The sequence below is a fragment of the Seriola lalandi genome, unplaced genomic scaffold (genome assembly GCF_002814215.2).
Source record: "Seriola lalandi dorsalis isolate HSWRI2012SDOR001 ecotype SW California unplaced genomic scaffold, Sedor1 jcf7180002054664, whole genome shotgun sequence".
In the NCBI taxonomy this organism is placed as follows: Eukaryota; Metazoa; Chordata; class Actinopteri; order Carangiformes; family Carangidae; genus Seriola; species Seriola lalandi.
This window is the reverse complement of record NW_019525217.1, coordinates 1-135773: the sequence shown is the minus strand read 5'-3', so window position 1 is coordinate 135773 and position 135773 is coordinate 1. Positions and strand designations below refer to the sequence as shown.

Sequence of the window (135773 nt, the reverse complement as noted above, 5' to 3'; positions counted from 1 at the left end):
ACCCTCCACCCCCCTCCTTCTTTTGTGACTCATGTTTACTCACACTTGACTGAGGAGCAACAAGCGCTCTCCTCTGTACCTCCTTTCTTCACAATATGTTTCCTTTAAAACAGAGAAGAGGAACAAATCTGATACCCACATCTTTCTGTAGTCTAGAAGTATAAAAGGGAAATACAAGTTTAGACACTTTTTCGTGCACCAGGCCTCCCTTCTGCCCCCCCCCCCTTAAAGTCCTAAGTCACTTTATCCTCCTACAGCTGCTGCTTTTCTCTGTTAGGGAAGAGATGCTGCCAGTATGTTGCAGAAACTTTTTGCTTGTGCATGCTGCCTTTCATCACACCAGGGTTGTGCGGATTGTGTTGTCTGATGGAGTTATCAGCGTCTCATGTTTGGCATAAAGATAATCTGCTTCCTGTTTAGTCCCAGTGGGAAGAAATAGATGAATAATGATAAGTGGATTGGTTATACGGCTATGTGGATGTAAGTAAGTTGCGGGATTGGGCTTCTGTGATGAACACAGCACAAGCTTGTGGAACCCATTCACTCTCCCCCATCAGACTGTTAAGCACAGGCTGTTACAACTTCCTGTCAACACAACTTCAAGGAACTAGAAATGACCTCCCGTTTCCCATAAGCACCCCACCTTGCCCACCCTTTCCTCCCAAACGGTGTCCCTCACCCCAAAGGTCGATTTTCAGAGGAAAGGCATAGGGATGGAGGAAGGAAGTTGAGCAGAGAGACAGCACCGCTTGGAGAAGGTGACCAGTGCTGATCTTTTTCCTGCGATTGTTGGCTCAGTATTTACAAAGACAAAAGATTTATACCGAAAGACATGTAACATTGAAATGCCTGTATGGATTTTTTTTTCAAGTCGCCCCACTGTACACAGTTGCCAATGTTTTCAGCTTTTGTGTGTGTGTGTGTGTGTGTGTGTGTGTGTGTGTGTGTGAGGTTGCAGGAAATAAATGGTCAGTGTTCTCACTATTCACAGCTTGATCACTGATCATTTTTATATTATATTATATTATATTATGTTATATATTGCATGACCAGAATCTGATTGGTCTTATGATTATTATAATTGTGGTCTCTGGTCTTTGCTTTTCCCCACACACAGCTTCTCATGGTATCACTGCTTACATGTGTATTAAACATGTATTTATATTCTACTTCCTGCAGATCGAAGACCACTTGAGTTGAAGACATGATCCGACTACTTGGGCTATTAAGTCTCCTTTCTGCTCTCTGCTGCAGCCTAGCGGGCAATGTAAGTACTGCACTCCTTGTCAGTGAGAGACCAGATGAGTGGTTTTGCATGCTCCAGCCCAATAACTGCAAATCCTGCACACTTGTCTTGATGCATTTCAATTCTTATGGTTTATAATCCATCTGAGCAAACATTTAGTCTGTTTAATATTGTTGCATTTATGTGTTTGTTGCATTGCAGCTTTGATCATTGACTGGTTTGCCTAAAACTTCAACATCCGAGACTTTAGAGTCAGCTGCTGAACAGCAATATTTTAAATGGAAAAATGTTAACTGTATTTGAACTGATTTTGAAACAATAAACTCATAAACTCACTGCTGTCCTGCAGCCCAGTTTAAAATCTCTGTTATTGGAGCACTACTGTACTGTGTGTGCCAACACGTGATGTTTGAGTCAAACTTAAAGGCAGCTAAATGCTGACTAGGGTGGATTATTTGTGCAGAAAGTTCCAAGCCTGTGCAAGTTTATTTTCACAGTATCCTGAAGAAATGAAATAAAATCACTGGCTACCTCGGCTGGAAACCAGGACCATGCAACCAGTTCCCATCCGCTGCCGCTCTGTGTTTAACTCGTCTTTCCTGTTGCAGGTGGAGCTGCTCCGCACTAAGAGAGGGACTCGTTTTTACAGAGGTGAGCCTGTCAGGCAGCCAGCTAGAGGGACGCTTTTGATTGTTCATGTCCAGAAGTCTTCACCTTCCTTTGACACGTCCTGTGAGCCCCATCACACTTTTTCTTCCCTAATCACACCATCACCATCCTCATCTTCCTCATGTTCTTTTAATTCTCTGTAGTCATTCATGTGTTTGTCATGTGTCCCTCCCCTTTTTGTACCTTCATGCTTGTAACTCCTTTTATATGTGACAGTGATTCAGTTTGCCGTGTGTCTTCCTGTTTGATCGGCTGTATACTTATTGTTTGTGTTTGTGTGTGTGTGTGTGTGTGTGTGTTTTCTCAGCACGTTGTGTGGATAGTGAGCTATCGGCAGTGCGTAGTTATGGGGACACTTGGCTGCGATGGAAGGGACAGCGTGTGGAGTATTGCCGTTGTGCATTCAGAGGACGAGAGCTTTGTCATGTTGTGCCCGTCATCAGTGAGTGTGATATGAATGCACAGACACACAAACACATATGGACTGGCTGATTTTTCTTGTCTTAGTTTCTTGTCAGACTTTTTTTTTTAGAGCAGAATATAATCCTGTTTGTTAATTTGCCTGTCAACCCGCTTGCCTTCCCTCCCTAACCTCTTTCATTATAGCTTCATTTTACCTCTAACTTTCTGTGACAACCTCAGATGATTATTTTCTGTTGGCTCTGCACGTTCATGTGTCCAAATCTCTGTTATTTCAGTGCATCCAAATGAAGAGCTGTTGGCTTTCTGTGTTTTTTGAGTGGGTGTAGTTTAGTCTGAAATACTCTTGCCAGCCCGGCCCTCATGCGCACTTTCACCCTCATTGACGAATTCTGCGAAGCATGATTGCCCCTCCCTCAGACAAATTACAACCACATTTTCAGTCTGCACCGTCTGTGAGCTCACACCACTGACAGCGAGTGGGGTGCTGTTATTCGGAACGCTAGCCTTTAGGAAAAGTTGAAATAACAAATGACAAACAGGACTGGTGATGGCATAAATCCAGCTCTGCTCTGGGAAAAACCCCTTGGCAACGGCATGATATATTTAAAAGTGAAGCAATGACGACGTTTCCTAGTAAGAAGAGAGTCAGGATTCACACAGACCTTACTACGACATACTACTCCATGTTTTTACGTCAAGTGTGACACATGAGGCCAAACCCACAGATTTAATTCTCTGTCTACGCAAGTGGTCATGGCCAATCAATCAGATTCTGATTATTCTAATTGTTTGTGGGCTGAAGAGCTGGATGATGTATGACTGACTAACTCGATCTGTCTGTCCTTTACAGATTGCTACGTGTCTCATTGTTACAACGGTGGAACCTGTAAGGAGGCTGTATACACCTCAGATTACATTTGCCAGTGTCCCGCAGGCTTCACTGGGCCTCGATGTGAGATCAGTAAGTACAAAATTATCTTTTTAATATAGCTCACAATTATTTTTTTATTAATTCACATATTTTTCTCATTTAATTGTTAAATTTTTTTTTCTGCGAAATGTGAGAAAATCGTGATAGTTTCCCAGCATGCAGCGTGACATCTTATTTTGTCCTACACAGTCCAAAACCCAAATATTCACTTTTCCAATTTAGTGTTTTACTTTAAAGCAGCAATAAACGCAGCCATGTCCATAACATGGTGTCCAACATTAATTAAAACGTTCTACAAACTTGTTAGTGAGTCTTGATAAGGTCACAGTCTGACTGTGTGACTCATACAGAGGTGTCATGGGCCTGTGGTTTGGAGAGAAGAAGAAAGGATCATAAACAATGGAAACACATTCTGGGCTATGAATGTTTGCGTTTCTGCGGGTGACTCCTTGAGGCTTTAGGGACGCCCCACCCTCCCAGTGGGATAATTATGTGAACGCCAGTGGTCACAGTGAAGTGATTTCAGCCAAAGAGTAATGAGTTAAGAGTGGCCAGACTCAATAAATCTGATTGCATACTTTCTGTTTGGCCATTGCTTTAAACCACTAATTGGAAAACAATGATATAAATGCCATTAGGACACAAGTTGTGAGTTTAATGTCTTGTATAAGAAATAACAATGTTTTCATAATTTTCCCAAATATTTTCAACGGCTTAAGTCTCTCCAGATCCAATATGTGTTTTATTGTGTCATAATAAATGAACTGTATCAGTTATGTGTGTTTAGAGTGATTCCAGTCTCAGCTATAAATAACTGACACTATATTCAATTTAACTTTGTCCCTTTCTCCAACAGACACCAATGAGAAGTGTGTTGCAGGGCATGGTGTAGGGTACCGTGGGACATGGAGTATCACCTATACAGGAGCAGAGTGCATCAACTGGAACGCAACGTCTCTGAGAGGAAAGAGGTTCACGGCTAGGAAAGTGGACGCCACCAGTCTTGGACTCGGCAATCACAACTTCTGCAGGTATATGACAAGTGTAATGTGTTGAATTGCAAATGTTCATTGGGTCCATTCAACTGAGAAGGGGATCTGATAACCCAAAACATACTGGTCAAGTTTTAGTCGACCCTGCGGGAATGATGCATTAGCCCCTGAATGTGTCTTACTTTGAGAGGCGCAAGCAAAGGATTATAGGGGTTATGGATATGGGATATGGAATAACAGGTGAATTGATGACTTGGCGAGAAAGAAGGCAGGAAAAAAAGTGAAGAACTGGACGATGTGATAATCTGTCTAATTTAGCAAAACCTTGTTAGGATGATGTACTTTAAAACTCTTTTATTTACAATGCAATTGTTCATCATTTATGTGAGCAGTGAAGATATTTACTCACTGTCCTTGCCTTTCTTTGTCCCTATCAGGAACCCTGACAATGACAGCACTACTTGGTGTTACATCTATAAAGGCACTCAGATCGTGTGGGAGTTCTGTTCTCTGCCCAAATGTCCAGAAGGTACAGTTTTACAAGAAGTTAATATTCAGTAAACTGAAATACAAGCAATTACATACTTAATCGCTTAAACACTTGCTTAAATACTTTTTTCTCTGTGTTTTGGAGCAGATAAGAACCAACAATGTGTTCTGGGCTCTGGTCAGTCCTACAGAGGCACAAAATCTGTTACAAAGAGCGGCTCTCGTTGTCTCCCATGGGACTCTCCTGCTCTCAAGCGTAAGCGCAACAATGCTTGGAGATCTGATGCATTGGAGCTAGGGCTTGGCAGCCACAGCTTCTGCAGGTAGATATGCCAACGCACACAATATGATCAAACTAACACACATCAGAGGCTGCATAATATAATGCAGAATAACTCAGGTTTTCATTGCATTTCTTCTTCCTTCATTCAACAGGAATCCAGATGGTGATGCAGGTCCTTGGTGTCACACCTACAAGAACATGCAGCTGACCTGGGAGCTGTGTGACATACCTAAATGCTGTGAGTACCCTTATTTCCATTGTTTCATTTTGCAGCAATGTTGAAGTATAGAAGTAATATTATCACAACTGATCAGCTACCTGGAACTAAAATCTTCAGTGCAGCAGTGTGCTAACAGACTTCCCAAAACTTGTCGCCTCTTTTTCAGTGAGACGTCCCTCTATCATCACCACTCTCGACCCACGTGCCCCCACCTCTAACAACAACAGAGGTTGGACATCCTCACATCCAATGAAAATCACCCAGAGTCCATTTCCTCTGACGTGTTTGGTGTTTATGTTTATTTAACAATCATCCTGCAACCTATCCTTTCTGTAGCAACATGTGGCCAGCGTTCGGACAACTCCCTGAATCGCCCGGAGTACCGCATATTTGGGGGCAGAGAGAGCGACATCACAGACCAGCCGTGGCAGGCGGCCATTAATGTTTACCAGGCCCGTAGTAAACAGCACTTTCACCGATGTGGAGGAGTCCTCATCGACTCCTGTTGGGTCCTGTCCGCTGCACATTGCTTCGAGCTAAGGTAGGAGAAACTCACATCCTTCAATCGTGCACACACACTCACACACACACACACACACACACACACACACACACACACACACACACACACACACAAAATACATGATTTCAAATGTTTGCTATGCAGCATACAAACATATTCCCTTTTTCTTTTTTTCAGAGATAAAGCAGAAAAATTGGAAGTGATTTTGGGAAGAACGTTTCGGAAACAGAATTCCAGCAGTGAGCAGATTTTCAAGGTTGAGAAGTACTGGATCCATGAGAAATTTGACAACGAATCATTTGACAATGACATCGGTGAGTGAACATTAAGCATATAATCTTTGCCATGTTTTCCTTCAGCAGTGATGAACCTTAAGTGGGCAGCATATGCTTGTTAATACTTAAAATCATCCTTCAGTCATCATCCCACAGTCTCCCAGTGCATCACCCTGACTTTCCTGTGGTCACTTTCCACTTGCAGCCATCTTGAAGCTGAAGACGGACGTCGGCATCTGTGCTGTGAACTCTCCAGAGGTTCTTCCGGTGTGTCTGCCTGAATCTGGGCTGGTGCTGCCCAGCTGGACCGAGTGTGAGATCTCAGGCTACGGAAAAGACAAAGAATGTAAGAAAATCTCCCAACTAATTCATGGCATTCTCTCATTTTTCACTGCTACTGTGCAAAATTACACTTAATTGACTGGACCAGCAGAGGGCAGTGTAAGCACGCTTTTCCCCAAACCTTTAATTGATTTATTTTTTGATTGGAGATGCTCAAGTATTCACTGAAACTCTCTCCACAGTTACTGCAGAGTACTCAGAGCGTGTTAAGAGAGGTTATGTTCGCCTGTGGCCCAACGAGCGCTGCATCCCAGATGTGCTGTCTGGACACCTGGTGACCCCCAACATGCTGTGTGCAGGTGACACCCGCGGGCTTGACGACGCCTGCAAGGTGAGAACGCTTATTTTTTTACATTGCGCTTCCTCATTAAATTAAAGCTGTTAACATTACTCAAATCTCATTTTTCCCTTCTCTGAATTTTTTTCTTTTACTTCACCCACAGGGAGACTCTGGCGGCCCACTCGTCTGTCGGAACAATGATAGGATGACTCTGATGGGTGTGATCAGCTGGGGCGACGGCTGTGGGCACAAGGATAAGCCTGGGGTCTATACCCGTGTCACCAATTACATCGACTGGATCAACGACAAAATTAAGGCAAATCCGATCTAAAGTAAGAGAGACTGCAAAGAAGATGTTGTTGGATTGCCTTGCCCATAAGCACAATGGGTATCACGTTTATCATTGAGAAGATAGACAAGGAGGTCCACAGGACTCTCAGGACTCTTGTTTATCTGTTGATCTAAATCCAAACTGATGGAGGTTTTAAACCAGCAGGACCACTCCTACAGAGATGCACGAGAGGGACTTCAAGTCATGAGTTTTCATGCGTGATGTAGCTCCATGTTCTCCAGTTTTCTGTTCCTTACTGTGTCAGATGGGACAGTTTATATGGACAGGACCACAGAACCAACTTCCTTTTCCTCCTTCTGGCCATGTTGATCGCAATAATATTTCTGATCTTTTCATGCGTACAAAGCTTTAATGTGTTTTCTCAGTACTGCCTCCACCAAACTGGAGGACCTGGTTGGCTTCATGCTGGTTCATAGGAAGAAGTCACAGTGGTAGGCTTCATGTCAGAAGCACTTTTAATCCAGAAGAATACTCAGTCAAAACAGTGCAGTTTGCACAGTACAGTAAGTCATAAGTAAGCATTTAAAAAAAAAAAAAAGTTTTGTGCAAAGACTGTGTCACAGACGTGGCTTTTAGATATCAGGTGCTGTTGGCTTAATTACTTTTAATGGGAAACGTTCATGCATTTACTCTCTTTGGGGCTCGAGGGGCTGCAGACCGTCAAACGTATCTGCTGGTTCAGATTCTGCTTATTTTTGCAGTTTTCTCTCCTTTTGCTCCCAGCCGTCTTGTAGATGGCAAATAGATTTGAGAGATTTTAGAGTCATTCTCATTGTTTTTTGTTTTTTTTATTTCCCACTGGATTTGCAGAGCACTTCTCCACCACACACCTGGGTTGAGCCCAGTATGTATATAACATTTATATTGTCTAATTATTGATTGAAAATGACAGGGGGCTGATTTATCTGTTCTACATTAAACTGCTTATCGACTGCAAAGACTCACTTTGTTCTGTGATAGACTCTCAAGGGAAACTGGGTTTAAGATGTTTTGAGCTAAGTTAATATTTATGTGTATTTTATAATGCTTTAATACGTTATTTACTGTAGCTTAATAATTTATTGTGACTGTCATTATAATCACATACTCCTTTGTCAATAAATAATATTTGGAATAAATCTCCTAATGCTTCATGCCTTTTGAACTTGTGGAATTTTATTGTCTTAGGTAAATTGCTGATGAATAAGTTTCACCATGGCAGCTCAAGGATAACTAAGGCTCAGTTTATCAGCCTCTGAATGAAATCCAGTTTCACCAAGCACATTCCTGGCTCATGACTGAAGAGACTGAGCTGGAAATGCTGTCAGCGTGTTGGAAATGTTAACATGGTTGAGTTAATATTTTTTATCACAACATTTTTGTTTCAACATTCCCTCAGATATCAGCTTCCCAAAGTCAGCTGCAGGATCTCATTCTCAGAAAAAGGATATAAATTAAGAAACAGTAAGACGTTTCACTAATTTGAAAGTTCAATGTCAAGATTCAATCTGCTCATCCATTAAAACATGGCAATCACAGTCACAGTCTTCCTAATCAACCATGCTCATTACCAAAACACAGAAAAACATGCAAACAAAGAACATAAAGTTATAAAGTGTTATCAGAATATTCAAACAACAGCATAACTAGGATTCAAATGTAATGTAATTACTGTGCTTTTATAAAGAGAGACTCTTGGACTCCAGTGATCTATTGTTGAACTACAAATGTGATCTACATGTGATCATTTCTAAAAGCAAAAAGACTGACTTTACTTCTACAAGTAATTAACTGTGGGGACATTATCTGGTGATAAATAATAAGTTATCTTGTTGCCAAAAAGGAAACTTATTGAGTTAGTATTAAAACCTACACTCAGTTTCAGTCTAAAACAACAGTCCTGCAATAGATCTTCCCTTCATGAGGGATGAATTTTTGTTGGGATTGATTTAGAGAAGCGTTGATTCAACTGTCTGGTCATTTTGGAGGCTGCACTTTGTGATGTTGTTGAACTGCAGCTAGGTGTACCTAATAAACTGGCAACTGAATAGGCTACCTGTAGCAGATAGTTTCAGTTTGTATGTGCTCTTCACACACTCTGGGATTGTAATCACTTCACTTTTTGTAGTTTTAATAGGTGTAAAATACAATAAGCCCTGTTTGGATTCTTTGACAACTTATTAATAACTCCATTGGTGCCTGGTGTGCGTATCAAGAGTTAATAATTCATTTCCCCTTTTGATGGAGGCTGGAGTACAAAGGAGATGTTATTTTCCAGTTGTATCAAATGATATAAATTCTAATTGGTTACTGGACCATTTGCAGTAGGGAAATTCAGAGCCGTGTTTGAGCTGTGCATTGGCTGCAGCTCTATTAAAGGTAGAGAGCAGCAGGTGAAGCTGTCTGACTGACACAGGTAGGAAATGCAAATGAGATCAGTTAGAGCTGCTCTTCACATTCTCTCTGTATCGCTCGCTTTCAATCTTTAAAACCATTTGCATCCAAGAACCGAAACAAAGACATTTCCTCATGACTTGAGCTGTGAGAATCGACCAAAAATCATGACAATGGTAAAGTACTATTTTATTTTTGTCACACTTTGGTTTATAGTCCGGTAACTGTGAGTGGAATGAGGAGGAAGTGAGTAGGTGTTGTCGATGGTCGAGTTTCTGTGTTGGAGCAACTGAGTGCTCTGTAAACCTTCAGTGTAGTTACTTATTTCAGCAGCTGCACTGTTAAAGTTGTGATTGTGTGGGAATGTGAAGGCAAACAGTAAAAAATGTTAAAGTAAACACACCTACAATCATCGGTAAGTTCTCAGAAAGTGTGTTAATCGTCCCTTTGTGTGTTCTCTCTGTTCAACAGACCTCCATAAAATCAGTTTCTTACCTGATGTTAAAGTTATCAAAGTTTAATCAAACATGTTTAAGTGCATTTAACCAGGATTTTGACTATAAAATTGAAACACAGTTGGTACATACATGATAAATTCACAGGTGTGGTACCGGTGTTATTTTTGTTGTGTGAGTTACATCTTGCACATTAATGAAGTTTTGTGTGAGATTTAGATTAAGCAGTATCTGCTTTTTTGTCACAGATGTTAAAGTTTTAATTCAAATAAATTGGAAATCATACATATGTACACACACATGTTTATTTCAGACCAAATAGCGTCACTTCTACGTTCTTGTATGTGGCATGTCAAGCTTCCCATTTTGTTTGTTGTCAGCTGTTGTTACTTTTCATGCCAGTGGTGTCACTTTTATCATAATACATTTCAGACTCTTTTACAGCAAACATGGCCACGCAGTAGTTTGTGCTGTTGTTCACTCAGAGGTGCTGCTGCTAGGTTTCAGTCTGTGATGTTTCAGGCAGGGAGAAACCAACTTACTGTCAGGCTGCGTGTCTCTCATGTTTGGTGCTGATCTTTCTGTAGTTTTAATTCTGTTGGTGCAAATTTCTCAAAAACTCCTGCGTCTTACAGACAAAATGTTTTAGTTCACAATGAGATCTGAACGTTACCTGCTTCCTCATATAGTTTTCACTCAATACCCTATTTGGCACCATTAAACCTACACCATACAAAGATATTGTGTATAAGTGATATCTAACTACAGATGGGTTTTGGTAACACAAAAATCTTATCTTAGGAAAACAGCTTTAACAGTCTCCTATGACCATTTTTTTTCTGGTCTGATAAGTGTTCAGTTTCCCTTCATCTAGTGTCAGGAGTTCATGCAGATAAATGTTTTGTGGTTGGAGGACTTCCCTGTGTGTTCACATGAAAACATACCAGAATAAACATTACGAAATAGAGGTATAGATCTAGATAGAAGCGATGACCTTAACCGATAACTGAAAAATACTCTATTACATTCAGTGGAGTTTAATAACTGATTTTCAGCACATATATTATCTGATTATCTGTGAAGCATAAAAATGAAATATTATAGTGGTTCATATTTATTCCTATCTAAAATAATTGCTTGTGATAACACAGAAACACTATTTCTATTGTCTATGGCTCAGTGTGTCTTCTCCTCGTTTGCATCAGATTTCACTTCATGGTCACGGCACTTTTTCCTTTTTCCTGCTGTTCGCTCTCTGAGCCACTGACAACACTTTTCACTTTACAGGTGGTGTTTAATAAATTTCCTATCACGGAGATGTTACAGCTCGTAGCAGTTCAACTCTGTGTTTGAGACTAAGCAGAACTTCACTGTCACTGTAACTTGATCCAACCTTAAAATGCAGATATATTTGGAGTGACTGTGTGAGGTAAAGGTCATAAATAGCAGAAATGGCAGCACAGTTCTCTTTTATCTCCTCTAACCTGATCATAATTCATCAACAGAAAAGCAACCGTTTCCTGACATTCGGTGCCCGAGTGTGTGAGAGATGGAAACTCTGCAGGTCCTTCCTCACTCCCTTTCTGTTTGTCTGTAATCATTTACTTTACATCAACACTTCCTCCATGGCTGCCTGGCACTGTGGGAAAAACAGAGCCACTGTCACTCCACTGTCTGATTTCGTTTCAAAGTTTATATTTATCTCACATCACATCCCTGCACATGTACGTTTCTGTGATTTCACTGGTAATGTTCAGGAGTTCAAAACAGCTTTGAGTTTGAATGGACAGCAGCAACAATTAAAAGTCAGAGAGATAAGGACATAATGAGATTAACATTTATTAGAACTATATGTACAAATAATCAGTGGCAGGAAAAGAACTCGGATCTTAAACCCAAGTAAAAGTAGTGACACCTCAGTGTAGAAATACTCTGTTACGAGTAAAAGTCCTGCATTCAAATTGTTACTAAAAAAAGTAGTGCCATCAATATAATCTTAAAGTGTCATTGGTAAAAGTACTATTTTGCAGAATAGTGTAAATGTAGGTAAGTGTAATGTAAATGTTGCAGCAGATAAATGTGTGGCTAATTTTAATATCTTTATATGCTGCTGGAGAGCTTGTGAATTTCCCTCTGGGAGTCAAGTCTCTTATCTTGATTTCACATATAACACATCATGTTGTATTAATCTCAATCTGTAAAGTATTTAGTAACTACAGTAAGGATATCAAATAAATCTAGAACATGTAAAAGGTACAACGTTTCCCTCTCAACTGCAGTGAGTAGAAGTCCTACATAGGGTGTTAAAATAAAGTTTTATTGTTGTTGTGTGACTCTCCCCAAAAAAAGCAGCCACTGACTCAGGCTTGATGATGAAGCTGATAAAAATGAAATGATTTCTAGCCAGGCATGCAGCTAAGAGCATTTTGTCTGTTAATTCTGAGGTCTCTGTGTTTTTCAGAGCTTTTTTGGAAAACTGAAGAACCTGTAAGTATAATCAGTATCAGTAAAACCTTATTGGTTTTGCTGTTGATGTGTTATTCATGAAACAAAATGCCCCTGCACAATCTCACCTCCCCTCTTTCCCTCAGACACAGTGGACCTCCGGCGCCACCTAAAAGAACAGGTGAGATTTAACCTCACGGTAAAATGAAGGGAAAATGTTTTGATTCCTCCTGTTTTTTTCTTTCTTCACTGGATCACTGCATGTATTATCTGTCAGTGTCTCATTTTTAATCTGTTTCAGATAACAATGCAGGGTTTGGGTGGCCACAAGATGAGTTTGTAAGTAGAAAGACCACAAGTTCCTGAATCTGTGCTTCTACAGGTTGCTTTTAAAGGTGCTACATGTGGCATTTTTAAACATCTCTATATGATATTGTTACCACATGTCCCCGTGGATGGATGCATTGCTGAAAGTCAATAAAACCATTACAAAGAGACATAAAACAACCACAAAAAGACACCAAATGAATTCAAAGAAACACAAAGGACTTCAAAGAGACGTAGAACAAGTAGAACCTCTGTTTCAGACTGGATGTGTTCCTCCTCAGGAAGGGTTGGGGACTTTTACATGTCTGTGCCCACCGGCCCATTGTCTCATAATCCATCCATGCATTTCCCATTAGCTCTGCTGCTTCTTTTTTTTTTTGGTGAATACCTTATTGCTGCGTTCACCCTGAAGAGGATTACTTTTTTTTTCATCTAAATTAATCAGAATTTTTTTTTTTCTTTGGCCTTTCACTGACTCCAGCAGATTTCCTGGACAATTTTACACCGCTGTGCACAATATACTGTAAAATGCAGACATAAGGCTTCCAGCAATTTTAGCTATGGTCTCACTCGACTGAAACACCCATACTACTGTCTCAGAATTGATGTAATGAAATTCTTAATATTCAACATGCATGCACCTTTAAAGCAGCTTCGTATTCGTACTCTCTTATGGCAGGATGACGAGGAAGGCGATATGTATGAAGCACCTCCTTGTGAGCGTCCGGCTATGAAAGTCCCACAGAGACAAGTGGAGGAAAATGTTTATCTGGGTAACATCATTGCACTGAGTCACCACGGCTAATAGGGTTAGGGTATAAACAGTTCAAAGAGCTGTTGATACATAAGGCAATATAAAACTGACCTTTTCTTTAAACTTCTGTTAACTGATGCAACTTTGTGCAGAGAGGACGTCCAGCCCTGCTGTTCCACAGAGGCAAGCCGCTCCTCCACCCAGGGCGGGAAAAGCTTTGGTAACTCGTCTGTGTGTCTCTGCCTCTGTCAAGAGATTTCAAGAGTGTTTGAAATGTTACATTTAATGTTTCTAATGAAGTGATCTCACCCCTGTTATTCAGAAACCTCTGCAACGGGCCAATGTTTTCAGCTATGAAGCCAACACCAGGAAACGTGAGTTATTCATCTGCATTCATTTGCAACTACACAAACTACAGTGCATTTACAGTGTGCTACAACTACATCATTCTCCCTCCCAGCACCTGAAATAGACAGAACTGAGAAGCCTGGGAGAAACAAGATGATGCCTCCTCCACCAGTCCGGTCTGTTCCTGCTCCAGTCCCTGTGTCCAACACCGAGGAAGGTGCAGTAATCACTTCCACCAAATTACACAAATAAGCCTTTCATATCCACCAGACTATAAATGGCTATTGACTGAGAGGCAGGTGAATGTCTTTATTTGTTTTATTAGTCATGTTATATTTACAGAATTACAATCATTTGTCAAACTCACGCCATGAAAGAATTTACATTTGCTGTCGCTGCGCACCTGTTGTCTACTAGATCTGTCCCAGGAAAAAAATGTCACGGTGCAACGTCAAGAAAATATTGTGCTCAGTGTTTCCAGCAGTAACAGCAGTTTAATCAGAATAAATAAATGCAACCAGAAATGGGTCATTACCAGTAAGTTAAACAGCAGTAACAAAGAAGAGAGTGCCACCCACTGCGCTGCCATTGAACTGCACCTTGACTGTGTCAGAAATTCAACTTAATCAGCAAACTGATTGCAAAGTGATCTGCAAGAACAACAAAGCAATCGCCACTTTGTGCTTCACGTGTTGCCAAAATAATGAAATCTCAAAGATGAGGAACTTGTCTCTTCACGTTGTCTCAGATGAAGAGATGATTATTTCCACACCCTCTGACTTTGCCCAGTTATCCAGAAACTTTAGGTCAAAGGTCACAGTCTAATTAGCTTAGATGCTCTGCTTGAATATTCCTCTTTGCCCCACTGTTGCAACAACCCTGAATACCTCAAATCTTTCATAATAGTCTAACTAACTTTAGTTAAGAAGACAATGTTGGAAAACTGAAAGTGATGCATAAATGAATGTTATAACTAATGGTGTAAGAAATACTCCGAACTTTTAAACCACAGTGAAGAAACTATAACCCTAATGCTGTTACAAGTAAAGGTTTTTCAAAATGATACTAGTAATAGAAATACAGAATCAGTACTATTAAAATATTTTTAAGTAGCCAACCAAAAGTAAAAGTCTTTGCATTGTTAACTCCTTTTCATATTGTAGTCACTTATATACAATTGTTGAGGCCTTTCCCCACCACTAGAGGCCGCAGCGCTGATCACTGTCAGATTTTCTCTCTTCATTTCAGATGTGTATCTGGATCCAAATGAAGAACAGGTGAGTTTAATTCACTGGCTTTATTCTTCTTTTTTTTCAGGGTCAGGGGACATGATTCATAATGTGGAAAAATCTCTCATACCAGAAGTATGATTAGAAGTTGCTAATTAGTGGCTATTTGCAAAATCAAACCAGACACGGTGGCTGGACAACTGTGCAGGCCGTGGCATTCAGATGAAACTGCTTATTAAGCCAGTTGGGCCAATCAGGCATGGATTAGTGAACAGGTCTACTGGGCACAGGCTCACAGGACTAATGCCTCTGAGCATCTGTGTGAAGTGGCTTTTTTTTCTACTTTTTTGTAGAAAAATCTCAGAGCTCAGGTCAAAGTGCAGATGTCCTGATTGTGTATGTGTTTTTTTTTATTTTTTTAATATTCAGTATCTGCCAACCATGTCCAATCCAGTATTTGTCTTTCTTTTTTTCCCTTCATTACAGCTGCACAGCACACTGAGGCTACAGTAACATTTCATTAAAATACAGTGACATTAGTAAAGCAGTTCAAATAAAAACAGCAGCTTTAAGAAAATGTAATCCTTCAACGTTTCTCTTCTTTGTCTATAATAATTTGTATAGTTTGTTGTAGTATTATTTAGAAATGTGCAGCCTCTCTTCATCTCCGGTGTGAACTAAATGCTGCAGATAACTCCTGTAAAATGTCACTGAATGAGGCGTAAAATAACTACAGACAGCACTTCTTTCAGTCTGAGGGTCTTGGGCCTATGTAGGAGGTGCGAGGGGAACCTATAATGTGTCTGTTCCCAGGGGCCCATTGTTTCGTAATACGCCCATAGAATGTAGATGTAAGGCCTAGTTAAGCAGTCGATTATCTGCACTCTGCTTGGGTGAGGGAAGGATTCAAAGACAATTTGATAGCGCAGCCCGAGACCTATTACAGGGCCTAAAAGACAATATAACATTAGTTCAGTCAGAGATGCTTACACCAAGGAACTGATGGTTTATAGCAAATGGTTAAACAGTTTGCAGAAAAGGCTCTGGTCTAAGAGGGAGCTCTCAAAGAGCTCTTGAAACAGTCTGAGCAGATTTACCCCTTAATAAACATACATGAACATTAAATCTTATATAAATAATGCCAAAAGCTGAATACATAAGGCGACTCATGTCAGCCAGGAATTCTTTCTCAACTTCTGGCACATTTCACCATGTATTTTGTTAGATATGCTCCTGTACATTATCGTGACAGGATAATATTTATCATTTTGTTTTTCAGGAAGATAATGATGACCTATATTTAGAACCAACAGCAGGTAGGTTGAGTCCCACTTCACAAGAACTTGCTCTGTGTGTGCTTGATGAGTGAGTGATAATCCAGCAGCAACAGTTACTTCAAAATATTCAAATGAAAACACAACGAGATTTCATTTCCAGATGATGGAAAGATAAAAATGAAGATTTCCTTTCTCCCTGCTCCTCAGCTTGCGCTCCTCCCCCTCGAGGGCCGATGAGGCCGATGCCTCCATCTCCCAAGACGGCACTTGTACCATCTCCCATACCCATGTACGTGCATCTGTACCAGAGTCAAAGCAGCTTTCATCCTAATACCTAATCAAAACATGGTGATATGCACTAAATATGAAATAACCGTCTGTAAAGCTTCATGATCCAATCAGACAACGATGCTGCTTTGTTTCTGCAGAAAAATGCAAATGTGGTCGATATATAGCGGCATCACACGGTCAATTCATGGTACTAAAGATACAATGAAAATTAACATTCTCCCCTATCTGCAGGATGAAGCCTCCTGTTCCCAGAGCCAAGTCTGTGAGTGTGTCCATCCATCTCACTGCTTAGTCTTATATAAGTGAACGCTGAATTAGAAAGTTTTCAGTCTCACTCTGGATTTCCATTTCCCGCGTAGGAAATGAAGCTCAGCTTGTAACATTTATTTCCTCCCTTTCAGAATTCGTTCTTGCCTTCCTTAAATGAGGTAAAAACAGGTAAACACCACATCTCCTTTACTCAGTAAAACTGATCAAATATCAGTGCACATTATTTTGACCATGGTGATGATGACGTTGAAGAGTACATATCTTTCCTCTATAGCTCCTTCTGTTGAAGCACGACGTGCCACATTTCCTACCAAACTCCCTCCGCCAACCCCCAGTGTTAAGCCCCCTCTTCCAGCAAACCTGAAGGAAGCTAAACCCAGGTAAGAGGTGACTAACACAGAGAGGCTGGAGAGGTTTGTCATACAGATACAAACTGCAGTGATTTCCAGCCTGTTTTGCTGTTGACCCCATTTACAAGTGCATGCATACATCAGAAATAAATTCAGTGAATAACATTAGCCTTGCTGTCTTTATTCTAGCCCTCCAAATCATCCTATGGCAGGCACTAAGCCTGTGGGTAAGCTCACATCTTTTCAAAAAGAGGGTTTTTTAAATCCTGAGGGATGACTGTGATCATTTGGGGTCTGCTCAGATTCTTCACTTCATGTAATCCAAATGTTGCATGGATCAAACTTTACTTTTTTATTTTTATTTTTACCATCTGTCTGTTGCTAAATACAGATTCCAGACACTGCACTTGACAAATAAAAAGTTTTTCTATTGGTTTTCAGCCTCCTTTGGTGGTATGAGGGCAACCAAACAATCTGGGAACGAGGTGTGTGTCTGTCACAGAAAATCTAACATGACTTTAAACAACAGTGGTGGAAGAGATACAACCTTTACGTTTTTTTTAAGTTAAAGTGATAATACAGCAGTGTAAAATGATTTTATTGCAAGTAGCAAGTGTTATCATCAAAGTACAAAAAGTACCTGGCCACTAGTGACGATATATTATCATATATGACATTATTTGAGTGTTGAAATATCTGTTTGATGGAGCTGCAAACTTGTAATGAGGGGCCTCAAGTAAACACGGCTGTAAGGGTTTTTGTGTTGTATTTTACAGCCTTTTCATATGATGCTTAATGTGCAATCGTAATTTGAAAAGTAACTATACCTGTCAGATAAATGTAGCGGAGTAAAAAGTTCAACATGCACCTCTGAAATGTGGTGAAGTAGAAGTATAAAGTAGCGTGAAAATGAAATGCTCAAGTAAAATACAAGCACCTTTAAACTACACTTAAATACAGAATTTGAGTAAATGTACTTGTTACTTTCCACCACTGTTAAACGCAGGATTAAAGCTCTGTTATTGATGTATTTACTATTTGCCATCTCCCAGAGTAAAGAGTGGTTTGCCGGAGACTGCAACAGAAAGACAGCGGAGGACCTCTTACAGAGGGTCAACAAGGTAAAACAGTCTGATGTTTGACTTCACAGTGAATTAACAGCTAATGGTGGGGAGAAGGGGGGGGGGGGGGCGTTTCAACCACAATTACTTTTCATTTCCAAGCAAACACAAGGGCTTAAGGCAAAGGTGCGGCACAGGCAATGAAGAAACTTGAGTGTTTGTGTACATGTTTTCGCTGACACACAAATAAAAGCCAAACTTGCATCAGACAGCTTCAGGGCTTCCAGGACTGATTTGTTTTTCACATTTCCTTCACTTACTCTGGATGATATGTCTCTTTTCTCACTAAACAATTCTTCATTCTCTCATTCTTCCCAAACTTCTTTCTCAATCCTTGGAGTGTTGGTTTTACTCAGATCGTCCTGTTTGTCTTCTCTTTCTCCTCATCGTAGGACGGTGCCTTCCTCATCCGTCACAGCTCGGCTCAGAACTCCCGCCAGCCTTTCACCCTGGCTGTGCTCTACCAGCAGAAGGTGTACAATATTCCCATCCGCTTCCTGGAGGAGACACAAGGCTACGCCCTGGGAAAAGAGGGCAAGAAGAACGAAGAGGTGAGGGCCAATGAGGCAGTTCTAAGAGAGGGGAGTGTCGAAAACAGGACTGTGGAAGAATTACAGCTGAGCACGAGTTTCAGGCTTTTTGTTTGGTCACCACTCTCCCTTTATCTCTCTCTCTCTCTCTCTCTCTCTCTCTCAGATTTTCACCAGTCTCGACGAAATGATTTCTCACCACAGAAATAACCAGCTGCTTCTGATCGACAGCAAGAGCCAGGCCAAGCACACAGCCTATTTAACCAAGCCTGCACGCCCTTAAAAGTACACTACTACAGCCTCTCTTATATTGTGTTCATATGAGTCATATCAGGATAATTGCACTGTTTGAAAGTTTCCAACTTGGAAATAATGCAGGCTTTTTTTTTTGTTGTTGATAAATTGAAATAGAGAATGCAAACTGTCATCACACTGAAATATTGGCAGAGATGATGTAAATAGCACAAACTGTTGCTCCACCACACTCGGCAGCCAGATGACATGACAGCAGCATAAACTCAAAACTTAAAACTCAGAGAGCGTCAAGTTCTGTCGTCTGACGAGGCGATTTTTGTCTGTTTTGCACCATGACTCACCATTTTAGCAATAATTGCACAAGCTTAACAGTTCTCTGGTGAAAAGGGAAAATGTGTCACTGTTTTACTGTAACAATCGTCCTGTCTGTAGGTGGAGAGCTTGCTGTCACATCACTGTATTTCGCTGACTTTTAAATACACAAACAGAACATTTCTGCTGTTATGAGATATCAAACCACATCACAAGAGCTTTCTCAATTTGCAGCTATAATCTTCACCATCTCTTTGAGCCTCATACTCATTTCCATTATTATGATCATGTATGATGAACCGTTGAGATAAATGCCTGTAATTTTATTTTAATCGTGAGTATAGATTTTGTGTGTATCTTTTTTCCCTAGCTTAGTTTTTTGTTTGATGACATTTTGAAGAGACTGTATGTTACAGCTGTCTGTTTGGTGTGATATTGTAATATAGATCATAAAGTAAAGATGGATCTGCTTTACATTGTTTTTATTTTATTTATTCTACCACAGTTTCTCTATATTTACTGATGTTTACCAGTATCCATCTATTAACCTGGACCCTGACCCTAAAAATCAATCTCAACTTATTATGGATCCTCATCAGTCAGAAGGTCAGTGCAGTCAGCTGGGGGTTTGTAGTGAGACACCAGTAGATGTGTGTGAATGTGTATGTGCATATGTGTTCGTGTGTGTGTGTGTGTGTGTGTGTGTGTGTGTGTGTGAGCTGCCTCAGAGTGGCCGCTGACCAGATGCCGGTGGTTATACCTGCTTCCTGTCAGGGCGAGACGACCTCCTCTGTGGCCAAACCATAAATCTTGGGCCTGCCAGAACACTACAAGTCAGAATGATAAGTGTACGCAAAAAACAAATAATCAATGTTATCCATTCACATCACGGTGAAATCAATCATTTACAGATTGTGACTGCTCTCTTCACAGGCTTGTACAGGGACAAAAAACTGGTCAACTTTAAATAATTGCCATTGAAATTTTGTCCACTGAATGGACTGAATCTAAAAATCTCTTTAAAAAAATATATTGTTTTATGTCAAATTGTTGATTAATATAATTGTAATTACATCAGTCACCTAAAAGTCAGGAAATTACATATAGAGAGAGCATCATACAGTTTCAGCTTAGCACATCTGACATTGCCAAGATATTATGTCTTTTACTTTTTTTTTAACATATTCGTTTTTTATACGGTAATAACACAGCTCTAAGTTGTCTGATCATATTATGCAGTAGATTTCAGTGCAGGCTGAAAGTCTAGAGGCTTGTGCGAGCTGCTGTATTTGCATAGTCCAGTGGTGTAAATGAGTGCTAAATGACTTCCTGGAGCCAGTGTAATTTAGCAGGTGGGTGTGGGGCTTCTGTGTGATTACTGCTGGTATGACAAAGTGATATGTTAAACAACCAGCACAGCAGCTCACCCTCCATACCTTGTAGAGTCCCTTTAAAAGTAACAACCACCCAAATTCATTTTATGTTAGAGAATTTATTTTGATTTTTTGTGCTTTTCTACCTTTATATGGCAGTGAGAGTAGAGATGACAGGAAGTGAGGGGAGAGAGAGAATGGGGTGGGGGGGTGACATGCAGAAAAGATCCCTGCCAGGAATTGAACCAGGGACAATTCAATTACACGGTCAGTGTCTTAAACCCCATAGGCAGCAGGATGCCACAGATCACAGATTTTCAATCAAAAATTGAATTAATAAAACATAATGTCATGGAGACTTATTGCCTCTGCTCTGTCACTATTTAAATTACCTGGAACATGTCCTCTGCTTTCTTTCTTCTTTTCTATTGTAAATACAACTGTTTCCATAATAATAAATAAAGAAAAAGAAACTTTATTTGCTGATCACTTTATTAATAAAATTACAAAGTGTTTATGTTGTTATGCATTAATGACCCAGATAGCTAAATAAATCTACTACTACTACTACTTGGGCCACATGCTTGTTTTCTTCTGGCCCAGTATAAGCCCGGTTCCACGGCCTGAATCTGGCCCACACATAGCATGATTGTCAGATGCTACCGCCACATGTGGACCAATTCTGGAACACACACACACACAGCAAATTTTCCAGCCAATAGTGAATGATGACAGCCAGAATCTGCCCAGGTGTGGAAGTACTGTATATGGGCCAGACTTGGGCCGAAAGACCCAGGGATATGTCGGGCCAGAGGTTTTTATTTTGTTAACTGGCAGATATACAAGTTTATTTCTTTCATTTTACTAACTTCCGACAGTTTTTTGTGCAAGCCAAATCCTTTGGAACAATATCTTTTTGATTTGAAATGACGTCTGTGCTTGCCACATCCTGTGAGAAACACTGACTCACATCAGTAGAGCACAGGCCTCTGTTAAAAGAGAAGTATTTTTCAGACCAGCTGCCAACTCACATTTCATAATCATGACAGAAATAATGTTTGTTTTATACTTAACTAACTATTAAGAGTGTATTTTTTCATCTGTGCACAGCCTGCTGCTCACCAGGCATGATGAAAATGATGGTGATGATAATGATGATGAGAGTAGAGGGCCATATGAGATCCTGTACACTTCAAAAAGATGCAGTTTCAGCTCCATAGAAAAAGACTTTGTAAAGTCAGCAGGCCTCTCTGTTACACAGCTATGAGACATCAACGCAACAACACATATTTTTGGAAAAATTGTGTGTCAGTTATTCTGTAGAAATCGTGCAAAGGTGGGGCGCTTGTCACGAGCCCTGATTTCGAAGTTGGTGGAAAGGAAGGGGGAAGGGGCTGCGGCGGAGGGGTACACACTGCACATCCGACCTCTTTGACAGGTCTAAGGGAGAAAAAAAAATCCGAGACACTGAGTGCTTTTGTGAAGTCATCATGTACAATTACTCAGTACGGAATTTTAGGACAACCCCGTATCCGTACAAGGCTCGAGGAAGAACTGGTTATGGCACGGAGCTCAGTAGTAGTTGAAGTGGACTAGTTTTCTTAGCGGAGGTGCGGAGTTTTTGATTCAGGACTGGTGTAGGGGGGCTAGTGAATGGGAGCAGTCACTGGATTCGTGTGATATCAACGCAAGCCGCCCAGACTACATACTACTGCCCATCATATTTGACTTTTGGGAACGTTTAGGGCGCATACAGAACAAGACCACCTCTATTCCTCCTGTTGTCCCCTTCCCCTTTCCTTCCTCACGGATTCTTCAGACAGAGAAATCCTCCAGAAATGGCTCAGATACTGCCGATACGATTTCAGGAACATCTGCAGGTAAGCGGACTCGGAAAAGCCCTAAAATTAATCTCAGCTCATTTGTTTTTGCGCAGCTCCTCGCCCATGTAGGTCCGCAAACACACGGCACATGTCGCATTTAAATGGAATCTGAAATAGGGCTGCAGGGTGGTGCTCAATATAGCCACAGGCCTAGTTTTCTCCTGCCGGGCAGATGATGACTTGTAAAAATTGAGATCGTATACAGCTCCAATGCGGACCGGTGTGTCTATGTGTGTCTATGTGTGTGTGTGTGTGTGTGTGTGTGTGTGTGTGTGGGGATACGCCGCAGTTTTCTCCCTTCAAGTGGAAAAACGCCGCTGTCATTTTCAATCCGCGCCGATGCAAACTGCGGTGTTTTGACACTTTTTGTTGCAGCCAACTGCGCTCAGCTGTTCGTGGATACATTGTAACTGAGACCCGAATGGCACTTGCACTCAAGCTTTGTGGATCCCATGTTGTTGTCATGTCCTGCAGCAACATATTCTTACTCTGTAACCTTCAACATCAACAACAACAACAACACTGGTCAGTCGTGTCTGCAAATGTCCAGTTTCTGCGCTGAGCTGACACCGTGACATATTGATAATGTTTTTAGACTGTAGAGTATGTGTGTGTGAAGAAGCACAAGCATTTATTTTGCACTCACTCAGTTACAACAGTTCAAGTAAGTTCAGAAAACTGCATCACTCAGCTGTGAGACCAGGGAAACACATCATTTGAGCAAAATCCTCATTTGCAATAACCAAAACCGCATATAAGATCTATTTTCATGTTACAGTATCAATATGATATTGATCTAAGAAGTCTCCTAGCTCTGGTTGTTGGTCGTCAACATGAAAAAGTAGCAAAGGCCCTGTAGTCTTTGGCTGGCAGTCTCTTGTGGAAAAAACAACACAAAATACCCTTGTACAATCTGTGACTAAACAGGAAAAGAAGTGGGCAGTTATTTGGTCGTCTGTGGAGGAACTATTTTCTGCATGGCCCCCTTTTCTTCTGTGGTTTGGACTTTGATAATCGTTGTCCCATAGCAGCCCCAGTGCTTGGTGTCTTGCAGCCAAAAGAGAAACTTTGTGACGCACCCCTCCGCCTCCCCTGGTCTGTAGCCTGTTGTTATGGTAACAGCAGGCAGTGAAATGGCCTTTCACTAGAAAAAAAAAAAAAAGCACAGAGCCCCCACCCCCCAGCTCTCTCTGCTCCCTTCCTCTGGCCAGTAGCCCCACTTTCGTCAGCCAAAGATCCTTTATCCACCACAAAAAAAAAACAAAAAACAAAAAACTGTGCTGGCCAAGAGAGCTTGCAGGCCACCAGGCTCCTCTCCTCACTGACAGGACTGGTACACTGTTGCTGGCTGATGGAGGGCAGTGCAGTACCTGGCAATGTCTGGGTTATTACTTTAAATTGCTCTCTCATAGTGCATACCTTTCCCTTATACATCTCCTAAGAAATCTGCCTTCAGACAGTGATAAAGAGCAGACTGCTTTACGTTCCACCTCTACCGTGAAATCCCAGCTCTGCCCCAGTCGTATCCCCCTGTGAATCTAGGTGGCTCTAGCAGGGTAAAAAATGCTTGGAATTTGCAAACCCAGGACTTTGGGCCTCAAGTTGTTTAGCTTTTTTTTTTTTCTTGGCCTGGTATTTACAGCTCAGTGTCTGCAGTCTGGGTCTGGGTTCAGGGGTGTAACATGGACCTAGTTCTACAATGAGGTACCGGCCTTTTGAACTAGCTGTTGCATGAGTTAAAGAGCAAACTAAGTGCTCCAGATATCTAACAAAAGAGTTCTTTAAAGCTGATGTGGTGTTTAATGTGGACGTGGAGGATGAAGCCTGGATCTCAGAGCTATTGTTTAAGCGTGTGATTCAATAGTATTCATTTTCTCACTCCACACCAGTGGCTATGGATTGCCTGCCCACCTTACACTGTCATTAACTGTGTGGTAAAGTCTCCCTCCATCATCACTCTTTGCTTGTTTACTATAGTATGATTTATGATGCTATCATGTCATAGCGTGTCATTCATAGGCCAGTTGGATCAGTGCCCCAGATGGTTGTGTGGAGCCGAGTGTAGGCCACATCGCTTTGGCCTCCAAACTGTGGTTAAGTTCTGTGGATTGTGTTGGTGAGAAGATGAAGGAATAAGAGCACAGGAGAATGGTTTGTTTTAATTATGAGCCAGCTAAAAGTGAGAGTCATTTTCAGCTTATGTGGCTCTGCTGCTGGCTGTCAGTGCAGCGGCCTACGTATTGTACCAGCTTGTGTAAGTGCAAAAATGTCCCGCAGCTCCAAACGCCTGACCATTGTCCTGTCGAGTTGAGTTAGGAGAGTCCAACCTGCTGCTCTGCGGCTGTTTACAGCATCCTGGTGTGCTGCTGTATCTGTACTGATAAAGTGATGCCGCCACGTCAAACCAACGGATGTGATAGACGGATGAGGTAAGCAGGCCCCATTTAAAGCAAGCAAATCACATCAGGATAGGAAGCAGGATGACAGAACAGTCTAACTGGGTCTATTTGAACACATCTGTGACTGCAGCAGTGGCTGGCAGGGACGAGCCTGAGCGTCTGTGTTCAGTCACCAAAACTCAATCGTGAATGCATTGAGAGAGCAGTCATTCACACATACAACACGCACACTGTGTCCTTCTGTAACGTTAAATGAACTGTCAAACCTTCAATAACCGATTTAAGGCAGTAACGCGTTTGGAGATTATTGCTTGTCAATTGTTTTGTCGGAAAAAAAAAAAAAAATGTTGTTTTATCCGTCTGTTTGTCTAAAATCCAAAGATTTTCAGTTTACTGTCATATATGAAAAACAAAACATCAAATTCTTACATCTGATAACTAGAAACCAGTGAACATTTGAAAGTTTTGCTTGAAGAATAACCGAAATGATGACTCAATTTTCAAAAAGAGATGCTGAATAATTTTCGTATTGCTCGATTAATTCATTAATCGACTAATTGTTACAGCTCCAAAATGACCTTTTGGCCACTTGAAAGAATTGGTAACAAGCTGTAAACACAACACTGACACATTACCACCTTTTAAGTATTATGGCAAACGTCTTAGCCAACAGTCAGAAAATAAAGTGTAAAACCAAAACAGTGAGCTGAAAGAAGCTAAAATGCTCTGTAAATGCGGGGAGCGGGAACTGCAGAGTTTGGTAAAAGTTTTCTGCGACATTGTCCTTACGACCACCCATCCCACCTACACATATGTAATTTATCCATCATTAGCTGCTATGATTGTGGCAGCTTTAAGGTTTTCACTATCGCTATCTGTACACCTATACGTACCTTTAGTGCAAGAAAGCGTGCAAAGTACCAACACGTCCACATCTTTCTGCTGCCGTCCTCATTTTTAATTGTGTAATCTCCTTATATACCCCAAAACCTCAGCTGCTGATGCGACGTGTCAGAGCCTCAGCAATGCGTCCACCCAGTCTATGACTCACCAAATACCGTCAACGCTGTATCATCAGTGAAGTTCTGCTGCCTTTGTTATTGCGATATTAATGCAGTTTTAGGGATCACAGCTGTTGAGGGGCAGAGGGCTCAGAGTCTGTGTGTGTGTGTGTGTGTGTGTGTGTGTGTGAATATGTATTACTAGAGGCAGTTTATGGGTCACCGCAGACAGTAGGTTGTAGTTGAAGTGTGATTTTAGCCTGGAATGTTCTACTAAGAAGGAGTGCAGGGGGGGGTTGCCTTCTGGTGAGTCAGTCGCCCCACCCTGAACTGTAAATTGCCAAAGGCCTGTGTTACTGGAACTGCACTGTACAGGCCTCGTTCTCATCCTTCACTCTTCATTTCTCATAAAAGGTGCATTTATCACTCTGGCTCCTCTCCTTCGCACTGGCTCCCTCCTCTCTTCGTTTTTAGCGGGATGCTGGATTTTGTCTTGAGTTCCTCCTTTCGTTCCCATCCTGATCTTCTCCCCCCCACTATCTTTATCGTATTTTCCCTCCCCTGTCCTCCCACAGATAGTTTTGGCAGTCTTGAGGAGATGCAGCATATGGCTCCAGTCTTCCCTCAGGTCTTCTCTGTGGCCTTTTCAAGAGGCCTTTATCTTGTGCGTCCCCATCACTTCACAGAAACCGACTGTACATTGAGTTGTGGCTGCGTGATATGGTTGAAATCATTATCACAATATTGATAAAGATATTTTCTGATTTTCATATGTATCTCTATATGACTAATTTATCCCAAATCACACAAGAGCAAAATGCAACTAACTGTTATTTTAATCTGCCAATTATTTTCAGACTAAATCATATTGGTATATAAGAAGTCAGTAAGAAGTGAAAAAGTTCACTCGCATTTTCCCAGAGCACAAAGTAAAGTCTTCGAATTGTTTATTATGTTTGACCAATGGTGTAAAACATATTTACTTTCAGTTATAGTTAAACTGAGAGAATAGCAGCAGTTCTTGACATACGAGACACTGGAGGCAGAAATTGCTGTTGCAGTATACTTAAGTTTAAAGTTGAGAGATGATAATATTAACGCTGCATTGATTGTCACTGAAAGTAGGTTGAGAGTGGAATTTGAGGGTCATAAAACCAAAACAATGAGCTAGAAGAGGCTAAAAGGTTCTGCAGAGCAGAGGAGCTGCAGAGTTGGTTGATAATCCTCTGTGGGTTTGTCAGTGAAAGTGACTCCTTTCACATATACATGATTGACTTGATCCAAATTTATTGTAAAAACAAAATTGATTAGTAAAGCTTTAAATGATCTTGAATAATTGCTTCAGTAATTTTACAAGCCAAACATTTGACATTTCCATCCTTTCAGATGTGAAAGTTTGATGCTTTTCCTCAACTTATATGACTATCAACTGAATATCTGGGTTTTGGACTGTTGGTCGAGTAGAACAAGCATTGTGAATACATTACCCTGGGCTCTAAGACATGATTGCTGGCATACGATCTGTAGATTAATTGATAGTGAGAATAATCATTAGTTGCATCCCTAATGCTATTTCTTTAAGAGCTTTACTTGCTAGAAAATCATCTTCTCTCACTCTGTCCACCCTCGACTGCTGACTGTTACATCCTTCCTGTTTTGTAGACGACGTGATTTAAACGGCTCAGCGGTCGTGATGTGTTGTCCTGCTCTACCAGCCAACTGCGAGATAGTACGGTCCTTGTGATGAGCGTAAGGATTCCTTTCCGCTTGCCTCAGACTGCATAATGCAGTCAGCTCAGTCATCAGAGGGGAGAGTGCGTGTTTTGGTCTGCCCCTCTCTCAGTTCACAGTTAGTTTGACAATGTGCACAATAATTCCTCTGTTAGGCAGCTGCTAACCTGGGTGGAGCGATGCATGTTTGTTAGTTCTGGTAAGATTTGACACAGCAGAAATTGACATCGGCTCGGTCTTTGCTTTTCGTTGCATCTTGGGACTTATTGTCATTAGAAAAATAAATATACGGAATAATGAATTGGATTTGCTGATGGTACTTTGTTAAAAAAAATTATAATTTATTCTTGGTTTCAGTGGATGTCTATTGGGGATTTTCTTTAGTGTTGCCTCAGACTGATTTAGGCTGAATAATCTAGTCTTAATTAAACTTTTCGTACAGCTGGCTGCTCATATAGATGATTAAATGCAGTGTCAGGGTTTAATCACAGGCTTTGCTGAAACAAAGGAACACTGTACTTTCTTTCTTTTGTAAATTCAATAGATAAAAGCGTGTAAAAAAAAAAAAAAAAAAAAAAAACTCTGTTGTGTTGACATCCTGCTCTGTGTGCCCACGCTTGTTCCCTGGCTCCATGTACCACCAGACCTCCAGTCTGGAAGACAACCTTTAAGAGTATCCCTGGAAAATTGGAGCAGACCTGCTGCTATTTTGATCGAAACACCGTTTTGCTTCGCTACTTGCTGTTTTTTTTCCCCTGCAAGGCAAATGTCAGAAGCTGCCATATATGTTTTCCCACTGCATTTTTTAATGTTGTCGTGATGCAGGCAAGACTCCTTCAAAGGTCTTAAAACATCTGTGAAGTTGGAATATTCCACCTCTAGCTGAGTTTAACTTTTAGTCTAAATGTAGGAAACTGTTGGCACGCAGGAATAGAGAACCCTCTATGTTTTTATTCATTTTACATGTTTGGATTCGACCACCATTACATCTGTGAGTTAAATTCTAGCTCATAGCTCGTCCTTTCCGGTGGTTATCAAACAATACGCTCTTTAGAATTTATAACCAACGAACAATTAGTGTTAAGTGTTTATTAATGGTGTTTGTCAATAACTATGTGAACACTTGTGAAGCACCCACAGCTGACGGATCAACAGATAATGAGTGAATGACTTTATAATGTAACACTGTTGAAATCCTACATATGTCAGAACATTTGTGAATACAATATATGCATTTATCATATGCAGTTGTTATACTGATTAAAGATAAAAAAGTATTTATTAATTTGTAAATACTTTTTCACATGGACAACTGAGCAAACGCCATCTCCTGATGAAGTCCACAAGAGATGGCTAAAAGCTCTGGAAGAAAGATGTTTTTTTTTCTTTTTTGGCAAACTGTTTTTTTCTAAGGTAAAAATTGAAACTCCAAACAGCTTTACACACGACTCTGGATGATAATTACTGATGATGATAAAAGTTTTCTATCACATTGTAAGGTTGTTCATGTGAGTCATTATATATCACTGACGACATTTGAATCCTACAGTCGGCAGCCAGTTAGCTTAGCTTAAAGACTGGAAACAGGGGGAAACAGCTAACCTGGGTAAACATATAACCCCTGTATAACAGCAGATGTTTGTCAGTTCTTGTAATTAAACAAATGAGATATAACATGTTCATTTGTGAACTTTAGAGGTGATGTTAGGTGGATTGTGTTACCTTTTGACTGAGCCAGGTTTCGTCCTGCTTTGAGTTTATTTTAAACTGAGCTAATCTCCTGCATTAGCTTCATGTTTACCATACAGACATGAGAGTGATATCAGTCCTCTCATTTAACTCTGTCAGATACTGTGTATTTCCCAGAACTGTCACACTATGGCTTTGAATATGATTGCAGCTCAGTTACTAAGTTATTGCTGTAATAGTTGCCAAACATCAATAAACTCTCAGAAATGTACATTACAGTCTGTTTATTAACAATTGATTAAGCATTACTTTAAAATGCTAAATAGGGTGAAAGTAAAGTTACCAGATGAGGGGAAAAGATTCTCATCGTTACTGTTGTTTATATTATTAGTTGCAGAACCTGGGCGTGAACCCAGCCAACATCGGGTTCAGCTATCTGACCATGGAGTCGGACAAGTTCATCTGCATCAGGGAGAAGGTGGGCGAGCAGAACCAGGTGGTGATCGTGGACATGACCGACCCCACCAACCCAATCAGGAGACCGATCTCTGCTGACAGTGCCATCATGAACCCCGCCAGCAAGGTCATCGCCCTGAAAGGTAAGGAGAACGTACGGTGAGACGTACAGCAACACATTCAGGCAGCCACACCGCTGGCTATTAGAAGAGAAGAAAACTAAACAGTTTGCTGGTATTATTAGTGGCTTTATGCCAAGCACTGAGGTTATGATTGTTGTTTCAATTCCCAGAATAAAGTCTGCATGGCATTCACACTGTTTATTTGTCTCTAGTTTTAACAGATTTAGCCATATACTAGTCTTGCCGTGGGAATGCCACGGTCATGCAGCGACTAATGCTCTGTCATTGCTGTGAATACGTAGAGTGCACTCAGTTCTATTGCCTGAACGTACTAAATTGGTTGTGCAAATTGATTTTCTGCCACTGAATCTAGCCCTTAGAGCACAAACACAAGCGCTGATCAGGATGATTTGCCTATGATGCTTCTCTCTCTCTCCCCCCTCCCCCACCCTGTGAGGATAATATGCCTCTGTTTGCCCTCTCCCTGTGGTCTATCTTTGTCTCCTCATTCTTACCTGATTGACACTCTGCTTTTTCTCCCTTGCTTTCTGTCATTTCTCAGACGGTGAGTTGCTTTCTGTCTGTCTTGCCGTCTGGCAGTCTGTTGTGATGATACAGTAGCCATGTCTCTCTCATAAAAGCTTCCCACATGCCCCTCTCAAGTACGCAGAGCTATTTTGACCGCTGATCAATCAAAAGCAGAGACAACTGTTTAGAAAATGACTTCTGCTTCCACTAAAATTGCATCAGTATCACACCCCTACTCCAACCTAACCTGCAGGCACATACAGTATCCTACTTTTATGAGAACTATACATGTGTTAGCATGACCTGTTGTATGCTGGTAGAGTTTGTGTGTGTGTGTGTGTGTCGTATGCATCATCAGATATTACTGAAAAGAGTTTGGGCACTGTGTGTGTCTTTGCACGCCTGTGTGAGCGTGTGCCAGCAGCCGCATCAACGTGCAGATTTTTCCTTGCTGCATATAAGAGATGCCATTAGTGATTCATCATAGCTGTGTGTGCTGATGGCGGTTTGTACAAGAGCTGAATCATGCACCTCCTCACCTGTTTTTTTTTTTTCTATGTAACTTAACTGGTAAACGAAGGTTGTTACTGGTCATATGTAACGTACTCTAGAGCACGGAAACATTTTTATGGCACAGCTAAACTCGTAGTATGTTCAAATTAAGTCAGTAAGTCATTATGACCTTCTTAAAGCTGCCATCTGCTTTCTTTGGCCAGAGTTCAGTTGCACCCAGGAAGTGTCAACCAGGTTACTGTGTACTCAGCTTTGCCTATTTTGCCCATTCCCACTGGTTTCCCTTTACTGTGGAGGTTAACTGAATTATTTTGTTTGTGGTCGGTCACAGCATTGAACATCAGCTCTTTAGAGAATTTATGTAAATACTGTAATCTGCAGAACAAGCTGTCAGCAGTTTTCTTCCATAAATTAAACATTTTCAATGCTGTAAACTTCACAAGCACAGTTCATTTCAACTGTATTGTATTGAGGTGTATTCAGGAACAAATAAAAACAAAATGATATATGTTGCTAGATACCACATGTAAGTGAGTGAAGTTTATTCAGGCTGGGTGAACTGATGGGGGCTGGGGGATGAAAATTCAGTCCGAAAAGTCAGTGACAGACTAAAATTTGCTTCAGTGAAATTTAAGGGCGGCTATTGAGAGTGTAGTCTGGGACAATGGGCACTACAAGAACAACCACTCGGAGACATATATATCCTATTTTTAAATTTTGTTTTTTATGAAAACACAAACAACAAACAAAACAAGTCAGTCTCTCATCTCAAAAATCCCCAAATTCATGAACATGTCAGTATTGCTTTTTGTTTGTGTTCCTAGTCATTATTTGTGCCGGACTTGTTTTAAGACATGAGAAAATACTAGAAAAAATGACCCAGTATAAGTAGTTAAGTAGCACGTATAAAAAAACATTACGTAAGAAAGATTTTAGTAGCTGTATTTTTTTATAGCATGTGATAAAGGTATTTTAAAAACCAGCGTTAAATAAGATATCATTGATTTTCTTTTAGTTGAGGTGAGTGTGTGAAATGATTTTGATGTGAGGTTCTGTCACCCAGCTCAGCGCTCTGTATCTGCCTCACCCTCTGGGCTCAGTTATCAGCTTCTTGCTTGCCCGTCTGTCTCATTTCCTCCCTCTGTTTCTTCACCACCACCCGAACCCACCTCACCCTACCACTTCCCCACCCCCCACCCCCCACCCCAGCTGCCAAGACGCTGCAGATCTTCAACATTGAGATGAAGAGTAAGATGAAGGCTCACACCATGACAGAGGAGGTCATGTTCTGGAAGTGGATATCGGTAAACACTGTTGCCTTGGTGACGGATACAGCTGTCTATCACTGGAGCATGGAGGGGGATTCCCAACCAACCAAAGTATTCGATCGGCACGCCAGTCTGGCAGGATGTCAGATCATTAACTACAGAACTGACGAACAACAGAAGTGGCTGCTGCTGATAGGGATCTCTGCACAGGTATGAACACACATACAGTATGGACATGTTTACTCATGCCTTGTACAGTAAAAGTGCAAACAGACAGAAATGGCTTTGAGAGGAATTAGCATGATTTATCACTGTCTGTCTGATCCCTTATCTACCAAACGTCCTCACTTTATCCGAGAGCACATCTTCCTCTCTGCATTTTGCCCTTCTTTTCACACCAGCGTTGCATTTTCACTGCCGAAAATAGAGCTTGAAAAGACACTTGTCGGTGTGGAGACATGCAGAAATGCCAGCCTCGATTTTTTATGTTTATCTTTTTGGAAAGTGATGATTCAAGCCTATTCAGTCAGGGTTGGTTGCTGTGTGGCTTTAGCCAACTTTCTGTCACCTCTGACTTCCTCTGTGTATGTCAGTATAGCCGATGACACTATGCAGGTCTATCTGTTTTAGTTTTATCAGATATATTTTGTGAATATAAAGTGGTGATTTGAGCAACATGCAGGACTTGGCGTTCACCTGGTCAACGAGTAGCAGCCTATACCGAAACAACACAAGGGAAAGAATGGATTTGCAGAGTAACTGGAGTTATATTCACAAACCCACTTGAACCAAGAATCATCTTTTATCTTTAACCATTTGATTCATATGGTGGTGTTACTGACTTAATGGATCAATATTTTCTTTTACTCAATTTGTTTTGTGTCTTTGTCGTGCAGCAAAACCGTGTGGTTGGGGCGATGCAGCTGTATTCTGTCGACAGGAAAGTGTCCCAGCCCATCGAGGGCCACGCTGCTGCATTCGGGGAGTTCAAAGTCGAGGGAAATGCCAAACCCTCCACCCTCTTCTGCTTCGCTGTGCGCTCACAGGCTGGGGGAAAGGTGAGGGCCCCCGGATTGCATACAAGGATTTCACTCATGATGCTATCACAGTGTATTTAGTCTAGTCTCTGAACAAAGACCTCTGAATTGCACAAAAAGACAGTCTTTTAGTTAAGATCATAGGAGAAACAACCTTTATGCTTCATGCTTTTTGGTCACCAAAATAGCTCCGGAATGACGACATCAAGAAAGTCAGCATTTACTAATGTGCTTGCACTACTATTATTTGATTTACTGTGGCTGTTTGCCTACTGTGGTCATTTATTTATGTGGACTTTCTTTCTCCAGTTGCACATCATTGAAGTTGGTCAGCCAGCTGCAGGAAACCAGCCATTTGCTAAGAAAGCAGTGGATGTGTTCTTCCCTCCAGAGGCCCAGACAGACTTTCCTGTAGCTATGCAGGTGAGGAGAGACCCCTGCTACTCGTTAGTATTGGATAAACTGAGGGTGACCTCTGAGCACTTAAGTTCTCTCACTGATCTTTCTCCTCAGATTGGTAGTAAGCATGGTGTTATATACTTGATCACCAAGTATGGTTACATTCACCTGTATGACCTGGAGTCTGGAGTGTGTATCTACATGAACCGAATCAGTGCAGAGACCATCTTTGTAACTGCCCCTCATGAAGCCACCTCGGGAATTATTGGGGTCAACAAGAAGGGACAGGTGAGAAACTAACAGTAAAGGAGCAATACAGAATTATTTTATTACAGGCTCAATAACAGGTCCGCTTTTGATGTTAAAGATGAATATTTAAAGGTCCCATATTGTATAAAGTGAGACTTGCCTGTCTTTCTTGATTATAAAGCAGGTCTATGTTCCACATAAATACTGTGAAACTATCAAAGCGCTCAGTCCACAGAGAAATGCACACAGTCCATGTTCAGAAACTCTGCTTTAAAACGAGCCGCCAGGACTTCCATGCCCCAAGCCCCGTCCAACCGCGCCCACCATCCAGCCTTGCAGGAATTGGTTTCTCTGTGTGTTTACCCGAAATATGCTATATATTTATTCAATCACTCAGTCAGCCAATCAGAAGAGAGTCCCAGAGCCTCTCTTCTCATTGGCTTGTCGACCTGTTGTTGCTAGAGCTCCAGGAAGATGTGTGGTAAGTGTGTGGTGGTAAATCTACATTGAGATGGTTTATATCTTCTTATGGTTATCAAAACCTTACATACAACACTGGAAAAATGTAAAATACGGGACCTTTAAATGTTATTCCGACCTCACAGAACACGTTTTTATGAAAATGGCTATTGAATTGTTTTATTTTGTCCTGCTGTATATGGAGGCTGCCTCAACAGACAGTAATGTCATATTGTTATCCTGCATGTTTCCTTTCATGACTGCATTATATGCACAATATTTATGTTTATCAATTCTTTTCTTTCTAGGTCTTGTCAGTGTGTGTTGAAGAGGAAAACATTGTCAACTACGCCACTAACGTCCTGCAGAACCCTGATCTAGCCTTGAGGATGGCTGTCAGGTCAAATCTTGCTGGTGCTGAGGAGCTTTTTGCCAGGAAGTTCAACACTCTGTTTGCCCAGGGAAGTTATTCAGAGGCTGCAAAGGTTGCTGCATCAGCACCAAAGGTATGCCTGTATCTACTGCTACATTGTAGTATTTGCACATACTAATATGAACCAGGTGCATTGGCGAGAAGTCAAACATAATTCTAGGGAAAGGTACTTGCACACATTTTGACATTTGTACTATACTTGTAATGTCAGTTGTATTTTTTTGCTGATTCAACAACAAATAAAACACAAAAATTCCAAAGGGTGTAATATACATTTTATATAGACATTGCATATTGTCATGTTTGCTGTGATACATATAAAGTTCTTGTTCAGAAGATTTTCTACTCTTGTATGTTTATCCTTTACTCATAATTCCTCCCATCTTCGCCGTCTTCCCTCCCCTCAGGGTATCCTACGGACGGCAGAGACAATCCGTAAGTTTCAGAGTGTCCCTGCCCAGCCGGGCCAGGCCTCTCCACTGTTGCAGTACTTTGGTATTCTGCTGGACCAGGGCCAGCTGAACAAGTTTGAGTCTCTGGAGCTGTGCAGGCCCGTCCTGCAGCAGGGCCGCAAACAACTACTGGAGAAATGGCTGAAGGAGGATAAGGTAGGGCTGGAGGATTAGAACAACAAGGCTGGGCTGATCCACATTTTGAAAATGATGATGATGATAATGATGATGGTGGTGAAACATATATATATATAATGAGCTTATTTACCATGTAGTATCATCTACATAATGATCATTAACTCAGCTGGTAACTGTGATTACATATGTGTTGTAGCTGGAGTGCTCAGAGGAGCTAGGAGACCTGGTGAAGGCGTCTGACCCCACGCTCGCTCTTAGTGTGTATCTCAGAGCGAACGTCCCCAACAAGGTCATCCAGTGCTTCGCAGAGACTGGTCAGTTCCAGAAGATAGTGCTGTACGCTAAAAAGGTAATATGGAAACTCACTTGCCCTTTTCCATTTCCCTTGTTGAATTATGTATGGAAAACGGATACACATTTATTCATTGCATATATAATGACAACCCCACACAATACTGTATGATCAGTGGAAGGATATTGGTAGACTGTTTATTGTAAATTTGTCTTATAATAATACTGTACAAAATAATAATAAGTATAAATAAGTGTCTGTACATTTCTTTGTATGAATCCATTATTACTGAAATGACAATCGCATTTCTTTGTCCAACTGTACTTCTGTAGGTGGGCTACACCCCAGACTGGGTGTTTTTATTGAGAAATGTGATGCGAGTCAATCCAGACCAGGGACTGCAGTTTGCCCAGATGCTGGTCCAGGATGAGGAGCCACTGGCCAACATCAACCAGGTAACGCACACACAGCAGCTGTACCACCTCACACTCACTAGAGACATACAATATTGCTTTTACTCATGCCTGCCGCACGTTTATCCTCACACATGCACGCAAACACACAAAGAGCCCAGTGTGGGAGCCTCCATCTGTGTTATTCCAGATGTGCCAGCAATGCCAGGAATTCATTGAGTCAGTGACCCCCTCCTCCTTGTAAAGCCACATCATCACTCTGCTCAGTCCAAGTCTCAGATCGAGAACTTGACGACTTGATGCTTCTCTAAGTTAAGACCCCTGCCGCTTTTCATTTGTGGCCTCTACAGATGTTGTTAAATATGAAAAGCAGAAACATCTGGCTACTGTGCTTGTGGTGTTTGATAGTGTGTGTCTCTAATCATATGTTGCATGCTAACTGAAGTCACGGCTCACAGATGGTAGGAAATCAAAAATCTAACATATTTCCGAATGTGTTCTTCTTTTTTTTTCTCTCTCTTGCTTGGTAGATTGTAGACGTATTCATGGAGGGCAGCCTGATCCAGCAGTGCACCTCCTTCCTATTGGACGCTTTAAAGAACAACCGCCCAGCCGAAGGACACTTACAGACACGTCTGCTTGAGATGAACCTCATACACGCCCCTCAGGTGAACATTCAGGCTTACTCTCCTGATCACAAAAAGCAGCCTGACCTTTGATAATGCTAAACAAGATTTGTGCGTTCATGTGTGTGTGTGTGTGCACTGTTTCGTAGGTAGCAGATGCGATCCTGGGGAACCAGATGTTCACACACTATGACCGTGCCCATGTTGCTCAGCTGTGCGAGAAGGCAGGTCTGCTGCAGAGAGCGCTCGAACACTACACCGACCTGTATGATATCAAACGAGCCGTGGTGCACACACATCTGCTCAACCCTGAGGTATGCCTGTAGAAGTGCGGTCACGCTTGTGAATACCACTCTCCCCGGAACAGCCACTTTTTACTCCTTTTTTTTTTTGTTTTGTTTTGTTTTTTTGATGATGTGTGAAAATGCCTGAATCCACTTCTTTTTTCCTCCTCCCTGCTCAGCCTGCTGTCTCACTTTCTCCTCGTCTTCTTTTTTTCTTATTCTGACTCTGCTTTTAGTGGCTGGTGAACTTCTTCGGCGCTTTATCGGTAGAGGACTCGTTGGAGTGTTTAAGGGCCATGCTGTCAGCTAACATCAGACAGAACCTGCAGCTGTGCGTCCAGGTCGCATCTAAGTATCACGAGCAGCTGGGAACTCAGGCGTTAGTGGAGCTCTTTGAATCCTTTAAGAGTTATGAGGGTAGGTGTCACACAGGGGCAAGGGGGGGGGGGGGCTGGGTCATATTGGGTTAAAGCGAGACAATGTGTTAAATGCAGGTTTAAAGTGGTAATAATTGGAGCTGACTGTTGCTTTTTCTCCCACTGCCTTCTCTATTCAAGGATTGTTTTACTTCCTTGGGTCGATTGTGAATTTCAGCCAGGAGCCTGATGTCCACTTCAAGTACATCCAGGCTGCCTGCAAGACAGGCCAGATCAAAGAGGTGGAGAGAATCTGTAGAGAGAGCAACTGTTACGACCCAGAGAGGGTTAAAAACTTCCTCAAGGTAAAATGAACAACCTTTGTCTGAGTGTTGATGATTGATTTTATCAGTCCGATATACTGAATTACCCATTTCATACAGTTTAATCACAAATGAACCTCGTGTTTCTTCTCTTTGTAGGAGGCCAAGCTTACAGACCAGCTTCCTCTTATCATTGTGTGCGACCGCTTTGACTTCGTCCATGATCTGGTGCTCTACCTCTACCGCAACAATCTACAAAAATACATTGAAATCTACGTGCAGAAGGTAAGAGCTAAGACTGTTTCTGAGACTTTATACAGAACTGGCCTCTACCTAATCCAAGTCTCTCTTTATTTAAGCTCTATGGTGCCATTTTTATTAGTAATTTGTTGCTCTTGCTCTCAGGTGAACCCCAGTCGTTTACCGGTGGTGATCGGCGGGCTGCTGGATGTAGACTGTGCTGAGGATGTCATCAAGAACCTGATCATGGTGGTCAGAGGGCAGTTTTCTACTGATGAGCTGGTGGAGGAGGTAGAGAAGAGAAACAGGTAAGACTAAAGGATACAAGCTTGTCTGTGTCTTGTCATCTTGCATAATTGCTTCAGTATGTCTCACTGCATGCAATCTGATTAATACTTGTCTGTCACTTCAGACCGCACATCTTTCTGCTAATGACAGAGTGGGCTAACTAAAAGAACGAGTGGTGACCCTCAGAAAATAAATACTGAGTAGAACAATAATCTTCTCTTTCTCATTGATGCTTGAAAAAATCAGGAGAAATAAGGTTAGAAATTTAAATATTTATAATGTCCATACTGTCTATAAATTACAAACAGAAGTGACTCAAATAGCCATATAAATAGATATGAAGGAAAATGCAGGCTTCTGTGTTTGTCTTTTGCTCTGTGTATGATTGGAAGTTTCTGCATTTCAGATGCTTAAGTAAATGTTTTCATTTTAGGATTCAAGGTGCTTCCAATTTTGATTCTTTCTAGGGTTTTCAAAGCACTGTTTCCCTCTTTTTTTCATTGATGCTTCAGTAATGCCAGACAGATTAGCTGTTCCTCATCTAATGAAGCTATTTTTAGTAGAAACAGTCTTTGTTTTCATTCTGTATCAAAAATTGTGAATGTCTGGGCTCAACTTGAATGAATGACACTGCTGAATGCACAACGCTGCCATCTAGTGTTTGGAAACATCCACCTTGATACCAGCAGGTTCATGGCACTATAATGCATGTAAGCTAAAACAAAACACTCTGTCTTCCATTATCTTCTCAGGTTAAAGCTTCTGTTGCCATGGCTGGAGTCCCGTATCCATGAAGGTTGCGAGGAACCGGCCACTCACAACGCCCTCGCTAAGATCTACATCGACAGCAACAACACACCGGAGCGATTCCTGAAGGAGAATCCCTTCTACGACAGCGCTGTGGTCGGAAAATATTGCGAGAAGAGAGACCCCCACCTGGCATGTGTGGCTTACGAGAGAGGACAATGTGACCTGGACCTCATCAAAGTGTGTAGCTCATATTGAAAGCATTCATATAATCATTCTCATATTTCTAATATTGGTAAATGTTTAATCGCTTCACATCTTTTCTTCTCAGGTGTGCAACGAGAACTCATTATTCAAGAGTGAGGCTCGATATCTGGTACGACGGAAAGATCCGGAGCTTTGGGCGAACGTGTTAGAAGAAAACAACCCTTACAGAAGACAACTCATCGACCAGGTCCGGGGTTTTCCTCCAGCTCTCCACCTGAAGTGATGCAGACTGTGAATGAGTATTTTTATCTGTGTTTAATTTTGTTTTCTCCTCATTTCAGGTGGTGCAGACAGCACTGTCAGAGACCCAGGACCCGGAGGAGGTGTCCGTCACAGTCAAGGCCTTCATGACCGCAGACCTGCCCAACGAGCTGATCGAACTGCTGGAGAAGATTGTGCTTGATAACTCTGTCTTCAGTGAACACAGGTACAAGCAGGCTTCCAGCTTGTTAGGCATCATAACAATTTAACCACAGTACTTCTCATCTTTTTAATAATGGCACCGTATTTTCCTAGAAACCTCCAGAACCTGCTGATTTTGACGGCGATCAAGGCGGACCGCACTCGTGTGATGGAGTACATCAACAGGCTAGACAACTATGACGCTCCGGACATTGCTAATATGCCATCAGCAACGAGCTCTTCGAAGAAGCGTTTGCCATTTTTAAGAAGTTTGATGTCAACACCTCAGCCATACAGGTGAAATTAAATGTATTGCAGCTTGAACTGATGCTGTCACTTTAAGAGCAAGCTCCAAGTACTTAGTATTTAATTAGTAATTAGTATTGGCTTGTGTAAGCTGAGTTCTGATCAGAGTACTTCTTTTATTTGACATTAAGTTCACAACATGAATGGAAAAAGTTATGTTAAGTATATTAAAGGTCCCATATTGTATTAAGTGAGATTTACATGTCTTTTTTAATTATAAAGCAGGTCTAGGTGCTATATAAATACTTTGAAAATATCAAAGTGCTCAGTCCACAGAGAAATGCACAATGCCCATATTCAGGAACTGAGCTTTAAAACAAGCCCCAGGACTTCCGTGACTTTGTGATGTCACAGCCAAGCCCCAAGCCCACCCTAACCGCCCGAAACCGACCTTTAATATGTTTATCAGTTATATTTATGTTTTTTCCGGTCTAGTATAAGTTGCATTTCATATTTGTTTCTTCTTTGTTAGCATTTTAAGCAGCATTTATCTTGGTATTTAAAGCTGACAAATTAATTTGATGAGTATTGAAAATCTGTACTTGCAATTGATTCTGCAGGTCAGTGAATTTCGTAATTACTGTTTAATGAAATGATGAAACTCCTTTTATTCACTTTTTTATGACATGGTAAGTACCTACACGTCATATAATGTAGCTCTCTCCTCTCCTCATTTTTCTCAGGTATTGATAGAGCACATAGGGAACTTGGATCGTGCGTATGAGTTTGCTGAGCGCTGCAATGAGCCTGCAGTGTGGAGCCAGTTAGCCAGAGCTCAGCTGCACAGAGACCTGGTCAAGGAGGCCATTGACTCATATATTAAAGCCGTTGACCCGTCGGCGTACATGGAGGTGGTCAATGCAGCAAGCAAGAACAGTAAGTCTTTGCTTTGCTTGCATAACTCTGTACACCCCAGCAGTGATTGACCCCGGGCTGATCTGTAAGGTGTTGTTTGCATTTTGCAGATAACTGGGAAGACTTGGTTAAATTCCTGCAGATGGCTCGAAAGAAAGCGAGAGAGTCGTACGTGGAGACGGAGCTGATTTTTGCTTTAGCTAAGACGAACCGTCTGGCTGAGCTGGAGGAGTTCGTCAGTGGGCCCAACAATGCTCACATACAGCAGGTAAGAACACCGTCACAGCTGTAGTGTTCTTTGCCAGGATGATTAACTGCACATCTGTCTGCTAACTTCTTTCTCTTTTTCTCCAGGTGGGCGATAGATGTTATGAGGAGGCTATGTACGAAGCAGCCAAGCTCCTGTACAACAACGTGTCCAACTTCGCTCGCCTCGCATCCACACTAGTCCACCTTGGAGAGTACCAGGCAGCTGTGGACAGCGCCAGGAAAGCCAACAGCACACGGACATGGAAAGAGGTAACTGGCACACAAAGAACTAGCTTTTACCAGACCAGTGGCTTATTGGGATTCTTTCTAAGATAAATTAGCACCTGATACTGTCTTTGGATAGTTAGATTTGAGCACATCAACATTTTAAAAAGGACAGTTATTTAGTCAGCAATCAACAACAACATACCACTTCTTACCAGTTCTTATTATACGTGTATGTCATGTGTGAGTTCCTGCAATTCAGGTCAACATCCAAGTCCTAATTACAACTGAGAAAAACGCCTGGAAAAGTAAACAAACGTTTCCTTCATGCCAGCTAAAGTCTGTCGTTTAAGCTAATTAAAGTCAGATAAAATGGCTACAGTGTTATGTTTACCATCCATATCTGCAATCATAAAACTGACTTTTCATTTGACGCAAATGCTCTCAAGTTGTAAAGAGGAGAATCTTTTCCATTGCCACCTTTCATCCCACATTATGTGCACAAGCTATTAGCCACAGAAGCACTGTTTGGAGCCGCATGGGAGATTATACCCCCCAGCTTTTCATCTTTGTTGAGATGATGTGTCCAAGATATATTCAGATTTTACTATCGAATTATGAGACTGGAATGGAATACCACAAGAATCTACCGTAAAAGTGTCTTACTCATATTTTTTTGTTATTGGTTACCAGTGCAATACTGGACCTCTTTTATTATACTTTTATATACTTTATACTTTTCCCTCTTTGCCTCCGATCATCAGGTGTGTTTTGCGTGCGTGGATGGCGAGGAGTTTCGGCTGGCACAAATCTGTGGCCTTCACATAGTGATCCACGCCGACGAGCTGGAGGACCTGATCAGCTACTACCAGGACCGCGGGTACTTTGAGGAGCTCATTGCTCTGCTGGAGGCCGCCTTGGGCCTGGAGCGGGCTCACATGGGCATGTTCACCGAGCTCGCCATCCTCTACTCCAAGTTCAAACCTCAGAAGATGAGGGAGCACCTGGAGCTGTTCTGGTCCAGAGTCAACATCCCAAAGGTAGAGTATGTCTGTATGTGAGTGTGTGTGTTTCAGAGAGCGATTCTTTCTGTTGTAATAAATTAAAGAGTTCATGACAAACAAAGAGGCCTTGTTTGTGCCATGAACTTCTTTGATTTATTATTCTGCAAAGATTTCTGCTTCTTCCATCAGCACCCTAGAAGGAAAGTAATACTGTGCACAGAATGTTCTTTGAGTTGTTTTTGTCTTCAGTGGCTGAAATATTACTGTTGTCTTGTGAGAATCACAGCTTCAACTCAGCAGATTTTCATGTTTTCAGTTTGAATAAAGGATAAGACATTCTTCTACCAGGTTAAGCTGTTAGTCTGCTATAGTTTGCTTTCCTGATCTTATAAAAACTATAAATTCATGAGTATCTTGTCATCAAGGTGAAAAAAAAAGGCTGTTGATAAAGTCCTTGAAGGCTTGAAGAGAAGTCTTAGAAAATATTTTTTACCTTACCAAACAAGATGTTTTAAGTCATGGTGAAGAACCCTTAAATTTGAATCCTCAAATTAACACTGAACCTTGAATATTGTTTTGTGTTTTCAGGTCCTTCGTGCGGCGGAGCAGTCTCACTTATGGGCAGAGCTGGTTTTCCTTTACGACAAATATGAAGAGTACGACAACGCTGTCATCACGATGATGTCTCATCCAACAGATGCATGGAAAGAAGGGCTGTTCAAAGACATCATTGCTAAGGTAAATATGAGTACTTGTGCCTGAGCTGTTTATTAGCCTTTTCAAACTTTTAATTATCTTTACATTTGCTCTTTTTTTGTCCTCAGGTTGCTAATGTGGAGCTGTACTATAAATCCCTTTACTTCTACCTGGATTACAAACCCCTCCTACTGAATGACCTGCTGACTATTCTGTCTCCGCGGTTGGACCACAGCCGAGCTGTCACCTATTTCAGCAAGGTAACCCTCAGGTCAACTTTCATGGATTATGCCCTCTATGTTTTTTTTGACATGACGTGACGCGGGTTGTTTTTGCTTGACCAGGTGAACCAGCTGAAGTTGGTGAAGCCTTACCTGAGATCTGTCCAGAATCACAACAACAAGTCCGTCAACGAAGCTCTCAACAACCTGCTGACGGAGGAGGAAGACTACCAGGTCTGTTAACGCTGTTGATAACAGAAAGTAGACGGACTTTGCTAGTAACTTGTTCGTTGGAGCTTGTGATCGCTGTTCCTGATTGATGGTACAATTTATCTGTTTTGCATTAAGCATGTTTTAAAGGTTTTCAGTGGTGTTCTGTAGACATCTGACGCAGGTAGAGAACAGCTGATTTGACCTCCGCAGAACTATGTTAGTTGTTATATTTGTTCTGAAAACTTGGATGACATTGAATCCGATGTGACTCACACTTGTGTGTAGCAGTGAAGCTAAAATCCTTCCTTAACAAGTTGTAACATTATTTTGGCACCTGCATGTGCTAGATGACATTTCTACTACTGAATTAGTGGTAGTAGATATACCCACTCTCTGTGCTCACTAGGTGGCACTGCAGTTACAGCTAACTGGTTCCCTATTTTAGTGTGTGATGTAATATTTTCCACTGTGTGTGTTATCTACAGGGCCTGAGAGCGTCCATCGATGCCTATGACAACTTTGATACAATCGGCCTGGCTCAGAGGTTAGAGAAGCATGAGCTGATTGAGTTCAGACGTATCGCTGCCTACCTGTACAAGGGCAACAACCGCTGGAGACAGAGTGTAGAGCTCTGCAAGAAGGACAAACTCTACAAGGTGGGAAAAAACAATAAGGGGTGTTTAGACATCTGAAATACACGTTCCTAACATTTGCCTCCAAGTACCTCCGTGTCACTATAGGTGGCACTGTTTGTTTACGCTTTAGACACAGTCGCTATATTTAGACATAGATGAATAAACCAACTGACATCAAGTAAAGATCAATCATGTCATGTTGCCCGTTTCCTCACAAAAATGTTGGTTGAGACAATTTAAACTGTTTTGTTTCCTATAATGAGTCAGTTAAATGTTTCTGTTTTTCCCAGGATGCCATGCTGTACGCTGCAGAGTCTAAGGATGCTGAGCTGGCGGAGACTCTGCTCCAGTGGTTCCTGGAGGAGGGCAGGAAGGAGTGCTTCGCCGCCTGCCTGTTCGCCTCCTATGACCTGCTGCACCCCGACGTGGTGCTGGAGCTGGCCTGGAGGCACAACATCATGGACTTTGCCATGCCGTACTTCATCCAGGTCATGAGAGAGTACCTCACAAAGGTTAGTACCTCACTGAAGAGAGCCATACAAAGAGTTATTTTTCATTAATTTTATGTTGTCTGCTTTAAAGTAAAAGTAGGTTTGATTATCGTATACTTAATTGAAGTTCTGCATTTTTACTGTGTACTAAAATTGGTTTATTTTTCTTAGATTGTTTAATTTCCTGTAGAAACCTGTCCTGACAAGTGAGAGGTGGACAATAGTCTGTAGAGGTATTGAAAAACAGGTCATGATGATGAGACGAGAAGGCAAAGAGAAAGGCTTTCTTAAGTAATGGTAGTTTTTGTATATTTACCAGTGAACTCCCTCTGGTCATCATGATTTCCTAAAATGTTGACCTATAGACATGTGAGGTCACGTGAGGTCATCTCTTTGGGTTCTTTTCCAGGTTGATGAGTGTGCAGCGAAGGTGACGGTCTCTGGCCCTCTTTTTATTTCTCTTCTGTGTTCTGTCTGTTTTGTTTTCGTTGTAACTGATCTCTTAGGTTTCTGATGTAGGAACCTAGCATGGACTGTAGACTGAGTTCGGCCTAACTAGCTCTGGTCCTGGAGAGCTGTAGTAGCGTGTGCAGGCTTTCGTTCCGCTTCAACACCAACACAGCACATTTTTTAATACATTCTGAGTTCATCTTCTGGAAGTAGTTTCTAAATTATCCTCCTGGGGAACCTCATTGTCTCGTTGGTATGGGTAATGAATTTCCGTTTTCAGATAAAGGCATTTGGCAGCTGAGCCGAAACAAATTAATGAAAATATGCCAAAAGGAAATGGACGGACAAGCACGGTTGTTTAATGATTTTCAGTGCAAACATAAAAAACAACAGGCTAAATGTGGAAATGGTACATGGCACAATGTGAACTAAGCAGTGTAAATTTGAACTAAAAGATTTGTGTTCTGATCAGGGAGTTCTGTGGGAATTCATGTGCCGCTGTAATAGTGTAAGAGCTATATGAAAGAATATATCTGCTAACAATGGAAATGCAATAAGCTGCTACTTTTGGGTTAATAATGCAACAGGTGAAGAAGGTGTGTGCTGCTGATGAGATTAAAATCATTCAACATTTGCACTAGTCTGGTAGCTCATAATATATTTTTCATAGATCCCTAACTTTCTGGCATTTTATGATCAATGGTTGAACAAATCTTGATCTAGATGTAATATGGTCTAAATGTGGAGAGCCTCTAACTGCAAATGCTGTGTTGGTGGCTGGAGCCAAAGCCTGTGCGCCATCTTGTTCCTCAGGACCAGGATCAGCCTGTCCTGGCCTAACAGATACCTCTCACCTCCTAACTCCTCTGTCTTGGGGCTGCATCTAGTGTTAAGTGGCATTTTTTTTATTTTATTTTGTTTTTAAATCTTGACAATTTCAGTTGTGCTGATGCAAAGTCATGAGATTGATCTTATGGTACAGCATAGTAGAATATAAGAAAAACAGATTATTTTCACCTGGCTAACGCTCTACAAAGGCAGGTGAGCAGAGCAGGCCACTCTAGACTTGTTGGATGCATCCCCATGTTGCTAACTCCAGTTTAACAAGTTTTAGTTTCAGATGTTCAGCTGTTAGATCAGTGCAGAGTCCTCCTTTCTTCAGTCTCTGGGGGATTTTTTTTATTTCGGCTAATCAGACATCTTATATGCTTTGTTCCGTAAATAGCTGGTCAAACTGGTTGCAGCCATTCAGGAAGTGAGATACCAACCCCTTCAGAGTAGTTGAGCACATACCAGGAAACAGCAGTAAGATCATACTGATATGTCTTATTAGACTCATCTGGCATTTTAAATGCATTTCAGAAATAATGTTTCATTCACACTCTATATAATATTTTGGGAGTCAAATGAAAAGTTCTTCACAGATGCTGTTTAACTTTTTCACTCCTTTGCTAAAACCTTTCTTGAAATTATTACTCGACAGAAATTCTACATTAATTGAGCTGAATCATTGTTTTAATTGATCTCCACTTACATCAGAAACCTTCTGCGTTCAGCTGTCTCCACAGTTGAAGCACAATGCTTGATTATTTCTTTGCACTTAGTGACTAGGAAAATTGGCACCACAATCAACTCACTGCGCAAACACTACGTGCCTGGCAGGGATGAGCTTAACATGTGAGCTTCTAAGTTGTAGCTTGATTTTTTTTTTTTTTTTTTGTCTAGCAGAATAAAATACACAAGGAAATCTGCAAGGAGGGCCTGCTTACAGCCAATGAATGGGATGCATGTGGAAGCTGTGATTATCATTTATTGATATTAGACTGTTAACTGTGAATGGCTGGAAATGTAGCATCAGCATATAGGCATGTGTAGCTTTTCCTTTACTTAATACACAATGTAATATTTCTTTAACCTTCAATCCCACTTTAATTCTACTTTTAAAGAGTCAGTTCACACAAATCACAAAAAAAAAAGACAAAAACATTTTCCCACAGTGGTATCTAGCCACGATGTAGTTTTGTTCTTGTTTGTTTTTGAGATGTCTGCCACTGCCCTGTCCCATCAGTGTAAATCAGCTTTTACATCTGGTGCTCAGAACATTCAAAAACAACATTTGAGAAACTCAAGGAAGGTCTTTCCAAATATAATGCCTCTGTTATCTTGTTATTCTTGATTCACCACAAATGTCGTTGTCAGCAGTTTTCACTGGAAACGTTTTTTTCTACTAAATGTAAAAAGTGATGACAACTGTCAACAATGAGATCTGTGGATAATTTGATGATAAGCATGAACATTGTGTTTGGAAAGAGAAATCGCTTTGAGTTTTTTTTTAAACCTCGTTTTTCAGTGCTTTGAGCAGTCTGGAAGACATTTCTTTCCAGTGTATTGAGCTGGGGGGATGGCAGGAGTAGAGGTCTCAGCAGACATTATCTGCATGGTTAGAAACCACCAGGGGTTAAGTGGTTATTTAATCATTTATTTTTGTGATTTGGGTGAACGCACCCTTTAATCGTTGATATAACATTTGTACTGGAAGCTGTTTTAGAAATTCTCACCAAACCTGCATGGCATCTTCTCTTGGGTAACCTTAGCTGCACTGTGGAGTACTGTGTGTAGTTTTGTCTTTAAGGAGTGGGTATGATAAATCAACTGTGTTAAATAGTCATATTTTTAAGAATCTATTTGTTTGAAATTAAATTTAAAAAATGTATAGTTTTACAACTGAGGCATCAGAGTTTATGGTCTGATGTGCATCAAATGAGAAAGTAAATAAAACTGGCAGATCATTACATTGTAGGTGTCTGGAGAAAATCTTAGATTCATAATGTTTTCTTTTTTATTGACAGCTGTCATATAGTTTTACATCCATATTATCAGGACCCATTTGAAAATTTAAAACCCATGCTTAGATTTTTATGTTTAAACAGTCTACAAAGCTGAGTGCACGTAGTTAACAAGGTTTCTGCAGGACACCTATAATGTATGAAATCAGACTCTCAGACTTTGTTTTACTCTCTACAGTGCGAGAGTGATCCACGTCTGATCTGTCCTCTTTCCTTTGTTGCCATCAGGTGGACAAGCTGGAGGAGGCAGAAAGCCAAAGGAAAACTGAGGAGGAGGTGACGGAGCCTCAGCCGATTGTGTTTGGTAGGTTCACAGACAGCAAGTCACCCTGAAGGACAGACAGTTGTGGCTCCTGAATGGGAGGAAATTATCTGTCTGTGGCCATTCTCAGAAACCATTAGTGTGTTAAACCTGGGTGAAAAAAAAAACAGCTGTGGCAGTTGAAATGTTACGAAAACTAATTTTAGTAAAACATCAAGATAAATGTGAATGAATTAACAGAAAGTAGATTGTAGTTTGCATAAGCAATAATAAACACCATCGCTGAACAAATATGTAAGTGCATCAGTACTTGACATTTCCTTTGTTGTTACTCTTTATATTAATTACAGTATAACCGGTTAAAGACTCTGGATTTACGTGCTAGACTTTGCAGTGATTGGTTGGTTTGCAGTCTGGTTAGATGTCATTGATAATTGCAGCCCTTCTCAGTTTAATTATCTTAGATTCAGACTACTGATTTATTAAAAACTGCAATTAAAGTAAATTTAAGATTAACAGTGTCTGCACTTTGATCAATTCTGACACCATGTGGTTTAAAAAAACGTGGTTTGCAAAAAAAAAAAAATAAGTAAACGCAATGAGAGCTTTATTTAAAGCTCATTTTTATGTAGCATGTAACCCTGTGTGTGTGCTTGTGTTTGTTTGTCTGATCAGGCCAGCAGCTGATGTTGACTGCCTCTCCTACTCCAGTGGCTCCCCAGCCAGCGTACTCGGGCTACGGCTACCCTGCCACCGGAGCGGGCTACCCTGCTCAGGCTGCTGCTGCCGCTGCCGCCGCCGCCGGCTACCCTGCTCAGCCCGCTTATGGCTTCAACATGTAGAGGCCTGACCTCGCCTCTTCCACCCCCTCTCCCCTCTCTCCCCTACACACACTCACACACACCGTAGACCTGAACCACGCTGAACCGTGCTGCTCTGGGTCTCAACTGGCCAACTGATGGCGCAGAGGCCCCCACCCCACCCCCACCCCCACCTTACCTGGGCATTCATTTCCCAATGAGACTCCACCTGAGTTCACTGAAACTGCAATAGAAACCCTTCATCTCTACTTCCTCCACACACACTTCAGAAGGACTGCATCAAGGCTGTTGGACCCCCCCCCCTTTCCCCACTAGGACATTATAACTGCATCACTGATCTACACAGCATGAAGTCACCTCTCAGCTCCTAGAGGAATTAACATACCGAAGATAACATTAGTGACACCAAACCACTCTGTCCTGTTGCTGTTCCGTGTAGACTTTACTAACCATAGAGCAGCTTTTCCCCTTTGTTTTATTTTCTTATTTTCCTGTAGATTCAGCACTGATGAGGAAGAGACTTTGTTCATGAGGAGTGGAGGGGCATGTGTGTGTGTGTCTCCCCCTCCCTCCTAAAGCACTGCTACGGCCTTATACACTTTGAGGAGGTGGCAAAAAAAACAAAAAAAAAAACAGGCTCATTTGTTCATGTTTGATTTCACAACTGTCTCATGCTCTGATTAGTCAAGACAGTTACTGTGCAATAGTTTTGTTTGTCCTTTCACAACAGGTACAAAGTGTTTGCTGTATATGGACTAAGAACACTTGTTTATGAGGTTACGGTACTGTCTGTGTGTGCCTGCGTGCATGTGTGTGTGCGTGTGTGCGCGTGTGTGTGTGTGTGTGTGTGTGTGTGTGTGTGTGTGTGTGCGTGTGTCTGTGTGTGTGTGTGTGTGTGTGTGTAGCCTCTTAAGCCTTTGAGGGATACATCACCAAACCAAGAGACACTCAATGAAATTTCCACTCCCTTGCAGCAGTGAACCTTTTGCTGGGGTCGGGGTGGTTGATCTCATCAGTTTGACTTTTTGGACTCTGATACCGGAGCTCTGGAGTTTCAGGATGAATGTGACAAAAAGACAAAATGAAAGAAAGACAGGAAGGAGGTGAATTAATTAAAAAAAACAAAACAAAAAAACTATATGCTGTAGTCTGTGCATGTGCTGCCAAACTATAATGCTGCAACCAGGAGCACAATTGTCATGTTACACTCAAGTATATCAAGTATTACTAATGTTGTTTCAAAACCTACGTGATGTTCGTTGAAACTTTCTCACCCGACTAACAGAAAACGGTGATGAAGCTCCAGCAGACGAAGAAGAAATGAAAACACAGGGGAACATTAGCTCACATCCTGGTGCCAGTTGTTTCAAAAAAAAAAAGAAAAGAATAATCATTATTGTACTGAAAACAGTGTATAATTTAAGATATATTGAAATACCTAACTAATCAAAGAAGTCAAATATTATGGAATACCGTATGTATTGTCTATAGTGTGTTGTTGTAGTCTTAAAAAGCATAATGATTTTTGTAAGAAAAGGACAAAATGCAAAAACAGCAGGTGAATAAATGGCCAAGTCTTGAGGTAAGGCTGCGCAAAGCGGTGACAGTTTGGTTGATTGTGTACTTCCTGTGCTGTCCGACAGGCCCTGTATGATACACTGAGCTCTGTCTCCACCGTGGTGTCATCTCTGGATTTGTCAAAGCGGGAAAGCAAAAAAAAAACAAAAAAGCAACAAAAAAAAACAAAAAAACTGAGCTGCACATGAAGCACTCCCTTTATCTGCACAAGTCATGCATACAGAAAGAGGAAATAAAGTTTACACACAGTGTTGTTTTGTGCATTTTTTCCTCCCGTTCAGGAGAAATAAATGCTCACTGCTGGGTCCAGCCTCTGTTTTCTGTGTATTTTGGGTGGGGGAGTTTTGCAGTTTCTGTTACACCTTTATTTTTTATTTTGGTAACCAAGCTGCCCAGACCTGATTGATGGTTTCTGTCCCTGTGAGTGCTGCAACCTCTTTGTCTGGAGAGGGTGTGGTTTGGAGCTTTTACTGGAGGCTGCTGGGGAAATGGTTCAGGTTCTTGAAATAGAAGATTCCCTAACAATGGAATCCGTTTTTATTCCTCCTCGCTGGGATGCATCTTTATGTTAGAGAGAGAGAGAGAGAGAGAGAGAGAGAGAGAGAGAGAGAGAGAGAGAGAGAGAGAGAGAGAGAGAAGCTGCGCCCCGCCCTTCTTCTGTTGTGGAACAAAAGTGGCCAGCCCCCTATCACACAAGCACCCAGTGTGACACCCACTGACCGCTGCCACACCTCACACTCGGTGGATGTTTTAAGTTAACTGGTTTTACGGAGAAATTGCTACTAAGTTCCACGCGGCAGCAGGATACGGACTGTTTGTCCGCCCCTCCTTGCTTCCGGTTTGCTTTTCTCTTACGCACTACTGTCGTGATACAGTGTTGCCATAGTTACAAATAACAGCTATTGGATTATATAGAAGATTCCAACTTCCTTGACAGTCCCGGTATCCGCCCACTGTCAACAAGAGAGATCCGCCGGAGTCTCACCACAGATCACCTGCATCCAGGAAAGCGCACCAGAGACGGCGGCCGTCCATGTGTTGCGCGCTCCAGTCCACTTGAAAAAAAATCCAACAACAACAAAAAAAAAAACATAAAAAACATTGCAAGCAATCTTCTTGAAGATAAAAACTCATTAGACCGGAAGCTTCTTGCAGGTTGTACAGTGTTTTTTCTGGTAGTTATGCAGCATAAAGGCACATTTATCAGCCCTTTTCCGAGACCGCGGTGTCTGGCGGCAGCGGCGCCAGCGGGGAAAGCGAAATTAACTCACCCGGGGAAGGCGATCCTGGCAGGTAAGTTCATCACGAAGTGTCAGCGTTGGACAAAATGTCACTACTTGTGCGAGTTACAGTGAAGCCAAAGTTGAATAGAATTGTGTTATTGTTTACAGATACTTAGTGTAAGGCTGTGCATCGGAGTGAAGTGGGAGGTGTGTTCTACAGTGTCACAGTTTAAATAACCTGCTGGAGAAATAGGTGGAAAGACCAAACAGCAAACCACCGATTCAGCGTGGAGTGAAGGAGAAGTTGTAGTATTCGTTCACTTAGCCTACATACAGTACGCATAGAAAGATCATGTGGATGTAACTGATGTTTTCTGCAGTGAAAATAGTTGAAAGTCAAAAAATAAGGTCGCTGTACCGCTGTATTAGTTTCTTTCTTTTTTTTTGCATTTTGTTTAGTGTCGTTTTGTGTTGTTGCTAGGATCACGACAAAGACGTTTTTAATCTTAAATGACAAGTTTCACTTTAAGTTTTGGGAGCTGAAATGTTATGAGCTGGTGGAACGAGGTATTTACAACAGTGTCACTACCCTATTTTCTTCACCAACTCCTGCAGTTTTCCCTCAAACCAACTTGACCTTTGACCCCTTGAAGATACTGTAAAAGAGAAATAGTCTGGAGCGCTCTGTGCCAAATGATAAGACAACAGTTTTCTTCCTGTGTCCTGTCATGGTCAGATCTTTCCCACTGCACTGATCTGGTTTTATCTCCCTAATCTAAAGATCACCCCTAGTGCACTTTACATAATGTTATTAGAGCAGAGTGATGCATCCAACCATGTAGGGGACACTGAGACAGAATCTGGAGCCATTCCCGCCGGGGCCCGGGTAGGTGTGTGCTGGTGAGAAAATGCAACTGAAAAGCTCCTGAACAGCTACGAAATAAACCTTGTGGTGGGTTTGTTTTCTCCATTTTTACTGTTTCTCTGTCAGATTGTGACCACTCTATCTGTGGTTCTGCTTTCTGACGCTGCGATACTGTGACCAGCAAATAGTCTGAATGTATGCTGTCATCTCAGCGCTTCATTCTAGGGCTGTAACTGATAATCATTTTAACTGCTGATCAAATCTATTAATTAGGATTGGAGTAATGGGTTAACCATGTATTCAAATATAATGTCAAAAATGTTGATGAACACCCCTTGTAAATAAACAGAGCCAAAAGATTTGCTTTGTTTAAACAGCAGCCAAAAATTATTATTATATATTTTTGTGATTATTATGACGCTGTAAACAGCAAGGGTTTGGTATTTTCAACTGACAAATTATCAGTTGATTGAGTGATTGGTTCAACGCGTCTTCAGCCACGTTTGTTTGAGTCGTTTCTGCGGTTCATCGCTTTATCCCGGCCGAGGTTCAGAACCCCCGTCCATCTTTTCTTGCTGCTGTGCCCCCCTCCCTCAAACCCTTCGACCCCCTCGTGTGATGATGTTCAGGAGGCAGCGGCTCCAGTTGATGAAGACGCTCTCTGAGGTTCTCCTGTATTAAGGCTACACGCTGGTTTTTGGCAGCACACTGTTGATTTCAGCCGTGTGCTCTGGCAACAGTTACATGCTGAATAATTTATCCTTCTGAATGAATTCCTTTTGATGGAAGTTTACAAACAAACTGCTTTGGAGATGCAGCGAATCATTATTTTAGTTATTCTACCTTTTATTCTCTTGATTAATTAATTGATGGATCATTTTGGCATCAAATGTCCGAGAATAATGAAAATGCCCAAAAGCCCCAAAGCTATAAGTTCCCAAAGCCCAAGGTAACATCTTCAAATTGCTTGTCAATAATATTTAGATTACTACCAGTTCTATTACCAGTTATTTGTTTCAGCTCAAGAATAAAAGGTAAACAGGGAGAAAATATTCTTCATGAATGCCCCAAATTTACATATGACTTGTCTGTAATAATAAAATGAATTTTTCCTCTAGATGTCACAAAAGGTGTGTATTTAATTTACTATATTATTATAGAAACAACTGTAGAGTTAATGAACTTGTGGTGTGAGTGGAACTGGAAAAGGAGAAAAAAAAAAAAACTCTCCTGACTCTTGTCACCCTGTCAGCTGCCAAGACGTGGAAATGTGGCTGTGGTGACACTGCCCCCCCACCCACCCACCCACCCCTTCAGTCCCATGCAGCCTGATTGACTGGATGTGGCCTAGTATTATGTCCTATTCCCCTCACTGTGACGTTCAGCTCATCTCAAGCCTGTCTGTCCGGTTTTGCAACAGCAGCACGATTCCAATCTCTCTGTCTCAACTGTGTGCACCCTCTGACTCCTCCTGGCCTCGCTGTCAAGAAACCATTGATTTATCCCTTTGTCTTTCAGAGGTTTGGAAATGAGAGTGTGTCAGAGCATCACTGGGATGACTCAGCGGCAGATAAACTGCCTCTTTGAATCTGACCCGAGATATTGTCCATTAAAAACCACAGCTGATGGTTTACACCGTCTGGATACAAATTCTTCTCACTTAGCTATGGCATAAATAAACACGGTTGACACCTCTTCTGGTGTTCTGACGTGCTAATGCTACTTAAGAGTTATCTGTTATGGTTAATAGTATGTGAACGCGGAGAGAGCGAGGCACTTGTACAAGCCTGAAGGCTGTAAGTAGACAAAGCAAGAAGTAGAAGGTCATAGCTTAATGGATTAAAGACCCCACATAGACAGTGGTTGGGGAGGAGGGGTGTACATTGCACATTTCCAAAGCTTTTAGAGGCCTGTGCTCTTTCTGCTGCCATTGGTTAGTTCAAGTCTTCTCTCAGCAGCCACTGGTAATGACTGAGGGAAGGAAGGAAGTGTTTTATCTCTGTGAGGCCTGAGGGTGAGACAGCGGTCTAAATGGGTCTCTGGTCCTGATTTTCTGGCTGTTGTGCATTCATACACTGCTGTGGCTTTCATTTGTAAGCCTTCTGCTCAGGAGAGAGTCGAGTCAGAGCAGCAGAGGAGTGGACAGAGATAAAGTTCCTTTTTTTTTTTTTTTTTAAATCTCAATTTCATGATAGAGTGGGTTTTCCACGGAGACAGCCTTGTTTTTTGCCACTTTTCTTGCTCTCTTTTCATTTTTCTCCCTCTCTTTCCAGCCTGGGGGCGGCCAGTTAGGTTTCGTGAGTGGCTGTCTCCTCTAAGGCTCAGAGGGCTCGTCAAACTATGGCTTACCCCCCCGTTTCCTAACGTCACAGGCGACGCACACAGTCCGCTCCCATACACTGTTTCCACTGCTTGCAGACCCAGAGTACCAGGAGGCGAGATAATAAATCACAGTCCACTCCTCTGTTCAACCCCCAGCCGCCCAGCTGTAACAGCTTTTCAGCTAGATGTTGGTATAAAGCAGCCATTGACACACAAACAAGCAGTGATGTAGGAATTAGCTGACATCTAAAATACAGCAGGCCTTTATGATGGTCAGCTTAATATTTCATTTTTTTCATTGTTGCATTTGCAGGTTTTATCTCATTAATTACAAATCAATATACTGAACCTTCGGCTTTCAATTTTCTTAATCAAGACTAAAGTTTTTTGATTGATGTTCTGTCAACCACTGAGTTTAATTCATGTCACTATTGTGTAGAAATTAACTTTCAGAGAGTTAAAACTTGGTTGGGAAAATCAATCAGAGTGAACATGTAGTTGCTATATTTTTTTTAATGTGTAACCAATTTTCAAGTAATTAATAGTCTTAAGTCATGAAAGATTGTTGCCCAACAACGATCTTTTAAAGAGCTTGAAAACCTGTTTTCTTTTCTCCTGAGGCAAATTTCTGGCTCTTTAGCTGCTAAATGTTCCACTGCAGCCACTATTTAGTACTGAGAAGCTTGTGTATGGAGGGTTTTGTTTTTACAGCTTTTTCACTAAAAACAGCTGCTTTCAGCATCTGGAAACCGTGCTGAAGAGAGACTGAACCAAAACAGTAAAGTTGGCAAACCGAACAATGAGCTGAAAGAAGCTAAAATGCTCTGTAGAGCTGAGAGGAACTGCAGAGTCAGGGGGTAACTTAACAACAACGTAACTTGGACAAAATCAGAAAGCAGACTCAATATAAACTCTTATAAAATTAACTTGAACAACATGTTAAAGTTAACTGACTGGTCCTCAAATCAAGATAATTAATCAATTAACAGATTAAGTAAGTAATGTACATTTAAAATATGGTTTTATCCCTCAGCTGTAAAAAGCCTGGCAGCCTCGTCTGCATCGGCACACTGTTAAAACAACCTGTGCGTAGCTGTTCTGTTTATGTAAATCAGTGTACAATCTGCATGCTGCAGGGTTCGAAGCAGTTAAAACAGTTTCCATGTAAAATTAATCAACATCTTTCCTGTAATTAAGCAGCAGTGTAGCATTAGGGAGTGTTGTTCAGGACAGAGGAAGCCTGAAAGGCCAGACGTCAGATGAATAATTCTTTTCATGTTTTGCGTGAGGCAAACAGAAATATTATGGCTCTATTAATAGGACACCTCATGTTTGAAGTACATCAGTCCTCTGGCTATGTTCTCCATTTGGACTAGAGATATGGACATAATAACATCTTTCCCTTAGACTTCAGAGAGTTTAAAGTGAGGGATAATAATCTAAAGGAGGAACATCTGGATAAATAATAAATAGAATCTCTTGCAAATCTGCTTAATTTGCTGGCACATGCACAAACACTCGTATAGATACACATTGTTGACTGTTTTGTGTGAGTTTTATTGTTTGAATTGAACTCAGTGAAGTTGAATTTCAGGTTTCAGTGCTTTAGAAAATCCACAGCAACTCACAAGGCAGCAGGCCAAAGCGAAGTCAAAACTGGTTATTACGAAGGAAATGGAGATTCAGATATGTTTAGAACCTGCCACATTCAGAGGCCATGTTAGATTGTCAGGTTGTCCTTCGAAAAATAAAGTTTCTGAGTCGACCAGATGTGTTGGGTACTCATTAGAGTCACTGAAGGAGGCAGGACAGGACTTCAGAAACTGTCCCTCCCTGTCAGCTGGCTGCCTGTTCACCCGGCTTCCTCTGGGCCTCGCTGTACTGCAAAAGAAAAAAGAAAAAAAGTGACAGTCAATTTGTTTGTGTGCATCTTGCATTCATGGATGTGTGTGTGTGTGTGTGATGTGAATGTGCGCATATATACTGCATTCTATACACGTGTTCAAAAGCATGTGGATACGAGAGCTGATTTATTATAGTTTAACGCATTTTTCAAGCCCAAATGCAAAACAAATTTCACCTTCTCAATTGATTTTCTGCTTCCCTTTGTCTTGTGCGATTGGGTTTCTGACAAAGCATTTCTGATAAAGTACACTTTCAGCTTTAGTTGAAGATTTTTCATAATTTCCCGGCATCTTATAGAACAAATGATTAATTGCCTAAATTAGAAAATAATCAGCAGACTAATCATTTGTGAAAATATTTGTTAATTGCAACCCCAGTGAAGACCCTTATCCACATATTGCTCAGGGGCTACTTTTTATGGTATTCGTTAGACCCCTTACTCCCAATTCAGGGTGTTATATCCCTCATATTCTAGACAGTGTAGTTCCAACCTTGGGGTAGCAGTTTGGAAAAAGGCCCCTGTGCACAAAGTGAGGCCCATAAAGAAGCAAAAACCGAAGTGAACAGTGTTGGAATGAATTTAAATACAAACCGTCACTCAGGCCTCAACGACACAAAATCTCCTGTGCCTGAATGGGAGCAAAGCCCTGCAGCGAAGGTCCAAAACATTGTAGGAAGCCTTTCCAGAGGAGTGGAGGCTGTGACAACTGTTACACCTCTGGAATAAGATGCTCTATCATCACATATGGATGTAGTTTTCAGGTGTCCACATACTTTTGTCCAGCCAGTATGTGGCAGCTACATGAGCAGGAGCCCAGCTGTGGATTTTGAAGGGTGTTGATTAAGTTATAAATTTACCTTGTCTGGCAAGAGAGTGAGCATTACCTTCACACAGTACATCGACTTAGTCAGTATGTGTCTGATTTATGTAACTGCCGCCTAGTTTGCGGAAGATTCAAGTTTTTAATAGTCAGTAGAAGCAGGCGCTACGCTGCTTTTCATCGCCTCTGGGCTCTAGTATCACTCCAATGCCATTTCCATTTCTTTTGGTGTAATATTAAGTGTCAGAGATCCATGTGGATGCATTGATTTTATGACACAGTGCGGAGAAGAGTGTTTGGAGGGGGGTGAGGAGAGAGGACGGTGCTGCTGGCAGGAAAATGAAGAACGGGAGAGGAGAGCGGGCCTGTGAAGATAAAGATTAATGGCCATTTCTCTCACGTAACCCCCGTTTGGCAGCTACACAGGAGTCATTTAGGGTGTCTTCTGTAAAAGTGTGTGTATAAATATGTGTGTGTGTTGGATGCAGTCTGCAAAATGGACTAGAAAACAAAGTAGCTGCTTCTCCACAGACGCAGTGTGTCTGATGAGGATTGATCATGTATTTGTATCTGTTGCTGAGTCGCTGTCGTTGAGTGATTGCTGGTTGGTTTTCACGTGCAACTCTGTCTTGGCTGAAAACTGATGAATGAAGTTTATTGTTTCTCTTTTTCCAAGACACACTGACCCACTGATCCTGGATCAGGGCGCGGCTGGAATGGAGCATGTGATTTCTGTTACGTCTCAGCAGGTCAACATTTACTTGCTATTCTCCCAGGATTAGAGGAATTACAGTGCAGTGGCCTGGTGATTAAAGTTCATATGTGTGTGTGTTACAGATTGTGTGTGCGAGATCACGTGAATGTCACGATTCAGCTGAGTGGTGCTCACAATTATTATGAATAGTGGTGATTAGGTGAATCCAGGTATAATAAATGATGGGTTTGTAAGCACTAAATTATGATTATTCCAATCGTCACACAATTATCTGACTATTGATGCGCTGATATTAACTGAAATGCTCCAATTCACATGTTACAATGTGAAATTGTGTTGAATAAATAGATAGTGGTGTAACATCAAGGTAAACCAAAATAACGTATGATATAATTTTCAGGAAATATATGTTCTCATGTATTTACATCTAATGCTATGGCACATTTAATGTCAACGATGTGAATCACAAAAATTAAATATTAAAATTTTTGAGATGACAAATGAGAATATTAAAAGCTCTTTGTCCTTTATTGATTTCCCTCATTAAATCAGCTGAGCTCACAGACGAGGAGATAAAGCAGATGAATGAAGCAGACCAGTCAGAGGCTGTTTAGACTGGTGAGGTGTGGGTCATGCAAAAAAGGGCTAAGACCTAATATCAAGAAGATGAGTGTGAATGGAAACCTTTGGTATTTAGTTTGTGTTGCAATCCCATCCACTTATAGCCCTCCCCTGCATGCCGTGAGTTAAATATATGTTTTTATCTTAAGCAGAGGCGATGCTGCTAGGTGCCATGGCGATAAAAGTCATGATGGCATGAGGGTGAGGTGTCTACACTGCAGAGCTAAATAACATTTCTGTATGTTGATGAGTGGAATACTGACACGAGACTCGAAAAATATACTAGCAACAGCTACTTAGTGTCATACTGAGCTGTCAAGACTTTTTCTTTAAACAAAAGAAAAATTCTACCTGTGTCCTCAGTGCAGAATTTTATAGAGATGACTCACTGAAACAAGTAACAAGGGTGGGGAGATTTCTGCACTATTTCACTATAATAAAAATGACAGTTTTAGAAAAAAGCAGTTGATTTGAAAGAGAAACTGATAAAATAACCTCATTCCTTTATTTTAAGAAAACGTGATTTTATGGGAAGCTCTCTTGCATAAAAGCGTCTGAGCATCTGAGGACGTTTTTCTTGAGTAAATCTTTGCTATTTCAGATATTTCAGTTTTTCACTTCCCATTCACCAGTTTGTTGTGGTAATTGGCTTCAGGTTCCCTGAGTTGGCACTAAGACACATGTACAGTAAAATGTTCCTCATAGTTAACCAGAAGAATTCTTTTAGATTTTTGTGTGTGAACATGTGACATGATGTGTGTGTGTGTGTGTGTGTGTGTGTGTGTGTGTGTCTTTCTTGCACAGTATGCTTGTGTGTGTCTGTGTCATTGAGTTAATGGAGGGTCTTGGCCAGGGTAATGGAGCCCCTTCCTGCAGGCTGAACAGATAATTTAATTAATGTCAGCCCTCGCTCCATCCCCCCCCCCTTCCCTCGTGACTCTTCGGTGTTTTGCATTAGCTTCGCTTTAGGACGCTTGTGTCCTTATCGACTCAAACTCATCAACTGTGGCAGAACTGTGTGCAGAAACTAGTCCAACATCTAAGGGGCAGCAACATTTCCTCTCACAGCCTTTTCGTGTGTCGACTCTCTCCTTGTTCCTCAGACAGCACAGTCACTGTGGAGTTTAGCTGTGGCAGTTGATTCATCTTTGCCCAGCTCGTTACTCTTCCTCACACAGCAGCAGTGCTTTTAATGTTTATGGAGGGAAAGCCATTTGTGGAGTCACTGTAATGATCCATGATGTAATGGCATCTCCTTGTAATTCATAAGGGGGACGGGGAATGGGCTCGGTGCGCCTGCAGCTAGGCAGACCTGGTATGCTAAGTTTATGTCAGCAAAGATGACCGTCCTCTGTGCTTACTTCTTTATCGATTCCGGTTTCATTTATGCCTGTTCTTTATGTTGTTGATATTAAAAACCATCTGCTCTGGCTTCCTGTGTTTCGCAGGTGGACTTGCAGGTGGTATAGAGATCTGCATCACCTTCCCCACAGAGTATGTCAAGACCCAGTTACAGCTGGATGAGAAGGCCAATCCACCTAAATACAGAGGAATAGGTGAGTATGACATGGGTGACATTTTCAATAGTTTTCCTTTAGTTTGCCAATGTATAGAGCTGATAATGCCATAATGCCAGCCATTCAATCATTCTATCTATCTATCTATCTATCTATCTATCTATCTATCTATCTATCTATCTATCTATCTATCTATCTATCTATCTATCTATCTATCTATCTATCTATCTATCTATTCATCTTGTCTCTGCCTCTCTCAGGAGCTCATTATCTCATTACCCATCATCCCTAGGTACATCAGGGATTCTGGCAGGCTGTCACTGTGCTTGTTTATATGACTTAGAACAGACCAATGCACACATACACATTCATCATCCATGCATACTAGCACACACGCACACACACACGCACACACACACACACACACACACACACACACACAGGATCTGTTAATGTTGGCTGGAGCTCTGAGGATCGGAGACCACGGTAATGAGCGCTCGAGACAGCTGTTGCTTTGCTTGCGCAGTTGTGCGTTTGGCTAGCTAGCACAACATGGACTGACGTCTCCAAGAGCCAGAAGCCAAAGAAAAACATACACAACACAACACAAGTTGTGGAAGAATCAGCCTGTGGTTCAGTTTACCCATGTCATGATTGAGTAGAGTGACATACACTCGCATTGTGTTGCCTTTGATTCAATACCGAATGACACAGGGCAAAATAAATAATTGAATCAAGAATAAAAACACTGTTGCACTACGTTCATTTCGCTGTTTAGAGGATGTACCAGAGGATTTATTTTTTACAGTTATTCACTGAATATGAAAACTGCTAAATACTCAATCGAACAATAATACAAATCTAGTATTCAGTCATTTTGGACATTTTGTAATGTGTGTGTGTGTGTGTGTGTGTGTGTGTGCTCCTCCAGGTGACTGTGTGAAACAGACGGTACAGAGTCATGGTGTCAGAGGACTGTACAGAGGACTCAGCTCACTGCTGTATGGCTCCATACCCAAATCTGCCGTCCGGTAAGTAACAAGTACAGTTCAAAACTGCGATATAAACTTCTACCTATAGAGACAGAAAGCAGCTAATCTTAAGGGTACTTGGAGAGACACTGATTGCAGAACTTGTTTCACTGATGCATGTGATTTATTAAAAGACTAGATGACTTCAGACTTGATTTCTCCCAATTAGTAAAATTAGAAATGACTACAGAAAGTGCACAAAGTAAAACCACACAACTCTTCTTTACACTGGTCCAGTTACTGTTTTTTCTGGGCGGCCTCTAAGTATTTCTCTCTAACCGATAACTTTTATAGTCTTATATCTATCTGTATTGCTCGACCTTTAAAAATAGTAGCAGCACAGCTAACGCACACTGTGCACAGACACACTCATAAACTTTACACAAGGTCCTTCTGTTCATCATTTAAATAGTGTGTTATTATGCAACCACCCCAAATAAATATGTGTTGATGTGTTGGTGCTTTATTACTTTATTTGCTTTTAATCTTTTGCCTCTTTACATTTCCCAATATTTTTATATCTTATGTTCATATTCTAATAATAATAAAAGTGTATAAAAGTGTATATGTGTGCAGTAAAGGTTGGAATAAAATGAACACTTTTAGCGAAGCCATTGTGATCATCTACCTGGAAACAGTAACTCACACACTCCAATTATTCTAGTCCATTACCCACAATGCAAGGCATAAATGCCACACTAGCCTCCAGTATAATTATGTTATTCTTTCACAGAAATGACATTTATTTTCAGACAAGTGTGCAAGTTGCACACACACACGCACATGCACATGCATTCACGCACGCGCGTGCACACACACACACACACACACACACGCACACACACACAAATTGCACAGAACGAAGTCAGGCACTTTTATTGTCACTGTTTTTGTTCTCCTTCTCATTCTTTCATTCCTTCCTTCCTTCCTTCCCTCTCTTTCTTTCTTTCTTTTTCTCCCTCTCTCTCTCTCTCTCTGTCTCTCTCTGTGTGTTTGTGTGTGTGTGTGTGTGTGTGTGTGTGTGTGTGTGTGTGTGTGTGTGTGTGTGTTATGCTGGAGGGTAGAGCCTGTCTGTACGATGGAGAGACAGGCCCAGCCATCCGGAGCAAACATGCCACTCAAACTCAGGCAGGGTCTCAATGGGGGTACAGAGAGGGAGACTTGTGTTGATACGGGGTGTGTAACGGTTTATGTACAGTGTTTGTGTGATTGTGTGGGTGTGTATGTGTGTGTTTGCACATACTTTATGAGTGTGTCAGTCAGCCTTCAGCACCCTTTCCAAAGTCTAAGTGGTTTTGTTTCTGCTCTAAGGAATTTTATCTTAGGAAATATGGACATGGAGGAGTGTAGAGATTTAAGCCACGTCCTCTTTCTGCTCATGTAGTGGTTGTGTTGAATGGAAGAATGAATATAATCTACTGTCTGTGGGGTATATACATTTAGATTGAGTTATTTAGGCTGGTGGTTCCCAACCATTTCAGCTCGTGTCCCCTTGAAACAAAGCTATGTCTACTTGCCAGTCATCATCACAGTTTACATGCTGTCTATGGGTTATGACCTGTTCAACCAAAAAGGTTTCCCCTTATTTTATTTTATTTTAAAAGTGCAAAGATTAGAGGCAAATTAGAAAAAATATACATGGCTTTGCAGAGAAGAAATGTGTTTTTTCTGCTTTTCCATGATGTTAATCATGTGTGATCCTATGACGGGTTCCCTAAACCCAGTGTTGGAAACCACGCACTTGGGGAATATAGCAGAAAATGAACAGGTAATGAAACATGATAGAGAGTTTGATCACTGTTAAGATTGGAACAGTTAGTTTTGATCAATGGAGAATACCTTGGCACGTTTCCATTGACCACCACTTCCCCTGAGTCGTTTGTTCGATCCGTTCCTTTCCTCCTATCTTTTCTATCTGCTTTCCCCTTCCCCCATCGCTCCTCTGCCTCTTCAGCCCTCTTCCTCTCCCGTCCCATTAACTGATTGCCTGTGCACCACCATGCGCCGTACAATCTGCTGCAGTGTTGTCATGGAGGTATAAGAGGGACAGACAGGAGAGCCTTTGACCTTTTCCTCCCCTTAACCCCCTCATCCATATCTACATCCCTCTCTCCTGCCTTCCCAGGCTCCTTTTTGTCTCTCTTCCTTCCCATCCAGTCCACTCTTTCCGTTTCTCCTTCACCTCCTCTTCTCATCAGCAGGGCTGACCTTGTAGAAAGACCCACTAATGAAGATTGGGGAGCACTCCGCTGTCCAGAGTGACTCATCTCTGACTGTGGACTGTCAGCCAAAACATGACGGGCGATATTCTAACTGTAAAGTTTAGTAGTTCGCTTGTTAAATGGATTGGGAGAATATGGAGAGTAAATTGGAAAAGGAGCAGGCCTGACGGTGCATATATCTCTCCAGCAGCTTTTAATGAATAGCATTTGTTTCACAAGGTTAGTCAGTAAGTGAACTGCCGTCTCCGTGCAGTCTAAGCATGCTGTAGGGAAGCTCACGCTTTTTAGTCTTTATTTTCTCCAAAGCTAAAAATCTGTTTGTAGTCATCGAGAGGTGTGCATAAAGACACACACGAATTGATTTATTTTTATGTGTTGTTTGTTCCTGCTCGACAGTGGGAGTCAGTTAATTGGGAGGCGCCTGTCTTTCAAAACAAACTAAATCTGTGTGAGGAGGGAGACAGAGGAACAGATGTGCAAGGTTAATGAGGGGTGGAAAATCTTTCAATGAAAGGCAGATGGAGAGGAAAACCAACATCACATGAGCCGAGTATAAGAGATGAATTCTGTTCAGTTCTGTCCAAAACCTGTGGCGATGGCAGGTAAACGGTTCAAGCAGCCCGTGAGGAGACAAAGCATTCATCAAGAACAAGCGTCTGTCCTCCCCCGCCCCTTTTTTTTCTAAATGTACCGGGCAGCGTCCTGCCTCCACCACAATTCAATTCCATCTATAAATAACCTTTCTTGCAAGGACTCGCTGGCACAACATTTTCTGATTAAAGAGATACATAAAGCAGCACACACCTCTCTCTCTCTCTCTCTCTCTCTCTCTCTCTCTCTCTCTCTCTCTCTCTCTCTCTGGGCTGGCTTCCATGGCAGCTGTTGCTGGTCACTTTCCGGTTACTGAGACACTGCACGATTATTGGTGCATCTATAATGAGGAAAGAGGAAGGACAATAAAGTAAAAGCCTTAAGCACATTCTGCACTTTCAGCAGTTTGTCTCCACTAAAAATCTGAGATAGAAGCAAGTTTTTTTTTGTTTTTTTTGCCTTGAGGAGCATCTGTGGTTCTGCTTTTATTTGTACTCAGCAAGACATGGAGAGGAAACTAGTTTTATGTTTTCTGCTGCAGGGACAGCGTAATTATCTTGCGACATGTGGCCTTTTTTCATATGCTAAAGGTGTAATGATAATGTCTTAATACAGAGAACCTCATTTTATGTCCCTGGAATATCAGCATCTATTTGTTTTTACTTTATTTGTTTACTTTTATATTAAACACACATTAAATTAAATATAGTTTTCAATGATTAAAACATCATTATTTCAGTTGGAGAGACGTTTAATATTTCGGCCTTAAAGGAAGAAAAGTGTAAAAGTCTTAAATTTATGGTGTATTTTCAAAGGTTTGCTCCACTCTAGTTATCAAATGTCTGTTTACAAGAATCATTGTTATTCGCTCAGTTTGCTTCAGTTCCAGATGCTCCTGTCACGACTTTTCCTGCAGTTCCATGCTGACTCTAATCTCCCCCTCAGGTTCGGCGTGTTTGAGTTCCTCAGTAACCGTGCAAAGGATGAGTCTGGCCGACTGGACAGCACCAGAGGCCTGCTGTGTGGACTCGGAGCTGGAGTGATGGAAGCTGTTTTGGTGGTCTGTCCCATGGAAACCGTCAAGGTATGTTACTCACTGATCTGTGGTCAGATATCTGATTTGATGTGTTTCTTCTCACTTCTGGACGATCACGTATTATGCACCGAAGACATAAAGTTTTGTTTTTCCATACCTGACTTGTAACATCTGTAACAACTGTTTTTTTTATACAATTTTCAAGACATTACAATAATAAGCCTCTACACAGAATAAATCAGAAGTATTTTTCCTATAAACGCACTCTTCTCATTTTATAATCTTCAGAATTAGACTGATTAAAGCATATCAGTTTGGAATTGAGAGCAAAGACTTCAAGCTACTGCCTTTATCGGTAGTGGATCCTGCATATTCCCTGAACTCAGTTTCATTGAAAAGAGCAGAAACAGCCAGACTACACATTTGTGCTGTTTTCACCATCTTAAGTGTCTCCCTTCTCTGTAATAGTCTGATTTTCTGTTTAGGATGATGATCACCTTGTGCCTTTTTTTTCCTTCTTTTTTATCTCTCAAGGTTAAATTCATTCATGACCAGACTTCAGCAAACCCCAAATACAAGGGTTTCTTCCACGGAGTCAGAGAGATCATCAGAGCACAAGGTAAAGAGCAGCTTCAATGCATGCAATTCACCTGACATCTACTGGTCAGACAGGGTAGTGCAGCCGAAAATGTTGTGTTACATGTTCTGCACAGTCCATAGTGTTGTTTCCTTTAACCTCCTAGGACCTGGCGTCCACATATGTGGACCTCACATTTTGGGTTCTCTAGACCACATTACTAACTTTTTCTCAACAAGGGCCTGGTGACCACATATGAGGATATTATACTGCCACTCAGTAATCGAAATTTAAAACTAATGTCCTCATATGTGGACATCATTTTTCTCAGGTCCCAATCAGCCTAAATAGCAAAGAGAAATTAAAAATGCACGCCATGCAAGAGTTCGGGTCTTAGGAGGTTAATTGACAAAAGCCTGATGAATTCTTTTGCCTGGACAGGATTGAGGGGGACGTACCAAGGTCTCACTGCCACGGTCCTTAAACAAGGCTCCAACCAGGCTATTCGCTTCTATGTGATGACCTCTCTCAAGAACTGGTATAAAGGTCAGTGTGCACGAGGACATGTACTGTATGCATTTGTTTGTTATTACAATAAGAATAAGGATGCGGTATAATCGCATAAGTCCACAATGTATGGTGTTAGTATAGCAAGGAACTGGAACACGTCTATTGGTCCCAAGTGTTGGCAGATCAGGGTTTTACCAGGTACCTGCCCAGTTCAGTAGTTCAAGACGAGGACTGATTTTACACTGAAGCATAAACCGACTACTCACCTTTACTGACTCTTATGTTATGTCTCTTCTCCAGGTGATAACCCCGACAAAGCTATTAATCCCTTGGTGACTGGAGCCTTTGGGGCCATAGCAGGAGCAGCCAGTGTATTTGGAAACACACCACTAGATGTCATCAAGACTCGGATGCAGGTACATAATATGAAAACTGTTAAAAAGCACATGTTAACTGTTAGCATTTCCTCCTTAATTAGATCTGAAGTTGTTGCCAATTACTGAAGTCTTTCCTTTCCTTTTCTTTCCCAAGGGTCTGGAAGCACATAAATATAAAAGCACGCTAGACTGTGCTGTGAAGATCCTGAGATATGAGGGCTTGGCAGCGTGAGTACGCCTCCACTTTGTTTGGTTTTGGTGTTGCAGCATGCTTGTACCTTTAATCCATTGATCACAACAAGCCTTCATTGCTTTCTCGGCCTGCAAGTTATGCTGTAATACTCAGTTCATCCTTTGCATCAAACATACAGTATTTAGGTTCTGGAAACAATCGTCACTGCCACTAGATGTCGCACTAGCACACACCAGATTCTCAAACCAAATCCTGCTCGTGCTCTGGCCTTATCTCTTTCTTTGTCAGAGGTCTTTTTAGACAAAAACGTGGTTTCTTCAGTGGACGAAATTCTGGAAGGACCCTTTTATTTTAGCTTAATGATGTTGGAAAATGTTCATCAGAATTTTAACAGTGTCACCCATCAATAAATGTGCCTTTTTGCTGAGCACTGATATCTTATGTCCACCTCTCTCTGTCTCTATTCGTCTGTAGTTTCTATAAGGGGACAGTTCCTCGCCTGGGCCGTGTGTGTCTGGATGTGGCCATAGTTTTCATCATCTATGAGGAGGTGGTGAAAGTCCTGAATGTGGTCTGGAAGACAGACTGAGCTGCTGGACGTACAGAAAAGGCGACGGCCTCCTGCTTCCCAGGCATCAGACACAGATCCGAGTTTAGCAGACCTCTTCAGTATCATAAACCAGCTCTTGAGGGTTGGAGGCTTAGATCGGTGTCTTATGCTAACCAGGAGGTTAAAGACGGGGCCTGCAGAGAAGAAAGAAAGCCCTGATAGAGGCTCAGTGTCGCTAACATCAGCTGGAGTGTATGCAGAGCTTTGATGCTCAGCATCGAGACACCTGACAGGACCAAGGGTCAACTTCACTAAGTGGGTTTATAAAGTCAGCCAAATAACTGAAAAAAAAATGCTTCATCCTAGAGATACATCATCAATTTCTAAATATGAAACAAAACTTGAATATTAAGGTCATTAATATGATTCCTTCATGACTGCTTATTAATAACATTTTGCAGATATTTCACCGTCTTTATGAACCTGCTTTGTAAAATAACCTCCTCCAGGGAAGAACGTTATTTCTCATCATCACAGCTGTTTTACTGATGTTTACTGCAGGTGTGCAGGTGTCATACTGGATTTTCCTCAGTTTGTGTTGCTCTCTGTCTCCTCTTGTGCCTATTATGGTTTTAAACCCAGAGGACCCAGAATGCAGCTGGTTGCAGTTTACAGTCACATAAACTGCAGTAACTTCCATAACCAAGCCTTTAAGAGAATGATTTTACATTTATAATATGCCAATTATTTTTATACAGTGTAGATTCTATTTTAGTTTATTACCAGCATTATGGTTTTATTGTAAAAATATAATGTATTTTATTCCTGTGCCAAATGCCAAACCAGTTATACTATGAAAATGTGTTCAGAGTGAAAACATCTCTAGAAGTCTAATGAGAATCAGAGAAGAGCAAATATTATTAAGATTCATATTGTGACATGCTTTATGATTATATTTATTGAAAGTTGAATTATGAATATCTAGATGCTAGAGAGACTATTTGCTGTTAACTTGTGCCACTTGTTTTTCCTGTAATCAGGTGTAAAGATGTTTTTAAGATGTGAGGAAAATATTTTATTGCTGTATTTCACTGTGAGTCGAAATGACCCAACAAACCTGAGTCATACACTAAGTAACCTCCAACATCTCTTCTCCCTTCAGTGGAAGTGTTGAGTTCATCAGGTTAAATCCTAACGCCAGGTACCCACAACAGGATGGTTATTTGTCTTCTGTTTACATTAGAGACAGTTTTCAGGCTCTGTGATTCTTCCTATCGACATACATTGTGAGATAATTAATTGGAAAGGAAAGAAGAAATGTATTCTTCTACTATACATATTTATGCTCATTCTTTCAGGAAATCGCTCTTGTGACGGAACCTCTCACAATTCATAGACATAATTTTTAACCTGCGATGAGGGGTTGTGCAAGGAGGCAATGCTTCATTTCCTATAAAGGGGCCACCCACCAAAAAGACTGGGAATCACAGTCTGTTCAAATCCGTTTCCTGTGGTGTTCTGTTCTGGTGCCATGTTTCATTCAGGGTTTGTTTTTACCTCTCACTCATGTGCCTTTTGCTGTTGTGTTTGTTGGTAAATGCTTCTTGAGAAATATCCTAATTTATGAGCTACCTATAAAACTCTTTATTCATCTTAGCTGAAATTTAAGATTTCTGTGGCTCAGTCATTTAGTTGTCATAATAACAAATATTTTTCCTCGTTGTGTCATCACCAGTGATGTGAAAACAGTCATAATCTATATGTAATGATTGTATTGAAAATACTGATGGATTATATTTCCTTATTGCTGAAATAATGTTCCCCTTTGTTTAAAATTTATTTTTCTGTTTGGCCAGAACCACTGCCGGATAACCAAGAGAAAATATTATTGCTATAGAAAATCAATCTAATCCAAGGCTGTGTGTGTGTACATGTGTGTGTGTGTGTGTGTGTGTGGCTCTTTATGATGGATCTCGTGCAATAAATGCCATCCCCTTCTGTTGTCTGTGCTTAATGTAAAGTCCTATGTTGTAGGAGGGGATTTCGAAACTCATTAAAACAAGCAACTGAGAACTTGAAAGCTTGCAGGCTGGTTGTTGTTTTTATCCTCCCTCTCTTGTTCGTCCGTTGTTCTGTCCTTTTGGTTACAACAGATCATGTTGGGACGAACCATGAGGGCGGGCAGGTGGAAGGGGAGGAATCAAACAGGGAAGTCATTGTTCCAGGTTTGGCTGATGGAGAGTGAGTCTCTCTCTCTCTCTTTCTCTGTCTCACTCACACATTCACACCTTCACTGAGGTTATAATGTTCAGTTTTTGTTTAATCTCTTTTTGAGGATTTGATTCAACTGATCATTTTGGAGCCTACAATTTGCAGTGCATTGAATTACAAATAATTAACCAGTACCACACAGTGCAGCCTCCAAAATAACCACACACTTAAATCATATGTGCAATGTTCTTTTTTTCATGAAGGTAGAATTTATTGCAGGACTGTATTGTATCTGCAAGGTACAAGATAACTAAAGCTTTAAAATAAATGTAGTGGAGTGGAAGTATAAATATAAGTATTAAATAGCATAAAATGGGAATACTCAAGTGCCTCAAAACGTGCAGTAACCTATCTACTTCCAGTACAGGTGTGTGTAGGTGCAGGACAGTGGACAGTCAGAATCAGTGTACCATGCAGCAAGGGATAGTGGTCTATCAGTATCAGTTTACTTGGAGAGAACCTGGGATACCATCATGAACTCACTGACAAGACTGAAACACAAACACAAAAAACTTAATCCTAAACACTAGGGGGAGCTGTTACCAGAACCTCAAACACATCTGTGATACGCTCTCTCTCCTCACTGCTCACACACACACACACACACACACACACACACACACACACACACACACACACACACACCTCAGTGATGAAAGAGGCCTCCCCTCTCTTCATATTTGTACAACAGGGCTTTATGAGGAGGGACAAAGCACCCACTAACCTGCCTTCATCCGAACATCATCACTCCCTCCCTCCTCCTTCTCTCATCTTGCTGCAGTGCAGAGGACTGGTCCAAAACTGCCTAAAAAAAATCTCTCATCATCTTAAGTCACACAGGCATCAACCACACAGCAGCTCAGGCCCTGAGATCATCTTTGAACTCCAGAGATGAAAAGTGAAGTTTCCCTGTTTTTCAGAGAGTAGTCCATTTGTAACTTGACAGCTTCACTCACTTAGTTTGCCCAACATGTAGGGTACAAATACTTACCCTTCATGTACAAGTACATTTAATGAATTTTGAGGTACTGACACAAGTTTTCTACTTTACCCCACTGTATTTTATAGATGGAAAAGAAATTCTATATATGTGACTAGTTCCCAACCGTTTTGGCTTGTGATCTCTTATGAGATAGATCCTTACAGGGCCCCAGCTGACGGTGGGTAAACCCTGGACAGGTCAGGTAGAGACAATTCACTATGCATGCTTTTGGAGTGTGGGAGGAAGCCGGGATACCTGGAGAGAAACCACACAGGAAAAGCCTCAACTGGGTTTTGAACCCAGAACCTTCTTACTGCGCTACCACATCACCATTGTCTATTGAACAATACCGCCATCCAGGTCCTCATCAGGAAAAACAGTGGCATTCTCATCTCTGAAGATACAGAAACTCCTTAGAAAAATTTAAAAAAAGAAAATGATGAACTGATCAGCCAGAAGACAGACTACCAACAGTGTCTCTGAAACAACAATAGCCACAGAGATCACCAAGTAGTACCCCATGTGTAAAAGCCCTAAAAAGGAGGATATCAGAGTCAAAGATGAGGGACACAAGCTTTCTTCAGCTCATGTGTGTAATGACTAAATTATCAACAACAACAGCATACAACAATCACAAATATCAGTGTATGTGACACAGAATACATTTCAGTCATAAGCCATGTAAATAACAATCAAGGCAGAAAAATATACTGGAGCAACTTTATCTCATATGCTTTTTTTTTTTTTTTAACTCTTCTCTGGCGCATTGATTTGTCCTCGGGCTGGATCCAATCATCCACCGGCGTGTTAATGATTGGGCGGGGCCGTTACGCACTATATATTTAGGCAGGTGAGGCTTGTTCTGATGTGCGCTGCCCCCCCCCTCTTCCTGAATCTCCTCGGTGCTGGTTGGCGTGGCTGTCGATCGGCGTGAATGGCGTCTCCTGGTGTTTGCTTGATCCGGCTGCCCCGCGATTGAACGGTAGTCTTTGGGTTTCAGTTTTCTCGCGCGGTTGTACATTCGTAGCAGGTGGTAGTGGCATTATATTTGCCTCTGCTCCATTGGTTTGCAGCGTGGCCTACTCCTCTCCTGGCTGCTGAGTTAAAGTGTGCCGCCCACCGCCGTGGGTGAAATCTTTGTTTTGTCGAGGTAGGCTGGCTCAACTTTATCTTTATTGTTGGCGATTTCTATCAGACCTGCAACCAAATTGTCTTTTTCTCTTGTCTCAGTGTTTTTGAACCTGTGAACTTTTATTATTGTGAGTGGGTAAACCTCCATATAGTAATTTCCTAGGGGTGAAATTCCCCCAGGTGGCGTTGTTGACAACATTTCACCCCCCACCGTACCAGTAGTGTGCATACCTGGCGGGGTAATGAAATTGGTTGCTAGCACCTTCCCTGAGCTGTTGTCCCTCAGACTCTGGCCTGCGGGCTGGGCTGTTGGCTCCCTCCTGGTCTGGTAGACCACTGGCCTTGGTGCTTCAACTAGTGCCAAGGTTGTTAATCTCACTACTGCCACGTTTTTATGCTAAGTGGCCAGTAGTTCAGTACAGGGTGGAGTGTATGTGGTGGACTTGTCCGTCTTGATCCCTACTGCAGAAATTGAGTTCGGTCTTCTCTGCCCATGCTGGTGATCTGGGTTGCACCAACCTCATCTCGCACGACATCCCCCTGCTTGACGATGTTCAGCAGCGGTACAGGCAGATTCCCCCATCTGAGTATGAGGAGGTGAAGGCTCGCATCAACCAGCTTCTTGAGGCTCAGGTGGTAAGGGAGGGAAGTAGCCCTTATGCCTCAACCATTGTTTTGGTTAGGGAAAAGGATGGGAGCCTATGCATGTGCGTGGATTACCGCCTGCTTTACCCCAAGACGAGGAAGGATGTGTTCCCCTTGTATTGAGGAGAGTCTTGATGCCCTTTTGGGATCCAGCTGGTTTTCTACTTTAGATCGGCCACCGGGTACAACCAGGTACTGGTCTCAGAGCAGGTCAAGCCCAAAACGACTTTCTGCATGCCATTCAGCCTTTTTGAATGGAACCGGATGCCATTTGGGTTGTGCCCCAAGCACCTGGGGCATTGCACAACCGTTGATGCAGAGGATGTTTAGGGACTACCAGTCCCAATCGTGTTTTCTTCTTCTGTCTCCCAGCACCTACAGCGACTGGAAGTCGTTCTTGGCCGGCTCCAAAAGGGGAGGGGCTTAAGATTAAACTTGAAAAGTGTGCATTTTCCAGCTAGAGGTCAGCCATTTGGGGCATGTCACCTCTGGTGGGAAGGTTTCTACAGACCCTGCCAAGAATGAGGTGGTGGCCAAGTGGCAGATCTTGCTCATCCCTTCATTTTAGAGGTTGACGCTGGCCATTGTGGTCTCAGGGCTGTCCTTTTGCATGGGTGGTGTTAGGCCCATAGCTTATGCTAGCCGAGGCCTCTGTCCCAGTGAGTGCAACAGGGCTAACCATAGTTCCATGAAGCTGGAATTTCTTGCACTTAAGTGGGCAATGATGAATTTTCGGGAGTATCTGTCGGGGCATAAGTGTGTGGTCTTCACGCACAACAATCCACTAAGCTATCTCCATTCAGCCAAACTTGGGGCCACAGAGCACTGATGGGCTGCCCAACTTGCTGCTTTTGACTTCGAGATCAAGTATCGATCAGGTCACAGCCGCCGGTGCTGTGGTTTAATGCAGATTTGTTTTGACGAGGTAGGCTGCAACTTAATCTTTATTGTAACTACTGTCGGACCTGCAACTAAATACTTTTTTTCTCTCATCTCAGAGTTTTTGAACCTGTATTGTAATTTGTAATTTCCTAGGGGTGACAACAGCAACATAAGATATGAAAAAGCATAAATAATACTGTGCTGTGCTAACGCCTTGGTGATTTTACTTTTTTACAATAATGCATGTATGACATATATTATTATATATATAATATCATTTATATATATAGTAATCATAAATGCTATTATTTACACGTGTTTCATACCAAATTGCCTGCTGTGGAAAATACCTGTTACAAGACTTGAGTTGCTTCTCCTTACTCTTAGTTCAGGAGCCTAAATGCAGTTAATTGATAGCTGACAAATTAGTTTGATTTCATATGTATAATAACAATGATAGACAGTAATTGATAAAAGAAAGTGAAGCATTGCAGGTTGAATTATGTATTTACAAGGTATTTACAGTTCATGTTTTCAGTAATGTAATACCATAAGTTGATAGTTTATTTATGTCACTAAAATAAGTGTGTTTAAGATATAAACTGTACATAATTTAATTTGTTACATTTGGAATATAAAGGAATAGTTGAATAAGGTCATTGTCTTTTAATGAGTTCGCACCTGTATTGCTTTGATGTTCCCGTAAGAGGAGGGGCGGGGAGTGATACCAGGTCAGTCATGCAAGCAGAGAGTGGAGCCACACAGTTTTTTGACCTTTCTGTCTCTTGCTTTAGGTAATTATTTTTGATGACTTTGGAAATGGACATTGTTCTGTGTTATTTTCAGCTGTGTTGAAGTAAACAGCTCAACTTTATGGAGTGGTCATGTGGATTCTTTTGAAGTGGATTTATATTTTTCGAAGTGGAAGACTGATTAGAGCGTTGAGCTAAGGCTTCATTCATTGGAAATCCACACTTAGTTTGCAGCAGGTAATTACCAAGACTTCTGGTGTCAAGGTCAAAGGCTACTCTAATCGATTGTTACACCATCTGGTGGCTAAGAGCTGCATATACATTTTTTTTTCTGAGAACAAGAGTTGCATCAGTCAGCTTCATTTCCTGATGTTATTAGACAGACATTTCTGCACATGATTGTGGTAGTCTCACTCTTCAGGACCAGAAATAGTCATTGATACAGAAATGTAAATATAGAAAAACTTAAAATACCTGCAGGGCTGTTCAGTAGACACTCCTCTTTATTATCCTGCATAAGTAGTGCAAACATTAAAAATTGAGCTTCTTTTGTGCCTACAGTAAGTGGTCAAACCTGCATCAGCAAACTAACCTCTAGAAGCAGATCTTGTCAAATGAGGAGCAGTTTTGATTAAAAGTTCAAACTCCTGCAATGCACCTGGACTCATTGCGAAAGGTAAGTTACCAGTAACATCTGAAGGTGACCATGGTGGCAAAAACAAAACAACTAAGAATGTGTTTTATGAGACCACACGAAATCTTATTCTTAACAAAAGCAGCTTTCATGATGCAGTTACAAAGTTGGTTTGACAACAGTGAAGCTACTTCTGCCCATGTGAAGAGTGCATAGTTGATTATCAGGCAAACCTGCGCTGGTATGACAGAAGGGAGTGTGCAGTAAATAAGAAAAATAAACATCAACACATGTCTTTCCACCTCGTGCTGTCACGATTAAAGACCTAATATTTCAGTCGGTCTACATCATTGACAGAAAGTGTGATACAGTACATCTTATATATACAGAACGTTTTTCTTCTTCCGGAGCCTCCATTCACTCAGAACAAGTGAAGGGTGAGTAATGTCATTGTTCTCCAGTCTTTCTCTCAATAGGGTGGAAGCTCTTAGTCCTTCGGGATCAGCGGAGATCGTTTTGTTGCTGCAACTCAAGAAAGACCGTTTTCACCTTCTGCAGAATGGATTTTGTTTTCAACTAAACTTTGCTTTTATTTACTAATGAAGGTTTTATAAAGTGGCAGCGCCGCTGTCCGTGGTGCTGAATTAAATTTTCTGATGAAATCTCGGCGGTTTTAGATACTTTTCTGTTTACGGATTTTGTAATGGGAGACACGTGAGATGCACTTTTCTTTTTCACTTGTTTGCAGCAGTTTTGAATTCCTTGAAACGTCTTTGGTTCCAGCTTTGGTGCAAGTCAATATAAGTAAATGTCTTTATTACGGCTCATATTTTGAAAGTCTTTTCCAAGGTCGTCTTGATTTGATCCTCACTTGTTTCCTGGCAGGAGAAGTGGTCCAACACATTTGGAAAGGCCAGATTCCGCAATACCACACTTGTTTTTTTTTTGTTTTTTTTTACTCAAGCAAGAGAGGGAGAGAGAGAAAGAGAGGGAGTGAGAGAGAGGCTGGTACTGTACGTCTTTCCTAATAACCAACAGTAGCTCTAAGGGGCGGTGTCCCACAGAAGGGTAGAGGAGAGCTGGTGCGCACACAGGCTCCACTTTTACGCATCGGTTGTTCGTGTAGGTGTCAATGCAGAAGTTACCTCGTTTTCTTCGTAAGTAGGACCATGTTGCACTTGGATGTTATATAGAAAATACCATCTGTGTCTTAATAACATTGTTTAGTTTTTAATCACCATCCAACGTGAAGCATACACCAACGTTGTGTGTGTGCGTGTCTGTGTGTGGAGCAAGTGGACCCAGAAAAGTTTCCGTCATGGGGGCGCAAGGATGGAGCTCAGCGCGTCTCGGGTTCGTCGTTTGTGGATATTTGGCGTTTTTCTGCGGGGAAATAGTTCCACGGGCTGAAGCGGGCTGCAGGGAGAGGGAGAGCCCAAACTGCTGCACCGGCCGGAATAACGAATGTTTTGAGTACACCAAGAGGAAAACAGTGTGCTACTGTGATACCTACTGTAAGAAAACCGGAGACTGCTGTGAAGACTATCAACGTGTGTGCCAAATATCTGGTGAGTTGCTTGTTCTGTCGCGGTCACTGAAATCTGTAATCAAATAACGTCAGAAATTGTTAATGCTTGTGGAGTTTGTGTCCTGTCCAGAGACAACTGTTGTTCATTATTGTCCAGTTTGAGCCAGAGGTGGCTGGCATGGAGGTGACACAGAGACAGTGAGACATACTACACATAGCTGTTTCTAGCTGTTTGTTTTAGCCAGAGGTGACCATTTGTAGGGGTTGGACTTGGAGGGGTATCTCCTGTCTTCATGGTGTGTTTTTCAGCAGCAGGTTGTATGTATGTGTTTTTAAGTTTGTAGGGTTGACCCTTGGCCTTCACATCAAAGCTTCAAATTACACAACCTGGCCATGAAGTGGTTGGAAAGTGGAGTGAGTGATCATAAGAAAGACCAAAGAAATAAAAACTCCCCTTTGAGTCATGAAAGTGACATTAAGTCGTTCAGAGAATCCTTAAATGTGAGTTAGGGTAACCTCTTTCCCCATCATCCCAGCTGCTGCTGCTGCTATATATGGACAAATGCGGGGATAGACACCATGGAAACAAACTGCCAAAGATGGTCAGGACAGGGGAGCTGTGTCTGAGATGTGACACACAGGAAACACTCCAACCTGTAACTGAGGCTGCTCTTACAGTATGTTGAAACGCCTCAACTTCAGGAGGAGTGATTCACTAAGACTGTAACCTTTATCTTAAGTCCACACTAACAAGCACCTGCATGGACAATCCTACAAGTCAAAGAACACTTAAAATGCTGCAGCAGTCCTTCTATTTAGTCACATTTAGTGTTTACATAGTGAGCCTTTGTTTGAGTGCTGTATCTGTGTGGTGATATGAACAGGCTGCCTCATCCAGGCTTGAGTCAGTCACTTAAAGGTACATAAGTGCTGCGATGGAAGCAGTGATACGCTTTATTAGGCCGCAATGTTCACGGCGAAGATAGCTGTGAACCATCTGTTTATCACTCTGAGCCATACAAGCGTTTTGCACATTTTAATCAATTTACTTCTTCAATACTTGTATACTTAAATTACAATTAGCATCATGTAGCATATAGCTTTATTTAATGTTTTCTTTTTACCGATTGTAAAGCCCTTTGATACAAATTTGTGATTTCGGGTTATATAAGTAAAATTAACTTGATTTGTAGATTCCTGCTTGAGAATCCTGATCCATCATCATCCATCAAGCAGCATGTTCTAATCAATCTACAATTTGAACTGCATTATCTTAAACAGTGGAAGTGTTTTGCTCTAATGTTGATTAAATGTGTTGTCTAGACCATTAAATAGGCTAAAACATTCAAAAACACCAGTACAGTGCTTCAAATGTGCAGAAACTCTAAAATATTGCAATGATCTAACTGTGTTACATTAAATAAGTAAGGATTTTATGCATACAAGATTCTGTTTCTGCTTTTGAATTGAACTACCAAGTTGACTGATTGCGCATGGAGAAAGGTTTCTTGTAGAGAGGCATTTTCAGCACAAATGAATGCACTCTGCAGTGCTGCTACACTTAAGGAAGAAATATTGCAGACTCAATCTCAATTTGTGTTTTTCATCCACCAATCAAAGAGGCATGTCGAGATGGCATTTATCATCCGGCAGCCAGCAGCCAGGTATCACTTTATCCATCCCATGTGTCTGCCAGGCTGACCTCGGGTCAGTGTTGAGTCATCACTGTGTTGTTCAACAGCAGCTGGTCCCTCGGAGGTCAGCTGACGGCTGCCATGTGCATCAGTTCACTCACGTGTCAGATGAGGACTTTTAGCACCGTGGACCTCATGTGTCGCTCCGATGTGACACAGTACAGTAACAAAGAGCAGAGTCGCAGTTTGGTGTGATGCACATGTTACAGGTTGGAGAGTGTTTTCCAGATGAATGTGGCTACTGTGCAGAACAGCTGTGAATGAAGACATGACTGCTGAATACTCATGTAAGGTTTATATTCATTTTCAATTTAGAAAGTAGCAGCTGTAGAAAAATACTTTTAGGATGTTATCTTTGATGGAGAGACACGAATCTGAACATGAGTGATGTCATCTTAACCATGACCTTTGAACCCTGTGTGGACCAGTGAGCACTGAGTGACACTGAGAAAAACATTCTGACTTCCTCCCTGTGCAACCTGAGCATCTTTACAGTATAAACACAGCTTGACCCACTTCCATCAAAGCACCCTGATATTTTCTCACCCACATTACTCTCTGAGACTTTATCTGATCCTGATCCTGCAGGTCTGTAACACATCAAGGAGTCTGTCTGTGTACTGTCTGTCACAGTCTGTAATTAACACGTGTCAGCTGTAGCCGAGCAAAGAGCTTGGAGTGGGTGACATCAGAGGAGAGACAGAAAGCGAGGCAGACTGTTTGTACCACTTGGACTCAGACACTTAAAGCTCTTCAGAATGTGAAATTGTTCTCTCCAGAGATGATGTTCAAATGAAGTATCTGGCAGGACTGTGTGTAAACAGTGTGGAGGATGTTCCTGTGCACGCCGGTAGACACAAGTCAGATTTTATTGCTCTGTTAAGAGCTGTGAGGTTTTTAAGATAAACACAAAGCTTGTGCTACAGGTATTAATTGAAAACAAGAAGAGTTTGTGGTGGAAGGTTTTTAGGGAAAAAATTGTCCTCCCTTCAGCACAACCACCAAAGCAACTTAAAGTGATGTGTTGTGCATTTCTGTGCCTGTTTTTGCCTCACTCGTCACAGTGTGGCAAGGCTCAGGAGACATTTTCCTGGCTTAAAATCCTCATCAATGGGCATAAACAAAAATTACTTTGCAGAAGGTGTAGCACCAGAAAGCTTTTCTCCCCTTGACTGCCTGAATGTACCACTTACTGAGCCGTTCTTGTGTTTGAAATATCCCAGGTTTGAAACATTGAAAATATTGTGGAGCTTGTGGAAACATCACATTTCAGCTGATAATTGAGTTGCTCAGCAGCCCTGAATTTTTAGGACCACAAAGTGAAGTTTTGAAGTTGAGGAGTCAATATATGTCAAGTTAACACAGTTTATCATCTTTATCATCCAAACCAGTCTGCATAATTTGCTAATATATGTGTCTTCTAGCTCCTGGGCTTGGTTCTGAGTGGATGCTTGCCAATTTAATGTCTCTTAATGTCAGCAAAACTAAGCATGCTATTATTCATGGGTGGCTTGCCAAGGTTATGTGAATAAACTGACGAAAAGTTTATATGAAAAATTTCCCCCAGCTGAGCTAAAAATAAAGGTTTTTAACTAAGCATTCATAAGCTTTCATCTTTGGCGTTTCATTTTAAACACGTGGACAAATGCATCGTTGAGGAGGTTGAGAGGATACCTAATTCTGTTCTGACTGAAGCCTCACTACATCAAAATGAAACACAGCCTTAAGATAAGACGCGAGACACTTTTTTGGCTCTCGCTTTCGTTTTTTGCTATGCTATAACTTAGGTTTGTCAAAAGGCATTCTGGGATAGAAAAGGGAGGGGATAGAATGCGGGTAACTGTCACAAATGAATGATACTGTATGTACAGTGTTAGAAATCCATGTGGGGAGTTGACTCCAGAGATCGAACTGGCTCACAGGAGGATGGGGGGGGGGGGCTTTTCTCCTCTCCTCTCCCACTGAGGAGTCTGTTAATTCTCATTTCAGCAGGAAGACATATTGCAGCCTCTGCCTCAGACACACCGGAGGTTTGCTCATCACTCATCCGTCTCTCCTACAGGCGCTTCTGCTCCTCTTCCTTTCCTCTAGGGCTGGACGATGTTTGCGTCTATCCAGCTACCTTCACTCCCTCTTTCCCTTCCTGGCTTCCCACATGTTCTTTTCCGAGCTTGACTGAAACAAGCCAGCTGTTGTAGACAGCCAACCATCACGTTTCTGCGGGTGCTCACACACTGCACGTACCAGGATAACTACTCCTGGTTGCAAGAAAGTCATCTTTATCATTCCCTGAAGGTGTTTGTCTCACTTATGATGATGATGATGTATTCTTTGTGTAAAAGGATTTTACATTATGAATCTGTCCCAACTTTTTGCTTCCACCAAGTTGTTCATTAGATAAGATGCAAACTCAGAATTGATATATTGAGTTTGTGTATCATGTCTGTCGTCCTTAAGCTATAATAAAGTTCGGGAGGCCATGCAACGCAAGCACTTCTTAGGTGCTGCTATTTCAACAGAAAATCTGTCTCAGCTGTGTTTGTAATGAATCCTTTTAATTAGTTGGTTTGTTTGGCTCCTCTTTTCAAGGTGTCTACAGGAAACATTTATATGCTAACCTGTTATTAGGGCTCAGTCCTGTGTCCTTCACCTCTATTAACAGGCTTATGGTTCTCCCTTGTGGTGCCAAACATTATAAGGCTTGTCTGATTGGGACCAAGGCCCAGCTCTCTACATGGGAAGGGAGGGTGAGCGCGGAGGTTTTGAGGTGCAGTGGTCCTGCAAAGCAGCTGGACATCTGGGTCCCATCAGAGAGGAGATGGGAGGGGGTAGGCCTGGGGGGGTGGGGTGAAAAGGAGGACCAAAAAAAAAAAAGGGAGACAGATGGAAGAGCAAGAACAAGGGAGAGTGTGTGACAAAGTGATAAAGGGAGAAGAAGATAAAGCAAATTGGGCGGGCAGGTCTGATAATCAGCTCTTTTGTTATGAGACCCTAAAATGGAAGCAGGATTCAGGGAGAGTGAAAGAAAAAGCAAAGGAATGCCCATGTGAAAAGCTAGATTGTACACTATTATCTCACTGTAACAAGTGTGACTGGAGATTGGCTGACAAGTCGGGAGATAAAAGTGCTGATGTTGGATACACATTCAGTCCTGTGTTTCAGTGAGTGGTGTTTGTCTGAAGCTCTGCCAGCTGCCAGGAAGGTTAGCCACACTGCCACAAACTCTGTCTGAACAAACTCCTATTCTCCTGAAGTTCTATATATTCTTTTATATATATTACTGTAAACTCTCTTGTTTCACTAGCTACATTTTTAAACATGTCAAACACGTCATCTCTGCAGCAATCATGCTCCAAATCCCTGAATACCTGGTTTCAAATCTTAAATCGTGAATGACATAAAAAAATGTGTGACTTAAACCGCTTCCAACTGATCCCCCTCCTCCTCCTCCAAACTGGTAAAAATGGAAACTGTTTTAATTTTGGCAGAAAGTTGCGTGTTCATGTAGGATCCTTTCATTCATAGCAAGAAGCTGATCGAGAAAATACCTCTTCAGGACCTTTAAGTTAACCACACATTCTGTAGGTTGTACTGTTTTTTTTTTTCTCACACTTTCACTTTAACATCAACCTTGTGCTCCAAAAGATTAGAGAATAAACATCTAAAGTCAGGTGCAGATAAAACAATCTAAAGTACTTGAAAACACATTGTAAAAAATATTAGCTCATTGAAAAAGCAAAAGCTGAACCTGCTGACAACGAGCACCATTTGTTTCCTGTATTGGGGTCAGAGGTCAGAGGTGGTGGCGCACTTCCCAACTGGGGACTTTCTCGTCAACAATGGGAACAGGGGACAACAGTGGCTGTAAGCTGTGTGGGTCAGGCTGTGTCAGACTGTCATCGGGGTTATCGCGTGGGTGGTGGGACTGTCGCACTGGTGGTACCAGAAACATAGCTGTGGACCACCACAGTTAGGTAATAACCCTCTGACCTCTGGTTGGCTCGGGGGCCAATAGGCTTGAGACATCCAGACAGGGCCTCAGTCCTGTTTGTGTGTATGTCGGTGTCGATCAGTGGGGGTAATAGCCCTGTTTCCCCCTTGGGTGCGGGAACTCGCCGACCCTATTGGGTTCATTGCACACCCTCAACAGTAACGAGCCCTTCATGTTTTTTCCCGCCGTGAGAGAGAAAAACAGCAACATTGAAACTGCTCCTGTGAACGTCAGAGGATGTAGGAGGGAAGGAAAGGCGAGGAGACAGGGCAAGGATAAGAAGAGGAGGAGGAGGTCAGAGGAGGAAGCTGATATGGTTGTACTGTCTAATTCGATCACGCCCTTGAGCATTCTTTCAAGAACCTCCGTGTCGTTCTACACAGAGAAATGTGTATGTCTGTGTGTTTTAGGGTGATGACTGAGGATGGAACAAGCCCAAGTGGGTGGGTTTGTCTGACAGATATTGTTTTCGATGTGTGTGTGTATGCATGTGTGTGTGTGGTGATCTGGGAAAGGCGAGTGTCAGGTGGGCAGCACTAATGTGCAGGAATGCAGAGATTCCACAGTGGCTTTGTGGATCGGCTGTGTCACTGAGACAGCCGCCCCCCCTCCGAAACCCCAACAGGACCATGGGAATGAACCGAACAGGCGGCACCTTGAAAGCTCTCTCTCTCTCTCGCTCTCTTTTTCTCCTGTTCACACATACACACACACACACACACACACACACTTGCAGCATTGTACTGAGAGTGGTGAGTGTGTATTATAAAGACAGAGTGAGGTAGATTAGATGACGACGGAGGATTAGATTCAGCTATGGTATATTTATCCTCTCTCTCCCTATAATTTCACCAAGAAACATCTGAAAGTTTCAAGCTGTGTGCACCTGCTCTCATTGTATTAAACTTTTCTTGTCCACAGTGAGAAAATACAGCTCCACACTACTAACATAACCCTTCACCAAGAACAATTTTGCAGTGTAAATCTTTGCATTTTTTAATTTGTGTGTGAGCATTTGAGTGCCTCTCTCCTCTGTTGTTTATGTGTTTTATGACGGGCACACTTCCTCCCTGCTGCTATTAAATCTCAGTGTTGGACAAGGCTTGATTACTGCTGGAGACTCCTGGCTTTGATCAGAGCAGCCATCTAACTAATACAGCTTCCTCTTAGCCTGATGTAATTAGTCTACAGAAGCCTGATTGCTGCTGCTGCTGCTGCGTTTATGTGTTGTATTTGTGTGTGTGTGTGTGTGTGTGTGTGTGTGTTGAAGTGTGGTGTGGAGGGAAACCAGAGAGAACAGGATGCAAAATTAGACCCTTATTTTAAACGCCCGCCACACACATGACCTGGGTCGCAGACTTCCGGAGAGTCTGGGGTTTGGCTGATCTAACATTAGTAGATGGTAATGACCCAGTCACTCTTTTTTTTTTGCCACCCCACCTACCTGCTCAGTGCAGTATCATGCAAGTCTGTATCTGGGTGTGTGTTGCAGCTCACACTTTCAGTCATGCAGTAAGACATGGCAGAACAGATTAGGGGAAAGTTTTTCTGGGGTAAAGGTGCGTTCCTTTTTTTAGAATTAGACCCCTTGTCGTGAAAACATAGCTGGAAAGAGCTTGTTAGAGTCAGAAAAACATTTCTCTTTCTCATGCCTTTAAATCTTTCACCACTGAGATAACCTAAAGCAACCCAAAACAACTAGAAGAAGGTTCAGATGATCATTCTGTGTATTTTTCACATATTTATTTCATGATTTTATTTTTGTGTGCGTTTCTGCTGCCATATATCAAAGACCCCCAGCTGATCTCTGTATTTCCCTGCTTCCCTAGCAGCCATTGACTGTGTGGTGGGATCATGGGGTCCCTGGTCATCGTGCACATCTCCATGTGGAGTTGGCAGCACAGAAAGGAGTCGCCAAGTATCTGTTCCCCCTAGAAACGGAGGCATGCCCTGTCCGGACCTCAAACAGCGTCGAGGATGCTTTGGAAACAACGCCATATGCAGCACTGCGAAAGGTGAGAATGTGACCTTTTCTGTGTGCTCCTACATACGTGCATTTCTGCATGCACGGACTCCTGCTCTGAACGCTGTTAAACATGAATTTGGTATTTTAATGTTCTCTGGGGGACCGTTTGTTAACAGTTTTACTGTAAGCAACGCATTTGCGCACATCTGCTTCTGAAGCCTTATCTCCAGCTGCACTATTTCAAAACACCTCATTTATGATCTTTACTGTTAAGCAACTTATCCGGTGATAAAACACCAGAACTCAGATAAACACTCTTCCAAGAAAATTTTTTCAGGGAAAACTGCACTTCACATCACTCTAAGTCATTTTGCGACATATACTGTATATATGGAACGAGCTGCTACTTCCACTGACTTTTCTATTTATTTACCTGACATCATTGTTGCCCCCCCCCCCCCCCTTCCCCTTTTGCATCCCCACACTTGACTTTCAGAGGTGGCAAAGATCCTGCCTGATTCCTTCAAGAGGAACTTCAAGGACCCTTGGAGACGACCACACATGCTGATGAAGGAGGAGAAGGCCAGGTGAGGCCTCTATTATCAGACTGCAAACAAACACACAGGACTGCTCACTACTGACCCAGCCATGCAGCCCACTTTGATTTCCTCTTTTGAACTGGCTTTTATTTGCAATCAGTGCAGAGAGGGAGTAATTACAGCTGAACTGCATGAAATGTTGACTGATCGTGTGTCCGGTACTGCACTGAGGCTGAGATTTTGTGGAGACAAAAATGCTGGCCAAGCATTATTTATTTATGCAGTTTACAGGCTTAATATTTTAAAAGCATATTTGATTCTATCGTTAAAAGCAGAACTCTTACTCGTGGCTGTAATTAGAATGAACAAAATGCTCCACTTTCTTGCCAGCCGTTATTATTATTAATAATTAAGAAACTTTCAGATGTTAGAAAATAATTCTGGCATAAAGCTCTTTCATTCCAGCTCCAACTTCCAAGGCTTGCATATCAGCTCCACTGATAGCACTGGATTTTACTCTAGGTTCATATCAGTTTTTCTTTATTTTTTTCCTTAGTTTGAAAGGTCACTTTAAGGTCAACTTTACGCTCCAAAAGATTAGAGAAAAAGTACACAGAGCCTTGAAATTGCTTTGACTGGGTAACATGAACGTCAACACTGAATATTTGCATCATGAGCTGGCCTTAAGTGATAAGGCAACTGGAATCCATGTACGAGGTGAACCCTTCCTGCATGGATGTCACCTTTGATCTGAAGCGGATTGCAGATGTTTTCAGAGATGGAAAAATCAGAGACAAGGGAATGAAATCATGGCCTGTTTTCCTGAAAGCCCACAGCCTTTCACACTGATTAAAATGGACATTGGATACCTTTGTTTTGACTGCAACACAAAGCATCAGAGGATTGGAAGTGCATTACTCATAAATGTGAGAAATTCAGCACGGATCATACAGAGTTAGGGTTTCACAGAGACATCTGGTGCATTGACAGGTCCCTGGTGTTGTCATGGAAATTGATCCAGGAAATGACGGGTTAAAATGACATAAAATGATGATTGTAGTTGTGTTTGGATCTCTTGTTATTTCTGGGAAATTACTGGAAGGAGTAGGATTTTAGATGTAACACTTGGAGGCTTAACACAGATCTGTTTTAATTCCTGACAGACGATCTTTCAGTAATTAAGACATAAAGATATTTGTTTTTATTGCACATAGCAGGTTTTGCAGGATGTACAAGTCCAAGCCTGATTTAGGGAGGGAGAAAAAAAAAAGCCTTTTCAGCAGTGGTGTGTGTGGATATATATGTGCAGAACTTCATTACACTTCTTATTTCAGCATAATTTAAAAATGATCTCAAATGCCTATGCTAATAAAAATGTATGACAGAATCCATTAAGCACAAGATTTTCTGAACACTCCAAATCGGACTATTGCACAAGAAGATATTTTCCAATGTTACTGTTGGACAATGTCCTCATGAATCATTCTGAGAAAAAAAACAAAAAACATGATGTTTTCCTAGACAAACCTCCCTACTGGGGATGTTCTTTTGTCACAGCTGACTGAGTCATTGACAAAATAAATAGTTCCTGCTAGAGAACAACAGGGATCTAAACAAGACTTTATTATTGTTTCCAGTGCACAGACTGATCCGTGTTGAAATGAGGATATGGCAGATGACCATGACACTGCTGGATCACCTTCAAATGGAGCCAGACTGTTATCAACCAAATTCTATTTGGCTTTTGTCTGGTTATAATCTTGGGCAAGTGCAGCTTGCTGTGTTGGATCACCACTTGGCTTTCATCAATCAAGCCAAGCTGGATCGCTTGAAGGGTGGGGGAGAGGGGGGAGGCCTTTGTTGGAGCGCTTGAACCCGGCCTGTGTCTGTCTCTGTGTCTTCATCTGCACATTTTGATGCTGGAGAGGCATACGTGAGTGAATGATTAAAGAGTCCAAAGCTCAATCCAAAGAACAAAATATCAGATGCTGTGCTGTTGGCTACAGAACTGTGTGAGCAGCACCCTGTTTGATTCTCACAGGATTACATTTATAGGTTTTTAAGCTCATGGATGTGTGAGTTGACTTTTTGACCTCTGCATTTTTTTTTTGTTGCCACATTTAAGAATCAAAAGTGAGTAAAATCGAGAATTATTTTTGACACTTCTCCTGTCTTTCCTTGTATTTCTTCTCTCTGTGCGTGCAGTTACTGCGTGCACCTGCGGGTGAAACAGGCCAGTGCAGCGTGTAAACTCAAACTGTGGAGTAATCAGCTGGTGAGAGAGAGGCTGGTCTGTGCAGAGTGTCAGAGTGATGCCATGTCAAAGTCAGACCGCTGTGGAGGTGACGGCATAAAGAGCACCAGGTAAACCAAACAACCCACAAGATATGTTAACCCATTACACTCCTGATGGTTGTAACTTTAGGATATTGGGTCTGTGTAGATGTGTAGTCCATGAGCAACGCATTTAAAGGAACTAATACATATGTTTTTATGCATCTGCATGCAGTTAAAGGTACAGTCTGCTGAATTAGCTTAGCTCAATTAATGGATGTTCATGGGATCAAGTAACAGCTGCTTCTGAATAAGCCAAATATCTTCCTCAACACAGATCCTGTAAGGTGTAAACTGGAAGTGGGATCAGAGATTTTCATAATATGTCACGCACCACCCTGTGGGGAATTTCCCCACAGGGTGGTAAAACAGATACAGTCAAACGTTGGCCAAAGCTAAAGTAAGCATACTGTTCAACATACATTTAAAAAGTGTGCAGAGCTGTAAAAAAAACCATTAGTTAGTCTGACACTGGATAATATGGAAAAATAGTTTCCCTCAAAACTGTTTATTTTTTTTATCCCTCATAATGAAAAGGCCTTTCCTATATATGCCTGATGCGGTTGTTATGTTCTCAGAACATTCTGGGCAGCAGCGTCAGTCCCAGGCTGCCATGGCTCCTGGGTACGGGAGTCGTCTTCTGAGGGCTGCCGCTGTCCTCCCTCCTCCGTGCTCTTTGTGTGAGCTGACATCATTCAAACCCAAGAAATCCGTGTGCAGGGAAAAGGTTTCCCTCAACACCTCCTGCAAAACTGTGGAGAGCCCTGCCAGCCAAGCCAGACCCCTTCGATCCAGGTTCCTGGATGGGTAACTCAAGGAGATCAGCAGCATCCTGCCACTTTTTCCTTTCACCTCATACTCTGTACTGTATACACTATTGCTAAGCACACAGAAATTCTTGCATTTAACTTCAGATTTTACAGCCACGTTATGTACTTTTTCTCCTCCAAAGCACAGCAACATCTATTTACCTTTTTACCTCTGAATCTTTGCTATCTACCTCCATCAATGCAAGTGCATTTATTAATGCATAATGTATAAATATATAAATATATTATTTTGCTTTATACATTTTCTACTTTTGATTGTTTATGTGTAATGTATACGTGTCGATATAGCTACACTTATTTGTATCCAACAGTTTTACCACCAAACAGCAGCTGCTGCACCCAGTTTAAACCCCAACCCAAAGGGTCCTATATCACCTGCAGGCTAGAGATGCTGAAAACTGGTTCCTCCAAATTGTATCCATTGCTAGTCAATATATCTGTATTTTGCAGTTTTGTCTCCAATATTATTTCTTGTCAACAAAAACATTTACATCAGCAAGTCAAGGTGAATATCAGGTATTGATTCTCAGGTGCTTAGATTTGTGTCTTTGTCTCCCATCAAGCTTCCTCTTACATGTTTGCCTCTTCTTATGGTGAGTCACTGATGTTTTTAGTAGTTTAAAGTGACTCATAGCGGAAATCAGTCACATCTGTTTAGACCTAATATTGTTGGAGAGGAAAAAGAGCCATTTAAGAGAATTTCGCTGTGGTTCTCTGTGTTCTCTGTGTCCTCTGTGACTGAAAGGAACTGTTTTCTCTGACTCCCTGCCTCGCTCAGAAATCCAATTAGATTCACAGGGGAGTTTATTTCATCAAAGTATCAGCCAATATAACTATCCCATGCCATGTTACTCCCATTTTATTAATTAACAGAATCTTCTCCCATCAACCCCCTCAGATCCTTGACATGCACTTCTTCTCTCTTCTCTGCTCTTGTTGTCTCTTGGTGTTTTCTGTCAAAGAAACTGTAGATGCACAGCGTTACCTTCTTGACTTAAAAAGCAGGAGTCAGTCAACCAGCTCTGTACGCCTTCGTTTTTAAGATGAGGACACGTGTGGTGCCAGTAAAAAAAAAGAAAAAAGAAAAAAGGGCTTTTCTTTCTGGAAAGCTGTGACTTTCTCTTTCTCTCCCATGTCTGTGTATGTGTTTGTGTGTTTATTTATTATAAATCAAGTGATGATTTTATTAGTGCAGCACAGCATACTCTGTACACTGTCCATTAGTGAAAATAAACAACTATACTGTCACCCCCCTCCCCCCTTCCCCTTGTCATATGTGGGTATTTAATTGCTTCATTGCATCCAGAGTAAGCAATAACATAGATTTTCCAAGCACGTCTGACTTCTCCGCTCTAGTTATTGTAGGATGACCACCGTTCCATCCGACCCGTTCTCTGCTAAGGTGCTAGAAGTATCACTGAGTCCATTTATGACTTCTCTACTCTGCAATTACTACTACGAGCCCAGCACTGCTAAGTATATCCCTCAGTTTGACCAGTGTTTACATGCAGCAGCTCACAGTTAAAAGGAAAACATACGTAACTTTATGCAAACATGTGCCCATCAACACATTTTTGTTGCATTCTTGAGATTTTTACCTGGGTTGTAAATGTGATGACGACAAGCACAATGACAGCCAAAGTGTATAATCATGTTTTTGAGCTGCATTTTTCTGCAATTAGGGGTTTGTTTTCATGATATAACTGTCAGATTTGATGTGTGGACAGACTAAAGGAGAAGCCTGAGACGCTGGACAGCTTGCATCATGTGTAAGTACGTCTTTCATTGGTGTTTGCTCGGGTCCTCTTGACAGAGAACACAAAAATGCACAATTTGAAACCCAGCTTGCCTGTTACATTATGTAATACATGGACTAGTTAACATGGAGGAGAGGATGTCTAAACCTTGACTCTGACCCTGAAAGGATGTGACTCTCGTTAAAGTTATTGCTTCTTGTCCTTGTTGACAGGTTTCTACACATTTGTCAAGCGCATATTACACAAATAACACCAATCAAACCACAGTTCAGTGAAGCCCTTCAAAACAAGCAGGGGTGTAACTAGGAGAGTAAAGCGGTAAAGCAATGTTAAGGATGCATTTGGGGTTTTAAACATTGCATATGTCTCCTATTTAAGCCTGAAGTTGAGAAATATTAGAGGTTACTCATTGTCTTCATGAATGAAGTGCAGTTTTGTCTGAACATGGAAAACAGAAAAATGCCAAAGACTTCCCCGTATACTCAACGGTACACTCGTCCTGTCACTGACAACAAGCGCATAAGAAATGGCTTTGTAAAAAGCCAGATGACCAAGATCTAACAAATCAACACTTCCAAAATGAGTCCTTTGAGAGACACTGCTCAGACTGCTGGCTGCTTTCATGTGTTTCATCTCAGAGGCACTTGAACTTCACCTCCTCCATTAATCTCTCTAGCCACCCTCCCCTCTTTCTGTGCCCTCCTCCCTCCCTCTCCCCAGCTCCCTACCAAACTCCCCTCGGTCAGCACAACTCTTTATTTTCTCTTACTACAACAGTGGCAATAGAGTGCTGTCAGCCTGACAGTCCATCCCTTCTGAAGCAGGCTTTACCCCCCTGGCTGCCCTGCCTCTGCTGCTAACCCGCTTTCCAAAGGGCAGGAAGGCCCGTCTCTGGCCCAGTGCCTGATGGGCTCCGACAGCAGTGTGTTCTGGGATTACGCCCGCTGAAAAGGGGGGCATTCCAGCACCGACGGCCTTTGTCACAGCACGGCCACTGTTTGCTTTTGACAAGACAGCTGTTCAAAGCCCTCTCGGCCCCCATGGATGGCGTGAAGGGAAAGAACCCAGAGGTGACTTCCGTTTATTGGTGGTGTCGGTGGATGTGTGGTGCCACCTCGACCTGAGGTCCCTTCTTCAGCATTTTATCCGTAGCCCCTGTCTGACCATCTTATACAATCGCATTTGATTCTACTGTGATCACTACATTGAAGTCACAGAAATAAGTCGCTGCTTTTGGCAAAAGGGAGTCAAACCTTGAGAATGAAAGAATCACTTAACAAGCTTGAGACTTTTCTGCCCCACGGCCATATAGGTTTTCTCTCCAAGCAGAATTTTCAATTGTCCTTTCCTTGGAAATTGGAACGTGTCCTAACCAGTGGTTTCTCATTCAAATTCTCTGCAAGACGGACGATTAACCACAGGGAAAACCTTCTTAGATTTGTGTTCCTGCGTGTTTGGCGTAATTGCACAATAGTTGCTCAGTTTTTAAGTTGTTTGTTGTATCTGGAGCATTCAACTAAACCTTGTTTTAAATAATATATATATATATATATATATAAGTAAATAAACATACAATATTTACATATACGTGCTTGAGGTATGACAAAAACACCTTTTAGTCCTCACATGCCGGGGCCTCCCTCAGCTTGGGGCCCTGAGTAGGTGGTACCCCTGTTTTCCCTCTGCATCGCCACAGTGTTAGGGAAGTGTGTACTGTAATTAGTAAGTCGCCCTAATGAAGGCTTGTGTCCTATGTGGAAGCAGCTGGTCCAACACAGAGGAATGATAATGAATAGACGCTTTGACATGAGGACCTGAGCTACACACAGCAACACAGCTGGTACACAACAGAACCAGTGTAGTAAACACCCCCACACCCTAAGATGATCGTATAGAAAGAAACTTATCAGAAATAAATATCTTGTTTTCAGCATCATGGGTCAGTATAACACAGAATATTTATATTTTTTTGTCTATTTTAATTATAGTAGAATTTTGAAATGGCTTAAATGAGACTTCAATAATAATTTCATTGTTTTGACTAGAGGAGAGAAGTTTTGATGCACATAGCAGGGCTACTTTCAACTATAACATGTGTGCTTGGATAATAAAAGGTACATTCTAAATGATTCTAAATTATCACCCAGTTGATGTATTTAAATGCAAAACTAAATCGCGCTGGTCCTGTAGTAATGCGAGCGGTGGTATATTGCTACAGAACTTTAGGGAAATTCAAACATACAACTCTGGCGTCACCTTGTGGTGCTGTTGAATTCCTGCTAACAGTGACACAATCGCTAAAAACACCTTATGTGATCAACCCTTACAATGGCTTTTATTGAGTATGTGGTTGTTGATTAGAATACATGATAAGCATGATAACAATGAAACACTGTGACCATGAATCCTCATTTATTTTCTTATTCTTGATCAAATTAGCCTTGTGTTTAAAAACATAACACATTGGGGAAGGTTTTATGATTCTAATATTGCAGATATTCCTTCAGTTTCTAGAGTTTTTATATTCACAGCCAACTTGTTCACATTATTTATGCTGTACAATAATTTCCATCACATTCTGCAGCATTCAGAATGATAAAGATCAATATAAACAATTTATATAAAGCCACAAACAGAAGAACATGAACATACATCAGACAAAGGAGAATCAATTTCATACTGAAGATTTTTTAAAAAGTGAAGCATTATGATGAGATGTATCCGTGGAGGCTATGAGCAATGGCACAGAACCAAAAGCTAATCTTCTGTACAAACAAATTACATGTAAGGCAAATGTGACTTGAGCAAGACTTGTATGTACAAATGTGGAGACAGGTCCAGGATATTAATCCTACACACAAAACATTCTGCTTTTAGACATGTGCAGTGTTCTTTACTGAGTTAATAATTCATATGTCAAACCATTCATCTGCTTTGCCTGAATGACGAGCAAACTAGCAGCCAATTTGGTGACGAAGAAAAACTGATCTAGCTGACAATGTAATCAACCAACCAATGCAGATTCAGCTGACTACAATCAGATAGAAGTGCAGTGGAGTTTTATGGAGAAAACAATCAGATTTTAACCAGACAGAGACAGTCCCTTACATCTCATACACACACGGAGTAGAGTATTCCCTTCGAAGCAAACATGTAAAGGAATCACATTTTAAGGTAAGATAATTGTAAGAGGCGTGTGCAAGAGTCAGCTGGACAAAACCCAAGATAACATGTCAGTGTAAAAGTCTGTGGTGGGAGGAAATAGGCAAACGTGGGTTCATGGACTAACCTGAAACAGAAATGGAAAATTCACTCAAGAAGAAAATAATATGGATTAAAAAAAGTTTTCACCTGTTCGTTTGTGAGAGTTACATGTTCCAATTCATCAAAAAAAAAGAAAAAGAAGAAGAAAAGACTAAATCAAAGAACAGGTGTATTCGACAAAGGCCAGGATGGAAACCAAGTGAGAGGATGGTGTCTTTGTCTCTGCAAAGTGAGTCCAGGCGTTTGTTTTATTTGAGGTTTTTAATCTGTTGGTTTGTGTTGTGGATTTTGACATCCATCTTGTCCACTTTATTCATCAGAGAATCAATGGAGTCGTCCTGGTCCTCTATCTCAGACTGAAGACCAAGTCCAAGGTTCTTTAGTCTTCTCAAGCCATCGGACATCTCATCTATCAATGGATATTTTAAGGTCATGCATTTGAAAGAATAGTGTAATGGTGCAGTGTAAATTATAGTAAATAAATTTAAACCTTACCAAAGGCAGGGATATCATCCCCTTGCATCTTTCTCATACAGCATTGTATAAAACTTGGTATTATGATCAAACAGAAATACAAGAGAATTAAAACAGAAATGGTTTTTACCTAAATTATTGTCGAGGGTCTGGTGAGCCTCCCTAAGGTGTCTATTCTGAGGGTATCCGTTCTGTCTAGACGAGCTGTCATCTGCTGATGCAGAAGCTCCAAATCCTGCAACATAAAAAAAATCAACAATGGTGGCAGCCAGTTTGTGGTATGGTTATGCCATGCTGAGGTTCTAGTGCAAACTCTTACCTCCTGTGTTAATCTTTCTGAGGTTGGGGTGGCTGGCTTGGTACTTATCTTCATGTTCTCTGCTGCTGGACATGGCATCCTGTAATCTGAACACGAGAAAGTCAGATAAGTATTGTTTAACTATTTATCAAGGAAAGTCAATGACAAGTGGCTGGAAAATGCAAAATAGCAATTAAAATGTAGTTGCTAAGAATGAAGTAGCAACCGATGATGTAAAGATAGAATACTGTACCAGTTTTATCTGACATGGCTGTGATTCATATTGACAGACTGAATCTTACCTTTCACTGCCCTGGTAGGCCTTAGGCTGCTCAGGTGGTGGCTTTGTCTCTGGCTTGCCCTTGAAGTAATTGACAAGGCCACCCCACACACTCCTTATACTGTTAATGTGCTTCTGACTGGTCTTCAGGTCCTGATCCATGTTGTCCAACATCTTGTCTGTCCTCTTCAGAACCTCACCCTGTCGCATCAGCTCCTACATAGACAAAGACAAAGACAAAGAAAGAGAGAGAGAGAGAAGAAAGAGAGAGAGAGAGAGAGAGAGAGAGAGAGAGAGAGAGAGTTTAATTGTCGCCCTCTCGGAGACAATGTAATTCTTTGTGTTCCAGTGAAAAGCTGATTAGCTTGACATACCTCTGCAGTTTCCACACCCATCTTCTCTGATTCATAGATGAGGCCAAGGGAACGGTTACTGCTGTCCACAGCAGACTGAGCTGTACGCATCACTTCCTGCTGGAGGTACCGCTGCTTCCTCTCTGCTTCACTCATGCCACTGTCACTGGGGTCATCATCAAAACCCCTACTTTTAGGCTTAAAGTCCTCGTCATCGTCATCGTCTGCAAACGGGTTGTGGGATTTAGGGTAGGCCATCTATGGAGGAGACACACAATGTGTTGACAAAACAATTTCCAGAGCTTTCAACTGTATCTCATGATCTTCATCTTTGTCAAGCTACTACTTCCAAGGTTAAGAATGAACTTCCATACACAACAGAGAGTTTTGTTTCCATGAACAGCTGGACAGTGGGGATTTTGACCATATTTCAAATGGGAACAAAATGAAATTATTAGCTGGTGGAAAAGAAGATTAAATAATAAGATTACAGTTCTGATGCTAATTTATTGATCAAACATTCTGGAAACAACATAGCAAATGTAAAGAGTTGCTTTTCTTAATTTCACATCATTACAAATGAAAAAGTATGGCGTTTGGGTCTTTGGTCAGAGCAGTCAGGTTAATAATTTTACTATAATTTTGGACTCTTGCATGTAAAGCATTAAATTGTTAAAGGCCCTTTTGATATGGTGACAAAAAGATTAATCCATAAGGAAAAAGAAAAATTATTTGTGAGGACTTGCAAGTTTACACTCCTCTGCAGAATTAAAACAAAACTTCTACTGATACTTTACGTATATGTTATTGGATAATACGTATGTACTTTTACACTTTTACTTTTACAGTTTCACAATTTTGAATTCAACACCTATACGACTAACAGAGTTTTTTATATTATACCATTGTTACTTTTTTTTTTTTTTTTTTAGCGAAATAAAGGATCTGAGTATTTCTTCCACTTCTGCTTATTTAATTTGACAGATGGTATCCCAACCTTGAGAGAAATTAATTGACTCGATCTTTAGATTGCTGGTTTCAGCTAGCTAAGATACAACGGTCACAATGACTCACACTAATCAATTGCTAAAACAAGTAGACGATATTAACGGAAAGTAACAGCTACTGTACAATAGCTATATTACAATGTTTCAAGCGTTAAAGCTAAAGAGGGGTGTTGGCTTGCTAGCTAATTAACAACAATTGAAAGCTAGCCAAACAACCACACCCATAAGCCAAGACACGACGACGCTGTGCCGACATTGGCGTTTTCTATTAAGAGAATAGATAGTATATAAAATTAAGCTATAAAAATTACAGGGATGATCGATTTTAAAGACAAACCTTTGACCGTTGGAGCTGTGGACGTTGTTGTTGCTCAGCTGACTGTGAGCTGCTTCCGATCACGTTCGGTGACGTAGACGCGTGTTGTCCTAACGACTACTCCTGCGCATCAGAAACGCATAAGACGAAAATTCATATGCAATTAACTTTGACACTTTCACATGATTCACTCATGTCTTTTTTTAAAATATCAATTATATTTAATATATATACATATATTAAATATATATTTCTAAATACTCAAAATCTTAGCTTTTTTGTTCCTCACATCTTTAATTAAGGTGAAATATTGAGTTCAACAACAAAACGATGAAAGCAGGGTTTGGACCCTGTCCATTTAAATGTGTGGATGTGACATTTACCAGGAATCATATGCAACAAGATGTGTAGGAAATATTCACTTCCTTCTCACCAAACACAAGATACAATATCATATCAAATACAAATCAATCTGCACTTTAATTCCCGTTTTGCGCTTCATAAAACTTTGCATATCCAAAATAAGAGTTAAAGCAACAAAAAAACATATGAAAAAGTATTTTCTCTATCTTGATTAACATAATTTGGTGGAAAAATTATACAGACAACAATGTGGTGAATAAATACTGTCTCAACCTCTGGCTTTGTTCGTTGCGCATGTTTGTTTAGGAAACCTTGGACAAAAGAACTTAAACACAGCACTAGATCACGGTGTCTTGTTTAACAGTGACTGTCGCTGTAACAGTGTTTGTGTGGTCAAATACAGAGCCACTAATGTCACTGCCAGCGCTCGTCATGTTTGTCCCTGCTGTGTTGCCGTACTGCGGCTGTGCCAGCGCCAGCTGCTCGGCTGTTTCCTCTCCGTTGAATTTAGCTCGTTTGATGTCGGGGTAAACATGTCTGTAATGGGAGGTGGTACGAGGGGTTTTTATTTCAACACAGTCCTGTCGCTGGCCCGCTCTTTAGCCGCCCACCGTCCCGCGCCGGTCGAAAAGGTGAGGAAGGAGAAAAACGAGTGAGATCCAAAAGGCACATTTGTGTTAATTAGCTAACATGAAGCAACAGTTATCGTTTGTTCGGGGTGTAGCTCCGCTTCCGCACAAGCGCCGGCTTATTTTGATTACTGACATGACAGACGAGGTAACATTTGAGAGGTGTGTGTACCTGGGTGGCTATGAATCACTGGAGCTGGGTCTTGTTGACAGGGTTTTTCTCGGGAGTAGAGGAAGAGAGCAACGCAGGAGAAAGTGGCGTCGCTGCTTGTGTGGTGCATTAGACGAGCATAGTGGTCAGGCTTGATCAGCACTGCAGTCAAACAGGTTTACAAAGTGAAGAGCGAGAGAGATGGAGGGTTTAAAACATGCTCTGTTCAATATGGCAGTTTCTGACCTGTTGCAAGGATTATCAGGTGTTAATTAAACAGGTTATGTGGAACAATATAGGAAAAGTTTTTAAACATGTCATATTTAAAATGGGAAGAAACAAACACAAATATCTATGAACATGTGGAGGCAGTCATCAAGACAGGGTATTGATATTTTATGGATCACCCAGTGTAGGTTATGTTTTATTGTGTTTTTTTTAGCTATAGCAAGGTGACTGGCTCGCACTATATCAAATATCAGAAATACCTTTGCCATGATACCATTACTATAAAGCGCAGTAATATGATAATATATGGTCCCCATCTTGATAGCAACATACAGTAAACTTTATTGATGCCCATCAGGGAAACGTAAATACAGAAATGAAATGTATATACAGTATGTTACCTGAACTCTGTGTGCATAAGTGTAATGCGCATGCAAATCCACAAACTAGTTTCCTCATATCCCAAGTAGGACTCTAGCAAAGATCAAAACTTAGTATTGGAGCATGCAATCATTTAAAAAAAAATCTCATCTTTTTTTAAAATTTGTTATTTTTTCTATTGTTGTAACTAAGTACACACAGCTGCAGTGGGCTTCTCATAAGCCTGGACCTTCTGATTTCTGTCATGATTTTTTGTCAAAGTTTTTAAAACGGTATACAAATACATTTTAGAAATGATGTTTTTGTGGTCTTTCAGGTCCAGAAGTTACAATGTATGTGTCCACTGGAAGTCCGCGGTGTGTTCACTCTTGATGTGCGTCGCAGAGATGCTGTTATTGCACTGGCTGTGTTTCTGGTGGAATCTGGCTTACAGGTGGGTGGTGGTCGATTAAAAGCCAAGGTGTTGAGCCTTTTTCATCATAATGGCTGCATTTTATCATCAGGTTAAACATTAGAGCTTTAGGCTGTCTGAGAAGTTAATGGATAATGTTAGATTTAATTTCCAAATATTATTCACATTATTCACTTTACAGTATGGTTTACTCAGAGTTTATTATCTTGGGATGCTGTTGGATTATATATTTATAAATGATTTGTATTAATATATTAGCACTATAAGTCCACTTTTGTCACCAGCCTCTCTCAGGACTCCGCTTCACCATGATAAGCTTATTCTCTCTTCTCCCATAATCTGATTAAGATGTGGATTAGGCATGCAGCTGGCCATGTAAGCCTTTAACCTCATCACAACGAGACACTGTGAAAAGTTTCCCTGCCATCTGATCATGTTGAGATGGTAGCTTCACTTTTCAGTGTTAAAGTAATGTTTGATATATTTTCTTGGACCTGAATTTGGAACTAATAATACCTCCATATTTTTGATTTTATCACTGCTTGTTAGTCAAACAAAAGTGCTGTTCTTTGCTAGTGACCACTGTTATTTGTGGTGTGTAATTATTTGCTTTACTCTGGCAGCACAAAGACATACTTGTTTCCTACTTGCTGAGCCTATTGAGAGGCCTACCACGGGTCCAATGGATCGAAGAGAGCTCGGGAAAGAAAGGAAAGGGTAAGAACAATCCTCTTATAGTTGGGCCTTTTTGTTTTACAATGGCCTCTATTTACTCACTTGACCAGTGCACAAAGTAATATTTATAGTTATTCTTATTCATTTTCCATCCATCTTTAAATTCCCATTCAACAGTATTTCCTCACTTGTTAAGAGCAAAGTTATATTGGCCAGATCTGACAGTGGAACAACATACTGTAAGAGATTGTTGATTCCACTAGTCAACGTTAGTTAATTCCACTAGTCTTTTATATAGTATTTATTGTTTGTTTGCATTTAAAGTTTTTGATGAATCTGTTTGTTGCTCTATTTCTTGCTGCACACTTACAGATATTTGGCATTTAACTGTACATATTAATGTTTTTGTCATTTTCTGCTCTTCAGAATTTCTCCCAGTTGCAGAAAACTTCAGCTTCTGTCTAGTGACTCTTTTGGCAGATGTGGCTCAGAGGGACCCAGATTCCCGACAAGAGGTCAGCTTAAAAAGCGGTGATAATAAATGCTTCTCAGGTTCGGGTGCATGTGAGTTAAGTGCTAAGTTATTATTTCTGCTGTTCCCCCTCCAGATCTTGAACACTATAATGGAGGTCATGCAGGCATTGCAGGACATGTGCCAAACACCCGATAATCATGACAAAGGTATGCACACACACACACACCCACAAGGTAACAAAGTCCCTAACATCAATCCGTCATAATGAAAAACCTTCATAAATGCTCTCTCATCTCCAGTCTACCTGTGCAGATACATTGTCCCCAGCCTGCTCGGCATGACTCGAGCATTTGGCCGCTACAGCAACACAGATGAAGCCCTGTTGTCCAAGTTGTTCCCCAAAGATTCACCCCAGGCTCGCTGTGTCACAGAAGAAACGGAGGGAGTGCGGCGCAGATCCTTCAATGACTTTCGCTCTATCCTTCCATCCTCGCTGCTCACGGCGTGCCAGAGTGACACTCTACGCAGGCGCACGGGGACCAACCTGGATTCCTCTGCACAGGTGTGTGTATGTTGTGACAGAGCAGGTTGGATTCAAGACACGTTTTGTGTGTTCTGGACAATTAGAAGTGACTTACAGAAATGTTCTGTAATGTGCTGTCTCATAGGTGTGTACAGACCCAGGAGGCCACTCACCCTGCTCTCCTACAACCCCCGGCCCACATTACTTTGAAGGTAAAACTCAAGAAGCACAAGGTGCCAATGTAAATCTCTAATCTCTTTGTATCTTATCATTGTCAGCTGTAGCTAGCTTTTTTTTTTTATTAGCCATTTTTTTCTATTTTAAGCCATTTAATATTACCCATGGCACCCTGAAGGAACCAGTCATATGTGGTCTAACTCGTCTCATGTTTCTAATGTCATCCCGTCTCTTTCATTTCAGGCGCCTACCTTCCAGACAGCAGCACAGTAGACCCTGACCACTATTTCTCCACAGTCAGCTCCAGTTTTTCAATGTCTCCTCTCTTCATGGGGGCAGGAGAAAACGAGGTGGAGGTGCCTATTGATCTGCTCCGGCAGCTCCTTAGCATGGTATAGCAGCCCGCTACCTGTCTTCTGAAATACTACCTACGTTGTCTCTCATCCTATGTATGTATTTTGCATTTTTTTTCAGCCATGTGTGTATTGTCGATTTACAGGTGAAGACATTTGTTTCCGACTCTTTTTTGAAAACTCTGAACGCCACTATGACAGAAGTTATAGAGGTAACTGTACTCTATAATCACTGCCAATTCAAAAAAATTAACAGGTAAAGTCAAAGTTTAATTTATGCCATTATCAGTAACGTAATCTTCTCTGTCACTGTCTCTTTTGTTTGTTGTTAAGTCTAATCCTGGAGTCAACATCTATTACAAAACCTTCAGTGACCCTCTCTATGTGTGTGTGTTCAAAATGCTGCGGGACACACTATACTACATGAAAGGTAAAGCATCATAAATTGCTTATTTATTATGTATTAAAGCTGGTTTAATTGTTAAATTAATTTCATACTCTGGTCATGTTTCTAAGCCTTGCAGCCGGCCTTTGTACGGGAAGTGCACGACTTTGTGCTGGAGCAATTTAGCAGCAGCCAATCAGAGCTGCAGCGGGTACTTCATGACACGGCTGGGTTGACGGGGGAACAGAGCCCCCTCAAGCTTCGTTGCCAAGCCAACGCCGCGTGCGTGGACCTCATGGTGTGGGCCGTCAAAGATGAGCAAGGTAATCAATTGTTACCGTAGAGGGAGGGCAGAGCAGTGTTTTCAGATGTCGTAATCAGAGGGATACTGGGTGTGTTTCTTTGTGCTGCTTGTTTCACTTTTCCTTCCTGGTGTCTTTTCCCAGGTGCAGAGAATTTGTGCACCAAACTGTCAGAGAAGCTGCAGTCGAAAACCTCTAGTAAAGTCATCATTGCTCATATGCCCCTGCTCATCTGTTGCCTGCAGGTATGATACTGAAAGATAGAAAGAGTACTGAGATATGAAATAGAAGTGAAATGTTAGACAAAGTACTAGATCATGTGGTGAGAGTAGGTTAGATGTCTTAGTTTTGAAGCTGATAAAAACCTATGTTGCAAGTATTTTTGATGATTTAATGGGTATTAATTTTCCTTTTCTCTAATTGTCTTCTCCTCTGTCTTAGGGCCTGGGCCGTCTGTGTGAGAGGTTTCCAGTAGTTGCTCACTCTGCCACAACCTCTCTCAGGGATTTCCTGGTGGTTCCTTCCCCTGTTCTTATAAAACTCTACAAGTATCACAGCCAGTACAGCACAGGTACAGATATACTGGTAACTTCAAATTCACCCCAGGACTGACTTTCAACACTCCCATACTTATGAGCATATGTGATTTCGTTCTAAAATACAGCATGATGGCAGCACCTGTTCCTATAATTCAGTTGAAGAAAACATGCAACTACTGCTTGAAAGCAGAGTGGAACTAAGCAGAGTTAGTCTGAAACTGGCCATGGATTTAATATTTAAGCAATCAAAACTAATATATCTCCACTTGCATAAAAACACAACATTTTCCTAAAGACTAGAATTAATTTACATCACGTCCTGCAGGAAAGTTGTTATCCCAAGTACAGCATAAATGATCAGAGCCAGCAGTAAATGGGACAAGAGTGCTGTGGCTGATGATGCATCAATAACATTGTCATTGTCACATCCAGCTCTCATCTATCATTGATCTTAACACAGTGTTCATTGATGAGCAGCTGCAGATACAGACAACTGGAAATGCAATTCAGGTTACTAATGTTTCCGTTCTGCAGTGTATTGTCTTTTTATAGATCAGATGCTAATCTGTTAGATTATAAAAGACAACAAGCCGTTTGGATTTGGCACCACACTCTTCCCTTTTCTTTTCTGTGGAGGATCATATTAAGTAAAAGTTTTAATAGATTTTAAAAAGGCTTGTCTTGAATTCCTTTTGTGTTGATGTTTCTATCTCTGTGCTGTTATCACTCTTTTTTTTTTTTTTAAGGCACAGGTGAAATTAGGATAAACGTGACCAATGAGCATTCTCAGTCCACCTTCAGCATCCTGTCAAACAGGAAAGACCAGCCGTCCATGTACGAGCAGCTCAGAGACATCTCCATTGACAACATCTGCAGGTCAGGCACAAACACCTGGCACAGCAGTGATTAGAGATTTTTTTTAATGTATTTTTATGTATTTTTCATGTTTGTGTGCTTCCTCTCTCAGATGCCTAAAAGCTGGTCTGACTATGGACCATGTGATAGTGGAGGCTTTTCTGGCCAGTCTGTCCAACCGTCTTTACATTTCACAAGAGAATGACAAGTAAGCAGCGTTTGTAGTCAGAAACTATGTGCTTTGTAGTCACCCAGAATATTTTCAGGTCCTTGAAACTGACGAGCAGCTACTCTAAAAATAAATCATATCATTCTGTCAGGGATGCCCATCTAATCCCAGATCACACAATTCGAGCACTGGGCCACATTGCGGTGGCTCTGAGAGACACTCCTAAAGTCATGGAGCACATCCTGCAAATCCTTCAACAAAAGTTCTGCCAGCCTCAATCACAGCTGGATGTTCTCATCATCGACCAGCTTGGCTGCATGGTGATTACAGGAAATGTAAGTACAAAGTCACTATGATGGCACAGATTTAGAGTATCTTGCTTCTATTATTCTTTGTATTGATGGTTGAAAAGGTATATAGGGGAAGTAAATAACTGGGGTTATTCAGAAATGTAAAGTAGTAATTACTGTCCTGTAAATAGAAGCAAACTAACCCTTTTTCTTAACCCAGAGGAGCTGACATGATGTAATTACCTTAAACCTGTTGGCTCCTGTTAACTTGCTTAGTACACTGCATTAAGAATAGGTTCCAGTATTGCAGTTGACACACAATAGGGTGTTTTTGATAGCCAGAGGGTGATAGGCCCTTATGTAGCAGATACAGATCACGTACAACATGCTTTGCTCAGTCCTGATACAGACCTCGCATATTTGCTAATTTTATCCCTAATAATGGGATTGTTTTATTTTAAGAAAAAAAAGCAAATGTCATAAGTAGTAAGTAAGTAGGAGATTGGCTTACAAAAAATATTTTATCTTGAGTTTAACCTGTTTGCGCCTTCACTTTCTTGCTCCCTGTTACTTCCTGGCTGTTTGTCCTGTAGCAATACATCTATCAGGAGGTGTGGAACCTGTTCCAGCAGATCAGTGTGAAGGCCAGTTCGGTGGTCTACTCAGCTACTAAAGACTACAGAGATCACGGCTACAGGTCAGCATCCGCTCTCACCCTGGTCAGAGTTTACAGTTGCACCAGGGGATGTAATGGCTGAAAAAGAGAAAACGTAGTTGGGAGAATGTTAATAACTGCTGCTCTTTGCTCACTCCTATCAGGTGGTCAGCGGTAGTAGACTATGGTACTAATGTGTATTCCGTGGGTTTGTGTTACATTGGTGTGTAAACATCTGCAGTAAATACTTCTTGTAGGTCTTGTTTACATTTACGTCTACACAGAGTATAACTGCTTATCTTTCTCTTCCAAGGCACTGTTCTCTGGCAGTGATTAACGCTCTGGCCAACATCGCAGCCAACCTGCAGGGGGAGCAGCTGGTGGATGAACTGATGGTGAACCTTTTAGAACTGTTTGTCCAACTAGGCCTAGAAGGAAAGAGAGCCAGCGAGAGGGCCTCAGACAAAGGGCCAGCCCTGAAGGTACGTGCGTACATGCACAAACAATTAAACACAACAGGAAACTGATAACAGCCATGCTGATAAATTGATAATGGCTCTTTATCTCCCGCAGGCATCGAGTAGTGCTGGAAATCTTGGAGTCCTTATACCAGTGATTGCCGTGGTGAGTACTGAATGTCATGTGTGTGCAAACTGTTGCCCCTTTAGAGACAGTTCCAAGTCATTTTCGGCAAGACTTTGTGTTAAAATACCTACACACAGCGCAGTTAAAAGATCTGCATGAGTTGAGTTGATGACTTGTTACAGATGTTAGTTAGCTTTTATCTCTGTGAACAAATATTTACCCTTTCAGCTGCAGTACAAATATCTGTCACCAGTTCACTGCTGATTTTTTTCTTACGAGATCAATTTAAAGCCAACGTAGTAATAGTATGGTAGAATATGAACTGTCTATATTGAATAGTATTCATAGTCCAACAAAAATTGAGTACCAATTAGTAGTATTTTTTCATTGTATTGAGATAGTAATAGTTTTAAGTAGGTTTATGTAAAAACTTGGTAATTAAATAATAAGGTATAATTTTTTTTATACCTTTATGTTATTTCTTCTTAAAAAAGAATAATGTAATGTAACCAGTGTAGGTTTTATTTACAGAAATTCTTCTCTATTGTACAGAAGTGTTATGCATTATTTTATTATCCCCTGTCATGTATTATTCATCTTTGGTCTTTCTGCAATTAATACACAAAAGCATGAAGGTTATGTAATGTCATGTTTTTGAGCACACTCATCCACTATCCTCATTGCAAAGGATAAAACATTAACAGACAGATAACAAGGTTTCATTGAATCACTCAGACAAACTCAGCACTTGAGCAATATGAAGGAGAAGTTTAAATGTTCAGACATATAAAGACTCAGTACTCGTTACGTTTTACATATTGTACCAATTGACTATTAAAAAAACAACACCTCAGCTATTAAAATCGGTAATATTTCTGAGGTTCACTAGCAATTTTAGCTTTCTGACCAAAGGTGGAATTTGTAGTGAAAAGTTTAGTTGTTTGTTCCAGTTTTAGCTCTGTGAGGGATCAACCACCCGGCCCATGAACACGAGGCAGTCTGTGCGGTGCTCGTAGATCAGGAAGAGGAAGGGATGATCCACGGTGAAGCGGATCTGAGAGGAGAGGGGCATGAAGCCCACCTGGGTCAGTGCTGCAGCTTCTGTCCCCTCTTCATTCACAGTGATGGTTCCTTGGTGCTTCAGCTGCAGAGGGAGATCACAAGGTGTTTTGAAATAGTTAGTATGGATTATTGATTGCAGTTGAGAAGGTGCCCAGGTGACTGAATAACCCAGAGACCTTCATTTTGTTTTGATGTTTGATTTTAGGCTCAGTTGGTTATTTCTTAGTAAAAGTATCACTGATTTAGTCTTACTCACCCAGTTCATGGCAACCTTTTCAGAGGTCATTCCAGAGAAATCTCCACTCTCCTGGAACAAGTCAGTGAGGCCCATCTCCTTCAGATTTTCAATCAGGTCGTAGTTCTGCTCCAGTTTAAACCGAGGTAACACAATCTCCCGAGTCCTGAAGGGAGTCATAGAAAAGTTTCCTCATTGCTCTATAGCTCTTAAATCAAGCATTTTCACCCAAGCCATTAACTGTAAAAGAGTTCCTGTTGAAAAAGTTTATTGTATGTTATTATTATTATTTACAGTACATATTTTTTTACAGAAAGAACGCTGCAGACCTGTTTGTCATGTTTTTGAGCCACTTGTTGACAACGGTGGGGGAGAGATCCTGCTCTAAGGCCCTCATACCAGTGATCTTCCTCGGCAAGGCGATGAGCATGCTGATGTTTCCTGTGTATGGGAGCTGAAAATAATTCAATCATTATTACGTGGCTCACTTGACTTGTTTGTAAAATTTCAAACCAGTCCGAGGCCACCCACCTGAAGGATGTCGCACTCAAGTTCATGGTCAGCAGCAGCCAGATAGTTCCCCTTGTTGCTCATCATTGGCACGCGCACATTTGTCTTTTCGTTTACTCTGAAGTTGCGATAGTGAGTCATTTCTTTGGGAAATTTCTGTTCCCATGTACCTGTTTATTAAACAAACAAGGTCAAAGAGTGATATGAGTACTTTGTGAGTCTGATAACCAAAGCAGTGTTACTGTCCTCAGAGTCCTGCAACATTGAATTGTGAATGAACATTTGTCTTTATTTTCACCCACCTTTGAAGTACAGGTAGTTGAGCAGCATCAGCACCATATTTGGGTCCACGCTCTTGAGTGGTTCCCTGATCAGCCCTTTGGTCAACTTTTGTATGCGACGGTTAGCCTTGTTCAGAAAGGCAGGGTCCCTGAAGTCCACTGACTGCGGCTCAGCAAAATAATAAGCCTTTGTCTCAGTGCGGAAACTATCTTTCACTGAGACATCCCTCTTCACGTAGACATCGTTTACAGAGCGGAGCGTGTAACCAAAGTTCCTCCTGAAGAGCCTGTGTGTCAGCTTCCTGAAGAGCTTGTGCACTGTTGCGTTGTCATAGTGGTGGCTAGCATTGACAAACTCTGCGAATCCCAGAGCTTTGTAGATCTGGTCATGGGTTCCCGCTCCTGCCCCTAAAGACATCATCCCCATGGCGATGGAGATCCCAGCAGGTGCTAGCAGGATGTTGTCAGTCTGGTTGACGCCGTTACGAAGACTTCGATAGAGATTGAAACCAAAATGGGCATTGACGATGTTGAGGCGTTGAAGGCGAGACCGGCCATGGAACAGCCGAAGGAGTCTGGCACGACGAATCTTTGGGTCGGAGGGTTCGGCAAAGATGTCGATGTCTGGGGCTGGCGTGGCGATCTCATCTATCTCATCCCCTTCACTGAAAAACATCATAAAGTCATCACCCAACCATTCAAAAGTTGAATCACTCTAAATTTGTTTTGATATTTAGTATTTAAACACTTCACACAATAGCTGCATCATAAGTAACTATTTTTAGGTGTGTACATTTGTTATATATATATACACACACATATATCACCAGCACTGATAAGAAAAATGTCACCAATCCAAGGTATAAATGTAAAAATTTCTTTCTTAGGTCTTCCATATGAAGATTACATTTCTGATGTAACCTACCAGATGTAAAAACCATTCAAACTTACATGTAATCATCGCTGCCTGCAGCCAGGATCTTGTCAAAATCAATATAATCTTCATCCTCAAAACCATCAAAAACTAAGTCATTAGTGACAGTGTTTTCCTTGTGGAAATCCAACGGGATGGCTTCTATATCCAGTGTCCCGTCTGGCTCAAATCTTCTGGGGTCCGGTTGAGGGTCAGTGAAGTGAGAGCCGAGGTCTTTGATTCCAGCCAAGGATGGACTGACCAGCAGTGAGGCCACAAAGAAGATGGTGATGACCCACATCCTGAAGACTGAGGCAGAGGGAATGGACATTTAGTGTGGCTTAGTTAATGGTCTGACCAATAATTTGAGAATTTAATTAAAGTATGTTTTAATAAATCTGTAGGAATTAAATTATGTCTTCACTTGCTAAAAAGGCAAAAATATTTTACGTGAATTTCCCTTAAAAATCAGTCGTAGTCTGTAAAATGTCTTACCGTTAGTGTGTGCTGGTGGAAAGTGCTGTACAGCTTCTGTTTGTAGGACGAAGAGCAAAGAATTGAATACAAAACTGAACTTTGATGTGGGCTCCTCCTGAACAAATAGACCAGATCAAACAGACCAGAAAGTGCTGTGACTGACTAAAATCTTTAACTCTTCACAATTCAGCTCTTAAGAATATTTAATATTGATTAACTGTTAAAGAGCTAGTAGTCTGGTAAGATATGTTTTGCAGTTGTTTCTTTATGTTATTTGTATGTCTTTATTTTGTTAGTGTGCTGAACGTCCAAGAAGATTTTCGCTCTGTGTTTGAAAGAATTTCCATTTTACCTTTAGAATCATTTGAACTCAATGTGATTGTAATTTGTATAATGCAGCATAAATCTTGAGAAACTTTTCTCACCCTTTTCCTGTGCCCCTTTTTGTAAACTCACAGTTGACCAGGCGACTTCCGCCAATCAAAGAGGCCAAGCCCCGCCTCCAGAAGCTGTTCAGGGACTTCTGGTTGTACTCTGTGGTCATGGGTTTTGCTGTAGAGGGATCAGGTGAGCAAGGAATTAACTGTTTTCAGTACACTGCATGTTAAGTACGAAGTCATGCACTGCATTATATGCCTTAAAATGAGCTGGAGCTGATATTTAAAGGTACACTCCTGATTTTTGTTTAGTGGTTAGTAACTTCACCAAATCACAAGATCTCTTCATTCTCAATGCTGATGTTCTGAAACTCAAGCTGTGACCTGTGTGAGGGGTTTCAAAACATCAAGCTGCCCATTGCTTTAATTCATAGGTCATAGATCCTATTTTCTCAGGTGGTTACAAAAAGGTTTTGTTATAATCTGATGAATGTACCTTCAATTAAGAGATTAATTTTATTAATCAGCATTAATCCGCATTCCTATATATATTTTGTCCTTTCAGGGCTTTGGCCAGAGGAGTGGTATGAAGGCGTGTGTGAGATTGCTACCAAGTCTCCTCTTCTCACCTTCCCCAGTGGAGAACCTCTTCGCTCCGAGCTGCAATATAACTCGGCTCTAAAAAATGACACAGTGACACCGGTACAGTGTTCAAAAATATAGATATCTTTTTCTGCATTAATGTCGTGGAAACTCTTCTTACAACAGCAAAGCCAGAACTAATATTTAGATCGTCAATTTCTGTCTTTTAGGCTGAGTTGAGCGAGCTGCGGGCAACCATCAGCAATCTCCTCGACCCGCCTCCTGAAGGATCTGCCCTCATTAACAAGCTAGACTTTGCAATGTCCACGTACCTGCTCTCAGTCTACAGATTAGAATACATGAGGTAATGTTATATTTACTCATCTTTTGTCACCACTGGCATTATTCCATAAAGGATAGGTTGACAGTCTTAAAACAATTGTCAGGTGCCCGTCTGAGTCTTCTTTGCAGAGTGACAGTACCACGAAGTGGAAGTTTTGTACTAAGAAGGTTGTAAATTTGGAAGATACTAACTCAGACTGTTGAAGCCTCATATTGGACTCATATTGAAAGTTTGGACTGTGTTTTTGGACAAGACAAGGACTGTAGATTTTGTCCCCCTTCACTTACATTGAAATTGTTTTAAGAAGGGATTGGGCAAAGTATGTACACAGGCCTGACTATTGTTTTAAGATAGAACAAATCTAAACCTATCCTTTAATAAAGGGAGGTCTGATTGTTCAACTTTGTAATATCTCTCTTTCCTTTTGCACACTTCCAGGATGCTGCGATCCAATGATCCTGACAGGTTCCAGGTCATGTTTCGATACTTTGAAGACAAAGCCATCCAGAAAGACAAATCTGGTGAGGGCTTTATGCCTGCACACCTCTAGCTATCTTTTCCTTCAAGCTGTGTAATTCATTTTCTTAAATTCCCTTTTTTATCTACACAGGCATGATGCAGTGCATTATTTGTGTTGGTGATAAAGTATTTGATGTCTTCCTCCAGATGATGGCTGAGAAGGTAGGTATCATACTCTCTCTTGATATTTTGAATAATAGTGAGGAATATCTAAAGGTCTGGACATTTTATTGGTCACAGATTTTGTTCTGCTCTGAATAAAAATCAGTGTGTATTTTTTATGTTTGTAGCCAAAGACCAAAGAGCATGAGGAGGAATTAGAGCGACATGCCCAATTCTTGTTGATCAACTTTAACCACACACACAAGAGGATCCGCAGAGTGGCAGACAAATACCTCTCTGGTTTGGCTGAGACGTGAGTAGTAATCATTCAGCCACTTTGTCTGCTTGCAGTTTTTAAAATCACTTTACAGATGTATCTTTTACATCCCTCTACTTCAACCAGATTCCCCCATCTGCTTTGGAGTGGTCGCGTGTTGAAGACCATGCTGGATATTTTGCAGACACTCTCTCTGTCTTTAAGTGCTGTAAGTATCAGAGAGAGGGAGAGCCAGTGCGCAGTGCCAGGTTGTTGGTTTAAATCCCTATAACGAACAAGAACATCTGAAGGTGGCAAATGAAATGATGTGGAATATTCTCATCTGGTGCAGCTTTTAGTCAAAATCTTCAGAGTTTTAATCAAACCCCAGAGAAATGTTGAAATAGGTGCAAAGTAGAAGCTTCAGTTGCAATAAATTTCTCACTTTTTTTTAATTCAGGACATTCACAAGGATCAGCCATACTATGACATTCCAGACACCCCCTACCGGATCACTGTTCCTGACACATATGAAGCCAGAGAGGTGGGTTTGGATTGTTGTTACACGTGTGACCACTAGGGGGCAGCACAGTATTGGTTGTAAACATTGTAGTGATCTCTTTGCTGTCTGAATTTTTTTGGGTAGTGGAACTAATTTGTCAACTAAATAAAACTGTAGGTTTTAAATTAAACTTATGTATACTGCAAAATTCTATGTTGTTTTCATATTATGTTATTTATACTAAAAATCACTAAGAATCTAGCATTTTGCACAAGGATTTCATTGAAATTTAAGGTTCGCCAGCGCTCCTGTACTTCATCTAGTGGTGTTGTATCCTTACTTCCTTATCTCCTCTTAGAGTATAGTAAAGGACTTTGCTGCCCGCTGTGGTGAGATCCTGAAAGAGGCGATGAAATGGGCCCCTTCAGTCACAAAGTCCCACCTACAGGTCAGTTTATTTACCTTTATGTTTAAGTGAGGACTGACACAGATTTAATTAAAGTAGTAAATTTGATTGGAGCTACTATGTCTTTGTAGTTTAAAAAAAGAAATGTAATAAAATTAGGATGTAGCAAAAGTATATTTAAGAAAAGTGTCTTTCTGAAAGTTGAGATATTTAAGTTTTAAACATTCACTTCTTGTGGTTGTGCTTCTAGTTTTAGCAACACTACCTCAGCCACAATACCCTTATATTGTGGCTAAGGTTTATTTTAATAATATAATAGTATTGTACAAGAAATGGTGATCTAAGATCCCTAATTGGTTAAGTATAAACTGTTTGATTTAGTGTTTTAAAGGGAAATCATTTTGTATTTTGACCCTATAGACAATATTTGTCATCTCTGTTGTTCAACTATTTCTTTTCCTTTTCCCACTTTCTCTTTTTCTGTCTCTTCTTGCCTGAATGTTATGTACAATGCAGGAATACCTGAACAAGCATCAGAACTGGGTGTCGGGACTGTCCCAGCACACTGGCCTCGCCATGGCCACAGAGAGCATACTGCACTTTGCAGGCTACAACAGACAGAGTACTACACTAGGCGTGAGTCACAAACACACATGCAGGCATCCATACATGTTCGCACACAAACCTTTTCAGATCACCACTTTTATTGTATCGTAAATCGCAGATTTACCCCAGATTAAAAATGCACGAAATTACATTACCAAATTAAGGTGTGTGTCACATTTTAAGCATATTTAAAGAATGCAGAAAGAATATCAATCTGTCAGCAACATTGCACATCATTAAAAGCCACAATACAGGCACAGTATGGTTTTACAGTCCTACCAAAAATGTGTTTGCTTTTCTATTGTGAGAGAAGTTACACATTTTTTTAGAGCAGTGCGGATGCCTCAGGATGTGACACCTTGTCACTTTGTGTATCAAGAAGCACGTAGCACTTTTTAATTTTTTTTAACAAACTGTACTTGGAGAACATAAAGCAAACTTTAAAAGTAGCTCATTTACCTACCCATGGCCTCACAGTCTTGTTGATTTCATGCTTATTAACATTTGTCCAACATTAATGGCTTTTTAACATAACGAATGTGCTGTTTAGCTGCTTTGTCAAGGCCTTTGTGGTTTTGTTGGCACTGATCAGAGGTGTCTTGTATCCTTTGTGCACATGTATTTTATTATGTTTTATTCTGTATGCACTCTGTAAAGCACTGTAAACACTGGGAGTCTTTTTGTCTAGTTGTTTACAGTACTGTATGTCCATGTGTGCATGCTTACTAGTCTGTGTGACATTATTTTGCTTGCTATGCATTTTTTATGTGTTCTACGGCTTGCATTCTGCTATATCTGTCTTTTCATTTGCTTCATTTGTTGTATTTTGTCTTTATTAAACTGCACCGAACTACCTACCTGGTTGCTTGGCTGGTTTACGGATTTGCTGGTTACCTGGTTACTTACCTACAATGGACGGGTGGGTTGTTTCGCTGGTTGCCCATTTGGCTAACTGGTTATGCTGGTGCTGTCCTCCACCATGTGGCCAACCATAGGCTGCTTTCCCTCAGGTTGGTCTGAATACTAAATACAGAGACAGGGCTCAGGCATGATACCTTCCAGTTTATCCAGAAGTGTTACAGTACAGCTGCGTATCTTACTTTCCTACCTTGTGACTGGGTGGCCCTAAGTGGCCCTTAAACTCTGTTTTTTGTTAGACCACCCAGCTAACGGAGAGACCAGCATGTGTGAAGAAGGACTACTCGAACTTCATGGCCTCACTCAACCTGCGCAACCGCTACACAGGAGAGGTGTCTCAATCTTCTAGATATTAAGATGATATGACTTTCCAACACTTTTTGCATACAGTCTGATTCATACCGGTCTGTGTATGTGCTGTCTAGGTGGCTGGTATGATCCAGTTCTCAGAGGCGACTCACAGCCAGTCAGACCTCAACAAGCTGATGATCCATCAGATGACCCGTGCTCTGGACAGAAAAGACCCAGAGGCCTTCACCCAGGCCATGTTCAAGATGGCCGCCCTGCTTATAACTACCAAAAGTCAGCAGCTCTGCCTCATTTCATTTTGTACATCAAATGTTTTTTTTTGTTTTGTTTGTTATAAATCAGTCATTTCTATATTTCTTCTTTCAGACTGCGATCCTCAGCTCCTGCATCATCTGTGTTGGTCTCCTCTGAAGATGTTTACAGAACATGGGATGGAAACTGCTATCGCCTGCTGGGAGTGGCTCCTGGCTGCACACAACGGCGTGGAAGTGCCAGTATGTATATTTATCACTCTTAATATAATAACAATAACAATTTGTTAAATGAATGTGTATCTTGGTTTGACGTATATCTTATCTCCTCTTTCCCATCTGCCTAGTTCATGCGTGAGATGGCAGGGGCTTGGCAGATGACAGTAGAGCTGAAGATGGGATTGTTTTCGGAGGCTATAGTAGAGACCGGCCCTCTGGCTGTCTCAGAGGAGAGTCAACCTGCACCCTGTGCACCCGACGTCATCCCCCACTTTCTCTGGATAGAGGTCAGTGACACTGAGACATTAACTACTGCTTCTGTTTCTTGTCCTCTATATTTCCAAGTTATGTTACTGTTAAAGTTGTTTTAAACTTTACTGTCCAGAGATCACATGACTTTATGTCAGTAAAATACACAAAAGTACAGCATGCACATGTTCACCAACGCACTGGACTGTAGAATCATTTGTTCAGCTTCAAGAGTCCACCAGTCCACTGAGCTTGTCTGATTTTCACTTAGAGGCGTTCTATCATTTAGATGTATAGTGTTTGTATTAGCCATAAAATGGTGTTGAACTAATTAATTAAAGGGTCTAAGGATTGGAAAATGTCAACTCTTTATCCCTCCTCTCTGTTCTCCCTCCAGTTTCTGGTGCAGAGGTTTGAGATAGCCAAATACAGCAGCGCTGACCAAGTGGAGATTTTCACCACCATTTTGCAGAGATCTCTGTCTCTGAGTGTCGGAGGACCCAAGAGCAGCCTGAACCGACATGTTGCTGCCATTGGACCTAGATTCCGGTACTGTGTCTCAATATTACAACAGCAAAGTAGTTTAATTATAATTAAACTATTAAAACTTAAAATTACCAACTTAAACTTAAAATTACTTAAACTTAAACTTAAACTTAAAATTATTACATTTATAATTATAAATGTAATAATTAGCTGTATGAAATACTGAATCGTAAACTTGATAAGACTATTGTGTCACCACTTTGCTTCATTTCAGACTGCTGACTCTGGGTCTGACTCTTCTGCATGCTGATGTTGTGACGAATGCCACCATCAGAAATGTGCTTCGAGAAAAGATCTATTCCACGGCTTTTGACTATTTCAGGTAGAAAAAATTCCAATCTGGTTTGTTGGCAAAAATGGAAACTCTGTGTTAGTGTCATTTAAAGCTGTCTTTCTGTCCACTAACTTCTTTGCCATCTCTGTCTTTGTGTAGTGTCACTCCCAAATTTCCCACTCAGACAGATAAGAGGCTGAGAGAAGACATCTGTATAATGATCAAGTTCTATGCCAGCCTGCAGTCTGACAAGAAATATCTGGCTGCCAACCAGCTGGTTCCTCCAGGTACAGCAGTGAGAGAACAGTGACCTAATCTTTCAGTAATAACAAATAAATTAACAACTTCACACAGCCCAAGAATTCACACTTAATGTCTGGATTTGATTGATCTTTAGTTTAAGTTTCTAAAAGGTGAATTTCAATATCTTTTGCTGCTTTTTTTTAAATTTAATTGATAGAACAGTAATGTGTAATCTAGAGTATGACAGCTGAATCAATGCAGAGACCCAAGTTTGTAATCTGTGATGTCATACCACTAATGTGTTAACTTGAGCTGAAAGTGAAATTTGCAAGGAAATGATTTTATACTCATGAGGGCAGTGTAGTGGGTACACCCGTGGGCTTTTTTGTTTTCATGGAAGGTTACAGATGGTTACAGGTTAGTGAGTTGATCAAAATATACTCTTTGGTAATTGAGTCAAAATGTATAGCTTGAGCCCAAACTGTTGTCAGAGCGTCTTTGTCAAGAAAAGACGCACATTTTCCCACTATCACTCATTTACAGTTGTAAAGTTGGTATCTAGATCTATTCATTTTAATTTTCTCAATAGGTGGATGGTAGATTTGTTGGATAAATTTATCTTTTTCTTTATATAGATCCCCAAGACATGTCTGTGAACAGCCTGTCTGTAGTAGCAGTGACGGATAGCCGGAGCAGCCTTGATGCAGCGGTGGGCCAGAGGCAGCAGGTGGCTCAGGGATGGATCAACACCTACCCTCTGTCCTCTGGGATGTCAACCATATCCAAGAAATCGGGTAAAAAAACAAAAAAAAAAAACACATAGCATGTTAAACTCGCTATGCTGGAACCCATCATATGCTGCAAAGACAGTCTCGGTGAAACTGAACCTCTTATGCGTCTTATTATTAATATTAGATTACCATTAAATGAAAATTCCTCTGCCATCATGTGTTGCTTATGTACATATTACTCCTGGTTTGTTTCAGGACTGTCTAAAAAAAGCAACCGAGGCTCTCAGCTGCACAAATACTACATGAAACGCAGGACTCTACTACTGGCTTTACTGGTATTTACCTATTCTCTGTAACTATGTATGTTCAACAATATGTGGTATTGAAGAATTGAATTGCTGTACTAGTGCTGGTGTTGTTCCTGTATGTCTCCCTCTAGGCCAGCGAGATTGAGCGGCTGACAACATGGTACAACCCGTTATCCACTCAGGAGCTTGCTATTGCTACTGAACAGTCGGTGGAGACTAGCATTGCGAACTGGAGGTCCAAATACATCAGTCTGACGGAGAAACAGTGGAAGGACAATGTCAACCTGGCCTGGAGCATAGCACCTTACCTTGCCCTGCAGCTCCCTGCCAGGTACGCAGAACAACAATAAGTGAAGTCCAAAACTTTCTGCACATTGTTTCCCTTTATTGCTGGGAGAAGTAATTGTCTGATGTTCAAATAACAGCACCACAAAGATGGCAGATAATATGGGGTTTGTGCTTGTGACATCATTTCCTCCCATTAGTGTGTGTAAACACCTACTATTTCTACCTAAATGAAAATATCCTCATCAGGCCAGCTTAATGCCTTTTACTTAATGTGCCCATAACATATCCATCAACTAATGAAACACAGACTATGACTTTGTTACAGGCCTGTAACTTTTTTTATGGAAGTTTATGACACGACAAAGGATAAAGTTATTCTTTGGGCATGCTCCTTTTCAATTCTTTCAATTCTATTTGTTTTTCAGATTTAAACACACGGAGGCTATTGTCTCTGAGGTGACCCGTCTGGTGCGAATGGATCCAGCTGCTGTGTGTGATGTTCCTGAAGCAGTCAAGGTGAGGTCCTCCGCCTGCCAGTACAAACCAACAGCCTGGTAGTTATGTCTGCTGTCCCTTTGTCAGTGGGTTTTGAGAGGAGGTTTAACCAGCGGGACACGAAAATTGAAAATTCTATGAAACACCATAAATATATAGCAACAATCACAATAAACTCTTCAAATTCTGTCTGGCCAGATTCAGCTCATCCCCTGTTTGATAAAGTAGGCTTTATGAAAATAGCTAGCATATCTTTTAATGTGTATCTTATACTTCATCGTCACGCTGTGTGAGATTGGAGAGCTGTCACTGTACAAAAACAGGTTGCTGCTCACTTTTCCTTGTCTTATTTTTATATGTAATGTAAAGATCTCTTGTGTCTAAAACCCTTTCAGGACCTCATTTTGCCATCACAACCATCTATAGTCATAACTATAGATTCAGTCATACCCTTTAATCTTAACAGGCAGGGATTTTTCAGTTAATACTGTGGCTTCATTGAATCCCGTTAACATTTCTGTTAAGTTGTAACTATGGTATAATGAACAGAAGAAAAAAGTTTTTGTCACTTAATGTTTTGCTGTAAAGTAGCCATGCACTGCCACTTGAGAAATGATGAAGTAATCGTTTTCCCTCCAGCTTCCTCTAGTCCTTTTCGTTTAGTTCTACCTGACTGAACTCTTAATGAGCCTTGTACCTGCCTGAAGAGGAAGCAGCTGAAGGCAGAGCACGGCCTTCCCCAAAGGCCACCATAACTTATCAGATAATCCTACTTGACATCTCACAGTTGATTATTCCAGTCACTTAAGTAACTAATAAGCTTCCACTGGAGGTTAGTTAACACACCACCAGGCTGGAGGTCATGACGTTGAATCAGATTTCTGTTGATGTGATCTGATATTTGATACATGCTGCACAAAGAGTTGAACCTATCTAAGTGCTGATGTACATGTTGGCTAAGCTCATCAATTTTTGACATATTTCTTTCTCTCTCTTTTGTTTTGTTTTTATTCAGTTCCTGGTGACATGGCACACGATTGATGCTGACTCTCCAGAGCTGAGTCATATCCTGTGCTGGGCCCCAGCAGATCCTCCTACTGGCCTGTCCTACTTCTCCTCCATGTACCCTCCTCACCCCCTCACAGCCCAGTATGGGGTCAAAGTGCTTCGCTCCTTTCCTCCTGTACGCACAAATATCATTTGCAATTACAGTAGTAAACGGCATCAGAACTGATTTTGTTTTTGACAATTTGATTATTGTAGTTCTGTGTTGAGGCATCTATATTTCACATGCGTATGCTTAATGGTGTGTATTCGTAACCAAATGCAGTCACTGTGCCTCAAACATTACTGAAAAATCTGATGAAACTGACTGATAAGCCCAAGAAGTGCTTACATTATTCATAAGGGACTGTGTATCACTTGTATACAGTGGCTTTTTTTATATGGCTAATTATTATTTGTTTCTTTCTTGTAAAATATTTTTTCCACTGTTTCTAGGATGCCATTTTGTTTTACATTCCTCAAATTGTCCAAGCCCTTCGTTATGACAAGGTAAGATCAGGTTTTCTCAGTGAGCATATACATTTAAAGCCCCGTATATCTTATGATTATCATATTATTATAACGTCCCCTACTTTTCTTTCCCCTTACGCTCTGGTTTAGATGGGTTACGTGAGAGAGTACATCCTGTGGGCTGCTCAGAAGTCTCAGCTGCTGGCTCACCAGTTCATCTGGAACATGAAAACCAACATATTCCTGGATGAGGAAGGAAACCAAAAAGATCGTAAGATATCTCTATTTCAGTGTGTGACTCTCGCTCACACTTACACCTCAAGCACAGACATGAACACAAAAAATGCACAAAACTGATGAAAAAAACTTTCTGCCTGCAGCTGACATAGGGGAGCTGTTGGAACAGATGGTGGAGGAGATCACTGGCTCGCTGTCCGGCCCGGCCAAGGACTTCTATCAGCGCGAGTTTGACTTCTTCAACAAGATCACCAACGTTTCGGCCATTATCAAGTATGAACACGCTTTTCAATCACATGTACTATACATGCACACTGCAGATGACTCTTTTCCAAAGATACCTCACATTTCTTACTTTCCAAGCTTAGTTCAGTGTATAATTTGAGACTTGAAACTTGCTTGAAGTGAGTTTTCCATCAGTCAGCACTGACTCAACTTTAGTTTCACTTTTGTTTTGTGGAAGTGCATGTGAGAGCGAGAACCGTTTAGGTGTGATGAGGATGCTGACTGATACTTAAGAGGCTAAAATGTCTAAAACCAGCTGTATTGTGTAACCGGCATATTGCAGCATCTTTATTGATTTTTAAGATGCTAATACGATCATGAACTGAGGCTTACACTGAAAGAAAAGCTAAAACACTGAACTTTGCCAAATGCCTCAAAGTAGCACAACAGTTAAACCTTTCTGTTATTTGGATGTCATACTTACTGAAAAACACTACTCTCTAGGTAGCCTTTAAGGTGTTTATGAAGTGATAACAAGTTTTCCCCTGAGCCTTCATGTTATGTTCTTTCCTTCCCCTGTTGTTCATTTGTTGTTCGTTTATTTGGCCATTGGTTGCTGTACTGTCTCTCTGATTATGCATTGGTCTGGAAGACATTATATGCTGTGCTCCCTCTGCCCCTGACTACCTGTCCGCCATGTGTGTACACTGTGCAGCTGATGAGCAGTTTTCTGACAGGTCCCATTATTGCCAGCTCGTACTGAGTGCTTTGTCAGCCCACTAGAGGCTGACAAAATTCCCTTCTGCCCTCATTATAGCTCTAATTGTAACATGTCAGGGGATAAATTTCTACTATCCCTTGGCCTCCACTCTCAATTAGTCTCTACCCCAATGAGTTACCTCTGTGAATAACAGCAGAGCCTGACTGTCACTTGTGGTCTGGAGTCATTCAGTGGGATACCCATGCATGCTATTCTCAGTGAAGTCAGTCATAGAGGTGTGGAAACTATGTGTTCAAGTTGTTTTTGTTTGTCTTCATCAGACCTTTTCCCAAAGGCGAGGAGAGGAAGAAGGCCTGCCTGGAAGCCATGTCACAGATCAAAGTTCAACCTGGCTGTTATCTTCCCAGTAACCCCGAGGCCATCGTTTTGGATATAGACTACAAGTCTGGGACCCCCATGCAGAGGTGAGCGTCAAAAGCAACAACTGTAATGCTCTTACCAGTTACCAGAATTTACAAATATATGTGACGGCTTCACTGAACCACTTGTGTCTCCTCGTGTAACTGTTTAGTGCTGCCAAAGCTCCCTACCTGGCCAAATTCAAAGTTAGGAGGTGTGGAGTCAGTGAGCTGGAGAAAGAAGGTATAGTTACCATTAAAGGAACCTACAGTAGATTTTATACTTCTCAAATTGTGCATGGACAGATGATGTATCCTGACATCTTCCTCTCAGGTCTGCAGTGTCGCTCAGATTCTGGAGAGGAAGTTAAGAACGAAGAAGAGGCCAAGAGAATCTGCTGGCAGGCAGCCATCTTTAAAGTGGGAGACGACTGCAGACAGGTGTCCATTTCACACGCCTCACCTTTTACTTACCACACTGCTATCACTCATTAATTCAATGCTACCTTAGTTTGACGTAACTTGAGTATTTTAGCTAGAATTTCCTTTTTATTTCCATTTGGTCATTTGTGTTCACAGGACATGCTGGCTCTTCAGATCATCAGCCTGTTTAAGAACATTTTCCAGCTGGTTGGCCTGGACCTCTACGTGTTCCCTTACAGGGTGGTGGCCACAGCCCCTGGAGTAAGTTCATATAAAACTTTTGCTGTCTTCCTCTCTATTACTATATTATATTCCTGACGGGAACTACTGAATGTTCATACCAACTATCCCACGAAGATAATCGAACTTAGTCGAACTTTCCCCTGTAATCAAACTTCGCTCATTCTTGCTGTTTCTGATGTTCCCCCACAGTGTGGAGTGATCGAATGCATCCCGGACTGCAAGTCTCGTGACCAGCTCGGCCGACAGACAGACTTCGGCATGTACGACTATTTTAGGAATCAGTATGGAGATGAATCCACACTAGCTTTCCAGAAGGTAAATGCCAAATCTCACAACCCTTGTGCAGACGTTTCCAGTCATCAGTCAGTCCTTTATACCTGTAAAAGTATGCCATATTTCTCAGTGCTCACATTTTGTATGCACTAACAGTTTAATCTGGTATTCTTCTCAACACTTCCCCTTTAGGCACGGTACAACTTCATCCGCAGTATGGCAGCTTACAGCTTGCTGCTCTTCCTACTGCAGATAAAAGACAGACACAATGGAAACATCATGCTGGATAGCCAGGGCCACCTCATCCACATTGGTGTGTATTCTGTGCATTTCTGTGTCCATTTATTGAAGTTGATGTGTATGTTTGTCCCTGGTGTGAATTTAAGACTGTACCAGTCTTGATTTTGTCCAAGCCAAATCAGATAAACGGTTCACTATCTGTTTTTCTTATCTTCCACCAAGCCTATCAACATGTTTTCAAGACTCTGCTTGCACAACTGCACAACTTGCAACATGATGATAATAAAATATTAAAGATAACTTAATGATGAACTTTATATCTTGAAAAAAAAGTTTTAAGACAAAATTTTAAACCAATGGCTGTATGAAAGAGAGGAAAATGCATTTAAAAAATCTTTTAAAAAGTTCTGACTTCTAACTAACCCTTTGCAACCCAAGCCTTTATATCATAAAATTCATGACTGCAGTCTTTGCCGGCCTGTTTGAGTGACTGGAGAAAAGGAGTACAAACAGGAGTGCTTCTGATAATGATCATGCCAGACTTTATCTTCATGCTGCAACGAGATACTGGAGGCTTCAAAGAAAATCCTAAGCTCTTGTGTCTGTGTGTTTACAGACTTTGGGTTCATGTTCGAAAGTTCTCCTGGTGGGAACCTCGGCTGGGAGCCGGACATTAAGCTAACCGATGAGATGGTGATGATCATGGGTGGCAAAATGGAGGCGACGCCCTTCAAGTGGTTCATGGAGATGTGTGTGAGGGGATACCTGGCGGTCAGGTGAGTAGGTAGAAGTGCTAAAAAAAAATGCTATAGGCAGACGATGACTAACATGTGACATTAAGATAAGTTCCTCTGGTGAATCAGGCCCTACATGGATGGAGTGGTCTCGTTAGTTAACCTCATGCTGGACACTGGCCTTCCCTGCTTCAGAGGACAGACCATCAAATTGCTCAAGTGAGTCAGACGTGGATGTGTTCACATGGTTGTGCCAATTTGAATGTGAATAAGCAGCTTGACAGTGATTTGCTGTTGTCGCTCATAGTCTCTTTCGCTCCATCTAGGCAGCGATTCAACCCGGGTTTGAGTGAGAAAGATGCAGCTTCCTTCATCATCAAAGTCATCCAGAACTGCTTCCTCAGCAACAGGTCAGTATAGTTGACATATTCCTCTTTTATTTTTATTAATAAAAAATAAAAAAAATAAAAAATATTCACATTTATTCGCTTGCTCTTCTCTGTCTTACAGGAGTAGAACCTACGACATGATCCAGTATTACCAAAATCAGATCCCATACTAAACGTTTGTGCCTACGCATGTGCATATTTTAGCTGGTACGGAGCGTGCGTGCGTGAGATTGTGTGTGTGCCTTTGTTCATGTTCATCATTGAAGATTGTTGCTCATTGTTTCTGCTGATTGTTGGATGTTGTCCTTTGTGTTTGCTTTAGCTTCTTGTTTCCTCTCATAGCATATTTTCTTTATATTAATAGTTTATTCTGTTATTTATTATTTTATGTTGAAATCAATGTTATTAATTATTATTCTATTGCACTAGCATCCTGACTTCTGTGCACTTCTCAGAAACTCTTGGTAATCTGCACGTTCAGTATATACTTTATCAGAGTTTGTGCCAATTTTAAATAATTTATAATATTTGTGAATGTGGATTCTTAAAGCTGTTGATTTTAGATGGGGTTTGAAATGTAATTGGATACTTTAAGTAGACCGGTTTCAGTTCTGACCAATGTGGCCTATTCTGTCATCTTGTACTTGACTGTACTACTGTGCTTCTCTTTTTATTGGACCAGACAGAGTTCTTTGATCTGTGGCATGGTACTTGTCTTGTATTTAACAGTGAGACTGTATAGACATGGGTTACACTGTCTGTATTTTTGGCTTTCCATATTTGCACCATGGTTGAATGATACAAAGGAGTTCTGGAAAACAACAGGGCTGTGTTTTGTATATTTAGCATTGCCAAAAGGGGGAGGGAAGATAATGCACATAAATCAAACTTTTCTATTGTTTGTGGATGAAGGTATAAGGCACAGCTCGAATGTTGGGCAGTTGCATGAAGTTAATTGTTAACTGCCATGTAGCCTGTGTCCAATGTGGCTTTTGGTGACCGTTATTTTAGTAATTCAAAGTGCTGTGCCCCATGTCCATATGGTTAGCTTAAGCCTTTATGTAATGTTACTGATTGTAAAGATTTTGCCTCTCTTTGTATATTTATATCCATGCCTCATTTTCTGTCTCCTTTTCTGTCTTCATGCCTTTTGAATGAAAATGCATAAGATATGAAATCAAATAAAGATCTATTAACTTAAAGGCACTGTCTTATTCTTGTTGCTCCTTACTGAGGGCAGATTTTCATTCGATGGTATTTGAAGTTGAAGGCATCATTGCCCATTTAAAGATAAGTGATGTTGCATCATATTACAATAAGAGTATGATTAAAAAAGAAACTATAAAATACAATTTATATAAGAAAAATGACAGGGGAAGGCAACTAAAAATGTCTATATCCTGAGTAAAATATAATCTTGGCAGATGGTTTGGAATACATTTAGCGTATATTTAGAAATCCTCACCTGTTATATAGTACATACCTGTTTCTGTTAGACAATCTCTACCATCAGCTTCTTGCGCATCTCTATGCTGTGTTTTTATATTTACATCCACCAGAGGGCAGCACATGATGACAATATGTGCCAAAGTGCTAGTCACAAACCCACAGTCGCTCTATATGAGGCTGGCATCAGAGGAGGAATTAGAGTTAATATTAAAGGGCCATTACACCAAGGAAGGCAAGATCAACACATGAATGATGTATGACTTATTGATTCAACATAATACACAAGTCGGCACCTGTTGAACTTTATTGTTCTTTTATTTGCCTGTTGGTACATAAAGGTACTCAGAAAGTCAAAGAACAACCAAGCTCCAGTCTTCTCTCCATGCTGCATGAATTAAAGAGGTTTGACTCATCACAATGAGGCTGTAATTCTTCAGAGAACTAGCAACTCTCGATATTTAGGAGGAATTTCTTTTACGAGATCAGCACAGTTGAGGGTTGGAGGTGAGCTACTTGAGGAACTTGAGGTGGAGAACGGTATGTGTTATTAACCCTATCATTTTTAACTTTTTAGTTCATGGAATATTGAGCAGAGTGGTAAAAGAATATGGTCTTTAATTATTTGCAGATGATGGGGCCATCTGGAAACGAGAGAGAAACCCCTCCTATCATCTCAACCAAAGAGCTCTGGATAAGGTGATTGAGAGGACCAGTGACTGACGTGATACTTGGATATAGAAAGTAATTGCCGAATCAAAATCCGCAAACATATGCCCATGGTAAGTCTCTTGAATAAGTCAAACGTTTCTCAGAATGTGGACGAAAAGTTGACATGGAAAGAAAACATAGATAAGGTTTTACTAAAGTTTGAATAACACATGTTCTTATAGGTGAGTTGCAGGTTTGATTATGGATGTACGGCTTATGGAGCCACAGCTCCTACAGTGATTAAAAAACTGAAAATTGGTACAAGCTAAAGCATTAAGAATATGTAGTGTGGCATTTCACACTACTTCAATACCTTACTGATAGAGATGGGATGGAGATGCCCTTGGAAATCAGACGGACTTGGTCTCAGGGATTTGATAAAAATAAAAGGACATGGAAATATTTCCAACAAAATGCCTTCTAGATCAACACTGGGGAATCCTGGGAAGATTCAGAAAGGAGAAAGTAACTTTGGAAATAAGCTAAAATCAAAAGCAGAGGAATTTGGTATTATTACTATTCCTATGTGGCCTGCAGTTTGTTGTTCAGTTGGACCATGCCTGTGAGGGGATTTTCCTTCTTCAGGTCTAGTTTCTTTACTTAAATCTCCACACTAACATGTCACTCACTATAAACAACAGTTCACTGTCTGTTTCTAGGATAACTCTGAGTACAGCCGTAAGTGTTGTTCTATCTTCCATACTCTCTTATCGATGGTGAACACTGACCAAACTGTAGCTGTTTATCTCCTGCATGGAGATAAACAGGATCCCGAGGATCTGATAATGAGCTCCACTGCCATAGTGAAGGCAAATAGAAGTCGGTGCATCCCGTCATTATGCCTTCTTTCAGTGGTTGCCAAGCGGTGGTGAAGTTTGATGTTGTGAGACACAATTGCAGATCATGGAAGCAGTGTTTTGTTATTGTTGCAGGCACATAAAAGAATTCAAAAGCAGCCAGGGCAAGGCCCAAGACATGCAGATCCTTTCCATCTGTCTTCGCAGTCTGGATTTGATGCCATATGATGCTGCTAGCATGGGACAGCATGACAGCATTGGATTTCTGGGCTGCTCTTGTTTTTCAGTTCTCACAGTTGATACACTGGTGGTTTTGATGCAAAGCCTACATATTTAATTGAAGAAAAAGCTGCTGATGGTTGTTTATGAGTGGATTCTCAGTATCACATTTGGTTAATATTTTATTGCTGATGTCCAGAGGGGAAACACCTTGATGTATTTTTGATGAGATCAGATCACTGACTGTCATGGCTACTCCCTGTGGTCCTGCAGGTGTACTGATCTAATCCCTGTAGCTTCACACAGAGTTTCAAATTCAGCGTGTGTGTGTGTGTGTGTGTGTGTGTGTGTGTGTGTGTGTGTGTATGTGTATACTTGCTTATACAGCTGGCTGGACATTTGTGCCTGCTTGAGGTCTGAAGTCCTATAGACAAAAAGTGACACATGTAGCTAGGATTACATTAGGATTACATTAGCTCACAGATCATAAATGGCAGTTTAGGCTGTTCTTTTTTGTTGGCATCCATCTGAAATTGTTGTGTCATTCTAGTTCTAATATTGTCAGGGTTTGATGTTTCATTAAATTGAATCTTTCATTTTCCTAAATTACACTGGCAATGGGACTCATGTTCTACAGTTACTTAAATGAACCTTGTCTGTGAGAAAGAATAAAAACACAAAATCAATACATTTCAGTATCTTGAATGACACAAAAAAGGTGACAACAGGACATAAATAATGACATAAAAAAACAACTTGATGTGGATGATTATCAAAGAGAGAGATAGAAATACAATTCCACTCCCTTGCTGAATTTACGGGACTCTAAGAGAAATGATGCTGAGAGCTTTAAAGAACTGGAGCAGTAATGAATGTTCTGGATTTAAAGACTTATTGACAGTGTGAAGTGCAGCGACTGTCTATGTGGGAGGTGTGTGTGGCTCTGTGTTTGGGTGGTATATGCTTGTACGTGGGGTCATGTGTTATTTGAATTGTCAACACATGTGAGTGATTATCCACCATGCACAAACTGAGGTGTTTAGCTCATGCATGAATCATATGTGCATTGAAACTACAGAATCTGTCATTTGAAAACCCTCCTCTGTCTCTTTGTATCTCTCTCTCTCTCTCTCTCTCTCTCTCTCTCTCTCTCTCTCCATGCAAACATATACTGTAATTCCACATATCCTTGTTCATCACATGTGTTAAACTGCAGGGTGTCTTGTGACACATTCATGCTTCTAGAACTGGTGCATCCGCGACCCTGTATGCCAGCCATGTGCTATGCAATAATTAACTCTTCTCTGAGCTGTTCCAGCCATTAAAGCAGTAAGGAGTGAGGCTGAGTAGAAAGGGCTATTTGTCCAAAGGCCAGAGCAGACAGTCAGGCCTATTGATGAGATGCTGAAGCTAATCAGGAATAGTGGCTGCCGTGTCCTGAATGGTAGCGTTGATGTGTTTTTTTTTGTTTTTTGTGGAAGAAGGGAAACCAGTGGCATACAAAAGTCAGGCAGTCTCTCTCGTCACTGCTGCCATTATCAGGGTTTTTTATTTTCACATCAACTGGGCATCAGATAAATCTGGATCTTGACTTTTATGTCTGTTGTTTGGCTTTAAGAGATACCTGCATCACAATATTGGCAGTCTTAATGTGGCCATGACTACAAAAATCATAGAGAATGTCACTGAAGGAATAGAAATGATTCTGTTTTTAAAGGGATAGTTCAGCTTAGGGAGGTACCTTTACAATTACTATGAATCAGACAACAGATGTTTTTATTATGTCTCTGTGGGTGATATAAAAATGTGTTGAACTATGATGTTAGCATAGACTTGGTCCAATCATAGATGTTTATGGGGACAAGCTACAACTTGTCTTAAAAGTCAAATTTCTCCAATGATGGATAGCTGCTCTAATGAAAAAACATTGTAATTAGCATATATATTAAGTCACTAATTTCACTGTTAAGAAAGAATAAGTTTCTATCAAACCTCATAATCCATTCTCTGATCACATGCATTCATAGTCCCACCACATGTGATGGATACATATAGAGATTATTCAAATGTGACTGTTAGACTTTTATATGTACTACCCTCACTGATATAAATGGGGATATAAATATTAAAAACACCTCTCAATGTAATGCATTACAGTTCAACAGCACCATAAACTACATCCTCCAAAATGATTTTGATCATCACTTCTCCAAAACTGTGTGAACATTACAGTTTTCATGAGGGTAGGATTTACTGCATTTGACTGTTGTGTTAGACTACATTAGTTTTAACTAGGTGTTCCTATTGAATTGGCAACTGAGATTAAATTGGTTTGTCTCTTTGTAAGAAGGATAACCAGTTAAATTCTGAATCCTTTCACCATTACCATTTCATCTGGCGGCTGTGTTCTGCAGTTTGCATTTGGGTAGAGGGCAACTGTGGGGTCATCTTCTGCTGTGCAGTGTTGCCACTGTTGAGCAGTTGCATTATCTGATGGTGTGATGATTTAAGGAGGGGTCGGAGCCACGGGCTTAACCAACACAGACTCACTGTTTACCTGTGAGCTTACGGCCAGTGGGCAACAAACACTGTACATTTAAACATGCAAACACACATAAGGGACACAAACAGAGGAAATGCATGAATACTGTTCGTCCCAACAGTGAGACTAAATCCATCATAATGACATAGCTCACTGTATTCAATACATTTCGCTGTATTAGCATAACAAATCAATGTTTTATAAAGGTCCCCTATGGCTGCTCTAAAGGGAAAACTTTCCCAGAACTCTAAGGGCTTGTCAAGACGCAGACTGGGGCCAAAACTGTGGTTTTTCCTTTCTTTCTGTCTTTTTTCTCTCTGTTGCTCAGTGCCCACGTGTTATACACCATTGGTCCTGGCTGCTGAATGGGCCCCAGTGTTCGCCCTCTCCTTATCGTGTGACCTTTGATCTGTTTGGACAGCGTGACCAACAGAGGCTGTGAGTAGAAGAGAGCCAAGAGACACCCGAGTCAGAGCAGAGGAACCCAGCGCAATTCAATTGTAAAGGCACCAAATGAAATGCAAGGATGAAAAAAAACCCCATCTAGCTTTGAATTCACATGTATGCAAATAAAATGAAAATATTATATTATATATGGTATTTGTGATACTCTTTTAGGGCTTCACTCTGTGCCAGCTAAACTCTGTATTGACCTCTATAACTCATACATAACATATCAGCAATGCTCGAACTTAGAAACAGAATTGTATGGACAATGGATTTTTATATTTCTTTTTTCCTTTCCTTTTTTTTTTTTTTTTACATATTCTAGACACTGGAGATCAAGTAAAGATGTGCAAAGATAGCAAGTGACTGCAGTGACTTGTAATAATCTGTCAGTTCCAGCTATATGACAAATGCCATTCTTCATTAGCTGGTTGTTTTTTCATGTCTTCATTACTTAATTAAGCATTTCATTATTCCCTTTAATACTTGTTATGTACACATTTGTATATTTTCTTGATAATATGTTAATCCCTATTTTGCTGGAGCATTTCTGTGTGAAATGCACATTTAATATTTCCTTTTGATCTGTCAGCAAGGAAAATATGAACTGACACAAGCAGAATTAATCAGCATCACGCAGCATTGCTCCATACATTAAAACAGGGCTTTGATATGAATTAAGATTTTCCCACAGTGTACAGTATTTGTTGGCGGATGCCGCACTGATAATGTGAAATTGTGCAGTTTTGTGTTTGCCCAGCAGAGGGCTGAAGCAGCACCTTGCTTCAGGAACATCAGCACACAAACAGTAAAGGAAGAGCTGTGTATAGAAGGAGCAAGACCTCTAAAACACTCTGTTTTCTGACCATCCAATTTTCTCTCTCATTTTAATTAATTGTTTTTCTTTTAAATGCTACAATCGAAGCATTTTCCATTTCAAATAACAACCCAACATTTCTTTTTGCATTGAAATCCCTTTAAACTGAAAATGGATGATTTTCTTCTGAAATCATACTTCAGTTTTCTATGTGTCGTTGAATCTGATTAATTAAGCTCTGTCCATGGCAACCAGGCAACAACAAAAAACCTCTGCCACTCTCTCAACCGCCATGACCGCTGTTGCCACGGAGACCCATTCAGATGCCCGGTGGTGACCTCTGACCTGAGGGGAGGCTGGTGAATGTAGCTGAAAGGGGCGGCTGGGCCGGGGCATCTGGGGTATCATCTGGCGCCTAACAAAGCCCTTCGCCAGCTGGGGAGGAGGGCAGGAGATAGAGAGAGAGGGAGCTGGAGGAAGGGGCATAGAGGAAAGGGGAGTGGAGGGAGAGAGAGAGAGCGCCCTTTTCTTCTTGCCCTCTTCAGAGAGAGTGGCCATTGACACTGTGCATCTCATTAAATTCCATGCAACCTCCCCTCTACCCTCTCCCCACCCCTCCTTCTCTCTGGAGCACAGGGCCCAGGCAGCTGCCTGTCCTGCTCTGGCCATTCAAGCTCAAGTGCAGTCCACTGCAGGGTAGAGAGAAAAAAGGCAGACAGAGAGAAGGTTGGGAGTTGGGGGGGTGACAAGGGGTTGGAAGAGGCCTTGGACATATGCCACCACCACTGGGATTGGAGAGGCTGCAAGGGAAAAGACAGCATTCTACCATTATATCTTAAAAAGGCTTTCTTTTTCTCTCCTTTAGAAACTTTTTTTGACGTTGGTTTCAAAATGGTGCTGAGAACTATGACGTGCACAGATAAAAATAATTTTCCTCAATTTTGAATAACCTCTTAAAACACTGCTTGCTTAATGTATGATTTAATTTTCCTCCTTCCTTATTAAAGAATGTGAGACACAGCATGAATCCTGAATTGGTTGATTTTTTTTGTGAATTTTTGAAAGATGTAACTAAGTTACATATGATGTCAGCAAGGCGCCAGACACAGCCCCAGCCATGTGTAGATGGACAGCGGGATAAACATGCAAACAGCTGCTGGGTGGCAACACGCGTAATCACAGACAGCAAACAATGACACACACACCCATCAACCTCCCAGAGCCCCTCTGGTGTCCCTACAATCCCGAAGGACATTGTGGACGTGGATGGGGCTCTGTGAGGGTCATGGTCGTGCAATCTGTGTCTGTGTGTATGCATTTGTATGTCTGTGTGTGTTTGTGTGTGAGTGAGTGTGTGTGTGAATCCAAGAGAGCACAGCAGGACTGCTGTCAAAACAGAAAATCTGCCATGGGGTGCAAAAGGTGGGGGATCTGTAATAAGGGAGGGGAGAAATGACTAATATTGGGGGCAGGGCTTAAACTGGTGGGTTCTATGTTAATGAGATGATAACACTGCAGGTAGTGGATAGTGGAGCATAAACACAGGCCTAATTACTCAGAGGAATGTACATGTTTATATGTGCAAACATTCATTTGCACACACATTTTATGCATGTGACTGTTTAAAAAATGAGTACAGTGGAGCTGAAAAACTAAAAACAACTAGTATCATATATCTATAGAAATAAACCTTGACCTTCCTTCCTCCCTTTTCCACTCTTCACAAGCTAGTTTGGATTCCTAAATTCAAGGGTACAGCGACAGAACCCCTTGTCCCCCACCTCTTCTCTCTCTCTCTGTCATCTCCGCTGATGAATGGGGCTTTGCGTGTAGATTTTAATTACTGCTCTGTCGAGGTGGGAATTGGCCATGCATTAAATTGGAATGAGACACATTTTTCCCCTCAGCAGGGGAGGGAGGAGAATTGAGGGTAAAAGGAGAAACTGGTTACTGTATATTAATTGAACCATCCAGTGGCACAAACTTCTCACATAACTGCAAGGCTCACAAAAAAAGGAGCTTGAAGTGTATATTTTTACATGCAGGAAAACTATGGATGAGTTACAGAGGTTTACTGAGAGGCTCTGTCAGAATTATATTTGAAAGGACATGATCTGGCTAGTTTATTCCCAAGAGAGACATCTTTCTTTTCTGTCAAAATCACAGCATAAAGGTGAGTTATTTTATGAGTTAAAGGCCTGGTGGCTTTTTCTCTTTGGAATTTATTTAGCTAATCTACTGTTATTGGCGGGAAGTCATAGAGGCAGAGCACTGCAGGGCTCTAGCTTGGTTGGCAAGGGCATGCACAGTTATGATGAAGGTCTATCTGTGTCAATTACCTCTGATTAAAAAGGACATTACATAGGTCAAATTCCATTTTGCAGTCTACCAGTGCAGCTTGACAGCATCAATGAAAATTGAGCTTTGAATCCATTTACACACACACAGGAAGGCTCATGTTGCAGTCATGGCGCTCAAAGCACCAAGGAAAGCACTGGTGGTCCATCTTGACAATTATTTTTTCAAGTTTCAGGGAGTGAAAAAGGGGCGGGTCTTGGTTTTCTTTATCTCAAACAGTATGTAAAGCACAACCTGGGGTGAACGGATTACTATACTATAATGTTTTTATGCTGTACTATACTATGACTTCCTGGGGTTGGAGCCTTTCTGTGTGGAGTTTCCCTTTGCCTGTGTGGGTTTCCTATGTGTACTCCAGCATCTTCCCACAGTACAAAGACATAAACATTAGGTTAATCAGCGACTCTGACTCACTTATGCCTTAATATAATTTTTATGCCTTAATATATTATGACTTTTTTATGCCTTAGTACACTATGAAATTTATAAGACATTCTATGATGTTTTTATGACATTCTAAAACTTACTATATTATGACGTTCATAACCTTATTATATACTATGATGTTTTTATGACATCTAATGTCTTGCTAAACTATGACGTTTTTATACCTTACTATACTATGAAGTTTTTATGAATTTTTATACCTTACTATACTATGATGTTTTTATGACTTTTTATGCCTTACTGTACTATGATGTTTATATGCATTACTATACTATGGTGTTTTTATGACTTTTTATGCCTTACTATACTATGATGTTTATATGCCTTACTATACTATGATGTTTATATGCCTTACTATACTATGACGTTTTTATAACTTTTAATGCCTTACAATACTATGTCGTTTTATGCCTTACTATACTGTATCGTTTTTATCACTTTTTATGCCTTACTATACTATGACGTTATTATGACTTATTATGCCTTACTGTACTACCTTGTTTTCATACCTACGTGTACAATGACGTTTTTATGACTTTTTATGCCTTACTTTACTGTATCGTTTTTATCACTTTTTTTGCCTTACTATACTATGACGTTATTATGACTTATTATGCCTTACTATACTACCTTGTTTTCATACCTACGTGTACAATGACATTTTTATGACTTTTTATGCCTTACTATACTATGACATTTTTCTCATTTTTTATGCCTTACTATACTATGACGTTTTTATGACGTTTTTATGCCTTACTGTACTATGATGTTTATATGCCTTACTATACTATGGTATTTTTATGACTTTTTATGCCTGACTATACTATGATGTTTATATGCCTTACTATACTATGATGCTTCTATTCCTTACTATACTATGATGTTTTTATGACATTTTATGCCTTAATATACTATGATGCTGTTATGCCTTACTATTCTATGATGTTTTTATGACTTATTATAAAATTACATTTTTTATGACTTTTTATGCCTTACTATACTATGACATTTTATGCCTTACTATACTATGACTTTTTTATGACTTTTTATGCCTTACTATACTATCTTGTTTTTATACCTACGTGTACAATGACATTTTTATGACTTTTTATGCCTTACTATACTATGACATTTTTCTCATTTTTTATGCCTTATTATACGATGACGTTTTTATGACGTTTTTATGCCTTACTGTACTATGATGTTTATATGCCTTACTATACTATGGTATTTTTATGACTTTTTATGCCTGACTATACTATGATGTTTATATGCCTTACTATACTATGATGCTTCTATGCCTTACTATACTATGATGTTTTTATGACATTTTATGCCTTAATATACTATGATGTTGTTATGCCTTATTATTCTATGATGTTTTTATGACTTATTATAAAATTACATTTTTATGACTTTTTATGCCTTACTATACTATGACATTTTATGCCTTACTATACTATGACTTTTTTATGACTTTTTATGCCTTACTATGCTATCTTGTTTTTATACCTACATGTACAATGACATTTTTATGACTTTTTATGCCTTACTGTACTATGATGTTTATATGCCTTACTATACTATGGTGTTTTTATGACTTTTTATGCCTTACTATACTATGATGTTTGTATAACTTTTAATGACTTACTATACTATGCTGTTTTATGCCTTACTATACTATCTTCGACATTTTTATGACTTTTTATACCTTACTTTAATATGATGTTTATATGCCTTACTGTACTATGGTGTTTTTATGACTTATTATAAAATTACATTTTTATGACTTTTTATGCCTTACTATACTATGACGTTTTTATAACTTTTTATGCCTTACTATACTATTTCGTTTTATGCCTTACTATACTATGACTTTTTTATGACTTTTTATGCCTTACTATACTATGACGTTTTTATGACTTTTTATGCCTTACTATACTATGACGTTATTATGACTTATTATGCCTTACTATAATATGACGTTTTTATACCTACTTGTACAATGACGTTTTTATGACTTTTTATGCCTTACTAAACTATGACGTTATTATGACTTATTATGCCTTACTATACTATGACGTTTTCATACCTACATGTACAATGACGTTTTTATGACTTTTTATGCCTTACTATACTATGACGTTTTTATGACTTTTTATGCCTTACTATACTATGACATTTTTTTGACTTTTCATGCCTTACTATAACATGACGTTTTTATGCCTTACTATACTATGACATTTTTCTGACTTTTTATGCCTTACTATACTATCACCTTTTTATGACGTTTTTATGCCTTACTATACTATGACATTTTTCTGACTTTTTATGCCTTACTATACTATGACATTTTTCTGACTTTTTATGCCTTACTATACTATGACCTTTTTATGACGTTTTTATGCCTTACTATACTATGACATTTTTCAGACTTTTTATGCCTTACTATACTATGACATTTTTATGACGTTTTCATGCCTTACTATACTGTGTCGTTTTCAAGCCAAACCATACAATGACATTTTTATGCTTTACTATTCTATGATGTTTTTATCTCGTTTCTATGCCTTGCTATACTATGTCGTTTTTATGCCTTACTATACTATGACGTTTTTATGCCTTACTAAACTGACATTTTTTTGACTTTTCATGCCTTACTATAACATGACGTTTTTATGCCTTACTAAACTATGACGTTTTTATGACTATTCATGCCTTACTATACTATGACGTTTTTATGCTTTACTAAACTATGACGTTTTTTTTTACTTTTTATGCCTTATTATACTATGACGTTTTTATGACTTTTTATGCCTTTTTCTACTATGACGTTTTTATGACTTTTCATACCTCACTATACTATGAAATTTTTATGCCTTACTAAACTATCACGTTTTTATGACTTTTTATGTCTTACCATACTATGACATTTTTCTGACTTTTTATGCCTTACTAAACTATGACTTTTTTATGAATATTCATGCCTTACTATACTATGACGTTTTCATGCCTTACTAAACTATGACGTTTTATTGACTTGATGTTTTTATGCCTTACCATACTATGTTGTTTTTATAACTTATTGTATAATGAAATTTTTATGACTTTTATGCCTTACTATACTATGACATTGTTATGCCTTACTATACTATGTCGTTTATAATGCCTCACTATACTATGACGTTTTTATGCCTTACTATACTATTAGGTCTTTATGCCTTACTTTATGATTTTTTTTATGACTTTTTATGCCTTACTATACTATGACGTTTTTATGACTTTTTATGCCTTATTATACTATGATGTTTATATGCCTTACTATACTATGATGTTTTTATGACCTTTTGTAAAATTATATTTTAATGACATATTATACCTTACTATACTATGTTGTTTTTATGACTTAATTTTGCCTTACTATACTATGATGTTTATATGCCTTACTATACTATGATGTTTATATGCCTTACTATACTATGTTGTTTTTATGACTTTTTATGCCTTAATATACTATGATGTTTTTATGCCTTACTATACTATGATGTTTTTAAGACTTATTATAAAATTAAATTTTTCTGACTTTTTATGCCTTACTATACTATGACGTTATTATGACTTTTCATGCCTTACTATACCAAGACGTTTTTATGCCTTACTATACTATGACGTTTTTATGAATATTCATGCCTTACTATACTGGGACGTTTTTATGCCTTACTAAACCATGACATTTTTATGACTTTTTATGCCTTATTATACAAGGTCGTTAATATGACTTTCTTTGTTGTTTCTGTGCCTTACTATACTATGACTTTTTATGCCAAATTGTACAATGACATTTTTATGCTTTACTATTCTATGATTTTTTTATCTCGTTTCTATGCCTTGTTATACTATGTCGTTTTTATGCCTTGCTATACTATGATGTTTTTATGCCTTACTATACTATGGTGTTTTTATGACTTTTTATGCCTTATTATACTATGATGTTTTCATGTCTTACTATACTATGTCGTTTTATGACTTTTTGTACCTCACTATACTATGACATTTTTATTCATTACTATACTATTTCATTTTCATGCCTCCTTATAATGAGACTTTTTTATGCCTTACTATACTAGGGTCGTTTTTATGACTTTTCATGCCTTAATAAACTATGTCGCTTTTATGCATTATTATACGATGTCGTTTTTATGCCTTACTATACTATGTCGTTTTTATGCCTTACTATACTATGATGTTTTTATGCCTTACTATACTATGACGTTTTTATGATGTTTTTATGCTTTACTATACTATGACATTTTTCTGACTTTTTATGCCTTACTATACTATGACCTTTTTATGACGTTTTTATGCCTTACTATACTATGACATTTTTTTGACTTTTCATGCCTTACTATAACATGACGTTTTTATGCCTTACTATACTATGACATTTTTCTGACTTTTTATGCCTTACTATACTATCACCTTTTTATGACGTTTTTATGCCTTACTATACTATGACATTTTTCTGACTTTTTATGCCTTACTATACTATGATGTTTTTATGACTTACTATACTATGTTGTTTTTATGACTTTTTATGCCTTACTATACTATGACTTTTTATGCCTTACTATACAATGTCGTTTTTATGACTTTTTGTGCCTTAATATATTATGACATTTTTATTACTTACTATAGTAAGTCATTTTTAATGCCTTACTATACTATGATGTTTTTATGACTTATTATAAAATTTAATTTTTATGACTTTTTATGCCTTACTATACTATGACGTTTTATGCCTTACTATACTATGACTTTTTTATGACTTTTTATGCCTTACTATATTATAACGTTTT

General features: G+C 40.7%; 8 protein-coding genes across 15 annotated transcripts in view; 6 read left to right on the top strand and 2 right to left on the bottom strand.

Moving 5' to 3' along the window:
* The window catches only part of plat (plasminogen activator, tissue), a 12724-nt gene extending 4566 nt beyond the window's left edge, over positions 1-8158 (top strand). For 2 of the 4 annotated variants that reach the window (XM_023421154.2, XM_023421156.2), the window contains exons 2-15: positions 1180-1267; positions 1855-1978; positions 2223-2357; positions 3189-3299; positions 4126-4300; positions 4699-4790; positions 4899-5073; positions 5186-5271; positions 5420-5482; positions 5590-5794; positions 5954-6090; positions 6257-6397; positions 6576-6724; positions 6837-8158. In XM_023421154.2, coding sequence (XP_023276922.1) covers positions 1205-1267; positions 1855-1978; positions 2223-2357; positions 3189-3299; positions 4126-4300; positions 4699-4790; positions 4899-5073; positions 5186-5271; positions 5420-5482; positions 5590-5794; positions 5954-6090; positions 6257-6397; positions 6576-6724; positions 6837-7004 — 1824 coding nt within the window. In that variant the 5' untranslated portion in view covers positions 1180-1204 and the 3' untranslated portion in view covers positions 7005-8158. Of the gene's footprint in view, positions 1-256; positions 759-1179; positions 1268-1854; positions 1979-2222; positions 2358-3188; positions 3300-4125; positions 4301-4698; positions 4791-4898; positions 5074-5185; positions 5272-5419; positions 5483-5589; positions 5795-5953; positions 6091-6256; positions 6398-6575; positions 6725-6836 lie in introns of those variants that run through there. The other 2 variants (XM_023421155.2, XM_023421157.2) reach the window with 2 other exon arrangements.
* Positions 8159-9352: 1194 nt separating this feature from the next.
* Positions 9353-19836, top strand: LOC111665968 (B-cell linker protein). Of its 3 annotated transcripts, none has more exons than XM_087177946.1 (19): positions 9353-9420; positions 12315-12340; positions 12445-12479; positions 12600-12637; positions 13305-13398; positions 13532-13599; positions 13702-13753; positions 13840-13944; positions 14976-15004; positions 16236-16272; positions 16441-16522; positions 16756-16786; positions 16926-16962; positions 17069-17174; positions 17334-17371; positions 17586-17629; positions 18197-18265; positions 18658-18816; positions 18962-19836. In XM_087177946.1, exons 5-19 carry the CDS (start codon positions 13323-13325, stop codon positions 19076-19078), a joined length of 1050 nt encoding a protein of 349 aa, XP_087034072.1. In that variant the 5' UTR covers positions 9353-9420; positions 12315-12340; positions 12445-12479; positions 12600-12637; positions 13305-13322; the 3' UTR covers positions 19079-19836. The 3 variants fall into 3 exon arrangements, with proteins under 3 accessions (XP_087034072.1, XP_023276902.1, XP_087034073.1); XM_023421134.2 differs by lacking the exon at positions 9353-9420 and adding an exon at positions 9427-9574; XM_087177947.1 differs by lacking the exon at positions 9353-9420 and having other exon boundaries at positions 12576-12637.
* A 2442-nt stretch (positions 19837-22278) lies between these two features.
* cltcl1 (clathrin, heavy chain-like 1) lies at positions 22279-50887 on the top strand. The gene is given in 33 exon segments (XM_087177948.1): positions 22279-22615; positions 29830-30037; positions 32267-32535; positions 33222-33383; positions 33672-33785; positions 33876-34049; positions 34778-34975; positions 35310-35510; positions 35689-35841; positions 36117-36239; positions 36728-36865; positions 36973-37137; positions 37344-37524; positions 37665-37828; positions 37946-38071; positions 38192-38334; positions 39067-39301; positions 39393-39515; positions 39610-39755; positions 39845-39948; positions 39951-40027; positions 40720-40912; positions 41002-41159; positions 41246-41410; positions 42130-42405; positions 42958-43107; positions 43194-43325; positions 43410-43520; positions 43985-44155; positions 44425-44646; positions 45035-45061; positions 48150-48225; positions 48859-50887. Coding segments are annotated over 33 exon segments (5094 nt in total). The 5' UTR covers positions 22279-22573; the 3' UTR covers positions 49026-50887.
* Positions 50888-51320: 433 nt separating this feature from the next.
* Positions 51321-69738, top strand: LOC111665980 (tricarboxylate transport protein B, mitochondrial). The gene is made up of 9 exons (XM_023421146.2): positions 51321-51875; positions 60503-60610; positions 61503-61602; positions 65361-65499; positions 65986-66070; positions 66470-66574; positions 66839-66954; positions 67070-67143; positions 67583-69738. The coding sequence occupies exons 1-9, from the start codon at positions 51764-51766 to the stop codon at positions 67695-67697; spliced, it is 954 nt and encodes a 317-aa protein (XP_023276914.1). The 5' UTR covers positions 51321-51763; the 3' UTR covers positions 67698-69738.
* A 5934-nt stretch (positions 69739-75672) lies between these two features.
* On the top strand, positions 75673-89085 carry LOC111665966 (somatomedin-B and thrombospondin type-1 domain-containing protein). Of its 2 annotated transcripts, none has more exons than XM_023421132.2 (5): positions 75673-76523; positions 84001-84183; positions 84631-84721; positions 86879-87037; positions 87586-89085. In XM_023421132.2, exons 1-5 carry the CDS (start codon positions 76274-76276, stop codon positions 87689-87691), a joined length of 789 nt encoding a protein of 262 aa, XP_023276900.1. In that variant the 5' UTR covers positions 75673-76273; the 3' UTR covers positions 87692-89085. The 2 variants fall into 2 exon arrangements, with proteins under 2 accessions (XP_023276900.1, XP_023276899.1); XM_023421131.2 differs by having other exon boundaries at positions 75674-76523; positions 83998-84183.
* Positions 89086-91902: 2817 nt separating this feature from the next.
* On the bottom strand, positions 91903-95689 carry snap29 (synaptosome associated protein 29). The gene is made up of 6 exons (XM_023421124.2): positions 95608-95689; positions 94285-94521; positions 93933-94126; positions 93652-93737; positions 93463-93567; positions 91903-93267 (listed from the first exon to the last, which is right to left on the bottom strand). Exons 2-6 carry the CDS (start codon positions 94519-94521, stop codon positions 93107-93109), a joined length of 783 nt encoding a protein of 260 aa, XP_023276892.1. The 5' UTR covers positions 95608-95689; the 3' UTR covers positions 91903-93106.
* Positions 95690-96430: 741 nt separating this feature from the next.
* Positions 96431-122335, top strand: pi4kab (phosphatidylinositol 4-kinase, catalytic, alpha b). Of its 2 annotated transcripts, XM_023421136.2 has the most exons (55): positions 96431-96581; positions 97655-97771; positions 98374-98467; positions 98852-98940; positions 99034-99106; positions 99200-99462; positions 99569-99635; positions 99844-99992; positions 100100-100165; positions 100287-100383; positions 100470-100661; positions 100785-100885; positions 101082-101211; positions 101926-102055; positions 102147-102242; positions 102355-102538; positions 103087-103190; positions 103462-103630; positions 103722-103772; positions 107670-107778; positions 108154-108290; positions 108401-108534; positions 108952-109034; positions 109124-109194; positions 109323-109447; positions 109538-109619; positions 109851-109934; positions 110251-110340; positions 110815-110934; positions 111900-111914; positions 112062-112154; positions 112248-112404; positions 112498-112625; positions 112730-112888; positions 113248-113399; positions 113611-113718; positions 113830-113957; positions 114549-114707; positions 114900-114979; positions 115084-115283; positions 115666-115756; positions 116751-116918; positions 117236-117289; positions 117401-117521; positions 117631-117760; positions 118754-118897; positions 119005-119075; positions 119166-119272; positions 119411-119515; positions 119687-119812; positions 119963-120083; positions 120627-120786; positions 120874-120963; positions 121071-121154; positions 121255-122335. In XM_023421136.2, exons 1-55 carry the CDS (start codon positions 96483-96485, stop codon positions 121304-121306), a joined length of 6309 nt encoding a protein of 2102 aa, XP_023276904.1. In that variant the 5' UTR covers positions 96431-96482; the 3' UTR covers positions 121307-122335. The 2 variants fall into 2 exon arrangements, with proteins under 2 accessions (XP_023276904.1, XP_023276905.1); XM_023421137.2 differs by lacking the exon at positions 111900-111914.
* Positions 104235-107367, bottom strand: serpind1 (serpin peptidase inhibitor, clade D (heparin cofactor), member 1). Its single transcript, XM_023421138.2, has 7 exons — positions 107230-107367; positions 106773-107043; positions 105843-106486; positions 105562-105710; positions 105360-105484; positions 105052-105196; positions 104235-104877 (listed from the first exon to the last, which is right to left on the bottom strand). Exons 2-7 carry the CDS (start codon positions 107033-107035, stop codon positions 104686-104688), a joined length of 1518 nt encoding a protein of 505 aa, XP_023276906.1. The 5' UTR covers positions 107036-107043; positions 107230-107367; the 3' UTR covers positions 104235-104685.
* Positions 122336-135773: the final 13438 nt, after the last annotated feature.

What these genes read in the sequence shown, in the direction of transcription:
- snap29 (XM_023421124.2), bottom strand. Translation starts at nt 94,521, where the DNA reads ATGGCCTACCCTAAATCCCACAACCCGTTTGCAGACGATGACGATGAC. An exon ending in TGGGTGTGGAAACTGCAGAG is followed by an intron (nt 94,127 to 94,284) that starts GTATGTCAAGCT and finishes TTGTCTATGTAG; the next exon opens with GAGCTGATGCGACAGGGTGA. An exon ending in CAGAAAGATTAACACAGGAG is followed by an intron (nt 93,568 to 93,651) that starts GTAAGAGTTTGC and finishes TTTATGTTGCAG; the next exon opens with GATTTGGAGCTTCTGCATCA.
- LOC111665968 (XM_023421134.2), top strand. An exon ending in TGGATCCAAATGAAGAACAG is followed by an intron (nt 15,005 to 16,235) that starts GTGAGTTTAATT and finishes TTTGTTTTTCAG; the next exon opens with GAAGATAATGATGACCTATA. An exon ending in AGGGCAAGAAGAACGAAGAG is followed by an intron (nt 18,817 to 18,961) that starts GTGAGGGCCAAT and finishes TCTCTCTCTCAG; the next exon opens with ATTTTCACCAGTCTCGACGA.
- serpind1 (XM_023421138.2), bottom strand. Translation starts at nt 107,035, where the DNA reads ATGTGGGTCATCACCATCTTCTTTGTGGCCTCACTGCTGGTCAGTCCA. An exon ending in CAACTACCTGTACTTCAAAG is followed by an intron (nt 105,711 to 105,842) that starts GTGGGTGAAAAT and finishes TTTAATAAACAG; the next exon opens with GTACATGGGAACAGAAATTT. An exon ending in TTGAGTGCGACATCCTTCAG is followed by an intron (nt 105,485 to 105,561) that starts GTGGGTGGCCTC and finishes AATTATTTTCAG; the next exon opens with CTCCCATACACAGGAAACAT.
- LOC111665966 (XM_023421131.2), top strand. Translation starts at nt 76,274, where the DNA reads ATGGGGGCGCAAGGATGGAGCTCAGCGCGTCTCGGGTTCGTCGTTTGT. An exon ending in CATATGCAGCACTGCGAAAG is followed by an intron (nt 84,184 to 84,630) that starts GTGAGAATGTGA and finishes CTTGACTTTCAG; the next exon opens with AGGTGGCAAAGATCCTGCCT. An exon ending in ATGAAGGAGGAGAAGGCCAG is followed by an intron (nt 84,722 to 86,878) that starts GTGAGGCCTCTA and finishes CTGTGCGTGCAG; the next exon opens with TTACTGCGTGCACCTGCGGG.
- pi4kab (XM_023421136.2), top strand. Translation starts at nt 96,483, where the DNA reads ATGTCTGTAATGGGAGGTGGTACGAGGGGTTTTTATTTCAACACAGTC. An exon ending in CTCTCTGGTTTGGCTGAGAC is followed by an intron (nt 109,448 to 109,537) that starts GTGAGTAGTAAT and finishes TACTTCAACCAG; the next exon opens with ATTCCCCCATCTGCTTTGGA. An exon ending in CCCACTTTCTCTGGATAGAG is followed by an intron (nt 112,889 to 113,247) that starts GTCAGTGACACT and finishes TTCTCCCTCCAG; the next exon opens with TTTCTGGTGCAGAGGTTTGA.
- LOC111665980 (XM_023421146.2), top strand. Translation starts at nt 51,764, where the DNA reads ATGCAGCATAAAGGCACATTTATCAGCCCTTTTCCGAGACCGCGGTGT. An exon ending in ATACCCAAATCTGCCGTCCG is followed by an intron (nt 61,603 to 65,360) that starts GTAAGTAACAAG and finishes TCTCCCCCTCAG; the next exon opens with GTTCGGCGTGTTTGAGTTCC. An exon ending in AGATATGAGGGCTTGGCAGC is followed by an intron (nt 67,144 to 67,582) that starts GTGAGTACGCCT and finishes ATTCGTCTGTAG; the next exon opens with TTTCTATAAGGGGACAGTTC.